We start from the raw sequence: 121896 nt of genomic DNA, 5'->3' as shown, positions 1-121896 counted from the left end.
CCCTCCCTCCCTCCCTCCCTCTCTCTTTCCTTCCTTTCTCCCTCCCTCCCTCCCTCCCTTTCCTTCCTTTCTCCCTCCCTCACTCATTCCCTCCCTCCCCCCTCCTTCCTTCCTCCTTCCTTCCTTCCTTCCTTCCTTCCTTCCTTCCTTCCTTCCTTCCTTCCTTCCCTCCCTCTCTCCTTCCCTCCCTCCCTGCTTCTTTCCTTCCTTTCTCCCTCCCTCACTCCCTCCCTTCCTCCCTCCCTTCCCCCATCTCCCCATCCCCCCTTCTTTCCTTCCCCTTCCCTTTCCCTTATAATAGAACGTTTCTATCACATCAATAACATTGTTAGAAGCAGGGCTCCTGTGCACTGGCTTCGTGAAAGCAATCTCAGAACTGCGTTTCCTGACTCTGTTGGGTACCTGTGAGCCCAAGGGACGACTATACATTCAAATTGGCTGCAAATGCCTGCGGGGCGCGACCCCATGGGGCGCCAGGAGCATTAAGAACACCTCGGGCAGTCAGTTCCCGGCTCTGAGAGCACTAAGAAACACGGATGTGGCCCTCTCTGTGAGTCTCTGTGCGTCTTCCCATCGGGCGCAACGTGTCGCCAAAATAGAGGACACGACCGAGAGTTTGAAAGAACTTAAAACAAAAATTCCCAGTCGGAGAGAGATGAATCCACACGAATTATCTGATCCGTGGGGAGATGCCAAGGTCAACAACTGTCTCCTAATCATCCCCGATTTTATCCCTGACGTACCCGTGTGAGCTAGGGAGAGACAGAGCGAGCGTGCCCTGTGGGGACTGGGGGAGGAGGTTGAGTCCCGCAACCCAGGACCTCGGGTGGGCGTGTCGCTCAGCAGTAGCCAACGGGACCTGTCCTTTGTCAACCGTGAGCCCTGTACATCATCAGCACAAGGTCACATCCTAGAAGGACCCCGAAAGACGCAGGAACTTGCAGAGTACAGAGACCTCCTGACTGAGTCCATCCCTTCAGACAGAAGTAGCCACAGGGAGGTGTCATCAACACTCAGACCACAGGCTCAGAGGAGGTACACTGTGAGTTTGTTTTTCAAAGGAAGGAAGGGTTGGGATGGAGTGTGTGGGGGAGTGACATACAAATCACACAACGTAACACGTGAGAAAGATACTGACCAGCAAAGCTTTGTTAAGATCCAAGTAGAATTTCAACATCTGAAGAATAAACACACGCGAGGAATGTGTTAAAAAGGGGGGGGGGGTTCTTCCTCCTTGCTTCATCTTCAAAGAAAAGACTGGTCATTCCCCCTGCCCCCGTAGGTTTTGGGTTCCAATGACTGACATCAAAGCAAAAGTAACAAATAAAAATTTACCCTGTGGCTCTTTTAAAATATAACGCAGACCAAGGAATGTAAAGCAATCTCTGTGTTCCTTCTGCGCTCTCCTACGAGCGACAGTGACGGTACTGCCATTTCCGGCAACCAGTGGCGAGGCTGCTCCGTCTTTCCACACCCAAACCCATTGTCAGGATGAGCTTGTTCACGGTAAGCAAGTGGCTGTGAGTCACCGGTGGGAGCCGGTCGTCATACACAGAGAGGCAACGTGTGGTCTGGGTGGTTCATTAGAAACTCGGAGTGAGAAAGGCCAAGGGTCATTTCACAGCAGACTGAGGCTTAAAGGTTTTTGGTCTAGAACTCTGGAACACTGCTTTCCAAGATACATACACACACACATGCGTATAAGGCATATATATACATGTAGATGCCTGTGTACATATATATACACACAGACGTATACATCTGTATATATCTATACACACATGCATGTGTGTGTGTGTGTGTTAATATATTTCTATCCCCGACCCCACATAAGATCTGGCAGCTTTCAGAGTAGCCATCACCAAAAACACTCCGTTCACACACAAGTTTACAAGTTAACAATGGAATGACTTCTAAATCTTGGATTTATCAAAAAGAGAACTTCTAAAATCACAACATTTTTTGGTTATTTTCACCATAAGTGCACAGTGAACAACATTTTTTTTTTTTTTTTTACAAAATAAGAAAACAGTGCCCTAGTGACTGAAATTAAAAAAACAAAACAAAACAGCAGTAGCTACTTTCTACAGCATGCAACACTTTTCTAAAAAACAGTGAGTTGAAGAAGGCACAGTGAGCTTTAGGGAGGCTGTCCGGACCTTGGAGTCCGCCCACTCCCAGCACAAGCACGAGAGGTAATGAGGAATGCACATGAAACCACCGCCTTCCCCCCTGCCCACGTTTTCGGTGTGCAGCAGTGTTTTCCTTCAGAAACCCATACCTAAAACACCCCCTCCTTGTAAGTGTATTTCCTGTGTATCTTTACACTATAATGGTTTCCACGTTCCCCAGAGCAACCCAAATCAACGACCGCTGTAAATCTAATGAGGGTAGAAAAGAGCCCTGTGACTGATGGGTCACATCATCAGTTTCTTCCTAAGGGCATTCTTTCAACTTCCTTTGGCCGGAAGTTATTATGCATATGGAGACTGAGTTTTCCAGGAAAACCTAGCATTTTAGCTTCTTAAAATTACGGCTTTACTAGGAATAGGGCAGATTGTTAAAGATGTAAGAAGTCTTCTTCTCCCAATGTTGGGACAGAAAAATAAAGATATTCAAAAGAGGAGCAAAAAAACCCAAAAACTGTATTGTTATCTTGAAAGAAAAATAGAGGAGGAGAAAAATAAACCAAGGACCACCCCTACTCCAGAAAAGGAAGCTGGACTTCCACAAATCGTCCTGTTAGCGACCCGGGGCACTATGCCCACGATTTGTGGAACACTGTTCTCTAGTGCTGTCTGAATTTCCCCTGATATGGCTTCCCGAGAATAGAGAGGTCCTTAGGTGGCCCCTGCTAGTCTTTGGAACTAAAGGGGGTGTGGTGGAGGACCCTCCGTAGCAGAAGTGTCCTGTCTGCTTCCCAGTGCTCATCACCGCATGGGGCGATCTAACTGGTTGAGAAAGAGGGAAGTTGGGGCGCATCACAAGCAGGTCAGGTTTTATCAGTGGCCACCCAGAGTCCCGGGGAGAAGGCTGGAAACCATCGCGGGGAGGGGGGGGCAGCTCTGTGACTGAGGGACACGGAGCTCATTCCATTTCCCTGGGAACGAATTGGTTCTGTCCTTACTCTGCCTCAAGAAGTCACTCTGTCACTGAAGCTGGGACTAATGTGTGTTTCGAAAGACAGGTCATAGAGAAATGACACTCAGCCTCCAGCACGGGTGTGCCTCCCGTAAGTTCTGACGGACTGACCTTCCTGTGCTCCCGGGAGAGTCTGCGTCTCCTTTCTACAGTATATTCAATAAACTCATGAGATAAGCTGACAAAAAATGAGACTTTTTTTTACCCCAACAATGCCTTAGTTAAATTACGGGCTAGAAAAAAATATATTGGTGTTTGAAAAGGTAGTGAAAAAAATATATATATCTTTTTGGCATTCTTGATTCGAGAGAGCACGTTTAAGCGCATTGCTAAGATCAATAGCAGTCATGGGACGTTGGTAAATATTACAATGCATATATACACAGAGACTCGTTTGTGCTTGCTGAGGGTCACAGAAGTCTCCGTGGTGGCTTCTTTCCCATCTCCTCTTCCTCTCCCGCCCTGTCCTCTCGCTCCTCCTTTCGGATAACGTCGGCATTTCTGGTCCGATGACCCCGACTGGTCTTCCTGAGCACGGTGGCACGGGGCGTCCTACCAGTGCTGCAAGTGAAGGTCCATGGGGGAATTCAAACTGAGATCCGTGACGTCCAGAAAATCGATGTTGAAGATGCTGGGGCCGCTGGGGGCCAGGGAGCTGAAGCTGGGTGTGGAGCTGGGTGGCGTGAGGTCCAGCCACTCCATGGTTTCCCAGGGGGACTCCGTGAAACTGAGCGGCAGCCCGCTGCTGTCCACGGAGGAGGGCGAGAACTGCGTGTGCATCGGCGACAGGGGCCCCGGCAAGATCTCGTGTGCATTGAAGAGGTCTTCCGCCGCCTTCCCGGAAAATCCATCCATTATGCCGTCGAAAGAAGGTTCCTCACTCCCAAGTTTTAGAAGGGCCACATCGCTCACCTTTCCTAAGGGGCTCTGGGCGTTCAGGAAGACCTCGAGGTGCTCGTCACTGTCTGCACCGCTGCTGTAGTGATCGAAAGAGAGCTGGCCGCCGGACGATGCGTGGTCAAAGGAGGCGGACGGTTTGGGCAGGGCCGCGGCAGGGGTTTGGGAAGACCCGGGCAGCTTGGGGACTTTGTGAAGACACGAGTGATCCTCTCTGGCATCGGCCGGCATTTCTGTTGGATGAGATGCAACAGGAATTGTCAAGTCACGTCCGATAGAGCCTGCCACCCAATGTGAATCTCTGCAGTGCACGAGTCACCCCCAGGTACAGGAGATGGCTCCGCTTCTCTGGTCACTGCTCCTCACCCCGTCTCATCTCTAGACGGCTCTGGGTGTCCCCAGATTCTTCTCCCCTGCCCTGCTCTCTCTTCCCCAGATACTTTCTTTCTGGTGGTTTCACTCTGTGTCTATCGAGCTTGCCACGTGGGTTCCTTCACCCGCTCCTTCCCTGACCCTTGGCTGTCCCCTGAAGACAGTGCCTCCTCTGTTACCCCTTCAGCTGCCCCTCTCCACGGGCCACTTCCCCCGCCCCCTCCTCTGTCCTCGGTGGTTTGAGGGTCATGCTGCCCCCCCCACCATCCCATCCTCCCCAGCCTCCTGTCCCTGTCCCTCTTCCTCACACACTGGAAACTCGATTCCCCAGTTCCTCACCTTGCCCCCACTTCAGCTCTTGCTGCTCTATGTCATTTCAACAGCCTCAGAAGGGATCCCTTAGGCCACCAACCTCTCGGTCCCTGGACACCCCCATCAACCTCCACCTCAGTGACGCCTTCACTCTCACTCTGTTGCACACCCTCCCCCTCTACCTTGTCATTTCCAAATACTGCCTCCCGCTGAAAGCTCAGTTGTGAGCATCATCTCCCATTGTCAGGCCATCCCCGCCTATTCCTCCATTCCTCCAGCTTACCCAACGACAGTGGCTCAGCTCAGCCCGTGGAGAGCGCTCCCGGCTACCGACTCCACTGTTTTATCACCACCCATCAGCCCCTTCCGGCTTTCCTTTCTTTCCTTGCTGAGTCCGTAGTTGCTGGTCCACCACTATAAATTATTCTCTTACAAGTATCTTCAGTATCTTTGCTCTTTTCTCCCTCCCACCACTGTAACCTTGCAGTCTTACCAGCTACATTTTCTGAGCCCGCCCTGGGCGGACATCGTTAAGAGAAAAGTTACACAACTGGTTTCCCTTTGAATTCATGATGGTTTCCCTTTCGATTTGTTGTAGTAATATAATGTTATCATAATTAGATATATAGAAATATAGAAGAACACAGAAGATAAATAAAAGTAAGATACAATATTAAAATTAATTAAGGAAATTATATAAAGTTATGTCATCTGGATAGGAATTAATACAGTGTGTGCAGATGTGATAAACAGACTCTGACTTTCAACCAGGGCCCAGTTAGTGTGTGTGTGAAGTTATACATAGATAAGAAGTGGCTTAATGTCATAATTCTGTAAGTTAGCATAAACAAGAAGCTTTCCTAGGAATATCTTAAAAGTGGCTTGATGTAACATTTCAGGAAATTAACATAAAAGGGGTTCCCTGCCAGGAACTCCCAAAAAAGGTGGTTTGAGGTGACAATCCTGTAGATTGTCACCTGTTAGAAGGCATTGGCCAGAAAAGGTACTAAAGCTGAGGGGCCCCCTGCTGTAGTAGTCACTCAGACTCCAACGTGTACATGGACTGTCTCCACAGCACTCTGAGCTCTGACCAAAGATGGCCGAGAGGAGCACACTGTCGGGACCCCCTTAAGCTGCACCCAGGCACGCTGAAAGGATTTGTGAGTAATAAATTGCCTGTGTGATTCTTGCAACTAACTTGTGTGTCGGTCTTGTGTCTTTCCTCCAGTGGCAGTTGGTGTCGGCACTGACTGGAAGAATCCTCATAGCCACCTCAAGAGTAGTCTTGAAGAGGCTGCCAGCCCTGCCGATAAGCAGGAGCGTCCCCCTGCACGGGGAAGTCGAATCAGGATACACCTGATCGACGTAGAGCTTGGACTCTACTGAGACACGATTCATGATATCGAGCCTACCACTGCCCTTAGTACCGTCTAGTTATCCTACCGTGTTTCTCCAGAAAAGTCCGATGATTCCTGGTTGATGCATAACTTTCCTTCTTTCCTCAAACCTCCCTTGCCCCACCCCCGCACACTTACTCTTTGCGGACCTTGCCACATACTCTATTTAAAACAGAAAGGTGTCTGATACGAACCTTCTCATCCTCCATCAGAAAGCCTATAATTATACATCTGTGCCTGTCTTTCCCTTCTCTGCTCTTGTTACAATGGAAAAATTGCCCGTTTGCTTGCTTGTTGTCCACCTGCCTTTGCAGACAGCAGACTCCACCAAGGTGCAGACTGGGTCCAGGGCGGCCGAGCCTACTGCCTGCACCTGCCTTCTCTGAACCCTCCAGGGTCGCTCCCCAAGGGCGCAGCCCTGGGATTTTGTTTTCTTTTTTCTTTCTATCTACACCTTCTCCTTACGTGACCTCATGCATTTGTATGGTTTCAAATTTCAAGCACAAGCTATGCAATTAAAAAAAAAAATAAGTGAATGACTTCAAAGGGGCAAAAAGAACATGCTAATCATTTTTATTGCTAGCTTGAATGCCTGAGTGACATCTCAGCAGGAATGGACCATCCAACGGGAGAGTGCGAACTGAATTTCATTCTGAGTCGATAGCACAGACCTTGCTTGATCGGCGCCATTCTTCTTATAATTGAGAAGACAGGGACATCAGGATGGGAACAGCAGAGAGGAATAGGATAGCAGAAGAACAGCGAAGAGAATAGGGGCTGAGTGGACAGGTGTTGAAAGGACTGGTTGCAGTGTTCCTAGCACAACACATAGATACAGCTAATAGGACAGCAAATCTGGGAGGGAAGGGGAGAGGGGGCAAAGGGGGGTATAACAAGGGACACAGGGGTGGGGGTGAGGGAGTTATATTCAGTGGGACACCTGAATCCATGTCAACATGATAAATTGAAAATTAAAAAAGAAATTTTTCCTAAGACAAGGGACAATGGCAGTGAGGAATCAGTCCCTAGCCTCCCTTTCTCTGTTCCAGAGTGGACAGGAGATTCCGATGGAGTGACCACTCTACCCATAGACTTTTTGGTGCCATTTACAGTGAGCATCTGGGTTTACTCCCTAGAGTAGTACATGCAGGCCCAGGGCATCCTGACGGGCGAGACCCAGGGCATCCTGATGGGGGAGACCCAGGGCACTGTGACGGGCGAGACCCAGGGCATCCTGACGGGGGAGACCCAGGGCACCCTGACGGGGGAGACCCGGGGCACCCTGATGGGGGAGACCCAGGGCACCCTGACGGGGGAGACCCAGGGCACCCTGACGGCTGACGGGTGAGACCCAGGGCACCCTGACGGGGGAGACCCGGGGCACCCTGACGGGGGAGACCCGGGGCACCCTGACGGGCGAGACCCGGGGCATCCTGATGGCTGAGACCCGGGGCATCCTGACGGGGGAGACCCAGGGCAGCCTGATGGCTGAGACCCAGGGCATCCTGACGGGGGAGACCCGGGGCACCCTGACGGGCGAGACCCGGGGCACCCTGACGGGGGAGACCCGGGGCACCCTGACGGGCGAGACCCGGGGCGTCCTGATGGCTGAGACCCGGGGCATCCTGACGGGGGAGACCCAGGGCACCCTGACGGCCGAGACCCAGGGCATCCTGACGGCCGAGACCCAGGGCACCCTGACAGCCGAGACCCAGGGCATCCTGACGGCCGAGACCCAGGGCACCCTGACGGCCGAGACCCAGGGCATCCTGATGGCTGAGACCCAGGGCATCCTGATGGCTGAGACCCAGGGCATCCTGACGGGGGAGACCCAGGGCAGCCTGATGGCTGAGACCCGGGGCACCCTGACGGGGGAGACCCGGGGCACCCTGACGGGGGAGACCCAGGGCAGGCAGTCTTACCTCCGCTTTCAATGAGGACGTCCAGGAGTTCATCCATCTGCTGACTACGAGTCATTTGCTATGATGAATTAACCAAAGGAGGACAGAGACATTAGAAGGGGGATACCTCTTAAATAGAAAAGCATTAGAAGCAGTGCTAGCCGTATACGCACCAGGTTTGGTCAGCTACATTTTTAATTATGTAAAATACACAAAACGTAAAGTTTGTCACCTTAACCATGAGAATGTATAGATCAGTGGCACTAAGTGCATCCACACCACTGTGCAACCATCACAGCACTAAGTGCATCCACACCACTGTGCAGCCATCACGGCACTAAGTCCATCCACACCGCTGTGCAGCCATCACGGCACTAAGTGCATCCACACCACTGTGCAACCATCACACACTAAGTGCATCCACACCACTGTGAAACCATCGCACACTAAGTGCATCCACACCGCTGTACCACCATCACGGCACTAAGTGCATCCACACCGCTGTGCAGCCATCATGGCATTAAGTCCAACCACCATCATGGCACTAAGTCCATCCACACCACTGTGCAACCATCACAGCACTAAGTCCATCCACACCGCTGTGCAACCATCGTGGCACTAAGTGCATCCACACCGCTGTGCAGCCATCACGGCACTAAGTGTATCCACACCACTGTGCAACCATCACGGCACTAAGTCCATCCACCATCACAGCACTAAGTGCATCCACACCGCTGTGCAACCATCACGGCACTAAGTGCATCCACACCGCTGTGCCACCATCGCAGCACTAAGTGCATCCACACCGCTGTGCCACCATCGCGGCACTAAGTCCATCCACACTGCTGTGCCACCATTGCGGCACTAAGTCCATCTACCATCACAGCACTAAGTCCATCCACATCGCTGTGCAACCATCGCGGCACTAAGTGCATTCACACTGCTGTGCCATCATCGCGGCACTAAGTGCATTCACACTGCTGTGCCATCATCGCGGCACTAAGTGCATCCACACCACTGTGCAACCATCACGGCACTAAGTGCATCCACACCGCTGTGCAACCATCGGGTACTAAGTGCATCCATACTGTTGTGCAACCATTGCGGCACTAAGTGCATCCATCATCACAGCACTAAATGCATCCACACTGCTGTGCAACCATCATGGCACTAAGTCCATCCACACCGCTGTGCAACCATCGCGGCACTAAGTCCATCCACACCGCTGTGCAACCATCGTGGCACTAAGTGCATCCACACCGCTGTGCAGCCATCACGGCACTAAGTGTATCCACACCACTGTGCAGCCATCACGGCACTAAGTCCATCCACCATCACAGCACTAAGTGCATCCACACCGCTGTGCAACCATCACGGCACTAAGTGCATCCACACCGCTGTGCCACCATCGCGGCACTAAGTGCATCCACACCGCTGTGCCACCATCGCGGCACTAAGTCCATCCACACCGCTGTGCCACCATTGCGGCACTAAGTCCATCTACCATCACAGCACTAAGTCCATCCACATCGCTGTGCAACCATCGCGGCACTAAGTGCATCCACACTGCTGTGCCACCATCGCGGCACTAAGTGCATCCACACTGCTGTGCCACCATCGCGGCACTAAGTGCATCCACACTGCTGTGCCATCATCGCGGCACTAAGTGCATCCACACCGCTGTGCAACCATCACGGCACTAAGTGCATCCACACCGCTGTGCAACCATCACGGCACTAAGTGCATCCACACTGCTGTGCCACCATCACGGCACTAAGTGCATCCACACCGCTGTGCAACCATCGGGTACTAAGTGCATCCATACTGTTGTGCAACCATTGCGGCACTAAGTGCATCCATCATCACAGCACTAAGTGCATCCACACTGCTGTGCAACCATCATGGCACTAAGTCCATCCACACCGCTGTGCAACCATCGCGGCACTAAGTCCATCCACACCGCTGTGCAACCATACAGCACTAAGTGCATCCACACCGCTGTGCAACCATACAGCACTAAGTGCATCCACACCGCTGTGCAACCATCAGGCACTAAGTGCATCCACACCGCTGTGCAACCATCAGGCACTAAGTGCATCCACACCGCTGTGCAGCCATCACGGCACTAAGTGCATCCACACCGCTGTGCAGCCATCACGGCACTAAGTGCATCCACACCGCTGTGCAACCATCAGGCACTAAGTGCATCCACACCGCTGTGCAACCATCACGGCACTAAGTGCATCCACACCGCTGTGCAACCATCGCGGCACTAAGTGCATCCACACCGCTGTGCAACCATCGCGGCACTAAGTGCATCCACACCGCTGTGCAACCATCGCGGCACTAAGTGCATCCACACCGCTGTGCAACCATCGCGGCACTAAGTGCATCCACACCGCTGTGCAACCATCGCGGCACTAAGTGCATCCACACCGCTGTGCAACCATCAGGCACTAAGTGCATCCACACCGCTGTGCAGCCATCACGGCACTAAGTGCATCCACACCGCTGTGCAACCATCAGGCACTAAGTGCATCCACACCGCTGTGCAACCATCACGGCACTAAGTGCATCCACCATCGCGGCACTAAGTGCATCCACACCGCTGTGCAGCCATCACGGCACTAAGTGCATCCACACCGCTGTGCAACCATCACGGCACTAAGTCCATTCACACCGCTGTGCCACCATCGCGGCACTAATTGCATCCACACCACTGTGCCACCATCGCGGCACTAAGTGCATCCACACCACTGTGCCACCATTGCGGCACTAAGTGCATCCACCATCACGGCACTAAGTGCATCCACACCGCTGTGCAACCATCACGGCACTAAGTCCATCCACACCGCTGTGCAACCATACAGCACTAAGTCCATCCACACCGCTGTGCAACCATCACGGCACTAAGTCCATCCACACCGCTGTGCAACCATCATGGCACTAAGTGCATCCATAGTGTTGTGCAACCATCAGGCACTAAGTCCATCCACACCGCTGTGCAACCATACAGCACTAAGTCCATCCACACCGCTGTGCAACCATCACGGCACTAAGTCCATCCACACCGCTGTGCAACCATCATGGCACTAAGTGCATCCATAGTGTTGTGCAACCATCAGGCACTAAGTCCATCCACCATCACAGCACTAAGTGCATCCACACCACTGTGCAACCATCGGGCACTAAGTCCATCCATACTGTTGTGCAACCATCGCGGCACTATGTGTATCCACACTGCTGTGCCACCGTCACCACCATCCATCTCCAGAACTTTTCTCGTCGTACCAAAGTGAAACACGGTCCCCATACATCAGTTCCCCATGCCTTTCTCCACCCAACTCCCCGGCAACCAGTCTACTTTCTGTTCCTATAAATCGGACTACTCTTTATGGTTCATTCACATCAGACTTTCCTTTCTTGTTAGGGCTACAAGGTATTTATTGTATGTATGGACCACGTTTTGCTTATCCATTCACCCCCTGATGGACACTTCGCTTGCCTCCGCCTTTTGGCTTCTGGGAATAATGATGTTATGGACACGGGCGCCACTGGGTTTTGGCCCCTTTCTCTCGCTTTGACGTGAATGTAGCCCAGGAATGCGGCTCCCATCCCCTTCGGTCCTCATTGCTATAGTTTGTGGGACCTGTCATCATGTGTAGGGAGTAGACCCCTCTCCCCCAGCTCACTGGAGTTCAGTCGGGTCTTACTTGTGGAAGTCCACTTAGCTTGGCCTTTTTTTTTTTTTTTTTTTGATCCTATGAAAGGTCAGTCAGCGTTTCAGGCGTCCCCAAACTACGGCCCGCGGGCCGCATGCAGCCCCCTGAGGCCATTTATCTGGCCCCCCACCGCACTTCTCGAAGGGCCACCTCTTTCATTGGTGGTCAGTGAGAGGAGCACTGTATGTGGCGGCCCTCCAACGGTCTGAGGGACAGTGAACTGGCCCTCTGTGTAATAAGTTTGGGGACCCCTGTTACATATACCAGGGAAAGGAATATGTAAAATGGGGAGAACTGACACGCATAACTGATCTCCCTCTTCCGAGAACCCCATCCCAATAAATACAGGCACCAGTAATCGATGGGTGCCCAGGAAGCATTAGATGCCCACGGGGTCTGGCGGGTAACGTAAATGGGCCAAATGCAGAACAAGAGAGAAGGGCAGAGCATAGATCACATGCTGTGGTCCAAGAAGGCCGTGGATACTTTGTTCTGGAAGACTGTGTTCTGGTGGAAACCGGGCCCAGTGGAGCCAGATACCCTAAATTCTTCAGAAACGAGAAAGACTACCTTTTGCATAAAATCTCCTAATATTTAAAATATTCCTAAGTCGCTTGAAACCTAACTAATGGCCGACTGATTTGATCCGTGAGGTATAGTATGCAGGAACTGATGTCGATCTTTTCTGGACTGAGCACATACAAAGGGCTAGCTGGCACTTTATCCAAACTCAGGCCATTTGGAATATGAGATCGTTAATTGCTTTTCTTTTTTTTTTTTTTTCTTTTACTTAGAAACTTTTCAAACATAAATAAAAGTAGGAAATATAGTGAACTAGCATTATCACCCAGCTTAAGAATCATTGATACTTTGCCTGGAACAGTGAATTCTGAAGCCAGGAAGAACCTTAGAAAGTGTCACCCTGACAGCTGCTCTCATATATTTGAGTCCCTGTCCTGTGCCTAGACAAGGGGCAAGTGCTACATGACCTAGAATTATTACAAAGTGGGTATCAGCCCGATTTCATGTTAGAGAACTTGAGCGCTTGCCCAGCCTCAGCGGCAGTGCCCACTGTCTGGTGGCCGAGCTGGCCCTATGTCCAGTCACATCTGAGTGCCCAGACAGACCTCCTCTCTCTGTGGGTCACTCATAGCTCATATACACATCAGCACCTTTCTACAATCAGTGTCTCGACACTCTGTCTGTCTGGTGGGGAGGGCCAAGATGAACTCTACCCCAGAGTCCACGCACGTGAAGCTGAACCCCGGGAAGCCAAGTCCGATTGAGCCAGTCTACTCTCTTACGGGTCGCGCGGTTACCTGCTTGACTGCGTCTTCATAGGACGGAGGCTGTGTGATCTCCGAAGCCGCTGAGGTTGACTTAGAAAACGTCGGGGACGAGATTGAAAACTTCGGCCCTGCCTTATTGGAAGAGTGTAAAACAGCCATCTGCTTGAGTAAAAAAAAAAGGCAGAGACAGTCGATTCACGTGTCAGATATGGTGCCGCTTCTGCACGAGAAACTACAGGAAAATTTTGGAAAAACTGGTTTGGGGCGGGGTGGGGGGAGGGGAAGGGGAAGAAGCTAGGGCTTAGAAAACAAACCCACCATACTAACACTAGGATATATCACTTTGAACTTATGGCTGGGGGCATCTTAGGGTAGAGAGCTTGAGGATTCATCTCTCTCTTTAAGGGGTACCCCCTCTTCTGTTGGGATAAAAAAGGACGAGAAGAGGAAATAATGTGCAAGAGTCCAGTCGAATACAAAGAGGTCCATCAACCCAGGAGCATCCAGAGTCATTTACCCTGTTGCATTCTTTTTTTTTGGGGGGGGGGGGGACAGAGAGAGTCAGAGAGAGGGATAGATAGGGACAGACAGACAAGAACAGAGAGAGATGAGAAGCATCAATCATCAGTTTTTCGTTGCGACACCTTAGTTGTTCATTGATTGCTTTCTCATATGTGCCTTGACCACGAGCCAGGCCTTCAGCAGACCGAGTAACCTCTTGCTCGAGCCAGTGACCTTGAGTCCAAGCTGGTGAGTTTTGCTCAAGCCAGATGAGCCTGTGCTCAAGCTGGCGACCTCGGGATCTCAAATCTGGGTCCTTCCGCATCCCAGTCCGATGTTCTATCCATTGTGCCACCGCCTGGTCAGGTACTCTGTTGCATTCTTAACTGGGTGGAGCTGCAGAGTTGGAGGCACTACTGGGGGAGTCTCTTTATAAACAAGTCCTGTGGGCTGCGTGTTCTGTGGAACACCTGGGCTGCTTCAGGGTCTCCATCTTCAAAGGGTGCTTTGTCCCAACAGAAGGTCTGTCACCCTTCTGTGTCATGCCATTTTATTTTGCTTTTTTCTTTTTCTTTTTTGTATTTTTCCGAGTTAGAAGTGGGGAGGCAGTCAAAAAGACTCCCACATGCACCCAACCAGGATCCACCTGGCACGCCCACCAGGGGTGATGCTCTGCCCATCTGGGTCATTGCTCCATTACTGCTGGAGCCGTTCTAGTGCCTGAGGCAGAGTTCATGAAGCCATCCCCAGTGCCCGGGCCAACTTTGCTCCAATGGAGCCTTGGCTGTGGGAGGGGAAGGGAGAAACAGAGAGAAAGGAGAGGGGGAAAGGTGAAGAAGCAGATGGGTGCTTCTCTTGTGTGCCCTGGCCGGGAATCGAACCCAGGACTTCCACATGCCAGGCCGACGCTCTCCTGCTGGGCCAACCGGCCAGGGCTTATTTTGCTCCTTTTTTTAAAATCACCTCTTCCTTGCTCCTCGGAACTCCCCATATCCTGGATCCTTCGCATCCCTGATTCCTCCACCTGCTGATCTGCCTCCTCTCTTAGTTTTTTCTGTGGACATACTGCACCAGGACCCCAATGTTCTGGGACCCTCCGATCCCATCCACAGATCCGTGGACTTCCCTCTGTGTCCAGCATTATTATTTTCCTACGCTCTTTGATTTCAGCCTTCAACGTCACCGAAACTGGTTTCCTCCGCCATGTTGTTTTACAAACATATCACAGTCAGGTTGATCACCATGCCTTCTGGGACGAGCACAGGCAATGACTCCTCGGATTGCCTCCTTCCTGACATCTGTACACCCACTTCAGGCCGTTTCTAGGGTCCCTGTTTCTATCTAAAATGTCACTGTCTGTCTGCCTTTGACCTCATCATGGGGAGGTGAATGGTCACAGAAGAGAGGGGAAGCCAACTCCATCCCCAGTGTACACCTTTCCCCAGGTGCCTACCTTTTGCTGCACAGCTGGGCTTTTGGGACAAGGGTTGCCCCCAGCACCGTGACCGCTGTCTGCCGGGGCTCCAGAGAAAGGGGGCTGGAGGCTGGAAGGTTGGGGAGAGAAGCTGGAAGGGTGGCCCTCGTGTGCCCCTGAGTTCTGTAGAAAGAAAAGAGCAGCAGATTAAACGACCGGCAGGGGCCTCCATGCGAGTGGGCTCTGCTGAGCCCGCTGAGCCCAGTGTCGTATCTTAAATTCCACTCCTGAAGTCTTGGTCCTGGCTTTACGTGTATCACCCATGGCTTGGAAACTTTCAGGGCTCCTCAGGAACTGTTTGCGCTCTGCAGACCACCGCACAGAGATGCTGGTGAGGTCTGGGAGCTTCTCCTTTGGCTCTCGTCATGACGGGTGTGCCCTCCGGGCAGGTGTGATGGCCGCGGAGTCCTGAGGACAGCCCTGGGAGCCAAACCTGCTTTTCTAAATAGCGTGTCACCAGCACGCAGCCACATGCGCTTACCAGTGGTCTACGGCTATGTTTTGGGATACAGGGCAGAGCTGCATGGTTGTGATGGAGACCATGATGCACGCAAAGCCAAAAAAAGTATTTATTGTCTAGATTCTTTTTTCTTTTTGTATTTTTCTGAAGTTAGAAGTGGGGAGGCAGTCAGACAGACTCCCACACATGCCTGACTGGGTTCCATCCGGCATGCCCACCAAGGGGCGATGCTTTGCCCATCTGGGGCGTTGCTCCGTTGTGGCCCAAGCCATTCTAGCACCTGAGGCAGAGACATTGGAGCCATCCTGAGAGACCAGACTAACTTTGCTCCAATGGAGACTTGGCTGCAGGAGGGAAAGAGAGAGAGACAGAGAGAAAGGAGAGGGGGAAAGGTGGAGAAGCAGATGGGCTCTTCTCCTGTGTGCCCTGACCAGGAATCGAACCCGGGACTTCCACACACCGGGCTGACACTCAACCATTGAGCCAACTGGCCAGGGCTTATTCTCTAGCTTCTTACACCACACGTGTGCCAACCCCCGTCTCATAGAAGCAAGGTGGTCCTCTGAAGGCCGGACTGGGGTCCACCGTTCCCATCGGAAGTCCCCAGGTCAGCCCTTTCCCGTCACCAGGGCAGACCCCCCAGGAAGAGGGGCGGACCGGGCGCAGGGCGAGGCGTTCTTACCTGCGGAGGACACAGCTGGCTGCTGCCAGGCGAGGGGACCCCCCGCCCTTCAGGAGCTCCGGAAGAGGAAGGTAGGAAGTAAGGGTTGTTGGGGGACGGGGGCAGGCTGATATGCTGCGGGCTCTTCACGGCCCCGAGCGGGGAGTGCTGCGGGGAGCACTGCGGGCTGAGGAAGGTGGAGGACAGCACGTGGGCCGCCCCCGGGGGTTCCACCGCGCGGCCGCCCCCCGCGGGCAGGAGGCGGGGCGCCCCGTCGCAGGCCTCGCCGCCGGGGCCGGGCCTGTTCGCCGAGATGTGCTGGGCCGCAAAGGGACAGCTGGACGTGGCATCTTCCTGCTTGATGGGGGCGCCCAGGAAGGGCGGCGGCGGCGGCGGCGGCGGCCTCTTCTCCGCGCCCTGGCCCCGCTTCTGCCTCTGCAGCTGCAGGCGCAGCTCCTCCACCTGCCGCTGCTCCTGCTGCAGCTTCCACGTGAGCTCGTTGATCACCTTCTGCTTCTCCACCAGCATCTTGTCCTTCTCGGCGGCCGAGTCCAGCCCGTCCCGCTCGGAGGGGACGCCGCCCCCGGTCACACCGCCCGCCACCAGGTTCTCCTCGGGGCAGACAGGGACGGGGGACGGGTGGAGGCCGAAGGAGGGGGACGCGTCGTGGAAGGTGTCCGGCAGGGACCCGGCCAGGGACAGGTCGGACGAGGCGGGCGAGATGGGCGGGCTGGAGCTGGTGCTGCCGAAGTGGTAGAAGCCGTGGGACAGGGCGCCGGGGGCGGACGGGGAGGACTGGTAGCCGGCCAGCGCGCCGGCGGGCGTCACGGGAAAGGTGACCGTGGTGACATCCCCGAAGTGGGGCACCGAGTTCCCAGAGCAGTCCTGGAAGGGCCGCAGCCGGTCCATCAGGGCCGTCTTGGTGCCGGACACGGGCAAGCCTCGTATTCGAAGCTGTTGTCTTAATTCGGAGACCTGCAGAAAGCGGGCATGGTTAGTGTGCTGTGTGCTCAGCGACAAGGTTCGAAAGCGCACTCACGGTTCCGCCAACTTGGACACGTGGCGGATGGAATTTCACACCGTGTCCACTCTTCCTTTGATCCCTTCGTCCTGACTTCCTCTCCGGCCCCTAGTACTAACTGGTTTTGCACAATCTCAGCAATGCTCTTAAAATCTGTCATCCGCCATGTTGGCAGGGTTCTAGAATTGCAGACGGATCCTAGAAATGTCAAGCTCAACTGGAGCACAGAGGCACCTGTGTGCTGCCCGCCCCCCACTGCCCTCACCGGCTCCTTGTCACCGTTTTGTAGGTGAGTTCGGACGTCAGTGGGCAAGCAGCCATCCCGAAGCACGCTGACGCTCTGGCCTTCTGCCCCTCCCCTCCCAGCAGGTCCTTCCTGGCCGGGGATTCTCAACCCTGAGCCTGCACCACTGGTCTGTGGGTCGGGTCGTCGCACCAACAGCTGGGCCAGCACAGAGCTTCTGATTTAGGAGGTCAGGGTGGGGACCAAGAATGGGTGCTTCTGAAGGGTTCCCCAGGGCTGTTGATGCTGCTGGTCCCAGTTGTCAAGAAGCACAACTGTACGTTGACATTTTGTCCTACGTTTGACAACTGGATAACATTGTGCTCTATAGAGAGAGTGTGTGTGTGGTGACAAGGCCATCAGTTAAAATGCTGGCCCTGCCTCTTGCTGGCTCCGTGATCACTCTGTGCCTCGGGTCCAATTCTACAAGACGGAGACCATCACGCTTACCTAATATGTTTCCGTGAGGATGAAAAGAGCTTAGCGTGTGAAAAGCACTTGGAATAGCGCCTGGCAAATGATCAGGGTGGTGCAAGGGTTTGCTGTTGTTATCACGTTGATACACGTAGAATTATTTATCCCTGCACTTTAAAAACCAGTCATGAGTTTTAACCATCGGATATCTGAAACTATAAAAACTAAATAAGATAAACAATTGTTTATGGTATGTTACATTTTAGATGTTTGAATTGCTCAATTCTATTTCTCCAAGATAAATTTTTCTATATAAATGAGTGTGTGTGTGTGTGTGTGTGTGTGTGTATCTAAACCCGTGCGTGCAGATGAAAATATCTGGATAAAATGCTAATGATGTTTCTCTCTATCTGTATTTCTTACTCATTTCCCATAAGCATATTACTTTTATAATTAAAATAGAAACTATATTAAATATCTAATTGTCAATAATTCCCTAAAACTGCTAGAAGAATAGGTAGGAAAATATAGGGTAGTCTGTAGGTAGAGGTCTTTTGAGCATAAAAGCCAAAAAAAAAAAAACCCCGATAAAAAGACAACAAAAATCGAAAATGCCTATAAGTCACCCAAAGGAAGGTGCAAATTAAAAAAATAATAATAATTGCATGAAAAATAATAAATTACTAGTATGTTTAATGTATCACATGTGTTTAACAATCATGAGAAAAAGAGCCACGCCCAATATAAAAACGGGTAATGACTTCCTCTAACTCTTCACAAAAGATAAAATTTGTACATGGCCAATAACGTCGACGTATCATCTTCGGTAGTCCAAGATATGCAAATAAAATAAACTACGTACACACTTTTGCATTCATCAGATTGACAAAGAAATTTGCAATAACCCTTTGTGTTATTTAAAGCAGCAAAAACAAGTGAATAAATGATTTTTTTAAAAGTGCTTTAATCCTTTAATACCTGGCTACTCCAAGTATGCTCCATGGACAAGCGGAGCTGACGGCATTCGGGACTATGTTAGAAACCCTGACTCTCAGCTGCCCCCTCACCTGTTGAACAGACCTCCTGAATCGAAAGGTGCACTTTACTAAGAGCCACAGGTGGCTCAGTCTGCAGCCCCGTGGAGCAGCGTTTGTGAACACACTGCTCCTGGAAGAGACCAGCACACATGTTCAGGGCAGAGATTTGGCAATATGTGTCAAGAACTTCTCAAAATTCTGTGCTTTGGTTTAGAAATTCCATGCCTATGTAATTTAGCCTGGGGAGATAATTAGAGAAATTAAGAAATGTGTGTAGAAATTGTACTTTTAACAGCAAAAAAAAACCTCAGAGGCAAGTTAAATGTCCTGTAGAGGAATGTTAACTAGGAGTGACATAATAGACTGCTATTAAAAGTTTCTAAAAAAAACTATTGACTACGAAGAGTTGCAAAATATGAAAAATGTTCATACGTTAAAGCAAAAAAAAAAAAAAAGTGGATGCCAGAAATTTAAGCTCATATAATTATTGTAGAACAAAATATATCCATATGCATTTCAAGTCTAGAAGGAAATATCATCTGTAACACTATTTTTGAGTCAACTGTTTTTTAAAATACTCTTCACTTTTCTACCCACTATTACATTTTAACAGTGACTATGCATTACTTTGCACTCAGTAAAAGTTATGTAGAAAGGACTGCAACAATTTACCCTGCCCCAAGCAATAAATACACTCCCCTCCACTCCGCCCAGTCTTGCTCGCATTGTTTTTTTATTATTTTCTTTTAGATGTGCTGCTTTGAAAAAAAAAAAAGTGACAAATGGCAACTCATTGTTTTAATTCTGAAGTACTTAAAATTAATGAGTTCTACACTTATTTTTAGACTCTGTTCTGACACTGAATAATTTAAACTACATTATTAAATAACGCAGCTCATTTTGAAGGCTTGTTGAGTTCAGTGTGCCTTAAGTTTCAGAATATTATGCTGTGTGTGTGGGCTTGCTTTGGACAAAGTAGGGTACACACCTCTTTCTTGCATTCTCTGGTGTCTCAATCATTGTTAACTTTTAAACCATTTACCAAGGAAAATTTCATACATACATGAAAGTAGATAGAAAAGTATAATGAACCCTTATATATCCATTAACATGCTTCGACAATTACCTACCTGTGCCCATTATTTTTTAAATACATACCCAAACCACTCCCTCCCCTATGCTTTCTGAATTATGCGGCCGCACATCATATAATTTAATCGGTAGGTATTTTGGTATCTTTGAAAGACGTCATCTTTTTCCAGCTCTTTTGTAAGTCCTGGGTGAATGCGCACGCCGTCCTGAGCACTGTTCCGAGACACACTAGCTAACCTCAAAGCTCAGTGAACTGGGGACCCTGTGCCTTGGGACCCAGAGTCAACTGCGGGCATGTACATTTTATGCAACAAGTCGCTGCTACATTTTACTCTGAATTATTGTTGCAGCGAATCATTTCACTTCCTCTGTAAATACTTTGCTATCTATCTCTAAAAGATACGTATATCAAAAGGAAAACAAAACACCAGCACAATTTCATGATGACGTCTAAAAAAGATGAACCGCTGTTTCTTTTTACATTTCAGAAGGTCTTAGGTTGGGGGGGGGGTCTCATCAGATAGTACATTGTTTTAAATTATTTGAAGGACATTGAATGACGAACATTTTATCTTGTTCAATAAAGGCTAATATCCTTATTTGATAATATTCCTTCTAATAAAAGGAAACAGAAATCTCCCAGAAACACTCAACTTTCGTCCACTGTCACCATTTCCTACTGAAAATATCTTTTAGCATTCAAAGCATTGGAAGCAAGTAAGTACTTTGAAAAAAAAAAAAAGTCAAATCTGTTGAACACACTTTATAGTATGAAAAGCGCTTTATGTGGTTCTTATTTTTCTAACTTCACCGGAGATCGATAAAAGGTCATCATGAAGCTGACCCCTGGCTTAGAGCTCACATCAACCTCATAGCTACTCTCTGTGCTAAGCTCTACCCTGCATATACGATTCCATTTGATTTTCATAATAAGTCATTTAGACAAATGAGGAACCCGAGATGCAGAAAAATTCGGAAAGCAGCCCCAGGTTCATAGCCTGCGAGAGAGCTGAGCTGGGTGTTCAACCACAGCAGTAAATATCTGTCCCCTGCTTGAGTCCCTCCCATTGTCTTCTCCATCTGCTGATCCATACAAGAAAGCAGCTGGTGAAAATGCTATTTAAAATGTACTGATGTATTTGTTTCTTTTAAAAAAAAATTAAAAGGAAGAAAAGAAAATCAGGCCAGATCTCTACCTTCAGATCATCCAGGTTTGGTGGGAGTGGGCCCGGTTTGAGGGAAGAGACACCGGTCGGTCCAGAAAAACTGCTTTTGACAGGAGACAGAGGGGTATTGCTCAGTGGTGTGGAAGAAGAGTTCGGGTTTCTGACCATCTGTTCGTTCGGTTCCCTAAAAAACATACAAAAAAAAAAAAAAGAAGCACTTTAAATACAGTCAAATCGATCTCTGGGGGTGTGATACTGTGATTTATCATAAATATATATTTGGTCTTCATATAGTTCTTTGCTAACAGCTATTAACTCCTTTGGAAGTTCCTAAGTGATGAGACTGACAAAGGTGTGTTTTTGCTCTGGCCGGATAACACAGTGGGTTAGAGCATCGTCCGGAAGAGCAGAGGTTGCTGGTTCGATCCCCGATCAGGGCACATACAGGAACAGATTGATATTCCCGTCTCTCTCTCTCTCTCTCTCCTGTCCTCTCTCTCTCTGTCTAAAATCAATAAAATAAACATTAAATAAAAGAAAGAGGGAAAGAAAGGAAGAAAGAAAGAAAGAAAAAAAGAAAGAAAGAAAGAAAGAAGGAAGAAAGACAGACTTTAAAAAAAATGAGGTGACTTTTGAACTCTATCTAAGGAGGGATGCTGGTCACCAGAGAATCCCTCACGTGATTAGAGGGTTGAAGCTTCCAGTCTGACTGCCTTCCTTCCTGGCCTGATCTCCAGGCGGGGAAGACGGACTGGAGACTGGCCTCACCAATGGCCAATGGTCTCAGCGGCCGTGCCTTCGTAATGACGCTCCTGTAAAACCCCACCGGGTCGGGGGGTCGGGAAGTTTCTGGGGTGCTGCACGTGTGGGGGTGTAGGGAGAGGGGCCAGCGTGGAGATGGTGTGGAAGGTCCACGCCCTTTGGCCTTCTCTTGCCTTGGGTGTCTCTTCCATCGGGCTGTTCCTGAGTCTGATCCTCCCCTAATAGACCAGCCACCCAGTGAGGAACACGTCCCTCTGAGTTCTGTGAGCTGCTCCCGTCAGTCCATCAAACCCCCGGGAGGAAGTCCTGGGAACCTCCCAGCTCGAGCCAGTTGACCGGAAGCCCAGGGGACAACTTCTGGACTTGCGACTGGCGTGCCTCGAGGAGGTCTGGGCTGCAGTCTTGCGGAACTGAGCCCTTTGCCGGTGGCACCTGACGCTTTCGCCCAGGTAGCTGGTGTCAGAATGGAGCGGAGTTGTCGGAAGCCCAGCGGATGTTGGAGAATCACTTGGCAATGTAAGGGAAAACCTAGCCCACACACTGGAATTGGGTGGCCAGATCCCTGAGGGGGTGGGTGACGCAGCAGGGGTCTCGCTGGGTCCCAAGGTGCTGGCCCAGTGCGCCTCGGAAAGAGGGATGCCATCCCAACCTCTGCGCACAACCGCCCCCGTCCCTCCCGTGGGCCCCCGACTCACTTGAGCTGCGCGTGGGGGCCGCCGGGGTAGCTGAACCGCTGCTGCTGCTGCTGCTGCTGCTGGCTGAGGATCTGCAGCTGCAGGAAGAGCTGCTGCTGCTGCAGGAGCCGCGCGTAGGCCGAGTCCATGGGCGGCGGCGACTTCTCCGCCTTCTGGTCTGGGGGGATGTACTGGTGGTATTTGAGCTTCTTCACCTTGGGCTTGGGGTCCTTGGGCTTCTTGTGGCGGTTCTTGCTGTCGCCCAGGGACTTGGACTGCAGCAGGACAGAGACAGGCGGGGGGCGTTAGGCGGAGGGTGGCGATGACCTGGCGTCACGGGCACGGGGTACCCCGAGGAGGGTGTGTCTGACAGACGTTCTCTGGGACCCGGAAACACAGTACATACAGCAAAGGCTCCACGAGCAGAGACCCTAGGACAGCGGTTTTCAACCTGTGGGTCGCGACCCCGGTGGGGTCGCCTAAAGCCATCGGAAAATACATAATGCATATCAGGTATTTACATTCTGAACCGTAACTGTAGCAAAATTACAGTTATGAAGTAGCCACCAAAATTATTTTTTGGTTTGGGGTCACCGCAACATGAGGAACTATATTGCGGGGTCACGGCATTAGAAAGGTTGAGAACCACTGCCCCAGGACATCAAGCTATCTCGTGAGCGAATCTATTGCGAGTGTATCCCGCTGAAAGGACACACAGCCCTTATGGGGGGGGGGGAGTCTTGAACCTTAGAAGTGGGTCCTGGAGTACAATGTTCTCCCTGGAGCACAGTGAGAGCGCGTCTGTATTCTGGTGAGAACCCTCCCCTCACCTGGAGCTGACCGAGGGCCTCGTGCAGGATGCGTTCTGATCTTGGGATCTGGTTCATAAGAAAGCTCTTTCCTCTGTGTACACGCAGTCAGAGTGAGTTACCATAAGCCCTTTGTTAAGGGGCCTTAGCAATGGCGTAAGCATAGATTAAATTAATCTTGTCTTTGAAAATTCAGGATGTGAAGGTTTGTTGCTTCAGGCTGAAAAGTGAGATTAGACTGCCCCTCCCACCACCATTCCTAGATCCTGATATCGAATCTGGACGTGACACCCTCTGAACTCACGATACTGTACCTACTGTGGGAAGGGTTGGCCACGCGCTGGGGCCCTTTCGGAAGTTACCCCTTCGTAGAGCGTGTTTTGGGACCCACTGGAAGAGGTTAAGGGCACAGGCTAAACAAGTAAGAGAAGTTTCTGGCCATGGTCCAGTCACATGACTGCATCCTAGTTACCTCATCTACAAGTTGGGGGAAAAACATTCTCTACGTTTTATCCATGATCAACAGGAGGATAAGAAAATAATAGGGAAACAGTAACAGGTCTCAGAGGACGGTGTGATTATATCTACAACCTGCTCCTAAAATGTAAAGCGCTCCCTACATTAGGGAGCACCGGGTCCGTACTGTGATGAGTTGAAAAATATACATTTTCAAATTCTGACTTGACTCCAGAAGGTCAAAATGAAGAACATAGATGTCATAACAGAAGGTTCTTGAGAATTTGGAGGAAAAGAAATAGAAGGGAAAGGGAAGTACTGGCAGTGCCCAGAAGAGGGGGCTGCTGAACAGCTGGCAGGCTTGTTCCCACTGGGCAGTGTCCCCACTGTAACCACAGAACACACATCCGAATGTGACCTAGTCCAGGGAGCGGGGACACCTGCCTTTCTCTGACTCAGAGTGTCCCACCCTTGAGGGACATTGTGTTTTCTCAAGGAGGCCTCCTGTTGGAGACAGTGAAGGAGGAGCACACCTGGTATTCCTCCCCGCTCACGCAACCCCGATCGTCCTGGCTAACGAGCCAGCCTCCTGCACTGGGGAGGATTTCTGCAGGGTCCTGCGCTCAGCGCTGCCCTGCCTGCTCCAGGTCAGCTCCTGTCCCCACCTCCTCTTAGGACTAGCGCAGCCCTGGGCCTCGCTGAGGAGCTTCCTCCCCGGTCACCTGAGCACAGGGACGGAGCCATTCAGAAAGCCCTAAATTCAAATCGGACCTTCCTCTGTGCGTGGCGAGGGCGCAGACTACTGAGCGCACGGGTCTCTGAATCCGTGGAACTGTGCAGTTTCACACTCTTTGTTTTTATTTTATTTTATTTTTTTGAGACCAGAGGATAGGTCTATGGTGGATTTGTTTTCTCTACGCCAGGGGCCCCCAAACTTTTTACACAGGGGGCCAGTTCACTGTCCCTCAGACCGTTGGAGGGCCGGACTATAAAAAAAACTATGAACAAATCCCTATGCACACTGCACATATCTTATTTTAAAGTAAAAAACACAAAACAGGAACAAATACAATATTTAAAATAAAGAATAAGTAAATTTAAATCAACAAACTGACCAGTATTTCAATGGGAACTATGCTCCTCTCACTGACCACCAATGAAAGAGGTGCCCCTTCCGGAAGTGCGGCAGGGCCGGATAAATGGCCTTAGTTTGGGGACCCCTGCTCTACGCCCTACCCCAGAACTGTGTGGCCAGTCTAAGGGGAGGACGTTCATCTGTCCAAAGCAGAGAGAGGTGCATTTAAAGTCTGGTGGCTTCACCCAGGGGTAGATGTGTCAGGCAGGTTAGTGTGACGCGATTGGGAACCGGGTAGCCTGTGGCCAAAGGCTTTCTCCTTCTCACTGGCACACACACCCACACCGGGCTGCCTGCCACACAGCACAGCAGCCCAGCCACCGCAGTCAGTCCTGCCCCGCACGGTGAAGTCCAAACCCTCGTCTGCCAATGCAGACTGCTCACCACACGGCCGAAACCCCTCCTCCCAACTGCTCACTCCTCCTGCCTTGTTCTTGCTGCCGTTTTCTTTTCCTTGCAACTTCCTGTTGTTTGCAACTCCTTGCCTCTGGTGACTGTTGGCCCCCCACTGGGCTGTTGAGAGCGGCTCAAGCCTCAGGTCCCCGGGGAAGCTGGTCTGAATTCACAGTAGGTCTCTCAGACACCTGCAGGCCTCAGGGGGCATTGGGAAGCTGCCTGGTCACACCGCTGCAGAGGGGCTGAAATCCAGCCCTCCCTCTGCTGCCCAGGCTGGCGGCCTTGAGGGGTGGGGTGGGGGGCTCCTGGGGAAAGGGAACCTCTTTTTATATGGTGGCAAAATACAAGGAACATCTAAGTCACCATGGGAATTTTTTTTTTCTTCTGAAGCTGGAAACAGGGAGAGACAGTCAGACAGACTCCCGCATGCGCCCGACCGGGATCCACCCAGCACGCCCACCAGGGGCGACGCTCTGCCCTCCAGGGGGCGATGCTCTGCCCATCCTGGGCGTCGCCATGTTGCGACCAGAGCCACTCTAGCGCCTGAGGCAGAGGCCACAGAGCCATCCCCAGCGCCCGGGCCATCTTTGCTCCAATGGAGCCTTGGCTGCGGGAGGGGAAGAGAGAGACAGAGAGGAAAGCGCGGCGGAGGGGTGGAGAAGCAAATGGGCACTTCTCCTGTGTGCCCTGGCCGGGAATCGAACCCGGGTCCTCCGCACGCTAGGCCGACACTCTACCGCTGAGCTAACCAGCCAGGGCCACCATGGTAATTTTTTTAAGGCGCACAGTTCACTAGCATTTAGTATGTTCACAATGCCATGCAAATGTTGTCACTATGTCTTAAACATTTTTGTCACCCCCAAAGGAGACCCCACTCCTTCCTGCAGCCCCCGGAAACCATCGATCGGTTTTCTGTCTCTGTGGATTTGGATTCAGGACTTTTCATAGAAACAGAATCACAAAATAGGTTGCCTTTTGTGTGAGGCCTTTTGTGTCCACTCACCATCCTACTTTCAAGTGGATACACGATATACCCATGGTATATCCTATATCAGTACACATATATACACAGATATCAGTACATATACATATCGTATATCAGTATGCACATATATATGTATGTATATCAGTACATATACATATTGCATATCAGTACGCATATATACACAATATACCCATGGTATATCCTATATCAGTACACATATATATACAGATATCAGTACATATACATATCTATATCAGTACACATATATACGGATATCAGTACATATACATATCGCATATCAGTATGCATATATATACGGATATCAGTACATATACATATCCTATATCAGTATGCATATATATATGGATATCTGTACATATACATATCTATATCAGTACACATATATACACAGATATCAGTACATATACATATCAATATATCAGTACACACATATATATACAGATATCAGTACATATACATATCGTATATCGGTACACACATATAAATATGCATATCAGTACATATACATACTCCTGTACGCATATCAGTATGCATATATATATGGATATCAGTACATATACATATCGTATATCGGTACACACATATATATGTATGTATATCAGTACATATACATGTTGTATATCAGTATGCTTATATATACGTATATCAGTACATATGTGTGTGTGTATACATATATATAAATCATATATTGGTACATATACCTATCATATATCAGTATGCATATATACACGATATACCCATGGTATGTCATATATCAGTACGCATATATACACCATATACCCATGGTATGTCTGTCATATATCAGTACACATATATATACGATATTAGTATGTATGCATACCGTATATCAGTATGCATATATACACCATATACCCATGGTATGTCATATATCAGTACGCATATATATACAGATATTAGTATGTATGCATATTGTGTATCAGTATGCATATATACACCATGTACCCATGGTATGTCTGTCATATATCAGTACGCATATATATACGGATATCAGTATGTATGCATATCGTATATCAGTACGCATATATACACCATATACCCATGGTGTGTCATATATCAGTATGCATATATATACGGATATCAGTATGTATGCATATCGTATATCAGTACGCATATATACACCATATACCCATGGTATGTCATATATCAGTATGCATATATATACGGATATTAGTATGTATGCATATCGTATATCAGTACGCATATATACACCATATACCCATGGTGTGTCATATATCAGTATGCATATATATACGGATATCAGTATGTATGCATATCGTGTATCAGTACACATATATATATGGATATTAGTATGTATGCATATCGTATATCAGTACGCATATATACACCATATACCCATGGTATGTCATATATCAGTATGCATATATACACGATATACCCATGGTATGTCATATATCAGTACGCATATATATACCATATACTCATGGTATGTCATATATCAGTACACATATATATACGGATATCAGTACATATACATATCATATATTGGTACACACATATATATGTATGTATATCAGTACATATACATATCGTATATCAGTACGCATATATACACCATATACCCATGGTGTGTCATATATCAGTATGCATTTCCCTTTACGACTGAATAATACTCCGTTGTACGGATATGTCACGTGTTCACCCATTCTTCAGTTGATGGACACCTGGGTTCGTTTAAAAACTTTTTACTGTTATGAATAGTGTTGCTGTGAAAGTGTTTATATGAACACTGTTTTCAGTGCTCTTGGGCAAATACCTAGGAGGGGACTTAGTGGGTCATACATGTGGATGAAAATAAAAAGTTTTAATCAATCAAGATGCAGCCAGGAACTGGACCTGACAAGCTCAGGGAAAGCCTACACAGGGGCCTTGTGAACTCACAGAAGTACTAAGGTAAACACAGGATGGTCTCTAGTCAGTGCTGGTCAACCTGGTCCCTACCGCCCACTAGTGGTGGCCAACCTGGTCCCTACCGCCCACTAGTGGTGGTCAACCTGGTCCCTACCGCCCACTAGTGCTGGTCAACCTGGTCCCTACCGCCCACTAGTGGTGGTCAACCTGGTCCCTACCGCCCACTAGTGGTGGTCAACCTGGTCCCTACCGCCCACTAGTGGTGGTCAACCTGGTCCCTACCGCCCCCTAGTGGTGGTCAACCTGGTCCCTCCCGCCCACTAGTGGTGGTCAACCTGGTCCCTCCCGCCCACTAGTGGTGGTCAACCTGGTCCCTACCGCCCCCTAGTGCTGGTCAACCTGGTCCCTACCGCCCCCTAGTGGTGGTCAACCTGGTCCCTACCGCCCCCTAGTGCTGGTCAACCTGGTCCCTACCGCCCCCTAGTGCTGGTCAACCTGGTCCCTACCGCCCACTAGTGGTGGTCAACCTGGTCCCTACCGCCCACTAGTGGTGGTCAACCTGGTCCCTACCGCCCACTAGTGGTGGTCAACCTGGTCCCTACCGCCCACTAGTGCTGGTCAACCTGGTCCCTACCGCCCCCTAGTGGCGGTCAACCTGGTCCCTACCGCCCCCTAGTGGCGGTCAACCTGGTCCCTACCGCCCACTAGTGGCGGTCAACCTGGTCCCTCCCGCCCACTAGTGGTGGTCAACCTGGTCCCTACCGCCCCCTAGTGGTGGTCAACCTGGTCCCTACCGCCCCCTAGTGGTGGTCAACCTGGTCCCTCCCGCCCACTAGTGGTGGTCAACCTGGTCCCTCCCGCCCACTAGTGGTGGTCAACCTGGTCCCTACCGCCCCCTAGTGCTGGTCAACCTGGTCCCTACCGCCCCCTAGTGGTGGTCAACCTGGTCCCTACCGCCCCCTAGTGCTGGTCAACCTGGTCCCTACCGCCCCCTAGTGCTGGTCAACCTGGTCCCTACCGCCCACTAGTGGTGGTCAACCTGGTCCCTACCGCCCACTAGTGGTGGTCAACCTGGTCCCTACCGCCCACTAGTGGTGGTCAACCTGGTCCCTACCGCCCACTAGTGGTGGTCAACCCGGTCCCTACCGCCCACTAGTGGTGGTCAACCCGGTCCCTACCGCCCACTAGTGGTGGTCAACCCGGTCCCTACCGCCCACTAGTGGTGGTCAACCCGGTCCCTACCGCCCACTAGTGGTGGTCAACCCGGTCCCTATCGCCCACTAGTGGTAGTCAACCTGGTCCCTACCGCCCACTAGTGGTGGTCAACCTGGTCCCTACCGCCCACTAGGGGGCGCTCCAGCTTTCATGGTGGGTGGTAGTGGAGCAACCAAAGTATAAATATAAAGATAGATTTAACTATAGTAAGTTGTTTTATAAAGATTTATTCTGCCAAACTTAGCGAAAATCGACATGAAGTACTTGGTAAGTAATTATTATTATATGCTTTAACTTGCTATAACTCTGCTTTATAAATTTTATAAAGTAAAATGACTTCTCTACTTTATAAATCACCATGACTGTGGAACCGGTGGGCGGTTAGAAAATTTTACTCCTAACAGAGATACAACAGTGGGCAGTAGGTATAACAAGGTGGACTACCCCTGCTCTAGATCAAATCTTTCTCACTAAAAGCGGTTTATGGTGGTAGTCACGTCCTCGGGAGTTATTTTCTATCTGAACAAAGATCGGATGTTTGCTTTGAAGCCTGTCTGTTGCCTTCGGCATCTGCAATAATGTTCCTGATAACATGCCTTTGAGGTGTGGGGTGATCTTCTTTCTCTGGCCCCTCAGGGCGGGCATCCTACCAGAGCAGGAACCAACAACCCCTTTCACTGTTATTATCATCATGTTGGTTAACTGGCCTGTCCTGAGCCTCCCTATGAGAGAGAGGTTTCAGTGTAAACATTTCACTTTCATCCCATCCCAGAGATTTCCCCTGCTTTGCCTTTTCCCTCCTCCCTCATTTATCACTAATCAATTTCATATGACCCTTATGTCTTCCCCTTTAATTCTGATGGATCAATAAGTGCTGAGACTGCCATTTTCCGGAGCGTTTTCCTCAATCTGTTGAGACTTTGCTTCCCAGAAGTTGTCAACAGTTTGGCTCAAATCAACTCATAAGAAATTCTTACTCAGGTTTGGAAGTTTGTTTTCTTTTGTTGACATACAGTAATTCTATAGTTAATGTACTGAGGAGCCTCTACGGTCCCCATCGTGGGTGGAAAGCCATCTTCCATTCCCACCAGCAGCATATGCACGCTCCCATCTCCACGTCCCCACCAGCCGTCGCGACTTCCCGTGCGTTGGGCATTGCCACTTCGGTTGGTGGATGGGATGTGATAGGGTGGTGGTTTTGGCTAGTGTTTTCCTGAGGATGAGTGGCACTGAGCATCTTTTATAGTGTGGTTATTGGCAATTTCTTTATCTTTGAAGAAATGTCTAGTCCAGTTTTTGGGGGACACATTTTTCTTACTTGCTCAAAATAGTCTACGGGGGTATTGGTGGTTGTGACACCAGCTAGACTCCAGGCTCCCTGAGGGTGGGAATCATGTTTGATTCGGTTCTGACGTGCCCCCTGTGGGTCAAATAAGTTTGTAAATATGATATATATGTTTGCTCGCTTATAGTTTGCATTGGGTGTGGGGGACAGGCTGTAAGCAGGCAGGGTCGTTGTGGCCTAAGGCTTAGTTTTAAGACTAAGCTTTCTCCCCACACCCTTGACTGTTGCATGATGTGGGGTAGTGCACTCTCATGAGGAATCCCATTATGCCTCAGATAAGTGACTTTGTATCGGAGACTTCCTTGTTTGTATATTGGATTAAAGGTTTTGATTTCTACACTATAAAATGGAGCAGACCGGGAGATTGCTCTCTCTTGGTTCCTGAGACTGACATTAGAGAGGAGAGCAGAGAAAGGCCACGTGGAAGAGAGGAGAAGCAGCCAAGGCAGTGAGGTGCTGAAGGAGAAGCCAGTTTGTGCAGAGTTTGTACAGAGAGAAGGGGATGGGAACAGAGGTGAATTAGGCTGGTAATTCTAGAAAACTCAGATAAGTCAGTGGCTTTGGGAGCCCTGAATGGAAAGGGAAGTGTTTTCCCACTGTGTGTATTTCTTGCCCACTGGGTGCAAGCTAGGATTAAAGCTAATGGCTCACCAGTTCTTGGCTCCATTGTTTCATTACCGTCTGTCCGAATCTAATGTGAACCTGCACGGGCCAGGGGCTGTGATGGTGGCTGTGGCTACTGGCTTTACACCCCCCCTCTTGGAGCCTGCATTGAGAACACCTTCCTCTAGGTGGGAGGTCTCACAGTTTTCAGAGTATTCCCCTGCGTCCCCTCCTTGGCTTGACATGACTCTTATGCAGTCAACAAGGCAGAGATGCTGTCCCAAGCTCGGTCACCTCCTCCTCTGAGAAGCCCTCTAGTACCCTCTTAATTTAGAGAGGATGGATACTTAACCACGGGCCTTGACAAGTCGGGAGGGATGTCAGCTCCTCACACAAACAACAGGTCTCACTGCATCAGCTGGGTCTCTGTCCTGCTCTTTATAAAAACTGACCTGTCCTTCCTCCGGGGAGACTGTGACATTCTCTCGGCACATGGAGGTTGAAGGCCTCGCTCGTTTGAACTATGAAATTTCAAATAACTTTGGTAGGAATGTTAATAAAATGTCCCTGTACATCACATTGGAACTGAGGTGAATCGTCCCCTCCTTCCGCCTGCGATGAACAAACCCCACCGATGGTCACATCGTCTCAAAGCTGTTGAGCTGAGTGAATGGGAAGCCAGGTTTAAGGGATGGCAGTGGGGGTGGAGGGGGCTGTGCTGGGCAGCCCTACTGCCCGCCGGCCCCTCCCGTGTATGCGGCCCTACTGCCCGCCGGCCCCTCCCGCATACGCAGCCCTAGCAGCCCTACTGCCTGCCCGCCAGCCCCTCCCGCGTACGCGGCCCTACTGCCCGCCGGCCCCTCCCGCATACGCAGCCTTACTGCCCGCCGGCCCCTCCCGCATATGCAGCCCTAGCAGCCCTACTGCCTGCCCGGCCCCTCCCGCGTGTGCGGCCCTACTGCCCGCCGGCCCCTCCCCTGTATGCAGCCCTACTCTCCGCCGGCCCCTCTCGTGTATGCAGTGAAAGAGACTATGGGACCATTATTTCAACATTAATTCTCACTCAGTTTGCAATTACTAAAAAAAGATTGCATGCCTGACCAGGCAGTGGTGCAGTGGACAGGGCATCAGCCTGGGAAGCTGAGGACCCAGGTTCGAGACCCCAAGGTCACCAGCTTCAGCACTGACTCAACAGCTTGGGTGTGAGGTCGCCGGCTTGAGCATGGGATCATAGACATGACCCCATGGTCGCTGGCTTGAGCAAGGGGTCACTGGCTTGTGTAAGGGGTCACTCTGCTCTGCTGTAGCCCCCCCCCCCAATCAAGGTACACATGAGAAAGCAATCAATGAACAACTAAAGGAGCTGCAACTATGAGTTGATGCTTCTCATCTCTTCTTTCTTGTCTGTCCCTGTCTCTCTCTCTCTCTAAATAAACAAAGAAACATTTCTGTACTCAGTAAGCGGTGGTCTTAGAGGCGAGGAGGCACAATCCCAAACCAATCAGAAGTTTTCGAAGATAAACATGATAAGGAAGAGGCTACATGACCACCACCAGGCAGCTAATTGAGGAGAGCGCCCGGTGAACTGTTAGGCACAATACTGAGATACTTAACTGACAACTGTGCCGTAAGGCATGCTCCCCTGCTTTTCCACACGGAGCCTGGCTGGAACACACAGGTCTCACTGGCGCCAGGCCTCCGGGATGGCTTCTCCTGCATCTTAAGCTAATTCTGTGCGCAATACCCACGGCCATGTCTCTCTCCAGGATGAACTTACGAAGCCTTTGCCACCAGGGACATACTGCCTGAGCTGTGATCGCAAAGAACTGCAAACACCTGGTCCTCTCCTCTGCAGGGAAGACCCATGCTGTGCTGCATAGATCCTGGGATCCTGGCCCCTGTGCACTGATGGCCCCTCGTCCAAGTCTCGTCACGCCATGCTCCCAGAGGACCAAACCCACACACGGGTCTGGGTGGCTCCGCTCACGACACCAGACCTGACTCAGAGAGCGGTGCTCAGGCTGGCTCTGTGAGCGAGGGCTCAGGCCGGCGCTCGGGGGCTGGCCCGTCCGTACCTTGACAGCAGCGTGCCCGGGGTTGGGGGGGCTGAGGGGGCCCAGTCCCTGCTTCCCTGAGTCTGCCAGGTGGCTGGGCTGTGAGATCGGGTCATTCCTGTCATTTTCCGAGCCAGCAGTTAGATCCTGAAATCCAAAACGTGGCATTAGTAAGAAGTAAGAGTAAACACCATGTGGCTGAGGAGGGTGAGAGCAGAGAGCAGCCTCCGCCCACACAGAGCGGCTGCTTTAACCCTCGCTTCATGGCCAAGCGCACGGATGGCTGCTTCCTCCAGGAGCAGGGGTCCTATAGACAGGTGTCACTTGTCAACCAGTCGAGGACATTTTGAGGGGAGAGAGGGGTCATTATCAAGATCATTCCTCCAGATAAGCCTAGAACTGCCCTGTCTCTTCTCAGCACACTGGGACATCCGGTCACCCAGCGTGCGTGTTTCTCCTGCCTGTGACCAGGTTCGCCTGTTGGACTTGATTATGGGAGTGACAAAGAAAGGATGAGGGAGGAGTGGGTGTACAGGAACTGGGGGGACGCCTAAGACCACAAAAGCTAGACAACAGGGTGTTAGCAGATAGAGGACTGTGTGTGTGTGTGTTTGTGTATATGTATCTCTATGTATACATGCGTTTATGTGTGCATGTGTGTGTGTGTTCTGTGTATAACTACCTCTGTGCATGTGTGTACACATGTATATGTAGGTATATATGTGTACATGTATGTGCAGATGTGTGTACGTGTTCTGTGTGTGCATGTAATATGCGTGTGCATCTCTGGTGTGTCTGTGTGTATATAGGTGTATTTTGTGTGTATCTCTGTCTACATATGTGTATTTATGTGCACTTGTGCATGCACAGGTGTATGTGTGTGTCTGTATGTACAGATATGTGTACATGCTCTGTGTATGTACATGTAATATATGTGTGTGTGCATTTGTGGTGTGTCTGTGTGTATATATGTGTATTTGGTGTGTATCTCTGTGTACATGTGTATTTATGTGCACGTATGTGTATGTGTGTGCATCCGTGAGTGCGTGCAGCATCAGGCCGACCTCTGTGAGAGGCATGTTTCTGTACGCAGAGGCCTTGGAAGGAAAGACAATGACCCCCTCTCCCTTCCTTTCATTCCTGTGCTGTGACTTTGACAAACAGGACAGGGGTCCGCTCATGGTCTCCCCGGGGGCTGCTCTGTCCTCCCCCGAGCCCGGCCACCTGCGGGCTCTCTAGGACCCAATCCTCTCAGAGCCTCCGTGTCCTTCCCTGTCCCACGCGGCTGCTGGGTAAGACCATGACGTGCCCTCTGCACCTGCCTGGCATTGCTCGTTCGGTGCCTTCCTTCCCCTCCCCCCGCGAGGGTGAAGCAGGAACATAACTCGTCTTCTCCTCAAACCCCACTTGGATCAGGAGCTGAGGAATTCGCTGTTGGATAAACAGCACCATGGTCTGGTACATTCTGTGTTATTGGAGGCGTGCTCTGGCTGCAGGGACCAGCTGTGGCACAGGGGAAGGGGCACCCCTTTGCTTGTGGCCTCTTGCACAATCGCTGTGTAGGATTTCAGCTCTGCCTTTTGTGTCTCCCCTTCACTCCCCTCCCACATTCTCTCTCTCCCAGCAGCCTTGGCTCCGCTCCGATGGAGGAGTGAAGCAGGGCATGACAGTGACCTGTAAGGAGCACAAGTTTGGAAAACGGGGCCCTGGATGAAATCACCAAACGGTCCCTGATAATCCATATAGTGCTTGACAGTGTTAGAACGTATTTTTCAAATGTAACATCCAGTTTCAATCCCCAGACTGATTCCTGGGAGGCCAGGAAGAGTCAATGCTGGCCAAACGGCAGGGGCTGATGGTCTGGAGAGTTCTCTCCATGGTCGGCACGCAGTAAAACCAGGGGTGGGAGACTCCCACCTCCCCGCCACACCAGTGGGGCGGCTTCCCCCTGTGTGGGGGGGGCCCCCAAGCCTGCTCCCAGGGCTCCGTGGGGACCAGTGCGCTGGCTGAAGACAGTCTCATTGGGCCTGGTGGCTTCCAGAGGTGGCCACTGCAGGGGCTGGGGGAGTGTGGAGACCAGGCAGCCCCTCAGCCTCACAGACCCCCCTCCTCCTCTGTCCAGTCCGAGGTCAGGGATACCCTCCCGGAGGCCGCGCACCTAGATTGGCTCGGGCCTGCTGTTAATAATCGCTATTGTTCTTTACAAGGTGCTTTTCTTTTTAAAGCAATATTTGCAATATACATTCTCCTGATTTGAAGAGTTTGTGGATTTATCCAGAAAGAGGCGAGTGCCGTGCTTGGTTCGGGGCTGGAAGTGGACCCGGCTGCGGTTTGGCGGGCTGAAACCTGCTAACGCCAGAACCCACGCGGGGCGCCCTGTCCCGTAACCTCTGCGCCCTCTAGTGACTGCTCGGTGCCTGGAAGACTGGGGTTTGGATCCGGTCCCGCTCTGTCCGTCTGTCTGTCTGCCACATGCTGCCTGGAGATTGTTGGGGGGGGTCACCCCATCTCAGGGGACTGGGGTTTGGACCCGGTCCCGCTCTGTCCGTCTGTCTGTCTGCCACATGCTGCCTGGAGATTGTTGGGGGGGTCACCCCATCTCAGGGGACTGGGGTTTGGACCCGGTCCCGCTCTGTCCGTCTGTCTGTCTGCCACATGCTGCCTGGAGATTGTTGGGGGGGTCACCCCATCTCAGGGGACTGGGGTTTGGACCCGGTCCCGCTCTGTCCGTCTGTCTGTCTGCCACATGCTGCCTGGAGATTGTTGGGGGGGTCACCCCATCTCAGGGGACTGGGATTTGGACCCGGTCCCGCTCGTTCTGTCTGTCTGTCTGTCTGCCACATGCTGCCTGGAGATTGTTGGGGGGGTCACCCCATCTCAGCGAACCTCCTTTTTGCTTTGTCTGTCAACATGGAGATCAAAGGCATCTACTTGGCAGAGCAGGTGCTTCAAAAGTCAGTCTGAGGTCACCGATCTGGGGATTCTCCCACAAGGTTTTCTGGAGGTTTCTGCCATGACCCACAGAACCCTGAACCGAAAAGGTATCTCCGAACCTCAAAGCAAAGCCTATGGCGGCAGCGTGGATTTGAAGACGGTGATGAAATGACGAACGGAGATGTGGTCTGTTTACCTGGGTGGCCTCCGGGGGACCCGGCACCGGGGTCTCCGCAGCCTTCCGGTCGGGTGGGGATCTCGCGGGGCCCTGCGGGTCGTCGCCGCGACTGTGGTCTGGAGAGAGCCCTTCGCTGCCGCTGTCCTCCTCGAAGGCAAATGCGTCTGCTGACTTGGAGAAGCTCACCTGGTTACCTGCGGGAGGACAATCCGAGACCGGGTCAGTGGCTGAGGCCCATCGAAGGGCTTTGTGAAGAACGTCCGTGTGCCCCCCCTGCATCAACCCCAGTGAGGGTCAGCTAGCTCCTTGCTCCGGTCCCAGTTCTAAGTAGGAGTAAAAATCATTACTTGGCTTCTCTTCTATTTACTCCGTACGGGAGCTTGTGTTTGTGAGAGTGACAATGTACTTGTTAAACTCTATTTTCGGGTTTATCCGTTCTTGAACGTTTCGACGTGGACTCGCATCTTTCTGAAACCAGGGGGGAGGAAGGAAGGAGACGGGACCAGGGCGTGCAGAATGAGGCCAGCGGAGGAAGCCACAGGAGAGCGCCCCGTCGCCCCCAGCTCCACGGTGACAGACATGACTGAGATGACAGCGTGTCACCTGCACCATCTTCGGGGATCAAGCCATACGCACGGAGCAAGCTAGGATGGCCACCGAGGTGAAGCTCCTAAGTGTCAGGACCAGCTAATGTCACCAGGGTGCCTCGCAGCCTATCCACTAACGCCCATCTGTTTAGAAAAGCCGCGGGGGTGTCTCAGAAATGTCAGGGTGATCTAAAGTGTGTGTTTACTATGTGGGTTTTCTTTCCACTCTTCATACCCCTCTGTGGCTGTTTTGGGGAAAGCTCACCGGCTCACACACGCAGAGAGACCCTTCCTCCCCAGCCCACGTGGTCTCTGGGATGGGGACAGCCTGGAGAGAGAGCTCGTCACACCGGATGGGACGATCATGACATCCCTTACAGGCCCCTTCTGTTTCTTAATGGCTACATTTCATCTGGTGTACTATCCAAAGGCACAATACAAAACGGGCTGTGGCCACATCACCCCTCGGACCCCACTCCAAGGCACAGCTCTTCCAAAGGAATTCGGGTGTGAGCAGGAAGTTTTCCAGTCCCGTGTTCTGCAATCACACCGACAAGAACTTTTGACTCCTGGCTCCCTGCAGATAAGAGAGGGGGGCTCGCTTTCGCCCTGCTGGCTGGAACGGCCCGGAGGAGCTGGAAGCAACAGAACAAGTGCGGTTTGGGGCTTGTCATCGCCACCACCGCTGGCATCTGTCACGGGCCCCTCACTCAGACATCCAAGGGTCAAGTCGGGAAAGGGGCCAGACAAGGACAGGACAGGTGGAGACGCTAGCTGTCGGTCCACTGGGCAGCTGCTAACCCGGACAGGCTTGGGGACAATATTGCTACTCCAGGGAGTCAAAGATCCTTTGTGAAAGTCATCCCTGCTTTTCTGTTATTTAAAAGTCATGTCTACTTCTCTTGAAAATTCATACCATATGAAGTTTCCATGATAGAATCCTACTTCCCATTAATAATTTCTTTCTTCTTCTGGATTTAATTATATATATCAAGACATATACACACGGATTTAAAAGGCATTTCATCCGGACAGGACTGAGTGAAAGATACTGTTCTGAAATGTACTCTTTTCCCTCTACAGTGTTTCCTGGAGATTTTTCCACGTGAGCATGTAGAGATCTTCCTCAAAGAAAATCATCATCATTGTTATTATTATTATTATTTTGTGGCCTCTGGTTTCTAACAAGCACGATGTGCCAGGGTCAGAATATGCCAACAGACGCATGGAGGACCGACCGCGCAGGCGCTGCCCAGGCTCAAAGGTCCCGCCGTGGGGGGCCCCGCCAATCCTCACTCCCCCAGCGCCCCACGTGGTCGGGATTTGTGGTTGCCAGGGCGGGGCGACCAGGAAAGGGCAGAGAGCCCACGCCCAGCGGCGCACCCTGTGGGCGAAGGAAGCCGTGACCAGGGGCGGGGCCCCGAGAGCACGCGGTGGCGGATGATGCCGCCTTGGGGATGGCGTGCGCGCACTCGGTGTTCAGTCTGGTCAATGAGACGCTGGACTCTGGAGTCACACCGACATGGTTTGTCTCTTGCTTCAACCAGTTCAGTGGCAAAGTGATTGTGGGCGAGTCATTCCACCCCATGGAGCCTCAGTGTCCCCATCTATAGGAACCGTAACAATGACAGCGACCTCTCGGGGTTTTGAGGATGCACGTAACAATACATGTAGAGCGTGTTCCATGTTATTTGCACGTTCCCTGCTGTGCAAGCCCTCAGTCATTTCGGGCTGCCGTCATTGTTGTGACTGTTTTTGGTTAGGAGTGTCCACTTGTCTCAAGTTTACCATTTTCAAAATAAGAAAAGAGACCACCCAGGAGGCAGTTGATCCCTGCGGTCAGCTTTGTGACGGTTGGCACAACACCAGAGACAGAGAGACTGGTTTGTCCTGAGTGGTTCGTTCTGGGAAAGCAGAGACAGACCTTCCCCAGAGCGCAGGAAGAGTGTCACACGAAAGGAGTGTCACATTCCTCCTCCTCCCTGGCTCAAGCCAGACCCATGTGCAGAGAGGGACAGAGGTCAGCTTATCTGGCTGCCTCTGGAACTGTGTCTATCAGCTTCGTGCTACGAGCCAGGCCCCTGCTCCAATCTCCCCTGGTGCGGGGCTCTCCGGGAGTGGTGTGCACTGGCTATTGTCCCCAGAGACACTTCGGGCGGTGTGATGACAAGGACCCGCTTTGGGAAGCCCTGATATCATCTCCCAGCTATGCTCATGGGGCTGGCTCTGAGCGCGGGCCCCTTGGGGGCCTCGGCCTGGTGACTCTTAGCTTTCCTTCTCCCTCTTGGGAGTGATTAGATGAATGAGTCAGTTGTACTTTCCTCTGCGTAAACATTTAAAATTCCGAGATTAGAGTGAGATAGTAGGAGTCCTAGTTACCTTTCTGCTGGGCCCGTCCCAAGGGCTGGAAACAGTGAAGTGGAATGTGGGAATGGACCTAGCTTGCTTATCTGCTCACAAGTCCGAGCTATTTTAATTCATGGGCCGACCCTCTCCTAACTTCCTCCTGGAACAGACTGGGGCAAAATCCGTTTCCCGAAGGAGAAGGCTATTCTGCGAAAGTAAATGCAGTTTCAACGTGGCTCTTGCCCGGAGACAGTTCAATACACTGATGATCCCATCGTCTGTGGAAGATGGGTTGTATTGTCCTGCGAAGACAGAACCCACTGCCTGGGTAGGTGATCAGATGCCTTCATTATGGAAACAGATGTCAGTGGAGCGGACGCTTGAAAGAAGAAAGATTCCCTTAGATTCCTGGCTAGACATTTGCCTTAAGTCTCTCAACAGATCCTGTTCCTCGGACTACATGAATTGGGAAAAAGAGTTAACTCGCTTTTTAGCATTTGATTTTAGCTCTTGGGAATAATTCTGTAGGGACCAAGAACACCAGGGACATAAGGGGAGCTGATCAGTGTGTCTAGCTTCCCCTCTCCGGGACTCCCCCCCCCCCCACTTCAGGGCCCCTTCCCAGGCTCCCAGCTGCCAGCCCCACGTGGGCAGGCCCTGCCCACTCTCACGGCGGTCTTTGATCACCGCAGTGGGCAGCGAAGGCCAACACCAGGATGTCTTCCCAGGCTCCAGCCGCCAGCCCCACGTGGGCAGGCCCCGCCCACTCTCACGGCGGTCTGTGATCACAGCAGTGGGCAGCGAAGGCCAACACCAGGACGGCCACCTTCTCTCAGGCTCCAGCCGCCAGCCCCACGTGGGCAGGCCCTGCCCACTCTCACGGCGGTCTGTGATCACCGCAGTGGGGAGCGAAGGCCAACACCGGGACGACCGCCTTCTCTCAGGCTCCAGCCGCCAGCCCCACGTGGGCAGGCCCTGCCCACTCTCACGGCGGTCTGTGATCACCGCAGTGGGCAGCGAAGGCCAACACCAGGATGCCTTCCCAGGCTCCAGCCGCCAGCCCCACGTGGGCAGGCCCTGCCCACTCTCACGGCGGTCTGTGATCAGCACAGTGGGCAGCGAAGGCCAACACCGGGACGGCCACCTTCTCTCAGGCTCCAGCCGCCAGCCCCACGTGGGCAGGCCCTGCCCACTCTCACGGCGGTCTGTGATCACCGCAGTGGGCAGCGAAGGCCAACACCGGGACAGCCGCCATCTCTCAGGCCTAGCTGAACTTCCCTTCTTTCTACTCCTACTCCTCCCAAAGCGACCAGCTCCCTGAGGCTCTTTCCTTTCTTTTCTCTTAAAAACATTTTTTTATTGATTGATTTTAGAGAGAGGAGAGAGAAGAGAGAGAGAAAGAGGGGGAAGAAGCAAGAAGCATCAACTCATAGTAGTTGCTCCCTGTATGTGCCTTGACCAGGCAAGCCTGGGGTTTCAAACCAGCATCCTCAGCGTTCCAGGTCGACGCTTGACTGAGCCACCATAGGTCAGGCCTGAATTCTCTTTATCCCACCCCTCTTCCAGAATCTTCCTCAGAACGGTATTTTTCATGTATGCCTCACTGTGTTTCTGCCTCCCCCCTCAAAAAAAATAATTTGCACTTTGAAAATCATTTTTCCGAGAATGATCGATTTTTGTCTGCAAGAACGTTACGGGAAAGCAAACCTTTCCTTTTTATGCCTAAGCAACAACTCTGCCGTCCAGCCTGTTGTCTCCCTGCCTTACAACTCAACCACAAGAAAAGTGTCAAGACTTTCAGAGTCTCCGACGACTGGATTCTTAAGAACCACGATTTCATTCTGTTGTGTTTTATCACCAAGTCTGAGCCTTGGGGACACAGGTCAGCAGGGACTAGTGCAGGGTCTTTCAGAAATGTAGATGACAATCATGAACGGACGACTTCTGGGCCGGCCCTCGTGGACTAAGACATGTTGCTTTCCTGTGCGGAAGGGTATGGTGATAAATAACTCACCCACCTGTCATCATGAGGCTGTGTATTGTGAATCAGAGGTTTGATGATAATTATTATTTTGTTTTTTCAAAAAGCAGCTGAGAAGCTGACTTGGGGATTCAGATGGGGGGGTTGGGGGGGGGAGCCTGGCTCGATCTAAGGAAACGATCAGGACCCCTGAGAGCAGGGGCTTGTCTGTGTGCGCAGAACACCAGGATGGTTCTACTGTTTGAGGAGTTGGGAAAGCGAGCTGGGGTTCTGTCTGACTGAAGCAGAAACCAGGACTCCGGGCAATAGACAGCTTCCTTCGTAGCTAAGGCGTGCTCCTATCAAGCCGAGAAAAGACTGAGATGACTAGAGAGAGAATGAACAAGCTTGGAGTAAAATCCCCAGGGCACTCAGAACCTGGAGGTCACTAAGTCATGTTGACCCGCCCAGAACCTGAGAAAGGCCACGCTCAACTTGGGTGTCCTCTCTGTTTTTGTAAATCAGCACTCCCATGGAACATCCTACTTGCTGCAGTCAGTGTCCTGGCCGGAGAGAGGGTGTCTGTGAGTGCTTTTCTATGAAAGAAGGACAAGGAGTCAGGTGCATGCTCTGAGATGCAGCCCCGCTGCGTGGAGGTCAAATCAGAAAGCCCCCTGATTCCTCCATGTGACGTCATTTCTAGCATGACAAGCCTCTGTTTCCTCCGGCCCGACTCTGCAAACTTCTACCTGGCTCAGGAGACCCACTCTGCAGGCTGGAAGCGGGACTGGCGGCCGGCTCCATACAGGAGAGGGACGTTTCTGGGAAGAGACTTGCTGCCTCCTTCCAGCTGGCTGGAGGGAGGTGACATCTGGGAGTGAGAGGGGAAATTCCAGAGCGAGAATTGGTTCTGTCAAAAAATATGCTTCCCTGCGTTGGGGGAGAGGTTCTAGATGGTTTGATCTTAGGATTCGAGAACAGTTGGCCTTTTAGTAAAACCCAGAGGGGCCAAGACAATGGCTGAGTTTTCCCACTCAGAGCTTGGCAGGAACACAGAAGCGCAGCTGCAGAGGGCCGGGGAATGTAAACACGGCAGAGAGGCACTCCGCTCGGGGGTGGGGGCCGGGGGTGGGGGGGGGGGGTAGGGGATACACAGACGCCCGGAGAACAGTACACAGTAAGCTTCAACCCTGAGTCACCGCTTCACCAAGGGGACGAGATCACGAGCACCACAAGGGACAGGGAGGTGGCCCGGGTCATCGTCACGACAGGAAGGCCATGCCGTTTCTACAGCTGGTCTCTGAGCGACCCCCTCTGTCTCTGTGCCATTTCAGGTGCTGACGTCCCCTTGCCCATGGACACTCAGGCACATCGAAAGACAGCCACGGATGAGGCTGACGCACGGGCTGCTACAGGAGCCCCCGTTTTCCATTACGGGTGCCACTTCCGGATTCTTCTCGGATGGGATCAACCTCCATCCTCCACCTCTTCCGGTAGCCATTCCTCTCTTTGGTTTTCACAGAATCCCTGCCTCCATCCTAAATGTTGTGTGAGAGCCTCATCTCAACCCTCTTCCCTTTCTCCACATCCTCCATTCCCCCCAACGCCCCGCTAGCGGGCACTCTTGAGTCTTCTGTACCCTGTACTGCTTCTGTTTTTTTTACACTTATCATCTCTTATCATGATCCATAATTATTGATTTTGTTTATTGGTTATGTCTCCCCGCTAGAATATAAGGTGTAAGAGCGAAAATCTTCGTATGTTTTGTTCACTGAATTACCCCCAGCACTTAGAATAGTGTCTGACACATTGCAGATGCTCCCTCAATATTAAGGAATAAATGAACGGAAGGGCAATTTTACCTAGCCCGTTAGTTCAGATGACGACATACACTCACGCTGCCCAAGTCTACACCTCTAGACCACTGCTTGCTTTCTTCTGAATCCTAGCTTCATAGAACCCATTGCTTACTTACTCCCTGCCTACGGAGTTCTTGTGAGTGAGCCTTTCAAATCCAAGAGTTAAAACAAGAACTCGTCTTCTTTCCCCAAGTCTGCTCTTCCCCTCATACTTCCTACCTTGAGAAATGCCTGCCATTCACCCAACTGCCCCATCCCAAGGAGAAACCGCGGTGTTGCCTTTGACCCTTCCCTTTGTCCAAATCGATATACTGGTCTACAGATGACCTAATCATGCAGAACCAATGACCTCTCAGATCCTCTTTTTTCCACACTTGCAGCCATGACTCTTCAGGCTCTCATCAGTCTCTTACTAAACACGTCCATCTGTGTCCTAACAGAGCTCCTGAACTCTGCTTCACGTCTACTGGAGCCACTTCCCGCTGCAGCCAGATGAGTTTTTCTGCGTGCAAAATCTGCACCTGTTCACACACAAAGCACAGCTCTGATACCCATTAGCGACCCTTCCAACGGCTCTCCACTGCTTGTTATTAGTATTTTAAATTATAGTCCCCCTTATTGGGTAATTATAAGAGTGCTTGTTAATGGTCCCCCCCTTAAGTGACAAAAGAAATTTGAACCCATCTACGGCTTTTAAGAAAAATTTAAAAATGCCCTAATAACCTGACCCCGGCCACCTCTCGGTCCTTGTCATTCTCTGTCCTCTCCTTTCAGGGTTCACCTAAGCAGTCACGTGTCCCCGGATGCCTTGGCTAGGTGCACACCTGCACATTCCCACTGTGACTCTTATCTGTTCCCTTCACAGGAATCAGCGCAAGGAGTACTGGTTTCCTCCTTTCGTGCCTCTTCTCCTGCCGGGTGTAAAAGTCCTGGAGGTCAGAAAGGAGACTAACGTGCTGGCATGTCGCTAGCTAATTCTTTACATACATTTTTAAATAGAATCCACTTTGAAGAAAAGAAAGCACCAATGAGAAAGCCATTATGATCGTTGGGGTTTTCGAGAGGAGCAGCTGAGGCACAAGGAGATTAAATAACTCAACGGCTCTGTGGGCGAAGTGACAGAGAGTCCAGCCTTGAACCCCGTTTCTCCTTTCCTGCCTCGGGGCAGCTTCATGTCCTGCTCATTATTATTACCTCTAATAGCCCTCAGAGTTGTTGCCTCCTACCCATCTCCACCGACCGCGGCCATACTCCGGTCCGTGCCCTCCCGACTCCTTGCCGGAATGGGTGCAAGGCTGTTAACCACCCCTCTGCCTCCATTCTCTCCCCCGCCCCCCGCACGTGAAGGCAGCTGACATCTGTGACCCTCAGCTCTCACCACGGGGACTCACCTGCTCAACGGACTTGGCTTAACACAAAATTAAGGGAAGTCAAGGAAAGATAAGAAACCAACAGTTTATGAACAAATTCATGAATTGCTTCTTTGTAATAGTAACCACTAATAAAATAAAAAGACTTTCAGCAAGTGTAATGGAAAAGTATCTATCTTGCAAGCTACTCTTAGTGGAGGAGGGTAGAGAAACACTGCCTTAGAACATCTACTTATAGTCAAAGCTGATATTCTCTATGAGGTGACTGCCTAGAGATATTCCCGTTGGTGATAGGAACAAAACAGCTCATAAAATATAACCATAAAACCGTGCAAAACCCAAGTGAGTTCTTTCTCTTCAACAATGCTCTTAAAAATGTTTATATGCACTAAGGATTAAAATATAAAAGTCAAGCATGTAAACATTAGAAGACAGTCTAGGAGAATGACTATACCCTTGAGCTAAACATGTTTTCAACAAATAGATTCAGAAACCACAAAGGAAAAGATGAATAGATTTAACCATATAGAAATTAAGAACTGCTACAGGTACAATTCATTCTACACGCACACACAAAAGCCCCAGGACACAATGGTAAGAGGATGGCTGTATCGATGGCAGCTGGAGGGTGGTTTCCCCCCATATCAGTAGCTTTTACAAAGCAGTAAGGGAAGAAAATACCCAGCAGGGGAGAAAAAAAAAAAAAGAGCAGCCATGGATCGTCAATGACACAAAATCACATAGAAAAGTGGAATCTCACCGTAGACCAAAGAATGCAAATGAAAATGAGATCTTTTGCCGAGCATATAAAAATCAATAGTGAATTCACATGCATGGAATAGAATGTTCAAAGAGGTGACGAGAGGTGCCCGATGGAGGCATTTCCTGCCCTAGACCTTGTCGGAGTACAGAGGGAGAGGGGGTGTGGTCGAGGAGGCTGGTCCACACTCGGAGGCCCAGGAGACCCGGCATGAAGGGAGAGAGTGTGGAACGTGTTCAACCACAACGGCATGTTTCGGGGACACTGACAGGCAGCCTATTGTCTCTCTTAGAGTTGATATTTTCATATTCACGGGTTCCAAATACAAAACTCCTGTGGCCTTTGAATGGTTGGGTGATTTTAGACTGTGAGTAATACATTTAATGATAAGTGTAATAATAAACTTAGTGTTCCATACAATGTCTTCACACACACTTGTTGACCATGTGTTGAAACATTTAAATGTCTCCGGATTATTAAATATATCATCCTCAGAGCTCTTCGTGAGCATAACGGGGAGAAAGGAAGTTTGCCTACAAGAACATGAAGTTCTCCTTTCTTCCTTCTATCATCGTTTTCCCAAGTTTTACCCCAAAACCTCTATGAACGAATTCAGTATGATCAGGTTATTGGGGTCCATTTGCTCTCAATGGTTCAATAGGGTCTACAAGATGATTTTAAATAGTTCACGAATAGAATTAATGTTTGTGTCTCCTCCTTAAGTATTTGTACAACTGTTTAGCACACATGAGTGTTGTTAAAGAGTTGTCCCGTGCTGATGTAGCTTGAACTTTGGGAGTCTAGGAGGTTGGGAGGTACTGTTGTCTTCATCTGAGAGAGGTGAAGTAACTAGAGAGAGCCCCCACAAACAGCGCACAGCCTGGGCTCGGATTCAGCCCTTCTCATTTGGGTCCAGTGCCCTTTCCGTTTTGCCAGTCCACTCCCCTCTACAAGGGGAAGGCTGCAGGTGGCCACGGCTCCTAAGTGAGGCAACCTTGTTGAGCGGTCTGGAGGGTCACATCCAGTCAAGTCCTCAACCTGCGTCCTCACCAGAACGACCTTCGTCTAGGTGTCCCTGACCTTGGAAGGAGGGTGAGTGAATGGGGATCCGTTTGTTTCTCCTAGGAGCTCTGGTTTGGGGGAAGCATTCCAGACAGCAACCCACACCCTGAGTCTCACCCCGGGAGAGCCCCTCACCCAGGAGGAGAGCCCCTCACCCCCAGGGCCCCCAGCAGGCTGGGGCCGTGGCTGCCCGCGGATCTCAGGGCACAGGCAAGGGGCACGCCGTCTGTTCCGCTACCTTTTATGGCCTCTTTCACAGCGGAGTCCACGGGCAGGATGTTCTTCTCCACCAGCTCCAGCGGTCCCGGCCGGAGGGCGATTTTCTCGTTGAGATCATCCGCCAGCCGGGCCCTTTTCAGCTTCATTTGGGTGGTTGGAATGGACCTCTCCACTGTGGAGGCTGAGGGGGGAAGCCCACAGGATCAGCTCCGGAATCCGAGGTTATTGTTCTTGTTTCACTTTTGCAACCAAAGCCTCGTGTCATACTGGACTGCACCGTCCTGATAGTTTTGCAATCATCATTACCATCATCATCATCATCATCATCCTTTCACATTTTTAGCAACGACCACTGAACGCTTCCAAAGAAAGACAGAGAGTCAGTGTGCAGAAAAGTTACAGAAACGTTGCCTTGTGAGGATTTCTTTTTTTTAAAATTATTTATTTATTTATTCATTTTTAAGAGGACAGAGAGAGGGAGAGAGAGAGACAGAGAGAGAGAGAGAGAAGGGGGGGAGGAGCTGGAAGCATCAACTCCCATATGTGCCTTGACCAGGCAAGCCCAGGGTTTCGAACCGGCGACCTCAGCATTTCCAGGTCGACGTTTTATCCACTGTGCCACCACAGGTCAGGCCTGTGAGGATTTCTGAAACGAATGTACAGTGTGGTGGTTCTGTGAGCGAGCCGCCCACCAGGCCTCCGTTGCCCCCTGCCCCTGAGCTGCGACGTTTGGACGCACAGCCCTGTCTGTTTCTTGGCACAGACTGAGTCAGCAGTATACATGATCTATTATTATTATTATTATTATTATTATTTATAGTAGTATGATTTTTTAAAGGTTTTTATATGTGTCAATGTGATACTAACTGATTCATATATCCAAGGAAGTTGTAAAAGAAAAAAAGATTATTTTGACACAGTTATTTAATTAAACAGAGGGATTTTTTTTTTTTTTCCTGAAGCTGGAAACGGGGAGAGACAGTCAGACAGACTCCCGCATGTGCCCAACCGGGATCCACCCAGCACGCCCACCAGGGGGCAACGCTCTGCCCACCAGGGGGCGATGCTCTGCCCCTTCGGGGTGTCGCTCTGTCGCGACCAGAGCCACTCTAGCGCCTAGGGCAGAGGCCAAGGAGCCACCCCCAGCACCCGGGCCATCTTTGCTCCAATGGAGCCTCGCTGCGGGAGGGGAAGAGAGAGACAGAGAGGAAGGAGAGGGGGAGGGGTGGAGAAGCAGATGGGCGCTTCTCCTGTGTGCCCTGGTCGGGAATCGAACCCGGGACTTCTACACGCCAGGCCGACGCTCTACCACTGAGCCAACCGGCCAGGGCCTAAACAGAGGGATTTTAAAAAAAATTGAATGTATCCAACACGCAGTACGGTCATTTGGAGGGTGAGAAAGGTCACTAGCAGAACCCTAAGTCACCCTTGCGCTCCTTTGTCAGGGAGAGCCGGCTGAACTTGGAGGGGAACCCAGTCACCCAGGGGCCGCTCTGGTGCAGAACCTGCTGCTGAGATTCCTGACGAGGCTGCAGCTGTGTTCCCCACTGAGCAAGCTTAGAAGGTGAGACGTTTACAGACAAGCCTCTCAACCCCGCTGCTCTGTTGTTTTCATCCTGCTAACCCTGGCCTGGCGTCTGAGCTAGAAATCTTGATAAAGCCGAGGTCTAGGGATGCCTGTTGTTGCAACAGGCTAGGCTGGTCTAGAAGTTGTGCCTGTAAAACCCTCGATGTGCGGGCAGGATCAGGAAACCCCTCCCTTCAAATCCTTTAATAGGTAGGCATCTTCCTTAATTATTTCTATTTATTGTGAGGGCTATTGTTTTTTCATCGCAGACTCTGACTGTAAATATAGTTTCTGTGCATGGTTTTCTTTCCCTGGATTTGATTGCAAATATAGTTTTGTTTTGTTTGTTTTTTTCACCACACATCATCTTGTAAGCCTTCTCTCATTAGCTCACTATTCTTTTAAAGCCTTCTTTGTAGCGGCTGCAAGGTATTTAGTCATATGGCTGACACAGAATTTTTTCAGCCCACCCGTCACTGCTGGACACACTGCCGGACATTGCACTGTTTGCAACACTTCACTACCTAAGTCATCCCACAGCGAACATCTCTGTACCCAGATCTTTGCATGGTGGGTTAATTCCTTTAGAAGAAACGCAGGTGTATCTTGTTTTAGTGTGCTTTGCTGACTCATGCTTCAACACTACGTTTCTGTGTGTGTGTGTGTGTGTGTGTGTGAGAGAGAGAGAGAGAGAGAGAGAGAAAGAGAGAGACAGAGAGGACAGACAGAAAGGGAGAGAGATGAGAAGCATCAATTCTTCGTTGTAGCACCTTAGTTGTTCATGGATTGTTTTCTCATATGTGCCTTGACCGGGGGGGCTACAGCAGACTGACTGAGTGACTCCTTGCTCAAGTCAGTGACCTTGGGCTCAAGCTGGTGAGCTGTGCTCAAACCAGATGAGCCGGCGCTCAAGCTGGCGACCTCGGGGTCTTGAACCTGGGTCCTCCGCATCCCAGTCCGACCCTCTATCTGCTGTGCCACCGCCTGGTCAGGCGACACTGCGTTTCTTACAAATCGAAGGCAAGACCTTCCACTCCCCAAAAGATTACAACTCACCTTATTGCAATACTTGCTTTATTGTGGGGCTCTGGACCAAACCTGGAATGTCGCTGAGGTGTGCCTGTACTAGACATTTACTACCGGGCTGAAGGATGGACACATGTTAGAGGAATCTGACACATGTTGGACGTTCCCTGGGTGCTCGGAGAGAGCTGGAAAGTGGTGCAGCTGAGCTTGGAACCCAAGTCTGAGACCTTGGAAGCCAGTATACGGCTTCCCAATTTGATTGCGTAAATGGCCTAGAACAACTAGGGGATGGCTCAAAAGTACTCACTTCTAATGGCAGGGTGACTTTCTAGGAGGACTCAGCGCCTGCACCGAGGTAAAGACCTCTGGCGAGATAGCCCACATTCGGCGGGCGTCCTGGTCTCTGGTCCCAGGTGGCCTTACCTTGGAGTATGTGCATATTAACCAGGTCAGCACGGTCGAACCTGCTTCTGACCTTCCGCTTCAAGGTGTCTCCAGTCTGTCGGCACAAACAGAGAATAAAATCTGTTATCAACCACATGTAGTCGAGCTCAAGCAAGAGGTCACTGGCTTGGCTGGAGCCCCCCGGGTCAAGGCACATATGAGAAAGCAATCAATGAACAACCAAGGAGCTGCAACGAAGAACTGATGCTTCTCATCTCTCTCCCTTCCTGACTGCCTGTCCCTATCTGTCCCTCTCTCTGACTCTCTCTGTCTCTGTCAAAAAAAAAAAATTTTTTTTTTAATCTAGTTGATTCTATTTTCACAGTTGTTAGTTCACAGGAGTAAGACTCCCTCTGGCACGAGGGGGGAGGTCAGGAAACCGGCACAGTGGTTGAGTTTCTTGTAGAAATTCTACCTGCGTTAGCCAACACAGCGTTCTGAGACCAAAACCCTGGAGTCTAAGTTCACAGGAAGAAGGGCACTTTGCCCCCAAATTACCTTGTCACTATCCAAATGTTTCCTTTGCTCATGGAATACAGGTGGACTTTTCAGTGCTGAAACAGAAAGACAGACAGACACGTGAGCGGGTGCCCCGCGCTGCAGTGCTGTGCGTCTGCGCGTGCGCTGTTGGAGCCGTGCACAGGACGGACGGACGTGGTCGCCGCTGTTAGCCCGCAAGCAATTGGAAAGGGCTGGCGGACACCAGCTTCCCCAAAGCCAGAGGAGACAGAGGAAGGTGGAGTTTAGGTCTAAAACGGGGAAGCAGCGGAGGCAGGTGCGACAGGAAGAGAAATGGTGGTGACAGGGCATTCCAAGGTCCCCGGGAAACACAAGGGGGTGCCTGTGGGGACCTGGGGACAGAAGTGACGCTCTAGTTTCAGGGGGCGGCGGGCGTAGGCTGGAGTGAGGGACACCCTCTTTGATTCTGCTCTGCCCTTAAGTGCAGGACCGGGTGGAAGCGGTCGCCCGTGGGACAGGCCCCACGTTGTAAGAAGGGACTCATCCTCGGAGGTGGCACATTGGCTGGCTGGGGGGGACATGCGACTAGGAGTGTTGAGTGGAAGCACAGAATCAGACTTGGAGGGCTGGAAGGGACCTCGGAGGTGATGACACGTGACTCCTCCCACCCTACACAGCAGAATGGGGACATGGAGGCTGGCAGAAGTCAGGTGGCCTGGCCCAGGGTCACGCAGGGAGGGCTGTGGAGCCTAAGTCCTCTGACAACCTAACTTCTTTCCAGCTGTGTGTCCAAGGTGTTCACCACCAGGGGGCACGAGCGCTGGTCAGGCACAGCCCGCAGAGCTGCTAACGACCTCGACGGAGGCCAGCCTCCTTCCTTTCCGCCGTCTGCCCTGCCGGCGACCTCCCCCCTCTCCTCCTGACCTCTGACTCAACTCTTCTGACACAGCCCAGTAGTAGATCGTGGGGCCGCAAAACGTGACATTTTTTCCGCCCGTTCCCCTGGCGCCCTGGAGCAACCCCAGTCAGGAGCCACGACCACGTGCCGTTGTACGTGACAAGGTGGCTCCGAGGTTCCCAGACGGCACTGAGTATTGTCCTGTGTGAGTCTGAACAAGCTGAGGGGTCACACAGTACGCAGTTGTAACATGACTCCAGCAGGTGTCCACTGTTAAGCTACAGGCAATGAAATGTGCTTCCAAATTTCGGCCAGGAAGCCAGGAGAAAAAACTTGGTTTTCTGGCTAGATTGTTGGCGCTTGGGGCCGTGTGCGTGTGTGTGTGCGTGTGTGTGTGCGCGCACACGCGCATACCTCATTCAGTCCTTAAGATCATGCAAAATCTGAGTAATCTGCAAAAGGTTGTGCTGGACACTCAGCCCTCCTGGTGGCTGACTGACTATGTTACCCTTTATTGAGGAACTGCTTGGGAAGGTCCTACGCCTGCTCCCTCTAAATCTGCCGGCCTCTCCCCAGCACTAACAATGCTACCCCCCCCCAAAAAAAAAAACCCGTGCAGAATAGTCCCCACTGGCTGCCTGGGCCAGTGTCCCAGAGGAGCCCCTTCTCCTCCCTTCTCCGAGCAGATGAAGAGGCTTCCCTTCTTATAGAAAAAGGAAATGTGTAGCTTGAACATCACATTTCCTTGTCCTCTAACACCAGTTTTTCTTGGCCGCTTTCACTCTTTAAAGGGGCTTCTTTGCCAACCGTGCCCTTTCCAATGCCCCCCTCCACTCTTGTCCTGACTCGGTGACCCTGAGACAGCGTCTGGTGGAGTGTGCCGTCCCCTTGTGATGCTCACGCACTTCCGCTGATGTGGGTCTGGCCGCCGTCCTTAGTAAGGAAGCTGGCCTCTACCTGCGTCTGATGGGCTGTGAGTTAGATTGCTGGAGTTCTGAAAGCAACTCCCGTTTCCCTAGGCAACCAGATGCTGCCACCCCCCCCCCCCCCTGCTTGATGTCCGGTGGGCCCTTTCTGGTGGATTCATACAATCTGGTCTTCACCTGTGTCCCACACGGTGGTGTTTATCTAAGCAGCTATTCTAGATGGGTGTGGTTTCATCATTTATAATCCAGAAAAGGAATTGATCTGAGTGTGGCCCGATGTGTTAAAAAGAATAACACATCCACTTCCTTACGAACAGCCCCTAAGGGAAGAGCGTGAAGGCATCTTGAGGTATCACTTCCATTTTGAACTCAATTGACTTTCATGGGGTTTAAGACGAGGCAGTGGAATTGATCTAATTCTTTTATCCCCGAGGCCCTGCCATTGTCTTCAGCGGGGTTATTAATTGTTCTAAGAAACGCCGCCCTCCCTGTATCTTAGCGTGTAGAGCTACATAATTCATCACTTGTGGGTGTTAACAATTCCCCTGTGAAATGATTCGCACAGCCCAGTTCTCTGATGCCAGGAGCACAGAGGTCTTCTGGAACCTTCTCACCCAGGGTGGGAGAAGCTATGTGTGTTTAGCAAGAAGGACTTGGGAAGAAAGCCAAAGAGGTCAGCATACTCTAACCGCAAGCTGTTGTCCTCAGGGCTTACGGGCTGTCATATGGGGCACTGGCTTGAGGTCACACTGTGGAAAAATACTCTGCCACGGACATTGGCCTCTTCAGTGACTCCGAAACAATGTGGGTTATAGCCGCCGCCACCCCTGCTCTGCACAGAGGGCCAGCAAAGCCCATGATGCACTGCCCCCGAGCTTACATTTCGGGCCACACATAAAAGACCTCTTTTGCTGCCAACCCTGGGAATATCAAATGGCAAGATTTTGTATTTAGGGGACATTGACATATAAGATCGAAAAGGAGTTTGAAATTCTAAATTAGAAAAAAGAAAAACCACTAAGTCAATGATTTCAAATTAAACGACAGTTGTAAATTCCATCGGCCTCACACCTAACGTGATTCCCCGCCCCGCCCCCCGCCCCGCCTGGAGGAAGATAAACCCCTTTTCACAAGGGAAGCCATGTGCTCACTCGGGGTTCAGTGACGGGCATTTCCTAGTCCTGTCCCTGTAGCTACAGCTCACCAGGTCAGCTGTGTACACACCTTGGCTTTCTTCGAGCTCAGGAAAATAGCCCAAGGTAAGAAGGGGCCCCCTGTGTCGTTCTACACTGCACCCTGACAGTGTCACCTGGACACCTGTCAAACATGCTGATTCCTGGGCCCAAATCCCAGACCGACAGCATCCAAAGCTCCAGAGGTGTGGGCCCTCCAGGGGAAGCTGAGCACCGGTGTGAGAACTGCTTTTCCAGAAGTCTACGGGCCAGGGGGCTCCGCTCTAGGGCCCTTGGGAGTTCAACAAGGAAGCCATGGTTTCCAGGAGTGAATTTCAGTGTCTTAAAAAGCTGACGGGCGAGGGTATGTGTGCCCTGGAGAGGGGGAAAAGTCTGCTTAGGCACACGGGACTGTCACTTTTCACTGCCACTGCCTAGATGCATAATGACCTGGTTCCATTAGTACTGGTCATCCTCACTGGTTGGTGAGCTTAGTTAATCAAAGACAGACATAGGCCTTAATAATTCATATAGGTAGGATTCTTTGGGAAGAAGACAAAACTATGAAAACAGTCGTTCCATGGCAGGGATCAGTCTAACTAAAGAAGTGTTGGCTGACTGGACCTTGGGGAGCCATCCGTTAGGCTCTGCTCTTGCTCCGCCATCTCTCACTGGCACACCCTGGAAGCTAGTCCGACAAGCCCTCCTGAGCTCTCGGTCTCCCGCTTATAAAATGGGTTTCGGAAAGCTGCCGGACCTCGCTGTGCCTCACTCGTACAGACCAATGAGATGGGGGTATTTTCCTGCCCAGCAGATGGCTCAGCTGTGTGGCTGTCACCTGTCACTGTGCCATGCAGAAGTGGTCACACTTGGGAAATTCCATTCTGTCCTGGGGTTGGTAATACATCGTCAATTCGGGACCCAAAGGATCATCTTAGGAGGGGGAGGGAGGGTCTTCCCAAGGTAGCTCTTGGATACTTAAAACCTGGCTTGAGCCCTTGGAGAAGGGGATGCAACATCTGGGAACATTTCAGAACTTCTCCTCACAAAGAAGGCTACAAAGACACAAATTCAAAGGAGGCCAATCATGACCCGTGCAGGGGTCGTCAAACTTTTTATAAAAACCGCCCACTTTTGCAGTGCTAGTCAACCTGGTCCCTACCGCCCACTAGTGGGCGGTCCAGCTTTTACGGTGGGCCAATCGCAGCGCTGTTTGGTTGCACGGTAGGGTAGGGACCAGGTTGACCAGCACTGCAAAAGTGGGCGGTTTTTATAAAAAGTTTGAAGACCCCTGTCAGAATGTGGAAAGAAAAGGGGAGAGGGGAGAAGGGGACTAGGGAATTTGGAATTGTTGACTTCAGTGGGTTTGCCACGGAAACCCACCGGGGGTGCCTTGTTCTATCTCTGAATTGGAGGCGTTAGGAAGGAGGGAAGAGGCAGACAGATGAAAACCCTTGTGCCGTGTTCTGCTCAAACAGCCAGCAGGGTGTGTGGTAGGGACGGTGCTGTAGGAGAAGCCAAGTCAGATGGATGCACGGGAGAGGAGAGAAAAGAAAGGCTTTGCCCGGTCCACGTCTCAAAACTATCACGAAGCTGCATGTGGTGTGGGTGCAGGAGCTGCCCCGCCATTCTTCTCGCTATGCAGGAGGGGGGCACAGAGTTCGGGGATTTACCGGGGCTCTGCAGTAGGGAAGTGTGTGGCCGCTGGCTTGGCTTAGTCTGCAAAACAAATAGAGGCGGCAGCGTTCACAGACAGCTCGTCGCAGCTTCGCAGTCCCTGACGCAGCCGACCGGACCGGACCGTGGAACCCAGCGGCCCAGGCATTTCTGTCCTGGCCAGCAGCGGCTTTCTCGAAGTCTCTGTGGGAGGGGGCGGAGCCACAGCCTCCCTGGACCCCGCCTCCTCCGCAGTGCATTGCAGTGCTCTAATCTCGTCCCCTGTGTGCAGGACGGTGAACTAACTGTTCTCTCGCCCTTGGATTCCTCTAGATGAGCCCCCACTTTTATCATTGTATCTCCGTGAGAGATAGAAAGAAAAATTCATTTATATCCTTCGATCTTCCCAGATCCCCACCCCCATGGCAGTGATGTAACATTGTCCAGTATTGTTCCTGAGGACCAATTAGGTAAGGGGTGATTTGGGGGCCCCCACTAGACCACAAGCACTTCGAAACAGAATTTGTGTCTGACTCCTCTGGGCTCCCCTGGGCCTCCCTCGGGGCAGAGTCAGTATGTTTACTACATCGCGGTGTGACCATTCACAGTCTCTGAGCCACAGAGCTGGTCCGCCTTCTGCACCATGCCTTCCGAAGCGCTTGGAATAAAATTGTGACGCTTCAGATTCTGCCCTGTACAGCCATGCCCGAGAGCACGCATGGCGGGTGAGGCCGTTCGTTCGTACGGAATGATGAGCAGATCCGTGGGTCTGCAAGGAGAGGAGGCGAGCTCTGTCTCCCACACAGCCACGAGAAGAGAGAACCCGGATGTCCTCTGCAAGGGGGGGGGGGCAGGGAAGCCCTCCCCTGTGAGTTCTGGTTGGCGGTGACAACATAGGCAATTTGAAATCCCTGTTTTGAGATTCACGAGATCAGAGTTTGGAAATAAGTCCAAACAATGCATTCTTAAATATGCCTACGTGGCCCTCAATTGACTGCAAGAACATGACCTCACGAAGGTGTTAAGGACCGTTTAGAAAGGGCGGATTCCACAGCGGATATCCTACATGGAAAAGCAGCCTTAGAACCTGGGGGAGGTCCGTGCCCGCGGCTCGAGACCCACTCCCACTCTGTTTCAAGTTATTGTAGGAGTTCAGTGCTGGCCTCAGAGCCCCGCCCTCCTTGCCTAAAGTTCAAGGAACAGGCCTTTAAACCGCATTCAGAGCACCCACCGGGGAAAATCCTAAACCGGTAATGCGTCCAGGTAAGAAACAAGTAACCGCCCAGTGACGTGGTTAAAGGGGAACATGTGAAGTCGTTTGTTCCTGGTGGCTGTGAACTCCTGGCTACTCTTTGGCAAACCCACAACCTGCAGGGTGCACGGCCAAGGACAGGGAAGGAATGAAACCCCCTTGGACTAGCTGCACTGGTCAGCTGAAAATTACGCGTGGAAGGGGTCCCTGGAGTCAGCCAGGGGAGAGACCTGACAATTGAACCGTCAGTTTGGCATGCAGTGGAAGCTAGGGCTGCCACGTGGCTGGGTCAGTGACATTCTGTCATGCTCTCTCGGTCACCGTGAGGCGCAGAGTAAGGTGTAGAACCTGAAGCCACCTCAAAGACTATCAGTTTGTGATTGTCATTTCTATCAATGCAACTGAATTTGTGTGTGTGTGGCCACAAAATGCATTGTAGTAGAAACTCAAGTGCTTTTAGAGTTCCCATGATTCTTTCGGATATTCAAGAAGAGAGCCCCGTGTGGGTGGGAATTGGAAGACACAGGCTCAGGCGTCAGCTCCTGCTCCAATACCCGCTAGGAGGGCATACACCTTGTCGCCTCGTGTAAAAGTCAAGATGAATTCTGCCAAAGGGTAGCAGGCGTGTCTGCTGACCAGCTAGACACAGCAGGGCTATATCATGATAACAGAAGAACAGTTAACCATTCACTTGGCCATCAGCTTTCAATTTAGGCAATTTATAACATTTTGAATTTTTTTTTGGGGGGGGGAAGATTGCAAATAGTTCAAATTTTATCGAGAGAGGGTGATTTTTATTAATAATTTTATTTTGCCAGCACTTAAACTCTCACAATTCAGATTGGCAGCAATTGGAACCGTTTTGGGACTCGGCTTTGGGACATTTGGAAAATGTCTTCGGCCTCCTCAACCGCAGTTTATTAAAGTCCGTGGGGCGTGGACGAGGCCAGTGACTTTCCGACTCTGCTCTGCAGAGAACCGGCGCTCTGGGGACGGTACTTGGGGCCGTCGGGTGGGATGAGGGGGTTGAGGAAATGGGCAGAGGCCCCTCCCTTGTTTCAGCCCCCCCCACACACACACTATACCTTCAACAATTAATAATAAAATTGGAAAGCACACAATGAGATGATCTCTCGGATTATCAACTTTTCTTCCCTCCAGCCTAACCCTCTGCCTTCTACCTTTTCTCTCTCATTCCGTTTCAACCAATCCAGATAAAAGAAGGAAGGAAGAAAGAGCCCTCTTGGGGACAGAACGGGTTCCACCTGGAATCTCACCCTTTCTCCTGACCCCTTGAATTTCCCCCGAAAGACAGCCATGCCCCCGGTCGTGTCTCAGCTGCCTGGCACACCGTCCTGCGTCCTCTGCTTTGAACCGAGTTAGTGCCCTTAGGCGAGTAAACACACTGCAGGTATTATATCAGCCCGTACCTGTGATCCCTGACCGGGCTGAAGGGGCGGGCTTTCTCCTCCCCACCCCCCATCTCTTGACAGGTGAAGGGATTCCTCCCTGGTCTGGCTTTCTGAGAACAGCTGGGTCGTCAAGCTTTTCCGGGCTGGTCCTGCAGGGGACTTGGTCATTGGCTGGGCCTGCTATGTCTCGGACATGTCCCTGTGGAGAATCTACACCTTTGGAAAGCTGCATTGGGGGCGGGGGGCTGAAGACTAAGGAAAACTGATGCTGTTGAATTAACCTTTATCGTTTTGTTATATTAAAAAGAAAAAAAAGTCATTTTCTTATACCTAGGACCCCTCACCCCCGTCATTATCTCGATGCAATGAGCCACAGATACAAAACTTCTGTCAAACCGTATTTCATTCATTTGTATGCTATCTGATTCCGGAACTCCTGAAGAACAGTCTGCACAAATGGACAATTGATTTACCCAAGCGACGTAGAGCTGTTATTTTAATAATGGAACACAGGGTTAATTCCTATCTTATTGGGTGGTTTTAATGGTTGCCAGAAGTTTAATCCTATTAACCTCAAAAAAAATAAATAAATGAAAAGTTTACTCTCATCCAAATGCAAGCTGCAAGATTCAGGCTCAGGGAATTGAAGCACATGGGTGGACCATTAAATCTATTGCAAACAGCTGGAGGTGGCCTAACAGTCCTGGGTCTGCCCACTCCGTTTGCCCTTCTAGAAGGACGACAAAGAAACCCCAGTGTGGGCACAGATTATGTTAATACTATTCCAATCAGTGGCGCAGGGTGTATAGACTGTGGTCTGTGGAAACGGTCCCCAGGGGCCGCCCTTGCCTACAATCCTAGTGAACAACTCTTTCAGATAATGGTTAAGCGAATCAGATTTTACACATTTTGTGGCGGAGTTCCCAAAAAGACTGATCTCGTCAGCCCCCAGTGAAGCTGTCTGTCACTGAGTGGACCTGAAGTCTGCAGACCTTGGGTCTCTCCTCTGTCTTGAGCATGTCCCCAAGCAGTGTGACTAAAAGGAATGAGGCCACACACAGGCGTACTATGCTGGTTTCTCGTCCTGTTATGCACATGTTATTTAAGCGGTTTTTAAATGACAGGGTGAGTTGTTTCTTTCGTGTTTAGCAAACTTCTAAACAAAAAAAAGGTTGGGTTTAGCCATGAACCAAAAGCTCCTTTTGCAATACAAAGGCAAAGCCTGAAAAATTCTTAGTTCTCTTTTGGCTCTGAACCCAGAATGATACTCAGAATGTTTAGATCTTAAATTATAGTGCTCTAATATTACCCCCTGCGGGTCATTTTACCAAGGACAAATTTCCACTTGTTTCCCACTAAACCCTGAAGGACTGGTCATGGCAGGGACCTGGATTTCTGCAAAAGTCATTATGAATCTTAATTTTTAAATTTTCTTGGGGGAGGGAGCTAGAAACTGTGATTGAAAAAGCTTGAACTGGGACTTCATCCATCCAGAGAACCTTTTTTTTTTTTTTTTTTCTTCTCTCTTTCTACAGAAAACCAAAAGTTAGCTTTAATTGCTAAACTGGTAAAAAAAAAAAAATTCAAATATATCTTTTTAAAAAAATATGCTAACCCTTCTTCTTTGATCCAAATCATGGCCGGTAAGTCAGTATTCTACCACCTATGCTAGAGCGGTGTTGCTACTCAGCAACCCAGAGGGAAAGCAGGGGGCAGAGTTCAAGGCACTGTGGACGCGGAGCGTCCCAAAGGAGTGCAACCCAGGAGGCGAGAAGAAGATGAAGCGATGAATGAATGCTTCCGGAAAGAAGAGGGATTCTATCGCCTTTTGAAAGTAAGAAGCGTGAACGGTCAGTGTTGACCCTAAAACCAAACCCACCACACTGAAATGTCCGGGAGCCACCCACCCTGTGCGTGAGCGGTATCCGGGACACAGCCTCCCTCCCGGGTCTGACGTTTCTGGTGCTATGGAAGCTGTGAAGGTGCACGGAGCTTAGACAAAATGACCTCGGAGGTGCTTCCAGCTCCCAAATCACACGCGGGCTCCCCCCCCCCCCATAGTGTCCCAAACAAGGGAATCCGTCCCTAAGGCGAAGACACAGCTACTCACGTGGTAGGATGCCTCGGTTAGCCAGCTGTTCCTGTGTCCTTCTCTGTTGAAGTCGTAACTGCAAAACTTAGAAAAGGAAGGGTCAGTCTGTGAGTTTTGGCCCAACGTGGTCACAATCTCATATTTTCAGCACACATTTTTTTTTTTTGCATGGCTCTCCTCTCTCTCTCTCTCTCTCTTTTCCCCCTAGAACCGTTGTGAAAAGTTTGTGTTAGGTACATTGTCATTCCTGTGTCAGACCTAGAGAAAAACACTGATGAGGGACACTGAGGGGGTGGCAGGATTCTTCAGTGAGTTAGTAATAAATGAGGAGGAGACTACTTGTCTCCTCTTTTAATGAATGTTATTTTCACAGCCCTCAGCTCCCTTCTGTCCCCACGATCAATCCACTCAATTCTTCTGGGAATGTTTGTATAATTTTAAGAGGGGAGACGGAGTCAAGAAAGCGTAGGCTTCGGAAGACTCGCGTGGGTTTACATCCCATCTCTAAGCAACTTCCTAGGTGAGTAGCTCTGGGGAAGGCCACCCTGACCTTCAGTTTGCTCGTTTGCAAGTAGGAACAGTGCCGACGTCGCAGTGTTGCTATCAAGTATGAGAAAACACAGCGTAGGCAGATAGTTCAGCAGAGTGATTGAGTCAAAGTCAGTCATGGATCAACGGTAGCATTACAAGACTTTGGAATCCATCTGTAAATTCTAAGAAGGGCCCCTGGTGTCACGCTTTGCACAGTCAATAGGTACTCTATGTAGAAACATTATAGAAAAGCTTCCAGGAGGAAAAAAACACCCGACTGCTAAAGTAGCACTGCCATTCAGTATTATGGGATGTGTGTCCTCTAGGGCAGTGGTCCCCAACCTTTTTTGGGCCATGGACCGGTTTAATGTCAGAAAATATTTTCACGGTCCGGCCTTTAGGGTGAGACGGATAAATATATCACGTGACTGAGGTAAGCGTCAAGAGTGAGTCTTAGACAGATGTAACAGAAGGAATCTGGTTATTTTTAAATTTTTTTTAATTTAATTTTATTTTTTTCAGAGACAGAGAGAGAGTCAGAGAGAGAGAGAGATAGGGACAGACAGGAACGGAGAGAGATGAGAAGCATCAATCATCAGTTTTTCGTTGCAACACCTTAGTTGTTCACTGATTGCTTTCTCATATGTGCCTTGACCGTGGGGGCTACAGCAGACTGAGTAACCCCTTGCTCGAGCCAGCAACCTTAGGTGAGCTTTTTTTTTTTTTTTTTTTCCTCAATCCAGATGAGCCCGCGCTCAAGCTGGCGACCTTGGGGTGTCGAACTTGGGTCCTCCGCATCCCAGTCCAACGCTCTATCCACTGCGCCACCGCCTGGTCAGGCCATTTTTTTAAAAAATAAAACATCATTCAGACTTAAATATAAATAAAATGGAAATAATGTAAGTTATTTATTCTTTCTCTGCGGACCGGTACCAAATGGCCCACAGACCGGTACTAGTCCACGGCCCGGGGGTTGGGGACCACTGCTCTGGGGCCTCTTTTCTCTATGTTTATATAAGACCAATTATAAGTTTCCCTCTGTGAGCTACCTTCTATTAGTAGTGTTATGTCACAGGTATATTCCCATACTATTTAACACCCTTCAAAGCATATGATATTTTGTAGCTGCAGAGTACTTTATTTTTTGTTATTCTCTGTCAGTTATTGAACCAAATGCCCACTATTGGATATTTAGTTTGTTTTCAATAGTTTACTATGAGAAACATCAGTGGACGTTCTTCGCAGTTACTGTTGGCCCACAGTCTCGACGTTATTAAGGGTGCCCTCCAGGGAGGGGAGGTGTCCCGTTTGAAGTGTCCTGTGTGCAGGCTTGGGCTCAGAAGGCGAACAGCTCTTGCTCAGAAGATGTTCTGATTCTCTCCTCACTAGTGAAGGGGCCGGCTGGCCACTGCCCCTGGCCCTTAGCTCCCATGCCCCGGATGCCGCCTCACTCCTGCTGTCCACTGCAGCTGGTGGCCTGGCTGCCGTTCCGTGCTCCATGCCTAAAGAGAGTGGCCGGGGAGCCAAGGTCGTCCCGGCCCAGCGGCATTTGTCCCTGGGAGGCATCTTCTGCAGGTTTGGGCAGGCTCTGCTGCTGGAGGTGGGGCTGGAACGACCGCGTCCTTTTCTGTGGCGACTCCCCTGCCCACGGGAGAGCCCTGGCACCCCGGGCCGCAGGCCTGTGCTCGGGGAGGCGGCCTTTCTCCCGGGCTTGGCAGTCCCCAGCCACTGCCCGGCTTCCTTCCCTGCTGTCTTTCTGTGCTTTGCTGAGCAGCAACGGGTTCCCCGCGTTCAGCGTGCCGAGGCCACTCTGTCCCCATACCTGCTGGCCATCCTCCGGTGCGCCACCGTAGCTAAAAGCTGAGCAGAGGCTGCTTTTCCACCCGCGCCTTCCCCCCTACTCCTCGTTCTCGCCGCCGACCAATTCCAGGTGTCCACAGGGCTCTCCTTCACCTCCCGGCACCGACGGAGAGGGCGTTCCTGGGGCCTTTTCCACGTCATCCAGACATGTTCTTTCATGCTTCTGACATCTGGGTGTCAGTCTTGGTTAGCTTCCAGAACCAAAGCTTCTCTTCTTAAAAATGGACATTTGCCTTCTTCTGTCAGGGTTTTAAGCCGCGTGTTTGCACTGAAGTTGCCTCTTGACTCGAGGTTCTGGGCGCTGGGTCCTGACTCGCTCATCTGCCTGTGCCTGCTATACTTGTTCAGGACTCCACCGTCTCCATTGCTCCAGACGCAGGACAGGTTTTCACGTCTGGCTGAGAGAACCTATTTTCCTTTCTTATAAATGTTTCTTGACAGCTCCAGCCCACCACCTCCACCCCTGCTCCCCAAATGAACTTCAGGACCAGAATAGCAAGTTCCTCCACTACCCTAAGCACTACCTCTCCAAAAGAAGAGGGAAATGTTTCTTTCATATTTTATAATCGTCAGTGTAAACTCTCTTATAAATTCAGAGAAGCAGCCCTCTGCTTACCGATTATTAATGAATATTTAGAAACTTCTGGATCAACGATAGTGAAAGACCAGGAATAGGTTCCCTGCATGCAGCTGGGACCGGGACTGGGCACCCAGCTCAAGAATGGGAGTTAGAATAGCTTTACACACAGCTGGGCTGCAACCAGAACACGGCACCGGCTGGTCCCCAGGGGAGGAAGAATCAGGTGCAACTGTGCAAGGTCTTTGAGAGTTTCCGGTTGAAGCAGGGGAGATGTCAGGATTGATGGATATTATCGCATTTCTCTTACCACTTAGACAGCCACCTTTGCCACATGCCCAGACCTGGTGGGTGGAACCTTTTATTTTTAGAGAAAGAGAGAGAGAGAGACAGACAGACAGACAGACAGATAGGAAGTGGGGGGGGGGGGAGATGAGAAGCATCAATTCATGGTTGCTTCAATTTAGTTGTTTATTGATTGCTTCTCATATGTGCCTTGACTGGGAGGTTCAAACTGAGCCAGTGACCTCTCTTGCTCAACCAGTGAACTTGAACTCAAGCCAGTGACATTGGGCTCTAAGTCAGTGACCTTGGGCTCAAGCCAGCAACCTTGGGCTTCAAACCAATGACCCTTGGGTTCAAGCCAGTGAACGAGGGGTCATATCAACGATCCCATGCTCAAGTTGGCACCCCTGTGCTCAAACCAATGAGCTTGCGCCCTAGCCTGCAATCTCGGGGTTTTAAACCGGGGCCCTCAGCATGCCGGGTCAATGCTCTAGCCACTGAACCACCACAGGTCAGGCCGGGCAGAACTTTGTAAGATGCAGAAGGGAGGCAGCTTGATGAGTGGAAAGCACAGACTCAGCTCTGACCCCACGAAGCTGGGTAACTTTAGCCAAGTCACCACACCTGTGCGTCCTAGCCTTCTCATCCAGAGAGAGTAGTAATGTTAATATCAATCACAAATTACAGTAACGATCTCACAGGATTACTGGGATGAAGTTAATGAGTTAGCCACTTTCTCAACTACACAAAGCTATCAAATACCTTTCTGTTTTATGTATGAAAATGGTTGCTTCAGGAGAAAGCCCACCCGTTCAGTTCTGGTTATAGAATCTGAAGAAGGAAAGGGAATTTTAAGTTGCCGTGGGAGCACCAATGTGTAACTTGAAAAGTCCCTGCTGCCTTAAATGTCAGCCAGGACAAGACATCCTGTCTCTGGAAGGAGAGAGTACAAATTGGGAAAGAAGGATTTGTAGGACTCTTGTAGGAAGAGGCCACTGAGGACACAGGTGACAGGCTGTAGAACGAGGCGGGGAAGGTGGAAGACAGAAGGAGGAATGAATGGATGAGGCTGACTCATTCACTCATTGAGATCACTTCTTTCCTCTTCTGGATTTCTTCTTTGATTTCTTCTTTCTGTCTCTCCAGCATTGATAAAACTGAGAAGTACCAGTCTCTGGGTCAAAAGTTCTTGTACAAATCAGCTCATGGAGACCTCTCACAAACAAATCCCACAAGGACTGTGCATTATTATTATTCCATGTCACAGCTCATGAAGCCCAGAGGGTGGACGTCGCTCATCCAAGGCCACAGAGTTAGAAGTGAGGGAAGCAAATTTCAAACCCCTGACGTTGGACTCTTCAAGTTTCACCTCATGGGTGCAAATTTCAAGTGAAGCTATTTGGATGATAAAAGAGTAACCTTTCCCATGTTATACCTTGTGTTTGAAAGGCACCATTTGGGAGGGGAGTTAACTTCGTGAAGAATTAGGAGCCACTAGAACACGAGGAACATTTCACGCTACCTCCCTCGTAGGTAACTCAACGTTAGCAACCCTCAGCTCAGCATCACTGCCCTCAGTGTCTCCATAGCAACCGTCAGGCAGGGTACCATTCTCTTCTCGGCAGCTGGGTGACCGTTATTAACTGACATAGGTTACAGGCCCAGTTGAGTATCCAATTAGGAGGAGGATCCCGGATCCTGAATGCTCCCAGACTCTGACGACATCACACCAGAGTTGTTGCCATGGTTTCGGTGAGAGTATATTGCTTTTCTGAGGATTGCAAAACACTTTACGTTCCAAAAAACCCATGCTCGCTCGTTCCTGACAGTGTGGAAAATGTGTCTCCTTGGCTGAAATGTTCCTCTTGAGTCCAACCCAAAGATGACATTTTTAGGAAAGTTTGAGAAGAATCCTGTGGCTGTTACTGAGTCACGATAGGGTAGAAATGGGTCTTTTCTATTTAAAGAGTTCTGTGCTACTGTTTGAAAATGTCACATTGCTAGGGAACGGTGCAAATGGAAAACTTTCCGTTTGCCATCAACAAAGAAAGATCTTCACTGCATGTGAAACGATGGAATTGAAGAGACGCTGAGATACCTGCCTAACTAGAGTAACAGGTTGATGGGCATTTAATTTAAGATTATTGGTCTGAATCCACGCTGTTCTCTAAAAAGAGATCACTCACCTAGAATATAGCACATGTAATTCTAGACCTCATTCTGCTCCTGCACAGTTATTACTCTAGACAGGTCCCCGAATCTCTCTGGATCTCAGTTTCAATATAAACCCAAAGATTAGATTAGATTAAATTAGTAGAGTAGATTGATGATTAGATTAGATTAGATTGATTAGGTCAGTATTTCCCCAATTCACCTGATGAGAATTACTTGGGTCCTGAAAAACAAAAACAAAAGCAAAAACATTTCTTTGACCCTTTTCCCAGAGACTATCGTCCAGTAAGTCTAGGGTCTATTGAAAAGATATTTTAACAAACATTCTAGGACATGTGGTGGAAGAAAATGTAGGTTTCAGAAATAGAAATAAGCAAGGATATTATGTGCCAAAATGAAACCACATTTTTATACTGTTTTGTGCCTTGCTTCTTTTTACTGGCAAAAGAATTTTCATGTAGGTGTGTCCGTGTAGACTCCCATTTCTAATGGCTGTCAAGTGTTTCATCACGGTCCAGTATCTTTTTAACGAACCCCGTTTTAATGTATATTTAATTTCCTTCCTCCAGAAACGACGTATCATTTTGTACGGCTACTAGGATTGTGCTATTACACTATACCCTATTAACAGTAGATGATGCTATTGAAGAAGATAGCTTTGCCAATGGAATGAGTAATAATCACATCTCATTGTATGAATCAAACATGTTCCCACGGATTTATTGACTCTTGCTCTCTTTCCTTTTGTGAACTTCCTGATAACGTTCTTTGCAAATTTTTCCATTGAAATTTTTTTTGTTGTTGCTATAGATTTGGGAAAGCCATTTATATCTGAAGCACACCCAGCAGTCATCTATGTTGTAAATTTCCCCTGAGTTTTACTCTGCCATCTAATCTTGTTTGGGAGAATTCTTGGCATTTAACAGTATTATATGCAATCATTTAAGAACTCTTTTGTGATTTCTATCATTGAAGTATATTTAGAAAGATCTTCTCCATATCCAGATTTTATATCCACTTAAATATATTATTATATTTTTATGTTTTTAGTTTTTGCACTTGACTTTGCTGTTGCATCAGGAATTAAATTTTTATATAGTATTAGGAAAGACTTCAACTACTTTTTCAAATTCTTAACTAATTATTCTAACAATTTTTATATCAAATGGATCGTACATATCTACATATTTTAGATAATCCATATACTTCTGGATATCATGTTTGTCATAAGTATATACTTATAATACCTTGAATCTGTTTCTGCTTCTTCTTTATAGTCTGACCTAAATAATTTATTTTGTGTAGTGGCAGGCTGGATTGATACTTGACTTAAATGTATACTTTGTAGGGGGTGGGAGTCTAATTTGGAATACCCTGAATCCCTCAGGTACACAATCCTAGTTCAGATTCCCCAAAGCTAGCCTTCAAAATGATTTCCAAATAATTCCAAAATTTCGAGGGACCAGAAAGTAGAGAGGAGCTTCTGCCCCACAGAGGCGGCATGTCGAATTGAGAGAGTAGTTTAATTTGCATAAGGGTTGTGCGTCTGTGTGAACGTCTACATACAACATACAGTATACACAGAAAGGGCCAGCTTCCTGTGGTGAAACCTGAGTCTGAGCCTGCTCCGAAGGTACTGAGGGTTTCCGGGAAAAGGGAGAAGACAAAAGAGAGAGCCAGGATGGGGGGAGAGGTAGAAAGAAGTGAAGAAAAGGAAACTAGAAAAATGTTTAATTTCTTTTTAATTTCTTTATTGTGAGTGTGTGTGTGTAGGTGTGTAAATATCCTCCTGCTACTCAACTGTTGTTTTTTTTTTCCCCTACCAAATCCTTAATTTTTCTTAAGCAAGTTCCCCTTAGCCTCATTTGGCCTGTTGTCTGTGCCGCCTACTTGCATTACCCTCCACAGTCTCTAAGAATAGTCGTATTTCTCAAGGAACACCAGAATGCATGGTCTAAAAAGATGTATTTTTTCCCCCTGAACTACCAGTTAATGTGTTTTTAAACTTTACCAAGTCATAAAATAATTTACGTTTGCTATCCATGTAGTAAAACCATACGGGGGTGGGGGAGAGAAGCAGTATATGTAAAACTCTAGAAAAATAGCCACTGATAAAGAAAATAAACGGTGTGTCCTCATAGTAACGAACCATGTATTCGCCATCTATAGAGTCATCTTCCTCTCTCTCCTCTAGTGTTCCACGAACTCTCGTCCCTCCAGGAATGGCTCCGCCATGGTGATGTGGGGAGGTGAAAATAATTCCCCAAACTCTGCTAAGTAAACCTGAATGTCACCCTCTCAATACACTTCACAATAATGATACAAGGAGTGAATCCCTCTGAGCTCCAGTCCCCGGACCCATGAAGGGAAGGAATAAGTTAGAATTAGGTACTTTCAAACATTCTAAAAAAATTACTGGAAACATTTTTTTTTAAAGCTGAACTATTACATGGAAGGAAAAAGTAACAGCAAAGGGGTGAGCGATAAAAGTAGAACCTCGTAAAATGTCAAAGTTCCGTGGAGCAGAGTTTGAAGATTGTTGGATTGGGTGGCCCCTAAATCCCTTCCAACTTAAAGATATATATTTTTTTATTTAGGTATAAAAAAATAATCTTACACCTCCCAGGAGATACTGTTTAAAACAGATGGGGTAATTTTATCCAGGAAAAAGAGCTGGGAGTGGGTTGTAGGGGACCATTGAACTAACATGACTTCATTCTCCCAACTCATCTTGGTCCTTTGAACTCATCCTGATCCTTGTGAGTGAGTGAAGCCTCACGAGCACAGGAAAGTTTCCGATTCCAGCAGAAGACCAAGCACAGGGCCCTTAGCAACGGCAGCAGAAGGAAGCCTCCTGCAACATCAGCAGACAGTGTTGGGCTCTCGCTTCTTTACAATGGACTCTCATCTCCTGCTGGAACCTTCTATACTCTGCCTGGAAACCACCCCTTGGTAACTCCCAGAGCTGTCATTTCTTCAGATCCACGATAATACTTGTGTTCTCGTTGCTTTGTACTTTTCCCATGTTCTGCATACACAGTAGTAAGCCCTATATCTAAATGTAAATTTTTAGTAATTTAAATGTTGGATGATCAGATGCTAAATTTCAGAACTTCATAGAAAATCAAAGTAAGTTGTATTTAAAAAAAGATAGTTTGCCTCCACTTCTGCTTTGCACCTAGGCGAAATACTTAGTAACTAGTGCTTAGAAATTCTCTCGAAGTTCTTTCTGACACAACGTATCAACGGGGTGTCCCTTGAAAGTCAGGTGAAGGTTCAGGAGACCAGGCCTTGTTTCTCTCACTAGATGGATATGTGACCTTGGTCAAGACAGTGCACATCTTCCCTTTCCTCTTTTGTAAATCAAGAAAGATGGACAGTGATCCCAGAGGCTCCTGAAAGTGTGAACATTTCATGATACTTGGCTTCATTTTGGACCAGGGTCTGTCTTTATATGTCTCAAATTCAGGCCTCCGGGATTTTTCTTAGTCTGTAGAGTTTTTCCCCATGAGATGACAATATTTCTTCTAAAGGTGCTTAGTGTTCTGTTCAAAATGGAAAGATTGCAAAGCCGTAGCCTACCAAGGGTTCGGAAAAGATAGTTGTGTAGTGTAGGGTCCCAAAGTGACCCAGAGGGAAAGTGTGAGCTGGACTACTTATTACGTTTATGAATGAATGCCACAGGACCCTTCAGAGGACTTAAGATCACCAGGCCAGTCTGGTGGTCATGTATTTATCTACCCATTCAGCTGCTCAAAAAGCATCCAGCATTTCCTTATTATTTGCTGAGGTATCTCTAGGTAGTGAGGATGATACAAAGTAATTTAAGGCATGCATAGTCAAGTAAGGAAGAGAGGACATACACATTTGAGTGAAAGTGTTAGCAACATACAATTAAAAACGCAGGTACGTAGAAGGAGGACTGGACCTTTAAGTAGAAGAACACCTTTACATTTTCAAGTAAGAATCATACGAGTAAGATGACTGATCAAGGGCATAGTTTAACTCTATGCTGTCACCACCTGAAGTTTTAATCATTTTTTGAACAAGGGTCTTGAATTGTCATTTTTCATTGGGCCTCACAAATTATGTACTGTCCCCCTACTCCCCACCCCTGCCCCGGAATATTGCCTCGGTCAAAGAAAAGGATTTTACTGTGAAGGTATAAAAGATAATAGTAAAAAAGAGGGTGAGAATTCAATGACAAAAAGCCTCAAATGCTATACTGGAAAGTTTGGACTTTCTCCTGCAGAAAGAGCAGGGCTAGCTTTGTTTTTGTGTGTATGTGTGGGGTTTTTTGTTTGTTTGTTTGTGGGTTTTTTTTTTGAGCTACAGAGTAACTTGGTAACATTAAGCTTTTAGAATGACCAATCTCATGTTCATCTGAATGGGGAAGACACTGCTGGTTTGAGGACTCTTATCGTGATCTGTGGGTAGGACAAGAAAAGCCCACTTGAGAACAAAGAGGAGAGAGGGAAGATTTGAGAAAAAAGTGTGAAAAATTTACTATGTCTTGATAATCAATGAACAAAAGAAAGAGAGAGAGGCAAGAACAGGTGAGTCAAATCTACATGACAATTTTTTAAACCGGACTTTTTGCAAAAATCAAAGTGAAACAACAAGTTAAAGTCCTGATACTATGATTATTCACAGCAAAATTGGTAGAGCTGCTAAGAGCCTTAAAGGGAATGCTTTTATCTGGGAACTTGACAGTAAGGTGAACACACTTACGTCATTCATTCATTGACTATTGTTTGACCACCCACTATACTTGCAGGCACCGTATTAGACATAGAAGGTTCAGTTGTGAATAAAACTGGAGGAGGGTTCCGCCTAAGTAAATTTTGAAGTCTAGGGAGAGAGAGATGTTGAAGAGTCACTGCAGAAATGTCATGAAAAGAGTTACGTGGGGTTTGGGAATTAGAGAAACCCTTTCAGGTCCTTTCTCCCAGGATGCTTTGTAACAAGATGCTGCTAAACCCACACTACTTACTTCGCTTCCTCACAGTCCCACCCAACAGCAGCCAGATTGACTTTCTTTTTATCTTTTTTTCCTTAAGTGAGAAGTGGGGAGGCAGAGCGACAGACTCCTGCATGTGCCCGACTGGGATCCACTTGGCAAGCCCACTAGGGGGCGATGCTATGCCCATCTGGAGCCTTTGCTTTGTTGCTCAGCAACCGAGCTATTTTAGTGCCTGAGGTAAGTCCATAGAGCCATTGTTAGCCAAGGGAAAGAGAAAAAGAGAGAGAGAATGAGAGAGAGAAAGAGAGAGAGAGAGAGAGAGAGAGAGAGAAGGGGGAGGGGTAAAGAAGCCCATGGTTGCTTCTCCTGTGTGCCCTGACCGAGAATCGAATCCAGAACTTCCACATGCCAGTCCAACACTCTACCACTGAGCCAACCAGCCAGGGCCCGGGTTGACTTTCATGTAGACACCCTGACATAGAGACATTATTGCCTTCCAGTGTCCTGTCCAACATAGGTCATTAGGAAGCTGTTGGCTAATGGATGAGATCCTGGAAAGCAGAAAACAGGGCCATGATTGGAAGCTTCAGGTCCCTCCCAGAGCTGAAAACTGATGTTGTGGGACCCATATTTATAGCTCTAACTGCCATCTTCTCGCCCCAAGGGTGGCCCGCCCAGAGCACTCCTTTTTCTAGCTGGCATTATCTGAATCTGGGAGAAGCCACGCTTCCTATGAGCAGCGTAAGTCACTCGTGGGTCTGACGTGTTCTTCCGTGGGGTACCCGGGCAGGAAATCACTGGGTAAAGAGGAGACAGAGCCACCAGAGATAGAAAGCTGGGGGAAGTGTGGCCTGAGAGACCCTGCTGTCCAGGCTGCTTCTGCCCCGATCCTGGCCCCAGTTTCCAACAAGGCCGAGGACCGGGAATTATTTTTGCGCGCAGCGCTGACGCCTGAGAACACTCTGCCCCTTGCCTTCTGAGTCCAGGTACCAATAATAACTGCTCTCTGGCCAGCCACTGCCCTGTGTGCTGATGCCTTAGCCAAGTGGGCACAGTAACCAAGAACAACACGGGCCCGACCATCCACCCGTCTACGGCTGGGAGCATCCGGAGAAGAGACGGAAACAATGATCAGCTCACGGAGGAAGCCCTCTGTGGTCTGGAGGAGGAAGGAGCGAAAGGGGGCTGGCCTGGCCTGCGTGGCCCTCACAGATGAGCAGGCGCCCCCCGGAGAGGCTGGGACCAGGCACACGCTGTTCTCTCTGAATCCTAACACGCGTTCTGACGCTGCCCCCTTTAGAAAGGTTGAGAAACATTCATTCAGGCTGGCTTCTTGCTCCGGGCATTTGGAGGACAGAACAGAGGAGAACACTCAAATCCAAGAGAGCTCTAACTCTGCAACCTTGCAAACATTACAGGGAACTAGTAGTGGAGTAGATTCAGCAGAGGGTCACATCAGAGATGTGGAAGATAAAGAAGAAACACCTAATCAGTAAAGCGAAAGGCAAAAAGAATAAAAAGAAACGAGGATGGTTGAAGTAGCTTCTGGAACAACTTTAAGTGCATCAACATTCGCATCAAGGGATGCTAGAAAGAGAAGAATGATAGCAAGGCATTGAAAAACCTATGTGAAAAAAATAATGACAAAAACGTCTCTAACCTAGTGAAGAAAGTAGACATACAAGTCCAGGAAGCACAAGTCTCAGAACTACCACAACGTGGCTTCGATGACCGAGCCTCGGGCACGGTCTGAAGTTGTTTTAGGTAGAGATCTGTTCACACAAACACTGGAAGCTTGGCTTTCCCTAAGCACCGCACTCTCAGTGTGTCAAAATATTTGAAGAAGAGTAATTCGTGCCTCAGAAAGAATTCTCTCTCACTCACGACGCTGCCAGTTTTGTTGTGAGCCGACGGCTTTTATGTCACAGGATTTCAAGACGTTAGAAGAAGAGGACCACGCACGGACCTCAAGTGGGGATGCCCAGGGGCTTACCGTGTCACTAAGGGGCAGAACTCACAGTTTGCACGCTCTCGGAGGGGACAGGCTGAGACCTTCAGAGACTGTCAGAGAGCTCCCGCCAGCTCTGGTCAATTCGGGTGCCTGTGAGAAGCAGTACAGGGGGGTAGTCGCTGAAAACATGGACTGTGAAGTGAGGGGCTCGTGAGTTCAAGTCCCAACGTTTCTGTTCATGAATCGTGACATTTCGCTAATGGCGAGGCGCTTCGGTGCTTCACTCAGGAAGGGAGGGGAACAAGAGTGCCTCCCTGTGGGATTGTTGTGAGGGTTAAATGAGTCACACATGCTTAGAGCGCGCCCAGAAACACATAATTCTTGGGGTGCAGTGAATCTCCCCAAACCTCTGTCCGGGTTGGAAGGACAGACCAGCAGCAGGCCGCCCTGTCATCGGAGCTGCCCCGTGAGGAGAGCTGCTCAGCGGCAGGAACTTTTTCTTCCATCACAAACAGGTCCCTGAAGTCCAGAACAGAAACTCGGCAACTGACATAAACAATTTCAAACAATAATATCAGAAGACAAATCGCTCCATTTGGGCATCAAGATTCCTCTCGGAGGCTTTCCCCGCTTGTTTATGTGGTCCGTGGCCCAGAGCCACGAGCGAATTAAGCAGACAGCGTGCGCACGCCCGGAGGTGGTGGGAGGGGCCCGCGGGGAAGGGACCTGCCATCTGACCTGCTTTCCTTGAGAGCTGTTGCTGGAGGAGATTCCTTGAGAAACGGACCTTATGACGTGTGTGTTCCTCCTTGTGTCCTGCTGCTCACTGAGAGGGGTCCGAGATCTGAGGCCAGGAGATCCAGGCTCCAGCCCTGCTTTGCTGTGTGTGTGTGTGTGTGTGTGTGTGTGTGTGTGTGTGTGCGTGCGCGCATGCGTGCCCGCGTCTGCCTAGTGAATTTCAGCAGGTCATTAACCCTTTTTGAACCACCTTGGTTATTCATCCCTCTAAGCCAGGTGTCATTATAAAATGCCGTTATACCCAAGTAGGCAATTGCCGACATCAAACTAAAGCTCCTTCCGCAGGGATAAGTTACTACACGCATATTAATGAAGCTAATGTAGGTACCCGATGGATAACTGGGTGAGAATTTGAAACAGATGAGTTATTAGAACTTGGAACAAAGGGTATAGTTTGTGAGGGCAAGGAAAAGAAATCATTCTCAAATTAAAAGGAAATTTTTTTTCCCCACGTCCCCGTAGTCTTTGTCTATATATTTACTTCTTTTTGGGAGTCTAAGCTAAGCCTGTGGTGTGCGATGCTTAGCAATTTAGAGCACATATTGCCTTGTCTGATTATAAAATAAATGCAGGTTTATGATACAAAATTTGGAAAATGAGCAAAAGTTACAGGATGGAAAGTGAAATTATTAGCCATTAAAATCTGTAGGGACAGCCAACACCTGCTAATACTTTGCCTTTTTTCTTCCAACTCACAAATATACTGTTCACAAAACTTAAGGGATATTTTCAAAATGAATATGAAGCTCTAAAATATCTCCTCATTTTTGTGAGCAGTGTATGTACATGCATATAGAAATGCCTGCTCCACAATTTATCAAGAATTTGGACTGTAGGATACATGCAACCTTGCAAACATTACAGGGAACTAGTAATGGAGTAGATTCAGCAGAGGATCACATCAGAGATGTGGAAGATAAAGAAGAGGCAAAAAGAATAAAAAGCAAATGGCAAAAAGAATAAAAAGAAACGAGGATGGTTGAAGTAGCTTCTGGAACAACTTTAAGTGCATCAACATTCGCATCAGAGGGATGCTAGAAAGAGAAGAATGACAACAAGGCATTGAAAAACCTATGCGAAAAAAATAATGACAAAAACTTCTCTAACCTAATGAAGGAAATAGACACACAAGTCCAGGAAGCACAGAGAGTCCCAAACAAAATAAACCCCAAGAAGCCCACAACAAGACACATCGCAATGAAAATGCCAAAGGTTAAAGACAAAGAGACAGTCTTAAAAGCAGCCAGAGAAAAGCAATTAATTACTGACAGGGGAGCTCCCATAAGACTGTCGGCTGAATTCTCAACAGAAACGTTGCAGGCCAGAAGGGAATGACATAAAATATTCAAAGTGATGAAAAGCAAGAACCTACAACCACAGCCTACCCAGAAGAACTGTCCTTTATAATCAAAGAACATATAAAAGAGCTTCCCAGACAAGAAAAAGCTAAAGGAGTTCACCACCAGCAAAGTCGTAGTACAAGAATTGTTAAAAGGAAGAAGAACAAAAACTAAAAAATATGAATAATAAAATGGATATAAATGCATATCTATCAACAATTACTTTAAATGCAAGTGGATTAAATGCTTCAATCAGAAGATACACGGTGGTTGCATGGATAACAAAATAAGACCCTTACCTATTGGGGCCGACAAGAGACTGACTTCAGATCAAAAGACACGCACAGACTGAGAGCCAAGGGAGGAAGGTAACAAACAGACAAACAAAAAAAGCTGTGGTAGCAATATTTATACCAGACAAAAGAGACTTTGGAACGAAGGCTATAACGAAAGACACAGGAGGACCCAGCAATTCCACTTCTGGGTATTTACCCAAAGAACCCCAAAACACTAAATCAAAAAGACACGTACATCCCTACGTTGCTTGCGGCGTTATTTACAATGACCAAGATATAGAAGCAACCTAAGTGCCCATCAATAGGGAAATGGATGAAGAAGAAATGGTGCGTATATACAATGGACTACCACCCAGCCATAAAGGGGAATAAAATCTTTCCATTTGTAACAACATGCGTGATCCCAGAGGGTACTGCGCTGAGTGAAGTGGGTCCGACAGAGAAAGAAAAATGCCATACGATTTCATTTATGTGCGCAACCCCCCAAAACAAAATAAAAGAACATGCCCTGGACGGTTGGTTCAGTGATAGAGCGTCGGCCTGGCGTGCGGAAGTTCCGGGTTCGATTCCCGACCAGGGCACACAGGAGAAGCGCCCATCTGCTTCTCCACCCCCAGGTGCTAGAGTGGCTCTGGTCGCGACAGAGCGACTCCCGGGATGGGCAGAACATCGCCCCCTGGTGGGCGTGCCGGGTGGATCCCGGTCGGGTGCATGCGGGAGTCTGTCTGACTGCCTCCCCATTTCCAGCTTCAGAAAAATACAAAAAAAAAAAAATTAAAAAAAAATAAATAAAAGAACAGGACAGAAACAGACTCATAGCTACACAGAGAACATTTTGATGGTTGCCAGATGGGAGGGGCTTGGGGGGTTGGGTGAAATAGGTGAAGGGATTCAGAAGTACTGACCGTCTACAGAACAGTCACAGGGATGTATAGTACAGCACACGGAATGTGGTCAGTAATATTCTAGTAACTGTGTATGGTGTCGGATGGGTACTGGACGTATTGGGGTGATCACTTAGTAAGTTATATAAATGTCTAATCGCTGGGTGGTACACTTGAAGCTAATATAATATTGTAGGTCAACTGCAATTAAAAATTTACATATATTGTGAAAAACAAATGAAAAATAAGAAGTGTTACAGTTTAGCAGTCTGCTCCATTAGCTGTCTGATCCCCAAACTTTGTTTCCTCCGGGGAAACCTTGCGCCTTCGTTTTAGTTTTCGACAGAACTAAGGGTATGGGATTCTGGTTTCTTAATGGGGTCTCAAAAACAGCCACGAGCTCTGCTGACCCTTACAGCCATTGGCAACCTTGCAAGGGTCCCAGACAAAGCCTGGAGCTCTCTTTAGAGACACTGAAAAATGACAACTCCCCTCTCTGGGGGGGATGAAAATAGAAAAATTTATTTCCTCAAACATTTTTTTTGAAAGGAAGAGAATAAGTGATGACATGAAGATGCATCACTTTATTGAGTACAGCGTCAATTCTATAACAATAATCACTATTCTCATCACGCAAACACAGCCTGGGGTAAAAATGAAATCAGACGAGCTAGCAGCAAACCTTAAGAGCTAATCAACCAGAAACTGGTTGTTGCTAATTTAGAAACATATGATATTTCATAATAACATTGAAATTATTTAAAAAACCTTATAAACTAGCATTCTAAAGCACATTGCTACAAATGCTGATATAAAAAGTAATATATGATTATATTAACCTGTGCATTAAATTGCTACCATTGTGGAGTACATTAAGCACATCCCTGCCCTGTCAGACACTTTTTATATGCTTTTTCTCCTAAAGCATCACCAAATTTCCCTGGAGAGGTACTTTTCTTCTCACATTTACAAGTAGAGAAGCAGAGAGGTTCGAGAGCCTTGAAGGACACACTCAAGGTCATACAACCAGGAATGGTGGAGCCAGGATTTGAACCCAGACTGCAGCCTAGATCACTATATATACATTTAAAGTTTCCAACATAACTATTATTACGGGGCTGTGGGTTTTCAGTCTCAGCTGAGGACCGAGTCTCTCAGTTGTAGCTTGACTAGAAGCAAGCCTTCGGATTGCTAAACCAGCCGGGTGTCCCGCCGGCTCCAGATTTAACAGTTCCTCAGATAAGGTGTCTTTCATCCCCTATGACTTCCTGACAAAAATAAACAGGCAAATGACGCTCACTGTTAATTGGCTTATTATCAAAGTTACTTCTGTTTATTCTAGAAGGTAATGGGAGACACTGAATAATCAAATGAACAATAAAGAAATATGAAAAGAATATAAGAGAAATGAAAAATTACAAATGATCTCACGATCACCAAGAGATAATCACTTTGTAATGCGTCCTTCTAGGTTTTTCTGTTTTAACACTTTTGGTATGTTTTGACCCTTAACTTGTTGAGATTAAAATATTTTAACTTTAAAAGTACTTTCTTTTTCTTTCCTTCCTTCCTTCCTTCCTTCCTTCCTTCCTTCCTTCCTTCCTTCCTTCTTTCCTTTCTTCCTTCCTTCCTTCCTTTCCTCCCTCCCTCCCTTCCCTCCCTCCCTCCCTCCCTCCCTCCTTCCTTCCTTCCTTCCTTCCTTCCTTCCTTCCTTCCTTCCTTCCTTCCTTCCTTCCTCCCTCCCTTCCTTCCTCCCTCCCTCTCTCCCTCCCTCCCTCTCTCCCTCCCTCCCTCTCTCCCTCCCTCCCTCTCTCTCTTTCCTTCCTTTCTTTCCTTCTTTCTTTCTTTTTACTGCCTTAGGGTCAAGATATGAGGCTGATATTTAGAAATTATTGTCATTTCTGTGTGTGTGTGTGTTGGAGAGGGTAGTAAATTTAAAATTGTCTTCTAATATTCTATATCATGTAAAAGGTTTAAAATATGTAATCAAGTTATCTTTAGTATTCATATTTCCTAAGTCCTCATTTAAAATTTTGTCTATTTGTTTAGACTTACAGATGTATATTTTTAACTACTTTTTCTTTTTCCTTTTTTTTTTTTTTAGGTGAGAGAAAGGGAGACAGTGAGGCAGACTCCCACATGCACCCTGACTGGGATTCACGTGGCAACCCCATCTCAGCCTAATGCTCAAATACCAAGCTATTTTTAGCACCTGAGTCTGAGAGCTCAGATCATCCAAGTTATACTCAAGGCCTGAGACCATGCTGAACCAATCAAGCCCCTGGATGTGAGAGGGGATGAGGGGAAAGGGAAGAGGAGAAAAGCAGATGGTTGCTTCTCTTGTGTACTCTGACCAGGAATCAAACCTGGGATGTCCATACTCTAGGCTGATGCTCTATCCACTGAACCACCAGCCAGGGCTGGTATCTTGCTCTTTTAATTTGCATTTTCTTCTTTAAAAGTGTTTTTTTCCCCATTGATTTGAGAGAGAAAGAAAGAGCAGCACCAACTCGTTCCACTTAGTTGTGCAGTCGTTGGTTGTATCTCATATGCGCCCTGATCAGGGATCAAACCCGACACCTTGGCGCACTGGGACGATGCTCCATCCACTGAGCCACCCAGCTAGGGCCTCCATTTCCTTGAATGTTAATGGATTGAGTGTATTCCATGGGCTCATTGACTATTTTCCCTTCTTAAGTTACATTTCTTTTAGGTTGTGTGCTTCTAGTCTTATTGTTTAGAGAATTCCTTTTAATAACTGCCTGGCATTCTCATCCAAGTTTTTTTTTTTTCAATGTACTGTTTATCTTTCAAATATTTTTGGTGATTTTCTTTTCTCCATGTAACATTTTAAAACTTTTTAAGTGGCTAAATATGCCAAATTTTATTTTTATGTTGACTTTGGTGATGTATTTTGGAAGGTTTGTCCCACCCCAAGATTATAAAACTGCTGTCTGGTTTCTTCTCATATGTTATAGATCTCCTCAGCTCTTTGATCCAGATGCAATTTATATGACCAAATAGCTACATTCATTTATTTCAAAACCAATAGTAAACTGTCATCACCTACTTTATTGCTGATGTGAACAGCCACCATTATTATTAAAGATTAATAATTGATTAGAGGTTAGATTCCTACGTATACACATAAATCTATGTAGATGAACACACACACACACACACACACACCATTCTGACCCGTTTGATAGCATTTGTCCATTTCACTTCTAATACTAATTACTAGACATTTCTTTCACTTTTTCAGCTTTACTGAGGTATGACTGACAAATAAAATTATGTTATAGTTAAGGTGTACGATGTGATGATCAGGAATATACATTGTGAAGGAATTCCCCACCGTCAAGTTATTGAACACACCCATCAGCTCACATATGTACCCTTTTGGGGGAGGGGAGAAGGAGAACCTTTAAGTTCCAGTCTCCTCCGAAGTTCAGTTGCGCAATACGGCGTTATGCACTATGGTAACCACGTGTGCATCAGATCCTCAGACCTTATTCACCTTATAATGGAAAGTTGGTGCCCCTTTTCCAACCTCTCCTTACTTCTCCCTTCCTCTGCTCTATTCTCTGTTAATAGATGCCGGTTGGGGCAAAATTGAGTTCATAGCTGTTGATATGAAAAAATAACATGAGAATTAATAAATAATAATACAAGAATAAACTCTTGTTTCACGCACTCACAACAGTGAGCCTACTTTTGCCGCACCCTGTATTTCTTGAATAGCTATGCTTGGTGCCTCACGGCAGGCCTATTCTTATTATTGTTAGTGTTCAAAACTGTCATGATTTTTTTTTCTCAAGCAAACTGAGATTGAAATAGTCAAGTGTCATGAAAAGTCTTAGGATTTAGGGGGAGGGGAACTGGTGACATGTATAAGTTGTAGGCTGATTTGTCCTAGAAACAATTGCCTTGATAAATCATTCTTTAGGAAATCAAACCCAGCAAAGGAGATTGGGTATCACCCGGAATTGTAGTCCAGAAGGAGGTGCATCAAAGCCAGCGGGCCAGGTGAGTGTATGTGAGAGGTGAGGGTGGGTGGGGTGGGAGGCGGGAGCTTTAGGCTGTAATAGAGAGGGTCATCATGGCACAGGGGAACAAACGATCGGACCTGGCCTCGCTGTTTGTTGGTTATATTACTTTGACCACGTTCTTTAACATCTTACGTCTTTGGGCCTCAGTTTCTTCATCTATGAAATGGGAACAATCGTATCTGTCTCATAGCACTTCTACAAGGGTCAAATGAGATAGTCCAAGTGTCACAGATAATAGGTTCTCAGTCACACCTAGTCCTCTTCACTTCTCCTTTGATGAGTCATCAGTCATATTTGATAACGGGTGGTCCCCAAACAGCAGAGCACACAGAAGTTCTCAAAGTCATCGGGTAACTACGGCTCTTCTTCCTCTCTATTCTCAAGTACAAAGGTGTGAAAGGCTCCGTGGACATCAGTTACCACTGGATTAGTACCCAAGATGGCTCTGGGACCAGTGCTCACTGCCATGTGGAGATAGAATTAGGGTTAAGCTTTGTGCATTGCAAGCTCTCCGGAAATACTAGCGACCAGAATGGGTCCTAGAGCTTCATATTTCATTATCCCAACACTTGGATGTTTACTCTAAACAATGAGTATCCATCCTATAATATAAAAACAACCCAGAGGAAGGAAAAGGCTATATGCATCAAGATGTTCATGTCAGGGTTATTTATAAAATAAAAAACAAACGGGCTGAATTTTTCCAATATAAGTGGGAAAGGTTTAGTCAATTACGATCTGCTCACTTGGTGGACTCTTACACGGTTTTGGAAACCAGAGGTCCACTGCTAAGTGGCAGCTCGGAAGACGACGTCCAGTTCTACGTTGACAGATAAAGCCCAGGGTGTAAAATTCAGGCATGAACTCAGATATAACTTTGTAAAACTGCGCATCTCCACAAATATCTTTACAACGTAGCCAAGAGATGGTCAGGTATTGTTCAAAGAACCCTGACTAGCATTGTCTGGGTTTTGCCCATTTTGGATCCTTCTCTTGCCCTGTCCAGAGCCCATTCTCGAAAGAATTACACAGGGAACTTGACCTCAAAATGGGGAACCAGCCCAACTGGTCATGGGGACAACAAAGTTGAATGGCTTCCTGGAGGGAGAGTGTTTCTGGAAGTAAGGAAGTCAGAACAGCTTATAGGGTATTTTCCAGTCGTTCCACCCTGGGGCTACTTGACTATATTTTATATATATATAAAAAAAAAGGCCTGATGATTTTTTTTTTTGGTACCATTTAAAAGGCCAAGGGCAAAGAGGTGCAGATTGAGGTATGGAAAAAACTGACTTATATGGTAATTCTAACTGGCCCACAAGATGAGAGGCGCTAAGCAAGGCATACTAAGTACTTGAGAGGTTGTGTATTCTATTCATTATCGCTACGCACACATCCAGGGATGGCTAAGTTCCCATACTTGAGATAACCCAATACATACGTTTTGCAAATATGACAGTGGCTTTGTTCACTGTTTCCACTGCTCAAATCCTCCTGTCTTTCTAATGATCCAAAGAGGGCTGAATACAGCAAATATCAACAGAGGTGACTGAAACTATAAGAGAAGTACCCCAATTGTGTCTGTAAGGAAATGGGAGAATTTCTCTTTACTCAACCGATGGGAGAAAAGAATTTTTTTTTCCAGTGGTTCTAGAGGGCACCTTGCAGGGCCCTATCAAAACAAAAGTCAGAAATCACCCTTATTTATTCTAAATTTCAGGAAATAAACACTACCTTTTATTTTAACAGGATTTGGAGAGCCTGGTGCTCCACCTGAGAATAATGGTCGAAGTCTGCTTAGGTACTGCTTGACTTACCAGCTGTTCTGGATGGTCTCAGAATAGACGTTAGTGCAAATTACTGACTTCAAAAACAAATAACTATGACCTGCTTCATAAAGTTGAAAGTTGAAGTACTCAGAGTGTAAAGCTGCAAAAATATTATTTGGCTAATCATTTTTGTTATTTTTTAAAATTCTGTTTGCCTGACCAGGCAACGGCACAGTGGATAGAGCATCAACCTGGGATGCTGAGGACCCAGGTTAAAACCACAAGGTTGCTGGTTTGAGCACAGATTCATCGGGCTTGAGTGTGGGTTTATCACCTTGAGCGTGGGGTCACTGGCTTGAGCATGGGATCATAGACATGACTCCATGGTCACTGGCTTGAAGCCCAAGGTCACTGGCTCGAGCCCAAGGTTGCTGGATTGAGCAAGGGGTCATTGGCTTGGCTGGAGACCCCTGGTCAGGGAACATATGAGAAAACAATCAATGAACAACTAAGGCACTGCAGCTATGAATTGATGCTTCTCATGTCTCTCCCTTCCTGTCTGTATGTTCCTCATTTCTCTCTCTCTCTCTCTCTCTCTCTCTCTCTCACACACACACACACACACACACACACACTAGATATATAAATAAATAAAGTTCTATGTATGTCCATCCAAACCTTTCTACTACTCCGTGCTTCTCTCTTGCACAAGTCACATGCCAACAGGTCAAGTCATCTCTTCCTGTGTGCAGAATAGGGGCTTCTACCTGAAAAAGCAACACTCATTGATTCTAAGAAGGTCTTTCCCTCAAAAAATGGCGTGAGTCATTTTATCAGCCTGGAAACGAAGGCCCAGGGAGCTGAGTTGACTTTCGCGAGGTCGCGGGGCCACAGAGTGGGTGAGAGGAGGTCTCACTGTTGGTGTGCCTGCAGGAGATCAGGAATGACACTAAGGGAAAGACACCTGCTGGCTCTTCCATCCTGATCCAGACAGAGACACAAGGTCAACCACTGGTCACCATCTGCTAGGTGACCAGAGGTTCTCACTGAAAAGATGGGAATAAGGGCGAGGGATGAGCGGTTAGGTTCCAGCAGCTCTTGTTCAGGTCTGGCTTTTTTTGGAGCATGTAAAAGTCTCACCCTGGACTCGCGGACTTTTGCCACGCACTTTTGTTACTCTCCAATTGAATCCTATTAGATTAAAACCCATTCAACTTGGTTTAATCCAAGCTGACCAAAATCTCACTGACTGTGCCTGTCATACACGATAGCAGATAAAAGATGACTGCCACTCCCTCAGGTCTGAAAAAACTTAATATTTTGAAGTACCTTGAGTACACAAAATTAGATTAATTGTAATTCTTGGTCCATGTCCCACTGTCACACTGTTATCATTGGTTCACAAAGAAACATTGCTTAATTAATTTGCCCAAGAAGAAGCTATGCATGCAACCACATGTGCCCTGGGAACACCACCACCACCCTCCTCTCACCTTGGGCTACACCCCTATCTCTCACCTTGCCTCTCCCACTCCAGAGGTGACTACGCTTCCGAATTTTGTATTTATAGTCACTCACCCCCTTTTCACTCTAGTTTCAATACTTAAACATGTATAATAAAAACGTACGCTGTTTCCTTTGTTTTTGACTGTTCTCTGGGTGCAGAATAAAATACATTCATTCAACACATATTCAAGGGTGCCTTCTCTGTGCCAATCCCCATTCTAGGCACTGAGAAAGAGAACCGTAGAAACACACAAAAATTCGTACCCTCGTGTGGGCCAATAACAAACAAATAAGCAAGTGAAATGTCTAGTTGGTCCAATAATAATGAGAGCTATGGGTGAAAACAAGACAGAGAATGTTTGGGGCTGGGACTTTTGCACAGTAATGAAGATGGTGAGGGAAGGCCATGTGATATATCAGTACATCTACCACAGTCAGACCAGAGAAGCAGGTGGCCTGAGTCAGACCCTGAAGATTCTGTTGGCTTTTTAAAGAGATTTTAAATCCTCACTTAGGACATAAAAGACAATCATCTTTTAAGTTCCAGCACATTGTGTTCCACTGTGGACACAGTTTGCAGGGCCTGTGCACACAGGGTATTCGAGTCAGCTCCAATATTCCATGTGAGGACATAACGTGTGTCTTTTCTGCTTCCCCCTTGTGTCTGCAGGTTCTAGCACAGTCTCCATTGCCAGGGAGACAGGAAAGAAATATTCACTGAATAACTGAATCAGTAAAGATATACCTCTCCTAACGACTATAGAAATTGTCCCCGGAAGGATGGTCTTTAGATACAACTCGCATCCAGCATTTTTTTAGATTGCCTGTGAGCTCCCTGAGGACACAAGGAGTGGAATCCTAGGATGAGTATCCTTAAGGTGGATACTGGGTCCTGAACCCACAATAGGCTTGAGGAGTGAAGGGTGAGCCAACTCTAAATAAAGCAGCCAGGAGGGGAAGCCAGCCAGCCGCGTTCTTACCTGGGTGGGCGGGGAGAGCTTCCCAGCACCATGCACGGAGAGATTAACCCTATTCCACATATCACTGTTGGAAACTGGCAGCGTGACAGATAGGAGTTAGTCCTGCAGATGGAATTAAGGCTGCTCATCAGCTGACCTTCAACTGGGGAGATGTTCTCAGATGAACCCAATGGAATCACAAGAGTCTTTGCATGTGGAAAACAGGAGAGTCGAAGTCAGAGAGACATACGAAGATGCCACACTGCTGCCTTAGAAGACAGAGGACGGGGCCACAAGCCAAAGCATACGGGCAGCCTCCACCATCTAGAAAGGATTGGAAACAACTTCTCCTCTAGAGTCCCCTGGAGGGGACGCAGCCCTGCCAGCACCTTGACCAGCGAGACCCTCCTCAGACTCCTGACCTCCATAACGGTAAGATGATCCATTTGTGCTGCTTTAAGCCAGTAAGCCTGTAGTGATCTGCTGGGCAGACCCAGGAAACCAATGCCGTCATCGAGAAGAGACTGAGCGTCACTGAAGGAAGGAGGCGTTCAGTGACGGAACAGTTTGTACCGGAGCCCATCATGACCACTGGCCTTTAGTTCCTCCTCTTCTGATTATGCCTAGGAGACATTCCTGAACAATTTTGATGGAACAAGTCAAGTTTTCCCAAACTTTAAGACTATTCTACAATTTTGTGTCAACAGCAAGATGGAGTTGGGGACTAGTTAAGACAGGTGTGCTTCCGTAGGCTTCGCACCCAAAAGCTGTCAGCGAAATTTTGAGGAGGACACTGAACAAATGAAACAACGGAGATGATTTTCTTGAATGCTACGTTGTTCATTATAAACATGGTGGGTGTGAATTATCCATTCACCCATTTAAGAAATACTTACTGTATATCTAGTATATGTCAAGCTCCCTGAGAAGACAAGAGCCCGGAAACATCCCAGTAAGGTGTTTATAAAGCTTATGGTCTTCAAAACTTTACAACACTACTTAGGGCTATTCACTTGGAAAAATGCCAAATGTTAAGGCTGGAGGCAACCCCAGAGATGAACTAATCAAAACCCTCTATTTTGTAGATGACGATGAGGAGGCTTAAAGAGGTCAACTGAGCTAAGCAAAGAAAAAGAAATTATTATCTATATATTTATACCTATACAGTAGTTTTACAGCCTAGGGCAAGTAATTTAACTGGGAAGAGTGCCTTTTCCATAATACATAACAAGGCACACAATTAAAATATTTGTCGTAGCTTATAAAATGGATTAACGAGGAAGGCAGGGCCAGCGCCCGAATTTCTCCTGAGATCCCGGTGGAAATGTCCTCAACAGTGTCCGTAGGGTAAACCCCTCTGGGCCAACCTTTACGTCCGGTCTCCTCAAGTCCTAGGAGAAAACTGTTCAGTCTCAGAGAGGTGAAGGTTCTAGTGTCGAGTAGAAATCAGTCCTTTAAGGTGATCTGCACGATGGAGGACAGAGAAAACACAGAGGGGACGGCCTGCGGAGTCCTGAGATGTCCCCCTTGCTTTGTCAGGAAGGACAGACCGCAACTGCAGACTCCGGAGGCCCATCCCTGGACGCTGGAGAAGGCGGTGGTGTCACCTCCCACCACCCAAGGCTGAGCTGAGTTCAGCCTCTGCTTCTCCAGGGCCTGCCCTGCACGTCCCTTGGCTACATTCAGTTGCTGCCCCGCGTCCCCGGAGCCCCGTGCACCCAAGCAGCCTACCGGCCTAGCTCCTCTTCCTCCTCCACCCTAGAGGTTGAAATAGACGTTCTCTGTAGCCTTCCCTGAGCTGCATGCTGGCTCCGCCCCCGGAGACCCCCGAGGGCGTGCTCACCGCAGGCTCAACTCATGCCGAGTCTCCGCGTGCGTGCCTAAAATGCAAGGTGGGCGTTCTGGGGAGCCTCTGGGCACCGAGTCTCCAGAGCCTGAGGGAATCTGGCCAGAGCGGCCGAGGGTGCTGATGCGAGACCGTTCAGACTGCGGGCAGGGCTGCCAGAGAAAGCGCGGCCCGCTAGTTCAGTGCGGATTTCAGATCAAAGTCTGCCTTCTATATTATAGCGTGCTAAAATAACCACTGCGTATCTGAAAGTCAAATTTCACTGGGCCTCCTGTGTTTTTATTTGTTAAATCTGACAGCCCCGAATTTGTGGAGGATAGAGGCCAGGTCGTAGCAGATGCCAGAGCCTGCCTTTGTGTGAGCTGTGGAATGGGCAAAGGAGAAAAAGAGAGAAAAGCAAGTCAAACACAATCGTTCTCTAGAAGCAAAATTCGTTGATGGCCCTTTCTCTCTCGGTTGAGTCTTTGTGCATAGTGGTGTGTGTGTGTGTGTATTTGCATGTGTGTGTGTTTGCATGTGTGTGTGTACGCACATACATATAAGTGCGAGTGTTTTGTTGACACAGGATCATGGTATTGGGGAAAATTGATGGAGATAGTGGTCACAGATATGGACAAAACAACAGCGAGATTAAAGAGAGTAAAAATGTAGTTAGTTTAAATGCAACCCTACTTATTGCATTTATGTGAGCTACCTACCATATATGTTTAAGAGCCACAGAGCCCAATCACCATTTTGCCTATTCCCAATCTTTCTGTGTTTTCAGAGAACCGTTAAATGTTACTAAAGGGTCTGAGAAATCATCTAGTCCAACCTTGACATTTACAGATTAAATAAACCGAGACTCAGAGAGAAAAAGACGAACACAGAATCCAGCGTCCTAATAATAAGAAGAATAGAACAACATTTTTTGAGGCCTTACCACGTGCCAAGCATACTTCTTAGCGGTCAACTTGTATAATCACATTTAGTTCTCACAACAACCCTATCATTATTCTCATTATTCAAATAAGGCACGTTGAGGCATAGAGAATTATGTCATTTAGCCAACGTTCAAGGTTATGTAGCTAGTAAGTAGAGGTGCATTCTAAAATTACAGCCTGCCCGGTTCTAAACCCACACACTCCACCATAAAACCGTGCGGGCTCTAAGATAAGATGAGTGTGTATCATTAAACAAGTTCATACGTGTCAGCTTTCACGGTGTACGGCTCCTGTGGCGTGATTTTGTACTCAATTACAGGGTCACTTGAACGTAGCTTACAGGCAGCCCTCGATGCTGTTACTGTACTTGTCCACTTCCTAGCAAGAGCAGTCATCCACCCCCTTGTAAACCAGCCCTGTCTCACAGGGAGTCTTCTCTGATCAGAGAGCAACACAGTTTCATTTATTTATTTACTTATTTATCTGTGGGGGAAATATTTTTAATGACAAAGGTCACACCAGGGTCCACTAGTAAAGCAACCATTAGCAGTCAGATAGAATTTTATGAGTTTACAGTTTGAGCAGCTCATGAAGGAAAAGAAAAGAAATAAAAAAAGAAGAGAGAGAGAGAGAGAGAGAGACGTCAAAACAGAGAAGAAGGATTCCTAATCCACTGCTAGTCACAAAATAAACCAAGTTCTCTTTGGAAGAGGCAGGCCCTCGGGTAAGCTCGCTGCCACCCAGACTTCTGCGTGGCCGCAGCACCAGTGGTGACTGTGCCCAGAGAGAGAAGTCACCGTCCTCAACATTCCATTTACTTAGTTTTGCGTTCTGCTTGTTTTTCTTTCGAATTATCAACCTCTTGCACCTCAGACGATCAATCCGTTCGGGCCATTCCCCGAGCCAGGTTTCCCTGTTCATCAAAGGTGGGGGATTAAGCACGCGTGTGTCTGCTTTGATACCACGTTTCCTGAGCTACCCTCCCTGTGCCACGAAAGCCTGTCTGAGCTTTAAGAAAAAAAAATGAGGCAGCAATTGGAATTCTCAGATGCCACAGCTTTCTACCTGGGAGACACTGGGACCCCCTGGTTCACTAAGACAGGAATTAGGAGCGGCACAAACACTGCCTTCCCTCTGGTCTGCACTTGGGGAAGGAAGGATTTGTTTGATAACACTGTTTTTGCCATCCTCTGCAGGACCTCGCCAAGTCCTCTGAGAGAGACACCAGCCCCGCCCCTGCCCCCCACAAGAACCGGCAAGGGCAGGCTTGACAGGAGGAACGCAGCTTTTGGCAAAACAAATCTGTATCCTCCTCTCTTCAGAAAGGTGGCAGTGTTGCCCTGCAGTTTTGACCGAGTTGCACAGTGGTGGCGAGGTCTCCAGCGGATTGACAGACAAAGCAGCTCACCTCACCAAGGGAAGGAAAGAGAGGATTGAACCGCCGCTGACCCCAACACCCAACGGCTGGCAGACTCGCTCCAGCACCTCGGGGCACCGATTAGTAAACTCTCTAGCGTTTATCTTGTTTCAACAGCACAGAGACCACGAAACTCTCCAATGGACCCCACAGATACCCTCCAAGCCAGGAGCATCGAAGGAACCCCCAGAGAACCCTCATTTCCCAGCCTCCATGCTTCTCCTCATCGTGGAGGCATCCGTCCCAAGAGAAACACTGAGTGGTCCTAACGTGGAGAGGCCAAGGAGAACTTGGCCCACGAGGCCCGCCACCTTCCGGCACCTGCTCTAGGAAGCGTTCCCATCAGTGTGCTCAGAAAGCAAGTCACCTTCTAAGGAAAAGCCCTGCCATAGAGCAAGCGTTTGCTACTGGTTTGTAGAGCCAACAGGATACACACAGTTGCAGAGAAAGAACTTAAGGAGGCCCGAGTCTCCGTGTCTAAACGTGGAACCCCCACATTCATAGCCGCCATGGGCACCTGGACGCCTTCTGTGAGCAGCCCTCGCTGGTCCCCTCTCTCCTACTCACCTTCGCCCAGCGTCCTGTGAGAAGTTTCTCTATGTGCTACTGACACAGACATTTGGGGAGAAAAGTCTCCATTTATAAATATCAGATGGTTTGGGGGAAAAAATATTTGTGGCACTGGGCTTTTTTTTTTTTTTCCTTCTACAGTGATGTCATTTTAAATACTTGTTGTGCTCCAAATTTGCTATTTTTACTTCCCCCAAGTGACTTTTTTTGGGAAATACATTTGTTTGGATTAGCGACATTTTGAGTGACCCCTGCGATCTAATACGCAGCCTCGGGTGCCTCTTCTCATCAGTTACAACTAAATATCATGCAGCTCACAAGCTTGAAATCCCTTATTTGTTTGTGTTCAAACTTGTTACGTACGGGGTGTACCTTCCCATTTTCTATTCACAGATACAGAGCAAAAAAATAAAATGAAAAATAGAGGCCTTTCCACAAACAGAAACCACACTCAACAACTCAACGTATGGAAAACGGAAGACACTGAAAAGGCCCCCAAAGTCAAATAAAATGTTCACTTCCAAAATTGTGCTTTTGGGGAACAAGGTTGAAACAGCCACGGCGGGCCCTGAGACATTGATTGAAAAGCAATCTAGAGTCGAGAAGGGCAGAAGAGAAAGAAAGTTCAGGAAGGAAATCTAAATGCCTCAGCCCTACCTGATCTGAACTTGCTCCTAATCAGCAAAGAATGCTCAGCCCCCAGGAGGGTCATGTTGAGTCTCAGCGAGCCGCTGGTCCCTTGGCCAGACGCCCCCTGTTTTCCACCAGGAACAGGCTCCCGGGTGCCCAGCTGACCGCAGCTAACAACCCAGAATTCATCCAACTTTCCAGGAGCTCCCCTGGGTAGGAGTACAGTGGCAGCCAGCGGCCGAAGCCAGTGTCCCCAGAAAACTGGTGGCTCCCCCCTCGCTCGCTGTGCGGGGCTGATTAACTCTTAGCCGGCAGGACCCTCCGCCTCCTCCTGCGTCTGGTCAGCAGCGGCGGCATCCCAGGCGTTCTCGGCTGATGTCATAGGCTGCCAGCGATTGCGGGGTATCACCACCACGCCTTTATGAAGGTCCCAAGTTTGCTATCTGATACTTTTTTTTACTACTGACAGGAGCTCAGCCAATCAGGAGCGGCGAGCGGGGACCAGGGACTTGGAGCAGCCAGAGGCGTCTGGAGAGCCGCCGGGTCTTAACTCTTTGCAGCGGGCTGCGCCCCGCCTGTGCGCAGGGGCGGGAGCCGGAGCGCGGGCCTCGCGCTGGCGAGGGGCCGAGCGGAGGAGCCCGGGGCACCGAAAGGAGGGCTGCAGAGAGCCCAGGCTCGCGGATGGTTCACCGACAGGGCCTGGGCGGGGCGGGTGGGAGCCACGGGGCTGCCCCGTCGCCCAGCTGCTGCCCGGGAGGCGCGCGCGCGCAGGGAATCTCCGACCGGGATGGGACGCCCGCTGGCGGGACGCGCGCCTGCGGGACCCGCTGCGCAATGCGCTCTGCGGATCAGCGGGACCCTTTGCAGACAAAGCCTCCAACAGACCGAAGTCCCCATGTGCTCTCCCCGTTTGAGGGGTCACGGCATAGACTTTATACGTCTTGGCAGCTACAGGAAGTGGGATACGCGTCCACGGAGACCATGAAACGCCCGGCATTTTTTCTGGGATACGCGCTTTCTGGACAAACTTGACTCCGTGGGTCTGCGCCCATCCGGAGGGACAGCGTCCTATGCCTCCTGGGGGAAGACACAGGAGTTGAATGCCCTTTTGTGCTCTCAGTAGGGTGAGATTCTCCGGAGCAGGGGACTGTCAGAGCTGGGGTTGGGTTTCGCGTGGAAAGGCTTTTCCTAGGAGTGAGCCCCTCCTTAGGGCAAAATCCACTCCAAATCGAAGACTGAATTATTGCGCTTCCGGAACATGCCAGGTGGTGAGGACTCATCAATAAATAAAATAAAGACTGTGCTCTCAAGAAGCCACTTAGTATAGAGTGGCATAGATAATAAAAAAACAAAAACAGAGACAGGCTATCTATGAACATAAAGTTGGGTTAAATTTATTTACAACGTTACATTTATATGCACTTCCAGGTATCATTAATTACAGAGATGCCTGCTTCTATGCCTCAGGAGATCCCTAAACCCTTAAAAGATCAGTCTAGGACAGATGAAGACCTGATATGACAATAATTCGTGGTACAACTTGTCACGCCCCGAGTTTGGGCCTCTGCCTGAATTCGCTGATTCCTGAGTCTCCCCTTTGCATCTGACCAATCGTTTGTATAAGTGAGGTCTGCTGGGGTAGACCACTAATCCCAGATATGTCAGGGAAGAGGCAGAGCAAGCCTGTTCCTCCTTAGGGAACAGGGGCCTGGCGGCGGAGCCTGTGTAGAGGGTGACGCTATGTGCACAAGCATTCCAATGATTCCAAAACATTCCTGTATAATGCGTGATGACTTTCTTCACCCGGCTGCGTGATGACTTTCTTCACCCGGCTGTAACAGGCCGAGGGACTTAGAACAGTGCGAGTCTTGGGGTTCAGACATCTGAAATGGGTCTCAGTGGGCTGGAACCTAGGTATTGGCAGGGCTGGTTCCCTTCTGCAGGATCTAGGAGAAAATAGAGTTCTTGCCCTTTCCAGCTTCTAGAGTCTGTCTATGTTTTCTGGCTCGTGGCCCCTTCCTCTATCTTCAAAGCCAGGAACTGCTGGTCGAGTTCCTATCATGTTGGGATCAAGCTCTGACCATGCCCCTTCCACCACCTGCCCCTTTCACATTGAAGGACCGTTGTGATGATATGTGACAGGGCTCACCTGGATCAACCCTCAAGCAAGGTCAGCTGATTATCAACCTTACTCCTTCCCGTCGGTTACCTTACTCCCTCTTGCCAACTACTCAAGCATGGTCACTGACTCATGGGGTTAAGATGTCAACTTGAGAAGAGGAGGTTTTATTCTGCCTGCGAGACAGCACGGACCTCTCTTTCTAGCAGTGTGTTCTTGTCCCCAGTGGAGCCCCCGGCTCTGGGGCTCTAGAGCAAACAGGTCAAGTGGAGAGAGGTTTGGTCATGGGGGATGCGCAGGGACCCTGGCACGTGTGGCGATGCCCGTGGCAGGGAGGCGGTCTGGGGAAGAGATTGCTGGGGCAAGATACATTGCTCAATCATCTGAGTCAGGGAAAGAAAAAAAGAAAAAAAACTATTCTGAGCAACTTGAAAAACAAAAGAAAGCCAGACAGATTTTTATCCTGAGGATGGTGGAGCTGAGAAGGCGGCAATTTGGCAAGGAATTATTATTATTATTATTATTAGTGAAAGTTGTGATAAAAACAGCCCAACGTAAGGGTCTGCATGACCCAGATGAGTTGGACAGGAGTGAATTGTTTTTCTTCTGCAGGCCTGTGTGTGTGCGTGTATGTGTGTGTGTGTGTGTGTGTGTGTGTGTGTGTGTGCAGGGAAGCACAGTTTCTTTTTTGAGTGTGTTTGGGAAATGCTGGTAACCCCAGCCCTCCTCCACGTTCCCATCATCCCGTGGAGCTGCCCTCTGGGAGTTCTACCCCCTATGGCGTGGAACATCTATGGATATAAATATGCTCATCTAAAAGCCCAGCCTTCTCCCTCTCCATGCAAGCAATTTTTGTGGAAAAAAAAAAAAAAAGAATGATTTTTTAGTGGAATTCAATGAGGATGCTCCCACGGAGAACAGCATGGCCGGCTGAGCTTGGCTGGGGGGGGGAGGCGGAGGTCAGCGGGCTCGTGCGACGGCAGGCCACCAGGCTCTGCCTCACACGTGGGTCCCCTCAGCAGCACTTCTCTGCCCTGCTACCCTGTGACCGTCTCTCCCGAGGCCTCGAGCCAGCCTGGGATGTGAGCTTCCAGCCTCAGGAAGAGCCCCATCCGAATCGAAGCTGCCCCAGTGACCTGCAGTGATCGGAGTCCCGTGAGGCACTCAGAAAACGGAGTTAGAAGTGCTTCTCAGAAGATGTGGGGAGTTCTAATGGAATAATGCATTGGGAGGGCCCAGCACAATTCTCTTTGGGGCGCCTCAGGCTCCTCCCTTCACCCTCTCCCCGCTGCCTCCAACCAGTCTTGCTGATTCCAGGCAGTGCTGACACTTTCTTTTTCTTCTTCTTCGTGGCTGTCCTTTCCCTTGCCGTCAGTTATCTAGGGCCGTCTGGCAAATGACCAGCTTAGCGCAGCACGCCCATTGACTATTTATCACAGTTTCCCCGGGTCAGGGTTCTGGGCCTGGCTTAGCTAGTCCTTTGCTCAGGATCTCAGGAGGCTGCAGTTCAGGCGCTGGCTGGGCTGTGATCTCATCAGAGGATTGGCGTTCTCTTCCGGGCTCACTGGTTGTTGGTAGGATTCAGTTCCTTGCAGCTCCAGAACTCATTCTGGCATACTGTACTTCCCCACGTATAAGACACACCTTTTTGGGGAAACATTTGGGGGTCTAAAAACTGGGGTACGTCTTATATAGCGGTTGTAGACTTTTTACTTGCATTTCTCGTTTTATTGCATGGATGAGGAGTTGTATGAATTTTATGATGAATAAAACTTGAGTTCAATAACTTTATGTAATGCTTTTTTTTTTTTTTCAAATTTCAGGCCCCAACATTAAAATGCATCTTATACACGGAGAAATACGGTAGCTCCTCAAGGCCAGCAGGAGAGCCTCTCTCAGGGAAGTCTCTTTAAAGGGACTCTTAAGAATCTCACCAACCCAGCATCCGCTCCCTTAACTCAAAATCATGCTAATTAATTCAGAACCCGGATGATCCCTGCAAAGTCTCTGCACTTCACCCGCAGAACGCAACCTCATCATGACAGTGTCAGCTGTCACCATCAGCAGCCCTTCCCACGCTGGAGGATCAGACCAGGGTGTAACTCACCGAGGGTGACTTCAGAATTCTTGCCTTCCACAGCTGTGACCCTTGGCTTTCCACCAAAGAGTTGGTTCAAAGTATTGATTTCTTTTTTTTTAAAGGGCAACTACCCATAATTTTAAAGTAAGTTTTCAAGTATAACGTTTGAGCCAACCAAGGGCAAATTCAGGTTGTGGGACCCGAAACTTGTACAATTTGGGGGCCTTAAAAAAAACAACAAGGGCAAATTGAGAAATGTGATAGTTGGTGTCAGTGTGACTGTTGACCTAGATTGATAAATGGAATGACATGAACCGGAGCATGGACGATTCATTTCTTTTCTCATAAGATCTTTCAGTCAACTGACCAGCAATGGTCATGCAGACACATTTCCTGATGGCCTCCTGGCTTCCCCTTCCCACCTGGAGCTCGCCAGAATTCTGAGCTGCTCCCAGCAGCCCCTGGTGCTGGTGAAAGGGGAGGTCCTGGAGGCTTAAGCCTCATTCACTCCGCAGCAAATCCTTCTCTGGGGCTAATAAGACGTGTGCAGGCTGAGCGAGACCCATGCAGGACTGTTTTTGCAGCCTTTGCTGTAAAATCTGTGCTTTAATCTCCAAGAAGTTCCATCTAGACTCCAGAAGGCTGGGTGAACTATGAAATCCCGAGTTACCTGGTTAAGGGGTTACCTATTTAAGCAATGAAGCCTCAGCCCATAAATTGGTCTCAGTTCCAGAAAGTATTTATGAGCCACAGAATGCGTTCTAGCACTGTAGGGTACACACAGGCAAAGATCTGATTCCAGACCTCTAGGGGCTAGGATGACAGTGGCAGGGCATCCACCAGCTCCTAGCAAACCAGACATCGTTATTACCTGAGTGACAATGATTATGACACTTCTAACACAATGAATTCTCTCAACAGAACTCAAGTGAGGCACCCTAACACAACCTGGTTCCTAATGCAACCTGGTTTGTATTTTTTTTTTAATGAAAGCGAATATAAAGGAACTTTTGCCTAACTGAAACAGAGACTTACACAAATGTAGGGCAGTAGTTCCAGTGGAAGGTGCCTGTCCCAGCCCCTTTCTCCTCCACCTGCCAGCCCAGCCCCTCACCCCTTTCTCCTCTCTCTGCACTTCCCTGTTCTTACTCCTGCTCAGCAAAACAGAATTCACCTCAATGGGTCTAATTTATTTATTTATTTTATTATTTTTATTAATATTATTATTATTATTAGAGAGAGAGAAGGACAGGGTCAGACAGACAAGAAGAGAGAGAGAGATGAGAAGCATCAACTCATAGTTGTAGCACTCTAGTTGTTCATTGATTGCTTTCTCATATGTGCCTTGACAGGTGACTGCCAGCAGAGCAAGTGACCCCTTGCTCAACCCAGTGACCTTGGGCTCAAGCCAGTGACCTCGGGCTCAAGCCAGCGACCATGGTGTCATGCCTATGATCCCAGGCTCAAGCCAGATGAGCCCGCACTCAAGCTGGTGACCTCAGGGCTTTGAACCTGGGTCCTCAGCGCCCCAGGCTGATGCTCTATCCAGTGCACCACCATCTGGTCAGGCTGATAGCTTCAATTTAAAGCCATTGAGTGGGCCACACTTGCTAGAGGACAGAGTCCTTGTGTTTAAAAAGTCACGTGACCATGCACTGCCTCTAACGCTTCTTTCTGTGTCCTTGCCACTGTGATGCGGGGGGAGGAGCAGGAATCAGAAACAAAGACTGTGCCTCTGACAGTGTTTGATTGACCTCACGGTTGCCCCACTTCCATTCCTGCCTTTCTCTGTCTAGAGACTTCTTCTTCATACTTCAAAACCCAGCTCAGACTTCACCTGATTCAGAAAACCTTCCTTGACAGCCCCGGGCAAAGTTCATGGCACGCCCCTCACTTTCCGACCTCCACACCTGGTAGGTCCTCCTGCGACTGCATCTGTCCAGGGGTATTAGCAATGACTTTTAACAGGAAGGTCCTCCCACTCACTTGTAGGCTACTGGGAGACATCTGTGTCTATAACTCATTATCTTTGTAATTCTAGTTTACTAATTTTTGTATCATGCATTATATCATAAGCCAGGGGTCTCAAACTACGGCCCGTGGGCCGCATGTGGTCCCCTGAGGCCATTTATCCGGCACCCACCGCACTTCCGGAAGGGGCACCTCTTTCATTGGTGGTCAGTGAGAGGAGCACATTGACCATACCATTAGCCAAAAGCAGGCCCATAGTTCCCACTGAAATACTGGTCAGTTTGTTGATTTAAATTTACTTATTCTTTATTTTAAATATTGTATTTGTTCCCGTTTTGTTTTTTTACTTTAAAATAAGATATGTGCAATGTGCATAGGGATTTGTTCATAGTTTTTTTTATAGTCCGGCCCTCCAACAGTCTGAGAGACAGTGAACTGGCCCCCTGTGTAAAAAGTTTGGGGACCCCTGTCATAAGCTGTCCTTCGACATGTGTGCATGTGTGTGTGTGTGTGTATTTTATTTTTGATCTTCTGCAAATAGATTGTGAACTTGAGGGTTTTGGCCACGTCTTCCATTCTTCAGACGTACCAAGGCATCTTCCACGCAGCTGCCCAAAGACTCGTTGTCACAGGGGTTGCTGGGTGTTTCCTGTGGTGCAGAGCTCAGGAGCTGCTTTGTGCAGCCTCATCTCATTCCGGGCCTGATACATCAGACACTTTCCAGAGATGATGATGAAACCTCTCTGGTTCATACAGTCTGCTTTCTCTTCCAAATGTGTGTGTGTGTGTGTGTGTGTGTGTGTGTGTGCGCGCGCGCGCGCACGGGTAACAGGTCGCATTCTGTTTCCTAATTCCTCCCTTCGCGCAGCACGCCTGCCATCTCCCCCACACCCCAGAAAACAGAATGGAGGCCCATAAATCCCTGACCTGCTTCAAGTGACCTTACAAATCATGCCTGCCTCGTACCATTAACCCGGGACTCCTATTATGGCGAAGGAATGGTGAGGCGCTACCCCAGCATGCAGCAGGGGCGGGGAGGGTGGGGACGCTGGGGGCGGGTCCTGGCACCACTGAGTGGACCACGGTTGTTCAAGAGCTTTCCGAACCTCTTCTTCACCGTGTCCCCCCACCCCCGCCCTGTGTCTGGGGCTGCGAGGCAAGGAGCGGGGCTTTCAGTTGTAGAGGGCGCTCTCTAGAAGGAGTACATGTCTCTCTCTCTGAAAACAACACGACCCACTCAGGGAACGGGAGCAGCTGCGCTCAGAAACTGACATCTGACTATGAAAATCTGTACATTCTGACTGACAGGGTCCAAAGAGGGGGAGTTCCAAGTGCTATTAAAACCAGCTATGATAACAGTAGAGCCAATTCACAGTGGGAGGCTTGTGAAAGCAGCAGGACTCTCAGCTGTCTCTGGAAGCCAGGGTTTGGCAAAAGGCGGCTTAAAAATCATCTAGTTTAGCCCTGGCCGGTTGGCTCAGCGGTAGAGCGTCGGCCCAGTGTGTAGAAGTCCCGGGTTTGATTCCCAGTCAGGGCACAGAGGAGAGCGCCCATCTGCTTCTCCACCCTTCCCTCTCTCCTTTCTCTCTATCTCTCTCTTCCCCTCCCGCAGCCAAGGCTCTATGGGAGCAAAGTTGGCCCAGGTGCTGAGGATGGCTCCATAGCCTCCGCCTCAGGTGCTAGAATGGCTGCGGTTGAAACAGAGCAACACCCCAGATGGGCAGAGCATTGGCTCCTGGTGGGCATGCCGGGTGGATCCCTGGTTGGGAGCATGCGGGAGTCTGTCTCTCTGCCTCCCTGCTTCTCACTTCAGAAAAAAAAAAGTCATTTAGTTTAGCCAATGGCAGAGGACCGCTCAGATCCGCTGGCGAGTTCAGCAGCCAAATTCCTTCGACTTGAATGAAGATGCCATTGAACGGAGTTTTAGAGAGACTGACCCAGCACCTCCCAGACGTGGACCCGTGTGATCCTTAGGCAGAGTGACAACCTTTGGTTTGCCTCTTCTTACACGATTTGTTTTCATTAAGATTTTTTTTTTACTAGTTTTAGGTTCCCAACAGGCACCTCCTTCCCCATCGTCACCACCTCACTGGAGAGGTGCCTTGATCACAACTTACGAGAGACCACATTGACACGTCAGAACCACCACACCCACAGTTTGTCCTTTCAGGCTCAGCCCGGTGTTGCACGTATTCTGTGGGTTTAGATGAATGCATTATGACGTGGACCCACAGTGACTGTATCCCACTGCGGAGTTCTGCTGCCCTGCAATCCCTCATGCCTCTCTTCCTCGTCCCCGGCCCCCCGCAAGGGTTCCCGTTTCGCAACTGCACCGTTTTCCACAGGCTTCTTGTCTCCAGGGGCAAACGTCCTTTTAACTTTTTAAGCCCCGCTCTGCGTACTTTCCTTTTCTGACCCTCATAGCAATGTGTGAGGTAGTTGGGACACTTTTTTGACAGCTAGAGTAACTGATGTCAGAGAGAGGGCACTGACTCACTGGACATGGCCCCTGAGGTGGACGCCAGGCCGAGTCTTGGGTCTCAAGGCTTCCGTGCGACAGTCCTTTCCGGGAGCTCAGGCCGTTTCCGGTTTGACAGGTGACTCAGAAGCCTGGTCAGATTTCCCTTCCTGGGTACACATGGCTTTCGACAGGTGGTGTTATTACCCTGGCTGGTTGGTGTGCACTTCAGGGAAAATTTACACATCTCTACATTGCTTCCTGACTCATGCAGTATTCTTTTTATAGCACATTGCTAATTTCTCTTTGTTTGTTTGTTTGTTTGTTTTTCCTGGACAATTCTTTATTACGAACTGACCCTGGTACTGACCCATGCCATAGAAAAAATAAAACTACAAAACCCAGGATTTTGTTACATTATAATTTAAAGCTAAAAAATGCAAACCGTGTGTCTAAAACTTTCAAGATGTGAAACTGGGGTAACTTTCAGTATTCTTGAGAGAAAATTGATTAAAAATTGATTGAGTGAGGAAATAAATACATGCAAAGCACTTGGGACAGAACCTGGTACACCGGAAGTCCCCATCAAAGGAGATCCATGATGATCACCAGGGCGGTGGTGACGGCACCAATGACGTTCGTATATATGCCTTGACCGACCCGTGTACAGGTAAACTGCTCTACAAATGCTACGTGTTAGAGTCCTTTGGGAAATGGATCTTTTCTTGTGGTGGAAACATCCAGGGCAAGTCCAAAGCAGTTTTGAAAGAGTCAACATCTTTTAAATAGCCTCGGGTCACATCAGGCCTGGTTGTCCTTGCAGGACACCCGTGCCTCAAGGGTGGACGTGGTACCGCAGGTGAGGGAACAGCGGCGGAGGGATCCCACCCTCAGACCTCCGAGTTGCAAGTTGGGATTGTCTGGCATCTGAGCTTTTTCTAAAGATTGCACGGGAACAGTAAACGTGGACTGATCCATGTTGAAGTTAATCACAGTACCGGGAACAGTGATAGGCAATTTTGAGGGATTTAGACGGAAAGTGTTGTTTTTGCCCCTATTTGAAAAGAAAAGAAAACCCCTACAAATTACTATCGACGTGGGTAGAGCTCTGTGAAGTTAGAACCAGTGATTCTAAAGGTTGTGTGTCCTCTTTTTGTTTGTTTGTTCTTGCTACGCCGAGTTCAATTATGAGCGATTTTGAAGACAGAGAATAGAGCCACGTGGAGGAGCCCATCCACACATCTATGATCAGAAGTTTCCTGAATTTGGGCTACAACAGACATATCAATGGGTGTTATTATACATACGTATCAACATGCGCTTATATTAAGTGAATGCTTACTCTAGGGTAGGGGATCACAATGGTTTTATTGTCTCATTTAATGCTCACAGTAGCCGTAGGAAGTAGGGTCGATTGTATTTCTGTCTTACAGATGAAAGGGGGGGGGGAACTGAGGGCTAGAGAAAGTGCTCTCCTTAGACCAGGGACTCCACCCCAGATGCCACCTCTCAGGAACCTCCTGCATTCTGGAGTGCCTCCCTTGGAATCTTCTAAGTCTCCTTTCAGTGCCTGGGCACAGTGGAAGCCAACCATGCCATCTGGACTGGAGCTCTGAGCCCAAGACAGCTAGGGTGGGACCCACTTCCCGGTCTCTGTTCTCCCCTCTGGGTTGTTCTCTAACCTTCTAGCCTGGGGGGGGGAGGTCGCCCAGATGCCCAAAGGAGCTCCGGAACTGAAGCCGCATGACCAGCGCTGGTTCCGAGTGGGCAGCCTGGGGGGGCCGGTCACTTCCCCTGACCGTTGTGTGACTGAGCTGCCAGAATGGCGCTGATATGCTTGATTTTACTCAAATCATGTATACAAACAGGAGTCCTGCAACGATTATTTTCCTAGAGCCCTTGTTCTGAGTGGCCCTGGTTAGAGAGGAGAAGAAGTTGGATCAGAATCATCCAACTTATAAATGGCAGGGCTCTTACCTGATTGCAGGTGGGTGGGAAGTACTCACATATTTGTTCTTCGTTTTTAAAGATATTAGGATTGTTATCTTTATATATACATTTTTCAAAATAATTGATTCCCTCAATAATATGTATTAAGTCATTTTTGTGTAGAATGATCAAACAAGTTTTCCTCACTTTTGTTTGGTCTGTGACCACCCTCCACGTCAAGCCTACCTTCGATAAGAACATGAATTGACTAGTCTACCCTTCCCAGGTTTATTTATGGGACACTGGAACTTCCCAGGATTGAAGTCACGGTCTGGGATTGGTATTATGACACCAGCTTTGAGCCACTCATCGCTGGGGTAACCTGATCCTTGAAGAGACATGGGTGGACTTTTAGAAAGAGCCTTCAACCCTTTAGTTGGAAATGATACCACATCTGGGAACACACACACACACACACACACACACACAAATAAAGTGCATTTCTGATGCCTGACAAAGTATCACTGCAGAGAGAGAGAGAACAACAACAGTCTACTCACATTCATGACTGTGGAATTTAAGAATTACTGACGTTTTCTGTTTATTAAAGATTATAACTCACTTCGACATCACGCAGCATGAAAGCTCTTTCACCAGATAACAAGCACAGCACGTTCTTTATGATAATGCCAACAATAAAACCAGGAGACTTTACTCTTTGTTATTTATCGGGTTGACTGGACAAATCATTTTTCTACATGCCAGACTTGAAGAACTTTATTTTCTCTTTCCCTCTTATAAATAAAAACAACACAGAGATGATAAATTTATCTCGGTGCACTCTGCGCTAGAAAAGCAACGTCAGTTGGCTTTGGCGCAGAGAGATCCACAGCCTGCAGCACCGACATCCTTGTTTTCCATGAGGTTTGCAGAAAGTTTTTTTTTTTAGCTTGTGGCAATGATAGAAATTTAAAAAAAAAATTTTTTCCCATCATAAATCTTAAATTCATGTATTTTTCTATATCTGCAGCCACAATGTTAGACAACAGCAACACGCATGTCTTAGCTAGTTGGTGTAATAACATCCTAAATATTCTCCCAACTTTCTCTACACAGAAGCCAGACTGGCCCTTATAACATAAATTAGTTGAAAGAACTTCCTTGCTCAGGACTCTCAAGTGGCTTGCCGGTGCCCAGAGAATTAAACCCACTGTCTTACCATGGCTACTCTGGGTATCTCCTGAGAGCTTCTTTTGTCTTCTCCTTCTTCCTCTGTCTTATCCCTCGCTTGGGAAAGGTGATGTGCCGGCCGATGGGGAGGTTGACCTCCACAGTCAGCATCGATAGGCTCCTTGGCCCTCTGACATCTGGGTGTGCTCAGCCAATAGGGAGCTCCAGCGTGGATTGAGGCAGGTGGGAAGGTGAGGCCAGGGCACTGGTCTCTCGGGTCCCCGACCCCAGCCGCTCCCCTGTGAAGGCCACCGCTCCCACCAGGCAGTCTGTCCCACTCAGCTCCCCGCCTGTGGGTCCTGGTGACCACGACCTCCTCGCCCCTCAGCACCAGGAGCAGTCAGGGTGTCCCGCTGCTCCAGCCCTGGAGGTATCGTACTGTGCATGTGGTTTTCCTGGTGACCACGACCTCCTCGCCCCTCAGCACTAGGAGCGGTCAGGGTGTCCCGCTGCTCCAGCCCTGGGGGTATCGTACTGTGCATGTGGTTTTCCTGGTGACCACGACCTCCAGCACCAGGAGCAGTCAGGGTGTCCCGCTGCTCCAGCCCTGGGGGTATCGTACTGTGCATGTGGTTTTCCTGGTGACCACGACCTCCTCGCCCCTCAGCACCAGGAGCGGTCAGGGTGTCCCGCTGCTCCAGCCCTGGGGGTATCGTACTGCGCATGTGGTTTTCCTGGTGACCACGACCTCCTCGCCCTTCAGCACCAGGAGCAGTCAGGGTGTCCCGCTGCTCCAGCCCTGGAGGTATTGTACTGCGCATGTGGTTTTCCTCCTCCATCCACACCTGCCCAGTTTGCATGTGCCCTTTGTTTCTCGCTGGGCGTCAAGTCCCCCGGGCCTGTCCCCTGCCTACCCTGGGCTCTCCTTGTTGGCTGCCCTCCAGCCGCAGGGGTCTCCCCTGCTCTCCACACGCACCCCGTGCTCAGCTCAGCTGCTGTCCACTCTGCCTGGAGGAGCTCTGCCTGGTCTCTGTCCACCTGCACTCCACACACCTGAGTACCAGCCACCCAGAAATGCCTTCTCCAACATCCTTACCTTTGGTAGACTCCTCCCAAACACTTAAAGAAAAATCCATTTCTATGTTTTGTTTTCTTAAATTCCCTTCTCACTAACAACATTCACCTCACGTAGTTACCTACTTGTTTTTGTCATTGTTGTTGTTATCTCCATAACTGGACCATGATCTGGGACCTTCTTGCCTCTCCTGTTCTCCTTTAACCCCAGTGCCTAGAACGGTGCCTTGAACCTACCAGGAGGTGCTCACTATGTGTTCACTAAGAGTTTGTCCAGTGCGTCCACTGGACCGTCTCACTGTGCAGGTGAGCAAGCTGAGACCCGTGTCCATGGCCCTGGCCCAGGCCCTCCTGCAGGGATGGGAGCCCAGGGTTCTGTGACTCAGGGCTACCTCTTCCAGGTTCCAAGTTTCCGTCTCTCTCTCTCTCTCTCTCTCTTTTTTTTTTTTTTTTGTATTTTTCTGAAGCTGGAAACAGGGAGGCAGTCAGACAGACTCCTGCATGCACCTGACCAGGATCCACCCGGCATGCCCACCAGGGGGCGATGCTCTGCCCATCCGGGGCGTTGCTCTGTCGCGACCAGAGCCATTCTAGCGCCTGGGGCAGAGGCCACAGAGCCATCCCCAGCGCCCGGACCATCTTTTGCTCCAATGGAGCCTTGGCTGCGGGAGGGGAAGAGAGAGACAGAGAGGAAGGAGAGGGAGAGGGATGGAGAAGCAGATGGGTGTTTCTCCTGTGTGCCCTGGCCGGGAATCGAACCTGGGACTTCCGCACACCAGGCCGACACTCTACCACCGAGCCAACCAGCCAGGGCCAAGTTTCCATCTCATTGGTAGCATGTCTATCCTGTAGAAAGGGGCCTCTATTCTTTACTGTCTGTTTCCTGAATATGTATTTTTATTATAACGGGTAACTTCTTCACAAGCATTGATGGTCTAACCTGCGTTTCTCCCATCTCTCTTTTTATTCTCTTTCTCTTTTGTTCACACATCTGACCTCCCATGCTTTCTTGTAGCTATGAATCACTGACGGAACAGATAATGTTTAGATAATGACTTGGAAAAAAACATGCTAGTATTGGAGAGCAGGTGGGAAAATCGAGACCTGCGAGGCTTTCGAGGAAGGGAAGACACCTGTGCGACAAATAGTAAAAATAATAACCAAGAAAAATAATAATTAAGTCACCGCACTTAACTGATGGGTACTCACTCTGGACCGAATGTAGTGTGAGGTGCTTTACGTACAATTCATGGGAATGCCTGCACATTCCTCACGGCAGTCCTCTGACCTATAGGTCTTTCTCCTCTTCTAGGAGAAGGAGCTGGACTTGAAGGTTAGGAAACCGCAGAAGGCTTACAGGAAAGGTGGACTAGGTTCCAACACAGGTCTCAGTCGTCCTAACCCTAGGACGCTACCTTCTTCAGATCCAGTGAGGCTCCCGGTAAGTCAAGGTAGGGATCTGTGGGTTATTCACGCTTCCAAAATGGGGGGTGGGACAGAAGTCAGACCCTGATTGTGAGTTCACCAAAGTTGGGAAAATTGGATAAGGGTGAAGGAGGGACATTGAAGGAACAGAGAGCACGAAACAGCCAATGGAAAGCAAAGGGCAGGCACCAGGTCTGGAGCACCCCAGTCGGAGGCTGGGCTCAAGGCTCGTCCTCAGGGTGCTGCTTCTGGCCCTCTGAAGTTCTGCCATCTTCCCATAACTTCACGAGTGCTCTTGAGAAACAACATGGAAAGAAAAACACTTGCTCTTCTTTGACTCAGTGAGAAGAGGAGATCCTGGCTGGACCCTTTATGGGCAGAGATAAGTTGTCCCTGAAGGATGGTGACTGGTGTGTGAGGCCCCAAGGAAGCACCAACACAGAACAAAGCCCTGGCCGGTTGGCTCAGTGGTAGAGCGTCAGCCTGGCATGCAGAAGTCCTGGCTTTGATTCCCGGTCAGGGCACACAGGAGAAGCGCCCATCTGCTTCTCCACCCCTCCCCCTCTCCTTCCTCTCTGTCTCTCTCTTCCCCTCCCGCAGCGAGGCTCCATTGGAGTAAAGATGGCCTGGGCGCTGGGGATGGCTCCTTGGCCTCTGCCCCAGGCGCTAGAGTGGCTCTGGTCGCGGCAGAGCGACACCCCAGAGGGGCAGAGCATCGCCCCCTGGTGGGCAGAGCATCGCCCCTGGTGGGCGTGCCGGGTGGGTCCCGGTCAGGCGCATGTGGGAGTCTGTTTGACTGTCTCTCCCCATTTCCAGCTTCAGAAAAATACCCCCAAAAAACAAAAAAACAAACAAAAAAAAAAACCACAGAACAGAGTTAGGACTTCAGAGTGTCTGGCAAAGATGGACGGGGCCACGGTGAGGGCTCGGTGGTCTTTGACTGGCAAACTAAGAGATTTCAGACCACCGCTTGCCACCCGGAGTTCAGTATTAGATGTGCTTCCTTGATGACAGCCACCTGCAAATGCCCACTCTCTGGCCCAGAGGAGTTTCCGTTTCAGAAAAGGAACTAATGGCGGAAAGGAACAGTAAGTCTTGTCTATCAAAGGGACCAAAGGCAGGAGAGACAGCGTCCAGACATGAAACAATACTAATCTGCACGCTTCGAGCCTCCCAAAGAAACTTCCTAATCGGTTACCGCTCGGGGGCTGCTGTGCAATTGACAGTAACAGAAAATACTTCTAAGTCTACTTTAGAGCTGCCCAGGGTTCTCATCATAATATTTACTTCTGGGGAAATAGGCTCAATTCTCCCATTCTGATACAAAACAGCAAGATCAGAGAATGGAACTAAATAGATGACATGGCTGTTTAAAGATCCCGTGGAATGTTTTCTAGAAGCGTAAATATTTGATTGTAAAACTTTCAATATGTTGTGTCTATTAACTGGTCATGTACAATATTTAAATAATTCAGCGAGCTGAAGTGGGCCCGGGTCATAGGGGAGGACGCAGTGAAGGCCCCGCCTGGCGAGATGCCAGCCTGCTGTCATAACACCACCCCCGGGACTGGCCCGAGACACTGTGCCTTCTCTCTGGGGCTCTTCAGTTGGGACCAAGCCACCAACAGGAGCGGGGGGGGGGGGGCGGTGTTAACGGGTACATGAAGGGACATTTCAGATTTCCCTGTCACTCTCCATCGCTAATATGCTGTGCATAGAAGCCTTTACATACCTTTTCATGTTTGGACCTTAGGCGTTCCATTCAGTCAGTAGCCTTTGGCATGATTCTTTGGCTTTCTGTGTTTGGAGGTGGGGGCGTGGAGTGGCGTTTCTACAATACCAGCCGGGGCTTGTGTGCAATTACCCTGAAATTCCATGCACACTGTTCGTATTCCGACTCTCCACGTGTACAATCCGCAGGGGGCATTGGATTTATCGTCAAGAGGACCGAAGCTGAGAGACCTTTCTCGCCATTTGAACGTTGGCAGTTCTCTTAGTCTCTCTGGGCCTTGCTTTTCCTCATCTTAAAATGGGCTCAACTTGTCTCCTGGATATTATTCTGGGTGGTGATGGAGGCTCAAAATGAAAACAAGATCGAACAATTAAAAGGATAATAAAAGTCCCATAAAAGACCGTTCTAATGGAAGGGAGTATTGCAGTCCCTTCAGAGTGTACCCCACTGGGTAGAGGCTCCAACATCTAACACTGAGCTGAGCACGGCGTACATCTCTTTACAAGTTTGTTGATTGAATGAGTGAGCACCCTTGGCAGCCTAAGTGTTCCTCTCCTCCTCCAAGGAGTCAAAGAGGATGAATATCCAAAAGCGAGGAGCCCTCGCTCATCAAGACCCCAGCGGACTCTCGGCATTCTCCAGGGTTACATCCTGTAATCTCAAGGACCCCCCACTTCCCGAATAATGTTGACGAGAAGGGCAAAGCTGCACTGAGACCCAGAAATCCGGGGTGGCAGACTGCGCTCACTCCTGGCTTGGATACGCTTTTGCCTGGCAACATCCCAAGGGATGGAATCCTTAGGAAAAAGGCCCATTGCTAGACTCCGTGGATTCTAGGATGCCTCACAAAGAGTAAAAACCGGAAATCTTAAATCAGCAAAATGACAACGATCTGCTGATTGGTTATTTTAAAAATAATTGGAAGAAAGTGATTTTAATAAAGCAGTGTGAACACTGCATCCATTATAACCCTCTGTGTACATTCCTCTCCCTGGGAGCGTGCTGGAGACAGCTCTCAGTCACATCTGCATAACGGGATCGCTTCCTCCCACACTTCCGGAAGGTTGTCCCTTCGTTTTAGGGAGAGGTTGCTCTCTGCCTAGTTTTAACAGACTGTGTGTTCTCTTGTGTCTGAATTCAGAACTCATTTTATTACACGATGTGCACCCTTCTTTCACACATCCTCTCCCTCCCTGACTACGTAGAGTGCCTACTATGTACAACACAGGGAAGGTGGTACCGACGACAGGAGGTAAGGTGTGAGACATCCCCTTAAACACCTTTAAAGACCTCACGCGGCAGGGGACGGTGGGGGCGGGGAGGCAGGAAAGGGCGCGTGCACAACAGTATAAACAACCGTGTCACTGCCTTGTCCCTGCTGGTACTGCTTGGCGGTGCTCTCTGTCCAGTGCTGAGCACACCGTAGGCAGTAAGGAAACATTTTCCAAATGAATAAAGGAATGTATGTATGAAACACTAACTGGACATTATTGACTCTAAGATGACCATTTTCCCATCTTTTACTATAACCCAAAATGTAATGTTCCTTAAAAATCAATGGAATGTCACCCGGTACTTGACAGTTTTTGTTTTTCCTCTCTTAGTAGTGCATGAAATAATGTTTTATTTCATAATCAACACTCTAATTTGGTGTTATAGGATAAATAATGATACGAGAAAGGATTTACTTACTAACTCATTTATTTAAAGTGAGAGGAGGGGGGAGATGGTGAGAAAACCTCTTGCATGGGCCCTGACTGGTATCCATTGGCAACCTCCATCTGGGGCTGATGCCTGAATCAGTGGAGCTATCCTCAGCACCTGGGGCCAATGCTCAAACCATTGGGTCACTAGCTGCAAGAGGGTAAGAGAGAGAGCAGTGGGAGAAGGAGGGGAAGAGAAGCAGATGGTTGCATCTCTAGTGTTTCTTGACTGGGGATTGAATCCAGATGTCCATATGCCAGGCTGAAGTTCTATTCACTGAGCCAACTGGCCAGGGCTAAGGAAGGATTTATTTAAGTATTACAATACGGCACCCAATTCCTTGGACATCAGAAGAAAGGGGGTTTTCGTTGTTGTTTGTTTGTTTGTTTTTGGACCAAGGAATACTACATTTAAAGAGGAGAAAGGAAGATATTTTGAGGACCAGGGATGGGAGCAGAGGGTCAACAGTCAACATGGGAACAGGAGAAAGGAGACTTCGAGTGTCAGCAAAGAGAAGTGATTAAAACATATTTTAGGGCTATTGAAAGATAGATACTCCTGGAATGGAGAGTTCATACTGAGAGTAGTACAGCATAAGCCTGTAAGTAAAGGTAAGATCATGGGAGATTTTAGAGAGCTTTGAGGAACAAGCTGGGAAGTTTGGATTTCATCTTGTGTATGAATTTTGAGCCAAAGAGTAACACGCTAAAAATAGTGTTCTAAGAGGATTAATCTGTGCAGGGTGGATTGAAGAGTGTAAACTGAGAAGAGCGAGAACAGTTAGGGGATTGTCTTTGTAATCCAGCAGAAAGGTGATGAGAAGCTGTAGTAGGATTGTAGAAATGAGGATGGAGAGCAAAGGTGGGATACGAGAGGAATTTTGATGAATTGGTCAATGGTGTCTCTTAAGTTGTACATAACTATTATTATTTAATTCTTTCTATGTGCTAAGCAGCATTGTCCTAAGTACTTTTAAGAATCATCTCACTTCATAGTCAAACAGAGCTTACTATTTTCCCCATTATTTTCTCATTATCTCATTATATTTTTCATTTTATAGCTGAAGAAACAGTCGCATTACATAAATTTGTGTCATTGAACACCTCTTACCTCAAATTCTTTTTTGTTTAATGCTAGTATTACTACCCCTATATTTTTTGTTTGTTTTTGCAAGTTATTTCTTTGTGAGTCATTTTATTTTACTCTTTTGTGTCATTTTGTTTTAGGTATTTGGCTAAAAAAAACCCCACAATTTGTATTTTTAAATCTGATTCAATTCCAGAATATTCAAATGGTAGAGGTTTAACCCATTAACATTTATTGTGGTAAATTATTTGGTGAGTATTACTTCTCTCATCTTGTTCTGTTTTCTGCTTTTCTGTGTTCTATAGTTGTTAATTTTCTCTATTTTTCTTTCCTATAGTAAATTTTAATCATCATTTTATTTAGAAATTTAAATTTAATGGGGTGACATTGATCAATAAGAGTACATGGGTTTCAGGTGAATATCTCTATAGCATTTGAACTGTTGATTGTGTTGTGTACCTATCACCCAAAGTCAAATCATTTTCTGTCACTGTATATTTGTCCCTCTTTACTCCCCTCCCCCTAACGCCCTCCCCCACAACCCCTCCTCCTCGTCACAACCACTTCACTTTTATCTATGTCCATGATTCTCATTTTTATATCTCACTTATGTGTGAAATCATATACAGTGTGTCTGTAAAGTCACGGTGCACTTTTGACCAATCACAGGAAAGCAACAAAATATGATAGAAATGTGAAATCTTCACCAAATAAAAGGAAAACTCCCAGTTTCATACCTATTCAGTGCAGTTCAATGTGGGCTCACACACAGATTTTTTAGGGCTCCTTAGGTAGCTATCCCGTATAGCCTCTACAGACTCGTCACTGACTGATGGCCTACCAGAACGGAGTTTCTCCACCAAACTACTGGTTTCCTTCAACTGTTTATCCCACTGAATAATGTTATTCCTATGTTGTGGCACCTCGTTATAAACACGACGATTTGAATTTAGCGAGCCACAGAACACACTGAACTTTCCTCTGTACCGTCCACATCTCAACTGGCATGACAGTGGGCTGCTCCGCTGTAGACACGGTGTTACATCATCATCTGTGCATGCGCACATGCTGCCACATCATCCTACAGAAACTGGGAGGGTTTTCCTTTTATTTGGTGCAGATTTCACATTTCTATCGTCTTTTGTTGCTTTCCTGTGACCGGTCAAAAGTGCACCATGACTTTACGGACACTCTGTAGTTCTTAGCTTTTTCTGATTTACTTATTTCACTCAGTATAATGTTCTCAAGGTCCATCCATGTTGTCATAAATGGCAATATGTCATTATTTCTTATGGCTGAGTAGTATTCTATTATATATATGTACCACATCTTCTTTATCCAATTCTCTATCAAGGGACACTTTGGTTGTTTCCATGTCTTGGCCACTGTGATTAATGCTGCAATAAACATGGGTTGCATGTGTTTTGTGTACCAATGTTTTCGAATTTTGGGGGTACATACCTAGCAGAGGGATTGCTGTGTCATATGGTAGTTCTATCCTTAATTTTTTGAGGAACCACCATACTGTCTTCCATAATGACTGCATCAGTTTACATTCCCACCAGCAGTGAATGAAGATTTTTTTCCTCCACAACCCCTCCAACACTTATCTTGTTGATAACAGCCAATCTAACAGGTATGAGGTGATATCTCCTTGTAGTTTTGATTTGCATTTCTCTAATAGCTAGTGAAGATGAGCATCTTTTCATGTATCTATATTTGTAGGTCTTCTTAGGAGAAGTGTCTGTTCAGGTCCTCTTCTCATTTTTTAATTGGATCGTTTGCGGCTGAGCTTGGTGAGTTCTTAATGTATTTTGAATATTAACCTTTTATTGGAGCCATTGTTTGTAAATATCATCTCCATTTCGTTGGCTGCCTTTTCGTTTTATTGTCCATTTCTTTTGCTCTGCTTTTTAAATTCTATATCTTATTCTTAGTCTTTTAATATTACCTTATCTCTTTTAAAACGAGTTGAACACGTATTTTTCTATTAATGCTATGATCTTTCATTTACATGTTCCCTCTGTTAGCCACAATATTCTCTTTCTTATCGCCTAGACATATCCAGCCACAACTCTGTCAACTGGCACGTCTTCCGGGAACTCTTCTCTGATTCTTTCAAACTAGAGTATAATCATTTAATCTTTGTACTCTCCGCCTTCTGGTTTTTTTGATTGAAATGATCAAGAGTATTAAACCCAGAAAATTTAATAATAATTTAATAAACTTAAATAACTTACTTTTTCATTATATAGCATTTTTGACAAGAATTATTCTTACAGTTTGCACTCAGTTGCAAAAACCATTTTAACCAAAATATGAAACTTTAGCCAAAATACTACTGTTTTTTATTACTCACTACCATTTATTTGTACTCTGCCTTCTTTGATCTTGCTGTATCTCTCTCAATTTTATTTACTTGTTTTTTGTGAAGTCAGTTTCTCTGCTCTGTTTTCCACGCGTAGGTATCCTGGTACAGTTTTAAAGTCTGCATAGTGAATAATGTTTTTGTTTGTCACAATATTTTCTCATCTAAAATCTGTAGATTTGAGTCTGGTTTTCAGTGTTACAAAGGAGAAGTTTGATGTAGACTTGGCCTTTTCATTTTGCGGGTAACTTAAAAAAAATCTTTGGATGCTTATGGGATCTGCCCCCCCCATCCCAATACTTAAATAAAAAAATACAAACAAAATATGTCTGATGTGTGTCTCAATTTATTTAATAAATGTAATACATCGTGAAAAGATTCATGACATACTTTAGCTCAAAACTAATTTTACTTTAATACTTTTGTTATTGAATCTTTGAATACTCTGATCTCTCTGGAATTCTTGTTCTACAAAAATACTAGACCTTCTGGGCCATTTCTCCCATGTTTCTCATCATTTTAATACTTCTCATTTTTACCTCTTATGGGAAACTTCTTGAACTTGTACTGTAATTAAATTATTCAGTTTTTGTACAGAATTATTTTGCTACATACTGCACTCATTGCATTTTAAAATGTATCTGCCTGGCTGGCTGAGTATCCCTATTGGTCCTAACATGCCAAGGTTGTAGGTTTGATCCTTGGTCAGGGCACATACAGTAGTCATGCAATGAATGCATGAATGTGTCAAACAATAAACCGACGTTTCTCTCATGCTTGCTCTTTAAAAACATCAGGAAATTAAAAGTTTTTAAAAAATGTATCTGTCATTTCTAAAATCACTAATAAATATTTTCAGAGGTCAGATTTTCTTTTCAGAACCAGCATCGTAAGTGTAAAATCTTCCTGAAGAACATAAAAAATATGGACTAGACATCAGGTTGCTTATGGTTATTTCAATAGCTGCTACTTTGGTCCCCCGAAGCCTCCGTCCTCAGAAGAGGACGGTCCACAGCTGATTCACTCCCAGCTCTTCCCCTCCCACATCTCTGCCGAGGTAGACCACAGCTTCCACCACCGTCAGCTTTAACCTTTAACTAAGAGCATAGGTTTGAGTCTGAGGGGCAGGGAAGATGGAGCTGGTTTCTTCTTTGCATGGCCATTTATTAGTTTCTCCCCCATCAACTGCAGATATTTGGAAGAAAGACAAGAAACCCACCAGTAAATCACTGTTCATGAATTTAACAATAAATCACTCAACAGAAGTGGGATTTACCCAGAAGGACTAGACCGGGAGGATCCGCTTCAACATCAAGACAACTTGTTTGCATTAATGGCATCCTTTCTGCATGCCAGGAGCCTCTGGGAGTTCCCACAGTGGTTTGATTTTTCGGTTAAGGAAGAGCGGAGGGAGTTTAGGTGTCCTGTCACACGGGCCCACCTGACTCTGAGCTGCAGCCCCGACTCCTCTACTCAGAGTGCCTCACTGCCGTCTCCAGACTCGACAGTCTTCAGAAGTGGGGCGTTCGTAAAAATCTCAGTTTCTGGGCCTAGAGCAGAGCATTGACCAGCCACCTTTTTCTGCTCCTCATCTCTTGGGTTCATACTTTGAGTCCTGCACAAACATCTTCCTCTCTCAATTCCTGGCTCTTCTTGACTCTGCAACTGTCCGACATTAGGATCACAGAGGAGAGTTAATACTGAAAAAAGCATGAAGTGGGGGGCTCTCGGTTCTGAACCCTGATTCTCTGTCAACTTGCCTTGTGACCTTGGCCCGGACACTCAAAAGCAGATCACGGTTTTCCCTAGAAACGCGTCTGTGAGTCGAGGATGGTTGAGCTGGGTTTCACAGTCGAGAGTGTGGGAGGCCGGGCAGAACCCAGGGGCCCAATCCCACCCCGCGTCGTTTTGCTGACAGAGCTGCGGGCCACACCCAGCCCTGTTGGTGGGCAGGAGGGAGGGTCGGGCTGGCACACTCCTTCCTTACCTTTTGGTCATTGGTTGGCAGACCCTCAGAGAATAAAAAGGCCTTTTCGTGCAACTCTAATCAAAACACACTTTGAAAAGGGTGTCAGCTGCCAAAAATTTATATTTATCCCAGGAAAAAATTAGAAACTATTTTTGGGTTATCGGCACATGACTGGCCTAACTGCAGATAAACTGGAATTACTTGCAGCATACCCCCTGGGCACACCCAGAACATGCCAACCCCCCCCCCCTTCCAATCCTGCCCTTGGAAACACAGGTCTGGGCACCCACTCCTCCCTGGCAGATAAAGGGTGTGAGGTGGGTGAAGATCGAGGTCTGAAATCTGGCTCCTCTATTTCCCAGCTCTGTAGCACTGGGCACGTTATTTAACCCCTCTCAGCCTCAGTTTGCTCATCTGTAAAACGGGGAAAAGGCCTGACCAGGCGGTGGTGCAGTGGATAGAGCGTCGGACTGGGATGCGGAAGGACCCAGGTTTGAGACCCTGGGGTCGCCAGCTTGAGCGCAGGCTCATCTGGCTTGAGCAAAAAGCTCACCAGCTTGCACCCAAGGTCACTGGTTCGAGCTGGGGGTTACTCAGTCTGCTGAAGGCCCGCGGTCATGGCACATATGAGAAAGCAATCAATGAGCAACTAAGGTGTCACAACGAGAAATTGATGATTGATGATTCTCTCTGTTCCTGTCTGTCTGTCCCTATCTATCCCTCTCTCTGACTCTCTCTCTCTCTGTCCCTGTAAAAACAAACAAACAAAAAACGGGGAGAAGGAACAGCTCATTTCAAGGCATCTGCAGAGACGAAACGGCATACAAAGCCTCGTTATGAGTGGGCGCTTAGTAACGGTTCTGCCCGAACCTTCCTAGAACTGTTTTTGGCTCCGAAAGAAAAGGTCCGAATCTCCACGGAAGGGAAAGTGGGGAGCACCCACGCATTGACCTTCATCCACGGAAGCGGCTCCGGGCAGGTGGCTGCCGGGCAGAGAAGGCCAGTGGAAAGGGCCTCGGGGGCCAGGTCCGCAGCTCCGCGGTGGCGAGCAGGCAGGAAACCGTGTCCATTGCAGGTCAGCGGGGAGCGCACGCGCCAACCTCAGGCGTTCGCATTCTCACCTGTCCAAAACAGCATGCCCGCCCAGCCGAGGCGTGAGTCGGTGGAATGGGGCCCTCGGACCCCCAGTCTGCAACTCCTGGGCTGGGGGAGCTCGCTTTTCATTCCTTCGGAAGCTGTTTCATGAAAACCGCTTTGCCTGGGGACCTGTCCGTCTTTTCCACTCGTGGTTTCAGGCCTTTCCTGGCGCAGCCATTCATTCATTCCCAAGCGTTTGGTAAGCACCTATACTGCACCAAACAGTGTGAAAGAGACATTTAAATACATATATCTATGCAAAGGCGGTGGCAGCCATGCCAATTTAAAGCAAAACATCTAGAAATCAGAACAGCATTTCAAGCTCTGGAAAGAGGGAGTCAAGAAGGCACTTTGGGGGGGGGGGTCAGGGGCGGAGGGGAGGGGCTGGCACAGGGGAGAGGAGTGCCTCCTGGTGGTGTCACGTGAGCCCTAAAGGGTTGTGACAGGAGGCATGCAGGGGACAGGGGCTCGCCACAGCCCCCAGAGCCCGGGGGTGTGGGTTCTGCTCATCTCTCAAAGTGTACGTTTGTTCCCTTTTTCCTGCTGGAGCGTTGGCAGCGTCTTAGAGGAGAGGAGTGTCCGCCGTTTGGTCTCCGTGGTCCCCTGGACATTCCCTGACACCTGTCTTCCTTGTTGCCCTGGAAGAATCTTGTTCTGGCCGCTGGGAAAGTGAGGTGCCCAGCCTCCTCTGTCAGCGGGGTGCCAATCAACCGTCTGAGGCCTTCGGGAATGCAGATAAAGTCAGCGAGTCTGGTGCTGGGTCTGCATGAGCCTGCGGACTGTTCCCGAGGCCGCGGCTGACGGGTGACATCTCCTCCTGATAATGGGGCATCAGGACTTCCTCCTCAGCTGGGGAGAGAAGAATGGCAGGCACACCGGTCCCTAATTGTCCCTAATCGCAGAGGGTTAGAAACCACCGGGAAGAAAGACCTCACACGTTAGAGATTCTACCAGGAAGCTGTGGGTCAGACTATCAGCTGCCCACCGATAAAAACTGTTGATTCCGCTGACGGAGGACGCACCAGGTTGATCTGGCGAGACCGACGAGAGAGGGCCTCCTTCCTCTACTTGTGGCTTCCAGTCTCCTTGTGACAGGGCGTGGCACTTCTTTCAGTCTGTTTAAGAAATCCAGGAAAGAGAAGATGAGGCGAAGGAAGGGGTCATAACATCTCCCGCAAGCCTATTATTTGCTGGAAGCTAAACTAGGTTTTTTTGTTTTTTGTTTTAATCTAGATGAGCTCATTCACTTCTCACAGAAAACCAGGATTAAATGAGCGACAGACACGGTTATGCTCAGAAGTGTCTGAATCCATTCAGCCCCTGCCTCCAGCCACACCACGCACCTCCCCGCTGATAACTAACTCCGTGTCCCTCAGTTTTCTGCGTGTGCCCTCAGAGTAGGTTTCTGCTGAACCTCTGGCGCTGAGAGCAAAGTTCAGATGTATTCCCCTCACCAGGCCCTGCCCAGGACCCCATCAGAGCAGAGCGCGGAGATGAACCCTGCAGAAGCCGCAGTGAGCTCTCCGTAAGCGTGCTCAGTGGGACGGAGGCCTCCTCGGCTGGGCTTTGGAGCTCGCCCCTTGGGGACAGGACACGGGCTCACACAGGTTAGAAGACTTGGGCAGGGCTCAGACCTGGGCGGAAGGAGATCGGCTGGTGGGCGCGTTCAGGAGCCTGTGAGCGTGAACAGAGCGGCGGGGAGTGGAGAGCAGGGGTGTGCGTGTGCCAGAACGCCGACTGCGGGCGGTGACGGCCATTCCGTGGTGTCAGGGCACCAGCAGGCCCCCTTCTCGGTTCGTAGTTCCTGCCTTCTGGCTGTGTCCGCACATGGGGGGTGGGGTGCAGGAACTCTGGGCTCTCCTTTATAAAGGGCACTAGCGGCATGCAGGAGGGCTCCACCCTCGTGACTTCATCACCTCCCCAAGGTTACAGTTTCTAACACCACCCCGTGGGAGGTGACGTTGTGACACATGAATTTTGAGGGGATGTAAACAGTCCGTCTGCAGCACGTCATCAGAATAGCTCAGACTTGACTTTGGGCACGTTTCGGAACTTCTCCTCGCCTCGCTGCTTTGGGGAGGGTCATGACACCGGCCTGTGAATTGTCACCATGATGGAGGCAAGTTGTGTGTCGCGGTCCTGAGAACCGTGCCCTCCTCCACGTCAGTGCCGGTGGCTTTTCCCAGACTCCTGTTCTCCCTCCCTGTCCGCCGCGCTCCGCCCTCACCCCTTTCTCTGCTCTTCCCCTTCTTCTCTCTCTCCTTCCTTTAGCCGGTTCTTACGGGATGCTGACCTACATGTTTTGATTTCTAGTTTACTATGTGGTAATCTTTGTGCTTACTTTACAGTCAGGGAAGGGAAAGGTCCTGTATTTCGTCTCTTTCAACGATGTCTTTTTGGTCGTGCATGGTCCTTAAGTGAGACCTTCCCAGGGCTGTACGTCCCCAACTAGAAACCCTTCCCCACTTTACCTCTGTGCTCCTTACCTCGTTATCAAGCCTTTTCTTCTGGACCCTAGCGTTGCCTAGATTAGACTTTACGTGGCACTGTCAAGTACGCGAGGATCCCGTCCGGCCATAACAAAAGGTTCCTCTGTTTCGTGAGAAATCTTGAGTTCACTTTGAGATGATGACTTCAAGAGGGGACAGAGATGTGCTTTTTTAAAAGGAGTTAGTTTTGCCTGTGGAACAACACCATTTCTACAAATAAGAAGCCTCATCCAAAACGTCGGTCTATCTAGGCCCTAAGTGACAGGCGGGCTCACCGTTCAGGAGACAGTGACTCTCTCCTCTCCCGAGTCTTCCCCCGCGGAGGACGGGTCAACACGTCCGGACAAGGAGGCCTGTCAGCTCTTGGGAGTAAGTGTAGTGACTCGCCCATTTCAAACGTGCAAGGCGGTCTTGCAAAGTAAAGAGTAATAAAACCCTAGGCCGACCAAGCAGTTTTGAAACTCCAGGGACTCTTGACGGTGAGGATCTGCGAATGACAGAGAGCCGCCTGTAGTCGCTGGAACAAAAGCACTTGTGACAAGTGGGGCCAAGATGCAGATGTGCCTGAGGCAGAAGGTTTTCTCTCTACAGTACAGAGAAGTGTGCGACCGCCCCCCCATCGAAGAGGAAACGTTGTCTGTTACTCAAGAGCCAAGTGAGGCCCATTGGCAGAATAGAGTTAGTTGCAGCTCTTGAGCTGGTCCAGAGAAAACAGTCATCAATGGGTGAATCAGGATTCGGGATTCTAAAGCCCGACACTCAGGAATTTCAGGCACTGCAGTGAACGGGAACCCTGCGTGAAGGAAATGACTAATCTGAGGGAGGAACGGAAGTGGATCTGAAGGTAACAATGAAAGGAGAGGCCCCACCTGTCCGTTCCTTTGTCGGCCCATCCACTGGGAACTCCTTGGACGGGCTAGCTGCAGCAGAGGAGATACCCTATGTGAAAAGGCCAGTCATCAGAGCCTCCGAGAATCCACAAACGTGTGGAGAAGAGTCAGGCCGACTGGCCAGCGCCACCTGCTCAGGAAAGTCAGGAAGTCCTGCAGAGCAGAGAGGCTCTGTGCTGGAATAGGGGGGCCCGGCGGGAGCCCCCCAGGTCAGGTCGGGCGCTGCTCTCTCTACCTGTTCTCTGTTCTCTGGTGGAACAACACCATTTCTACAAATAAGAAGCCTCATCTAAAACGTCCGTCTATCTAGGGGACAGGCCGGCTCACCGTTCAGGAGACAGTAACTCTTTCCTCTCCCGAGTCTCCCGAGGCCGGAGGGAGACCACCTGTGTGTCCGGCCTTTGGGAGCGCCGCCTCGCTGAAGCATGAAAACTCAGGGCTGCAGGTTGGAGGCCCACCGACCTCTCGGAGACTCAGACGGGCAGTCTGCAGGACCACCGACCTCTCGGAGAGTCAGACGGGCAGCCTGGAGAACCACCGGCCTCTCGGAGACTCAGACGGGCAGTCTGCAGGACCACCGGCCTCTCGGAGACTCAGACGGGCAGTCTGCAGGACCACCGACCTCTCGGAGACTCAGACGGGCAGTCTGCAGGCCCACCGACCTCTCAGAGACTCAGACGGGCAGTCTGCAGGACCACCCACCTCTCGGAGGATCAGACGGGCAGTCTGCAGGACCACCGGCCTCTCGGAGAGTCAGACGGGCAGCCTGGAGAACCACCGGCCTCTCGGAGGATCAGACGGGCAGTCTGCAGGACCACTGGCCTCTCGGAGAGTCAGACGGGCAGCCTGGAGAACCACCGGCCTCTCGGAGGATCAGATGGGCAGTTTGCAGGACCACCGGCCTCTCGGAGGGTCAGACGGGCAGTCTGCAGGACCACCGACCTCTCGGAGGGTCAGACGGGCAGTCTGCAGGACCACCAACCTCTCGGAGGGTCAGACGGGCAGTCTGCAGGACCACCGACCTCTCGGAGGGTCAGACGGGCAGTCTGCAGGACCACCAACCTCTCGGAGGGTCAGACGGGCAGTCTGCAGGACCACCGGCCTCTCGGAGAGTCAGACGGGCAGCCTGGAGAACCACCGGCCTCTCGGAGGATCAGACGGGCAGTTTGCAGGACCACCGGCCTCTCGGAGACTCAGACAGGCAGTCTGCAGGACCACCGACCTCTCGGAGACTCAGACGGGCAGTCTGCAGGACCACCCACCTCTTGGAGGATCAGACGGGCAGTCTGCAGGACCACCGGCCTCTCGGAGAGTCAGACGGGCAGCCTGGAGAACCACCGGCCTCTCGGAGGATCAGACGGGCAGTTTGCAGGACCACCGGCCTCTCGGAGACTCAGACAGGCAGTCTGCAGGACCACCGACCTCTCGGAGGGTCAGACGGGCAGTCTGCAGGACCACCGACCTCTCGGAGGGTCAGACGGGCAGTCTGCAGGACCACCGGCCTCTCGGAGGATCAGACGGGCAGTCTGCAGGACCACCCACCTCTCGGAGGATCAGACGGGCAGTCTGCAGGACCACCGGCCTCTTGGAGGATCAGACGGGCAGCCTCTGCTCCCACTGCAAAGACTCCGGCACACGCACCCTGACGCGGAATGTCACGGCGGTCCTGAGCCCATCTGTGTTCTCAGGGTGCGTGCCTCTAGGTTCAGGGATGAGAAAAAGACCTAGATAGAGACACGTTCCTGATAATCACGACAATAATCTGCCTACTGCAGAATGTGCAGACAGGAGGACTCTAAAAAAAAAAAAAAAAGTCGAACTCCAGCAGGGTGTAGAAAAGTTAGGATAGGAAATGGGGAGTTTGGTAAAAGCCCCAGACTTTTAGTGACGAGATGAATGAGGTCTGAGGGTCAAGTGGTGGCCGTACTTGGTAACGCGGTGTTGTACAATTGAAGCGTGCTAAGAGAGTAGAACTGAAATGTTCACACACACACACACACACACACACACACACATAAACGTGAGGTGTTGAATGCCTTAATAACCCAGTGGTGGCAATCCCGTCACAATATATGCAGACATCAAACCATCACACTGCACACCGTAACTATCTTCCAGTTTTATTTGTCAATTATGCGCCCAGGAACATGGAAAACCCATTTTCAAAACACCCCCAGTGCCTTATGACCAGAGTTTGTGGTGATGGTTAGAGTCAACGGTTTGAGGGTCAGCATGCATACTCTCAGATAACTCCTTTATTTTCGTCACCAGGCACTTTGGCGTGAAAGAACCCCGCAAACGTATTATCTATGGAAACAGAAGGAAGTAGGAACAGCTGAAAGACCCACTTTGCAGCATCCGTCAAGATGGCAGGCGTGCTGGGCAGCACCCCCCTCTGGAATGGCTTCTAAATGCAGCCTGGTCCTGTGGGTGTGGCAACTGCTCTGTGAACATTTGTCGTACACGGAGATTAAAACAGTTTCCAATTCCGGGCGGCCCCCCACGACAAGTTTCCCCATCGTGGGAGTGGAGATTACTAAACTTGAAATCGACAGGTTTTGAGCAAATCAGGGACATCAGGCTTGCTGCGGAAATGGACCCCAAAACAAGTTTGACCCCCTTTGCTTCCCCTTTACTGTCTACCCTGCCGCCAGCCACCCAGTGTGAATAGAATCATGGAGACTGGGATTTCCAGTAGAAATGTTTCAAGCGAAGCAAACAGTTTTCTCATTTTGCTCCAGAAATGAATTTAGGACACCACACTGTTATTAGATGATAACAAGGGCTTTTCTTTCTTCTTGCTTTCCAGGGAAAGCACAAGAGATACTCTTGCCTACAATTTTAAGGATGAAACACTTAACTGTTGAATGTCGTACAAGAAAACAGCATTCTTCTCAAACTTCCAGATTACTTCTTTGTGTCCAAGGGCAAGTATACACACACACAAAGCCCTTTACAATCCAAGATGCTGATTTTAGGCAAGTCGTTGACTCTGAAAGACGTGGAAAGGCTCGCTGCAGTCTCTGTTTGTGACGGAGACGGCTGGGGACCCTTCTAAACCAGTGACTCTTACCCTCCGTTGTGGCTAGGAATCACCATGTGACCAGACTCTGGCCTGTGAACTATAATGCAGTATTGAATGAGACTCCTGGGACATCTGAAAGAGAGGGGACCCCCCTTTCCCTCATTCCTCCCTCCTTCTGCTTGGAAGGCAGTCATAACGAAGAGCAGCTTCGCAGCTATCTTAGGACCATGAGGCAGCCTGCAGAACGGAAGCCACGTGCTCAAGGTGGCAGAGGAAACAGTCAAGAGCCTAGGTCCCGGATGACATTGTGGCCCCATCTACCAGCCCTGAGCCTCCACTTGGACTCTTTTTATGAGCAGGCCGCGATGATGAGGGTTTTTCAGCAAAACCTAATTCTCACTGATACACCACTCACCTTGCTCTGCCAGCGGAGGGCTGTTTCTACGCCGAGTGGAGCGATCACGATGTTAACTGGGTTTTTTTTGGCGAAGTAATCATCCTCAGCTTCCCTTCCTGACTGGCAGCTGCCCGAGCCTATCAGGCATGCCCTCAGACCATGGCATCAGGAGCTCACGGGTCATCAGACTGATGGCAAGTTCCAGCTGGCGTGCTGTAAGCATGACAGTGCTCCCGCAAGAACTTTTCTTTTTTTAATATTATATATATATATATTTAGACAGCGGAGAGAGAGAGAGAGAGAGAGAGAGAGAGAGAGAGGCAGGGGTTGGGGAGAAGCAGGAAGCATCAACGCGTAGTAACTGCTTCTCGTAGGCGCCTTGACCAGGCGACCTCAGTGTTCCAGGTCAACACTCTACCCACTGCGCCACCACAGGTCAGGCCGCTCCTGCAAGATCTAAAAGGGTCTCAGAAGCTCTGCGTTTACTCTGCCATTGGTCAGAATCTCCTGGCCTGTTGAATAGTGGATCCAGACGGGCTTGACTCCTCCCTCTGGTGTAAATATTCTAGCTATGAGAAGCACAACCCATTTTTCTTTCAGTTATTAGCTGATTCTTATGGCTAGTTGACTTTTCTGTGTCCAAAAACAAACAAACATAAAACGTTAGAATGAAGCGAGGTCTGTCTGCGACAAGGGCAAACAAAAAAACCATTTTTTTTTTTTCTCTTAGCCTGCATGTTTCTCTAGTGACTCCTTTTGGAATGTTATTTTGAACTTGCAAAGGTTCTTTTAAAAAAGAAAGAAAGAAAACTCTGTGTATTTCTTTTAAGCCTCCCTTGGGAATGTCAGATTTAAACTTAGCCAATGCACTGGCTTTTTAAAAGCACTTTCTTAAAATAGTTGATGTAAATCTTGGTGGGAATCTTTAGGTGCTCCAGATGGACGGAAATAGAAATGTTAATGGAAATGCCATTTGTGAAGACAGTAGCGACGGGTCCATTCAGAGGGGCCGTATCAGAAGGGACAGAACTTGCGAACTATTCTGAGTCCTAGGAGCCCCAGAAAGCAGGCGGGGTAGTGTGTGTGTGTGTGTGTGTGTGTGTGTGTGTGTGTGTTTGGGGAGGCAGGAACAGGAAGCCAGTGGAAGAAAGTAAGAAAGCTGGCGGGCTATCCTAACATTTGTTTGGTAGGAGAGACTGCTAAGGTAGGCAGGTGAACACATGACTGAAGTCATAGCTATTTTCTAACTTCTTTTTCTTTATGGAGCAACATCATCATTCAGAGATTGCACATATTATTAAGTGAATCACTCTGCAGCGACCTGGCGTGCTGTCAGCTGTTTTTGCGGTAGGAGAGTGAAGTCACAGATGTCCACGTGGAAACCCAGGGGCCGTGGCCTCCGAGCTGGGCTTTTCGGGTGACGACTGAAGCTTAGGACGTCCCCTATGAGATGGAAATGAAAGCTTCCTCTTGGAGGGGCGCAGGAAGTCGGCCCTCCCGCTTACCTGGCAACACCTGGGACATCATTCCTGGAGGCCAGTCCGCGGAAAGGTGCTCTTAGACCGGAGGGTCGAGAGAAACCATCCGCTTGCCTCCTTCCGGGCTCTCCCCAGAGGGCAGAGGGGGCGTGGCTTGGAGCCCGCTTGCTGGTCCGAGCACAGTCTCAAGTGCCCCACCGTCAGGGCTCAGTGGTCAGCGAGGGCATGGGGCTACAGCCCGTGCTTGACTTGTCTTACCTCTCGAGCCTCAGGGTGAGCTCACCTGCTGCTTAGAACATCACAAACCTACAAGAGCAGGAGTTTCTACCCCTGCCCCCGTTCCCTTGTGTCCCTGGACTTAAATAGTCAGGGCCCCTTTGACGTCCTTCGAAGGAGCTTTCTGAG

At 49.0% G+C, this 121896-nt stretch overlaps 1 protein-coding gene across 5 annotated transcripts; it reads right to left on the bottom strand.

The window, feature by feature from the left end:
• Nucleotides 1–390: 390 nt before the first annotated feature.
• MYOCD (myocardin) lies at nt 391–89373 on the bottom strand. 5 transcript variants are annotated; one of them, XM_066264253.1, is made up of 15 exons: nt 72742–72815; nt 59683–59748; nt 54926–54971; nt 50296–50351; nt 49777–49852; nt 46780–46941; nt 36616–36791; nt 33507–33632; nt 22598–22851; nt 21171–21324; nt 16149–17102; nt 14986–15129; nt 13062–13193; nt 8042–8099; nt 391–4271 (listed from the first exon to the last, which is right to left on the bottom strand). In XM_066264253.1, exons 5-15 carry the CDS (start codon nt 49790–49792, stop codon nt 3694–3696), a joined length of 2754 nt encoding a protein of 917 aa, XP_066120350.1. In that variant the 5' UTR covers nt 49793–49852; nt 50296–50351; nt 54926–54971; nt 59683–59748; nt 72742–72815; the 3' UTR covers nt 391–3693. The 5 variants fall into 5 exon arrangements, with proteins under 5 accessions (XP_066120350.1, XP_066120346.1, XP_066120347.1 ...); XM_066264249.1 differs by lacking the exons at nt 54926–54971; nt 72742–72815 and adding an exon at nt 89018–89373; XM_066264250.1 differs by lacking the exons at nt 54926–54971; nt 72742–72815 and adding an exon at nt 89018–89373 and having other exon boundaries at nt 13062–13190.
• Between the last annotated feature and the right edge of the window lie 32523 nt (nt 89374–121896).

Source organism: Saccopteryx bilineata, chromosome 2, assembly GCF_036850765.1.
Source record: "Saccopteryx bilineata isolate mSacBil1 chromosome 2, mSacBil1_pri_phased_curated, whole genome shotgun sequence".
Taxonomy (NCBI): domain Eukaryota; kingdom Metazoa; phylum Chordata; class Mammalia; order Chiroptera; family Emballonuridae; genus Saccopteryx; species Saccopteryx bilineata.
The sequence above is the reverse complement of the archived record's forward strand: the minus strand, read 5'-3'. Positions and strand labels throughout refer to the sequence as shown.

Bases quoted from the DNA above. Each gene is read 5' to 3' on its own strand.
- MYOCD (XM_066264249.1), bottom strand. From the start codon at position 89,072: ATGACCCTCCTGGGGGCTGAGCATTCTTTGCTGATTAGGAGCAAGTTC. The intron at 50,352-59,682 runs GTGAGTAGCTGT...TTTCTGTTTCAG, and splicing joins TAACCGAGGCATCCTACCAC to CACTGAAAAGTCCACCTGTA. The intron at 49,853-50,295 runs GTAATTTGGGGG...TTGTGCCGACAG, and splicing joins AACATTTGGATAGTGACAAG to ACTGGAGACACCTTGAAGCG.